This window comes from Zootoca vivipara, chromosome 6, assembly GCF_963506605.1.
Source record: "Zootoca vivipara chromosome 6, rZooViv1.1, whole genome shotgun sequence".
Taxonomy (NCBI): Eukaryota; Metazoa; Chordata; class Lepidosauria; order Squamata; family Lacertidae; genus Zootoca; species Zootoca vivipara.
In genome coordinates this window covers 83,402,876-83,546,686 of record NC_083281.1, presented here as the reverse complement: position 1 = coordinate 83,546,686, position 143,811 = coordinate 83,402,876, and the positions used below count along the sequence as shown (strand labels likewise).

General features: G+C 47.0%; 2 protein-coding genes, 1 long non-coding RNA gene and 1 other non-coding gene across 6 annotated transcripts; 1 reads left to right on the top strand and 3 right to left on the bottom strand.

The window, feature by feature from the left end:
- Positions 1–36,159: 36,159 nt before the first annotated feature.
- On the bottom strand, positions 36,160–68,133 carry SPSB1 (splA/ryanodine receptor domain and SOCS box containing 1). Of its 2 annotated transcripts, none has more exons than XM_035119045.2 (3): positions 67,839–68,133; positions 43,565–44,368; positions 36,160–38,334 (listed from the first exon to the last, which is right to left on the bottom strand). In XM_035119045.2, exons 2-3 carry the CDS (start codon positions 44,256–44,258, stop codon positions 38,207–38,209), a joined length of 822 nt encoding a protein of 273 aa, XP_034974936.1. In that variant the 5' UTR covers positions 44,259–44,368; positions 67,839–68,133; the 3' UTR covers positions 36,160–38,206. The 2 variants fall into 2 exon arrangements, with proteins under 2 accessions (XP_034974936.1, XP_034974935.1); XM_035119044.2 differs by having other exon boundaries at positions 67,589–68,131.
- On the bottom strand, positions 59,952–60,024 carry TRNAA-UGC (transfer RNA alanine (anticodon UGC)). The gene has a single exon. It is a non-coding gene; the product is annotated as a tRNA-Ala (tRNA).
- An 8,673-nt stretch (positions 68,134–76,806) lies between the features above and the next one.
- Positions 76,807–95,437, bottom strand: H6PD (hexose-6-phosphate dehydrogenase/glucose 1-dehydrogenase). Of its 2 annotated transcripts, XM_035119405.2 has the most exons (6): positions 95,326–95,437; positions 91,763–91,879; positions 89,561–90,208; positions 84,481–84,598; positions 80,024–80,293; positions 76,807–79,459 (listed from the first exon to the last, which is right to left on the bottom strand). In XM_035119405.2, the coding sequence occupies exons 3-6, from the start codon at positions 90,188–90,190 to the stop codon at positions 78,099–78,101; spliced, it is 2,379 nt and encodes a 792-aa protein (XP_034975296.2). In that variant the 5' UTR covers positions 90,191–90,208; positions 91,763–91,879; positions 95,326–95,437; the 3' UTR covers positions 76,807–78,098. The 2 variants fall into 2 exon arrangements, with proteins under 2 accessions (XP_034975296.2, XP_034975298.2); XM_035119407.2 differs by lacking the exon at positions 91,763–91,879 and having other exon boundaries at positions 95,326–95,419.
- LOC118087087 (uncharacterized) lies at positions 95,326–102,764 on the top strand. The gene is made up of 3 exons (XR_004692798.2): positions 95,326–95,447; positions 99,331–99,475; positions 100,745–102,764. It is a non-coding gene; the product is annotated as an uncharacterized LOC118087087 (long non-coding RNA).
- Positions 102,765–143,811: the final 41,047 nt, after the last annotated feature.

The following is a 143,811-nucleotide window of genomic DNA, read 5'->3' as shown; positions in this document are numbered from 1 at the left end:
TACAGATCATTGTATGAAACTGTAATGTTATTCATTGCAAAACATTCTGAGTGGTGTTTTTATGCTAGAATAGCAGGATATAAGTAAGTTAAAAAGATAAGTTTTTATTCTATTGTGGGATCAATAGAGTGGGAAATTATCCAATACTGAACTGAAGGCAAAAAAACAAAACAAAAACTAAAAGCACCAACAGGTCTGTGAAGTGACAGTCAACAATTCCAACTCTGGAACTTGATTTGTACAATCAGATGGTATTATACTCCAGCAACAACCCTTCTGAATTATTGAATTGCCACAGATCTCTGTCTTGGAGCAAATTAAAAAGCTCAGAATTCCACTACCTGATAATCCCCATTGAAAACAAAACTAAACAAATTTCTAGTCCTTATGACTGAAAAAGATTTCTTGAAAGCAGATGAGTAGTGCCTGCTGAAATTTCACAAGCCAGAGAGACTTAATTTGGAGACGGAGGCGGGAAAATGGCATTATTAATAAACAAAACATTTATATTAATCATTCCAAAAACAATTAAAATTGATGATAAGCTAAAATCCATATTACAACATATGCCATGTTAAATCACGGCTTCCCCCAGAGACTTCTGGGAACTGTAGTTTGTTTAAGGTGCTGAAAGTTGCTAGGAGAACCCCCCTCACAGGGCTATAATTCCCACCACCCTTGATGAAATAGTGTTTCCAGGATTCCTCGGGGGTAGAGTGGTACAAAGTGGTTCAAGAGTGCTTTCTGTGTCTCCCTCCTTTCACCTACAGGCCTCCCACATCAGCTCAGGGGACGGGGACGTCCTATCAGGAGCAAATGCTAAGCCTTAAGCAACTGGCACGTCACATTGCCAAAGGATTATTTATAGCCGACATGCAGCTCTGGGGACAGAACTGGTTTGCTCAGCCTGCAGGCCTGCCAAATAACCTTTTAACAAGTTGGAGAAGGGAAATTGGATCTGCTGCAGCTCAGTCTGAGAAGGTGACTTGGTGGAGGAGGCCAAGTGGGGGGCCTGTAAGATGCCCCAGGGAACATCATATTGATGGGCGGTCTTAGAATTCACAAAAGGCATGTAATGGAGAAAAGGATGTGGGCGTGGGGGGAGGGGGAGGGGGAACCCCAGGAGGATAATTCTGCATGTTTGCGCATTGTCAGGAATTGATTAGGAACGCAGGAAGTGCCTTACACTGAGTCAAATAATTGATCCTCTTAGCTCAGCATTGTCAATACTGACTGGCAGCAGCTGTCCAGGATCTCAGACAGGAAGCCTTTTCCCTGTCTCTTCCGGGAGATGTTGAGGTTTGAACCTGGAAACTTCTTCATATTCTCTTAAGGCACAGAAATATAGGAGGGTGCTGCATATTGTCAGACCATTGACGCATCTAGCACATGACAGGAGTGGACTTTCGTCATCTTTCATATGACACCCTGTGCGAGGCCAATTATTTGGAGCTCCCAAATGGATCTCCTTGGCCCACTTTAAAGCCTGCGTCTGATTTTGTATTGCAGTCACGATGGTCTGAATGTGAGAATCTTCTTGACATGGTCTGGCGCACAGTAACCAGGCAACACTCATCTTACCGTGTAGGCAAGCAGCCAGTGGACCAAAGAAGAATGAGGACAAAAGGATGGTGACCCAGCTCGGGCTGCTGGAGGGGAGGGGGAAACGGGAGCCACGGCAGGCAGCAAGTGGCTCCAAGTGACCAAGAAACCAGATCGCCTCCAGTTGCATCTGCAGTCAATGCACCGTGCTCAATACATTATATATAACAGAAACAGATTGCTGCCTTATACTGAGTCAGACCGTTGGCCCCTCTAGCTCAATATTGTTTACACGGACTGGCAGGTGGCCTCCAGGCTTTCAATCAGGGTACATTCCCAACCCTTCCTGGATGCCACTGTGGACCGAACCTGACTTCTTCTACCTGCAAAGCAGATGCTCTGCCACTGAGCTATGACCCTTCCTGTAAAGAAGGGGGAAAGCCCTGAGGTGCATTTAATTATTCCCCTTCCACTTTCGGAGGCTGCATTGCAGAGGGCAGCTAAAGTGTGTACATGTTGTGTGACTGAGCCTTCCTTGGACCTTCGCTTGCAAAACAGATGCCCTAGCATTGACCTGCAGCTACAGGAGGTCCAGTCCAAAACACCCGGAGGACCATAGCCCTTCCAAAATGTATGCAAGGAATGATTCCACTTGACTAAGTTTGTGGAGTTTGGGGATCTAGAGAAAATGATCCAACAGCCAGGCTCATCATCATTTTATCATAGTTGTTTTACTCTGTGTAAGCCACATGGAATTATAGAATTGTAGAGTTAGAAGAGGCCCTCAAGGGTCATCCAGTTCAACCCCCTGCAATCCTGACCCATTTGTGCCACAGAGAGCATCTATCTAGCCCTGGTCTGGGGAAAAAGAAGGATATAAATCAGTAGAACATTATTATTATTATTATTATTATTATTATTATATTTATATTTATATACCACTTACATGCCCAAATGGCTTCTAAAAGGTCACAGCAAAAACCATACATAATTAAAAAGAGCAATAAAACAGTTCCTATCTTATCAGGACTAGCCGCCTCTGATTTTCTCCAAGAATCTAACTAATTCCTTTTTAAAGATATCTGTGTTGGTGGCCATCTTGTGGCAGTGAGTTCCACATGTTAACCACAATAGACCTGTGCAGGTGTGGGGGCAGCTGGGTACACTTGGCCTGGGCATCGCAGAGAGCTAAGCTGATCACAGGGTGTGGGTTGCCAGGGACTGACTGGCTGCTTTATTGTTTGAGTTTATAACTTTATTCTAACAAGACTTTATTCTATCCTGCCCCAGGCCTCAGACAAGCTCTGCACAGGCCTGACTGGTATAACAGCTGCGGCACTCCTACAAACCAAGGAATGGGGAAGATTCTCCCTTCACATGAGCAGACCAGCTTCGGATTGGGGACAATTTATAGCAGCTGCCTGGAACGCACATATGTTTGGAGAATGCAGGCTGGATTTATATGCGGCAAATGTGCATGTTTTGCTGTTCAGTGTAACAAGAGCAGCAGCCGGTCAGGAAGTAGAGGTTGAAAGGTTGGCAAAAAATTGCTCACACTTCAGCAGCCACCAGGGGGCAACCAAAGCCTACAGTCTGCTGCCCGATTTCACATCCTTGGAGAGATAGTACAGGATCTACTGGTGCTGTCCATAACACAAACTTTTCAGGGCCAAGGGGATGCTTGATGGTCAAGGGGGGGGGAGGCAGGCCTTTGGAAAGCTCGGCCTGCTGGTCCCACCCTTGCATGCACACCCATCTGTGGGGCTGATGCGTTTTTTCCCCTCTGCAACATGGTGTGATGTAGAGTCACTCCACGAGCCAGCGATATGGCACTCATTCAGGAATGTGCTGCTCTGGATGAAGTATTTTGCAAAGGGGGAGCGAAAAAGGGAGGGGATCGGGGTGTGTATGTCAAGGGGCTGAGAGGGCTGGAGTACACCCTTCTGGGGCAGCAGGACTGTTGAGCTGGCCCAGATTGGGAGGGACGGTTTTCTGAAATCCATTTAACATCAACAAACTCCAGTATTTTGCAGATCAACTGTGGGGATATTCAGAGATCTGCAGCTATTATTCTTACTGCCTGCCCCACAGAGCAAGAAAACAGTACCTAGCTCTTACTTTTCTACCTCCTGTATATGGTGCCCTGGACTGGCATCAGCAATCAAAACTGTTTGGGCATTTATTGGGATTAGCCTGCTTGCTTCTGCAAAAAATAATAATAATAAAAATGCACCACACACAGGACACAGATTTGCATTAAATTGGCATATGCTAATTTATATGCATAGGTGCAGATTCAGAAATAATTACTATCCAGTCTTCATTGAGCATTCTTCTTGATTTGCTTGCAGGGCTTTCATATATTTGGAGGCTAGCGGAGGCGGAATTACATTGAAAAGTGTGGGTGAATGAATGGGAATATGTATAAACACCTCACAAGCAAACCAGGGTGAATGCTCATACAGTGGTACCTTGGTTTGCAACCGTTTTGGATTACAACCGTTTTGGATTACAACCATGTCAAACCTGGAAGTGTTTGTCCCTTTTCTGGATTAAAACCCTCTTTTTTTTGGATTACAACCCGTTTTTTGGGGAGACCCCATCAGCAAAAGCGTGCCTTGGGTTACAACCTGTTTTGGTTTACAACCGGACCTCTGGAACGGATTATGGTTGTAAACCAAGGTACCACTGTAGTTGCATAACTACCCTGTAAAATATTCTGATTAACAATCGATAAAGACGAGGCATAGTCGCATGCCCACGTCAGCTTTGTGCAAGCAAATCAGGATGAATGCTCAATAAACAGGGTGTCTGGGGCGGCAGCTAGGTAGCAAGATGATGAGGAAAAGCCTCCGCCCCAGACAATCAGGAGCATCTGCCAGTCATTGTAGGCAATACTGGGTGAGATGGAGAAGGGGATGAGGTTCAATGTAAGGCAGCATCACACATTAAGAGTTTGGCCTGCTTATTCCAGAATTCAGGCTGATGCAGACAGATGGCGGGCGATAGAGGTGACAGAGGAGGCTCCTTCCAGACACAGCTTGGCCCCCTCCTTGACTGATTGTTTGAAGCCAGCCTATGTTTACAAAACCTTGCATTCCACATTCCAAACAGTTTCCACAGCCACAAGGCAGGGCCAGCACCAGACTTTAGTGTGCCCTCAACACACATGCCCAACGGCCAGGGCCGTCTTAACAATAGGCGCTAGGGGTGCGGGGCACCTGGGCGCCGGGCTCTCAGGGGCGCCAGGCCGAGAGTCCAGGGCCTGAGAGTTGAGTCTGGGGAAAAACCCGCCTGTAGGTTGGAGCGCTGTGGCGGGCTCTTCTGCTGTGGGCGGTTCTGTGCCGCGAGTTTGGGGGTGATTGAGGCTGTGAAACACTGAGGCGGCTGGCTGGCTCCGCCCTCCTGCGCGCCTGGGACTGGGCAACCGGGGGGCACGCTGGGCAGATCATTGCACCCTGGTGCCGCATATGCTTAAGACAGCCCTGCCAATGGCCAGGACCTTACAGCATTTCCCCTCTTTTTCTGCTGCCACAATAGCTCGGTAGTCTCTACACTGACTGGCAGCAGCTGAAGGCCCAAGGTTTCGGGCATAGTTTAAAGGCTGTCCCCTGGATAGGTTGAAGGGATAAAAGATGCTTTAAACCCAGGACTTTGAGGCTCGATGGGCAACTGTCGACCATCACTCCACCCCCTGCTCTCAGCTCAAAGTTATCCCACCATTTATGCTATGCAGGGAGTGTTTGGCTGTTGCCCAGGCAACCACTCAAACACACCTTGCCTCCTGGGCCTCATGAAGGCTTCACGCGACTGCTGGGACCAGGCCGGGGAGGCCCAAGCGCTGAGGAAACAGATTCCTGTCAGCTTGCCGCTAACACCCCGAGATGCCTGAGCAGGGGCCATGGAAGGGGCTGCGGGCTGCAGGGAAGCAGGGTGGCATGTTTAACTCATGGCCTGCAAAAAAGGAAGAGTTGTGTTTGGGCCTTAGGCTTGGTGTGAGGCATCAGAGGGTTTGAAGTGCACAAAGGAGCCATGGGCCACCCTGCTGCCAAGCCACTGCCCCACCAGCCTTGGCCAGCCTCCGCTTGCCTGCCTTCTTATTTACAAGCAGTCTAGGGGGTGCCACAGCCTGTCAGCTTCCTCCTTCCTCAGTCTCAGTGTTGTGCCTTGTAGAAGTCAGCTGGGAGGAGGAAGATGGGGATGAAACCAGAACCAGTTGCTGCCACCTATTGGTGATCTCTCTGCCTTCTGCCCTACCAGTCCCAATTGGCACCTGCCACCTCTAGGGTGTATGGAGGAGACTCCAGGGTTGAGTTGCCCTCAGGCACCTCTGATGTTAGGGACTGGCAAGACTACAAGGGGGGAGCAGAGGAGGCAAGGGGGCAGGAGGATGATCCAGGGGAAGGGGGCCATGATTCATGGGATTCTGTGCCACCCATGAGAGAAGGGGAAGAACAAGAGTCTGGGCAGTCAGAGGTGGGGGAAGAGGTTCAGGAAGGCGCAGAGGCGGAAGAGACAGTCCCAGAGGGAGAGTCTGGCCCTCCTCCACTGACTCCAAGGACGAAGAACGTCTTAAAGCGACAGGAGCAGCTGGAGATGCCGTGGAAGAGAAGTTGCCAGTTGCTTGTGAGCACCATGTTGCAAGAGGTGGCTCAAATGCGCCGGAGGAGGTTTGGCACACTGTTGCTCCAACAGTTGGGACAGAGCGCAAGTCTGAAGGAGGAGATGCCCAGCTAGCTATTTAGCAGGAGTGGTGCAAGTGATTCTTGCGCCTTAGGAGCTGATGCAATGGCCAATAAAGAACCAAACTTTCGTTTCATGTGTCCTCCTTGTGGAGGCTGGGTGTGTTTGGGGGTTTGCCAACAGGGGTGAGTGGCGATGGATACAGTTGGGGTGTAAGAGGCAGAATGTGAGTGTCAGGCATCGGGGGATGGGCTCCTTCTCTAACAGCCCACTGTGCCCCTCCCCAGTATACATCCTGCTGGGCCCTTTCCCTGGACCTGACTCAGCACCTGTGGCATCATCCCCAGAAAACTCGGAGACTTCTCTGTCTCTCCTCTCTGGTAAGACTAGAACTTGTAGCCATCCAATGAAGCTGAATGTTGGAAGATTCAAGTCTGAAAACAGAAAGTCCTTCTTCATGCAGCACATTGTTAAACTATGGAACTCACCCCCACAGGAAGCAAGGATTCCCACCAACCTGGATGGCTTTAAATGAGAATCAGGCAGATTTGTGGAGGAGAGGGCTATCTATGGCTACTAGCCGTGATGCTTTGCCTCCACAGCTGGAGGCAGTAATGTTTCTGAATGCCAGTTGCTGGAAGCCGCAGGAGGGGAGTTTGCTCTTATGCTCAGGTCCTGCTCTTATGCTCAGGTTTCCCATTGGGGCATCTGGTTGGCCACTGCAAGAACAGGATGCTGGACAAGATGGCCTGATCCATCTTGTAATGTTTCTGAATGCCAGTTGCTGGAAGCCGCAGGAGGGGAGTTTGCTCTTATGCTCAGGTCCTGCTCTTATGCTCAGGTTTCCCATTGGGGCATCTGGTTGGCCACTGCAAGAACAGGATGCTGGACAAGATGGCCTGATCCAGCAGGACTAGTCATATGTTCTATGTTCCTTAAGCCCAGACACCATTTGACACAGCCTGCTGGTCCCTCACTGGAGTCACCAGATGCCAGCTCCCCCAAGACGTCTCCACGGGGCTCGTGACCAGGGGCAGCGCATCCCATTTTGCCACCTGAGGCAGAATGGGAAGGTGTCACCCCACTCTGCTGCCACCGCGCTGCCCACTGACAGAAACCTGTTTTACCCGGGTTGTGTGGCGGCGCCTGTGAAGTGGCAACAATTATGGCAGGTTCCAGCGAGGTCTTATAGAGTGTCTCCAGAAACCACTGCTGCTTCTCCATTGGTAATGGAGGCAGCAGGGCAGATGGGATGTCTGAAGTTGTGCTGCCTCTTGGGCTTCCATACCTGTGGCGGCTGTTTCAGCCCGCCTTGTGGGCAGGCAAGCCCTGCTCATGGCAGGCAGCAAAATAGCTGAAGAGCTCCTGCACAGAAGCTGGCACAGAGGTGGTCGCTGCTGCTGCAGAGGGCAGGACCAAAGGATGGCAATTTGCAGGCAATTTGACAGTGGAACTGTCTGCCACTAGAGGGGCTGTGCTCTCCTCCACCAAGGGCATTTGGAAGCAGAGATTGGGAAGTCATCTGTCAGGGCAGAGGCAGATATAGGGCAGTGGATATGGGGGCACTGGGCACGGTGCCAAGGAGGGCGCCTTCCCAAAGCCTGGAAATGCTTATCCCGTGCCTCCTTCCCAAAGCCTGGCACCTTGTTTACCCAGCTTAAGCCGGCATCACAAGGAGCTGAAAAGAGGGCATCAAATGTTGGCCTTGCACAGGGCGGCATATTACCAAGGCCAGTCCCTTGGCCAGGGGTGCCATAGTTGCAGGTCCCTGCAATGAGCAGGGGTTGACTAGATCAAGGTTCCTTCTTAACTTAAAATGCTTTGTCTGAGCCAGGGCCTCTCCCTCCCCCCATCACTGTGGATTCCCCCAATGAATCCTGGAAACTAGGTTACCCCTCCCAGAACAACAATTTCTAGCATGCTTAACAAACTACAATTCCCTGGATTCTTTGGGAAAGCCACGGCTTCAAATGAATGGTGTGCATGCAAACCTTTCTCTGTCTTGGATTTCTTATGAGTAGGGTGGTTGTTGCTGCTTTGTGTACCCCCAAAAAAACCCCATAAATATTTTCCTAGAAACTCAAATGTTCTGTACACAAGGAGCCTGATCCTGGCAGCAAGAAAATGCACGGGACAGGTTGTCCCGCATTCTCAACTTAGTTACAACATCCCAAGTCAATGTGCCATTTTACAAAAGGTGGGGGGGTCATAGTTACCGACAGCCTTGCAACAGCTCTGTTTATCGACCTGACTCCCTTTGCAAGGATGTCCAAAATTGCAAAATGAAAGCCTTTTGCAGGGTAAACAAAGCGGGTGTTTTTGTTTTGCTTTTTCATCAGGCTATGACTAATACTCCAGAGTCCAAGAGAATGTCAGCAGGAGATAGGGAGTAGGGGTAGATTGTTCAGTGGCCGAGTTGGTTATGAGTCTGGCTTTGAACAACTGGAGCAAAGGGTGGATTCTTAAAACTCCTTGCGAGCTTGCGGAATACACAAAAGACTCGCCGGTGGGGCACAGCTTACATCACACTCACACTGAGAGCTGGTGTGGTGCAGAGGCCTGGGACCAGGGTTTAAATACCCAATCAGTCATAAAGCTCTCTAGATTACTTTGGGCCAGCCACTAGTAATACAGTACTAACCCAAACCATGCTGGCTTAGCATGAAAGAGCAAAGGTCCAGGCTCCCAGAGAGGAGATTGAGGCCACTTTGTTCCTTCTCAGTCATTTGGCTGAGCCTTGGGACTCAGCTATACAGCTGCAAATAGAACGTTTCAAGTGTGTTGTAAAGTGAGTGCAATATACAAATGTGGCACTAGATGGCGATGGTGAGCTATGGCAAATTAATTATATTTTTCAAAATGTTTTTATATGTGTGTAGAGTCCACCTTGGTTTGGCTTAGCATGCTGTCCGATCCTGTGCTGCAGAAAAGTTCAGCTCTCTCCAGAAAAGCCATGAGCTGTAACCAATGCTTGTCCTACGTTTGAAAATAATCAAGCAAAGGTTGGATGCATCTTAACTTAAAACCATAATGAGAACCTCCTGGATCAAGCTGTTGGCCCCTCTAGTCCAGCATCCTCTTCTCACGGTGGCCAAGCAGATGCCTGTGGGAAGTCCACAAGCAGGACCCAAGCACAAGAGCCGTCTCCTCTCCTGTGGTTTCCAGTTACCAGTACAGTGGTACTTTGGGTTACAGATTCCATTAACCCAGAAATAGTACCTCGGGTTAAGAACTTTGCTTCAGGATGAGAACAGAAATCGTGCGGGGGCGGTGCAGTGGCAGCGGGAGGCCCCATTAGCTAAAGTGGTACCTCAGGTTAAGAACAGTTTCAGGTTAAGAACGGACCTCCGGAACGAATTAAGTTCTTAACCAGAGGTACCACTGTATTCATAAGCATTGCTGCCTGCAACTGCGGAGGCAGAGAATAGTCATTACACTAATGGCTAATAGCCCTCTCCTCTATGAATGTGAGTAATCCTTTTATAATCCTCTGTCCTTTGAAGGGGTCCCTGCTAGCAGTTTAAACCTTTGCAAGGTGACTTACCATTCTAAATAAAAAGCTTTCAGGTTGCATTGCAGTTGGCTCAAGGCCTTTTGTAAAAAGCTCTGCATGTTTCTATAAGCTGAACCATTGCAGCGGGAGAGCAGCAAGTTTGATAGAGCTAAATGCCAGGAAGCTATGTATAGGATTGCCGTTATAAATTGGGTTTTATGGGTATGTCTATGGACTAAGACTGAGAGGCAAGGTTATATAATCTCTACTCACCCATGAATCTCACTGGGTGATATAGAGGCCAGTCATTGTCTCTCAGGCTAAGCTACCTCACAGGATTGTTGTAAGGACTGAGGAGGGGGAGAACCATGTATGCCACCTTGAGCAAATTGCAGAAAAAGGTGGGATAGAAATGGAATAAATAAGTTTTGTCCTAGATGTAATTTGAGTCCACCTTCAAAAGCAAAAGGCAGCCCCAGGGATAATGCCGTGCAGTCGCCCAACTGGGAGGCCATTAGACAACATGGATAACTGCTAGCCAGACTTCCCCTAGATGTGTACGTTCTGCACTAAGGCAACCTCTGTTTTTGTGATAACAGGCCATTCCTGGACAACAGCAGACTCCTTTCACTTCCCGCTGGCTCCCGAGATTCCCAGTGGAGTCAGCAGACTCTGAGCGAGACCCTTTAAGTTCACCACCCCAAGGCTAAAAAAAGCTCCTTTTCTGAATGCTGGCCATTCACCTCCCGTATCACACCCCCTCCTTGCACCAAGGTTATAAATACACTGAATGCGTCTAGACTGCATCTAAACTTGGCCATGGTCACACCTTTTGATACTAGGAAGCTAAAAAGGGGGGGTCTTTATGGACACATGTGAGATCAAGAGAGAGAATTGACCTAGCCCCTTTTCTGCCCCCTCCATGTCTCTTTTTCCTTCGAAACAGAGACTGGCATCCTTTGCTAAGGGGACCCTGGAGATCCTCTGCCCCTCAAAAGGCAGCCAGGCGCCTTGCCCAGGAGGAAATGCCTTACCCCAAATCCCTTCCTGTAGTGTGTTCAATGCTCCATTGAAGGAGAGACCCTGCACACCACCGCAGCGTTCATGCTAGCTCTCTGGTTAGTGCTCTCCAGTTTTGCTTTGCACATCAGAGGATCCTTGCCACCAGCTGCTTTGTTGTCTCCAGGGTGAGCTTTCTTTTGAGATGCACGATGGCTTTGCACAGGTACATAGGAACATGACTTATACTGAATAAGATCACTGGTCCATCTGGCTCAGTGTTGTCTTCACTGACTGGTGGAAGCTCTCCAGTGCTTCAGAGACAAGAAGACTACCTGATGCCGGGACTGAACCTTCTGCATGAAAAGCTGGTGCTCTGCAACTGAGCTACAGCCCCCCCTCTACCCCTGATCCAGGTCAAGCAGATATGGCAGGGGATGCTGAAGCATCAGCCCAGAGCCACAAAATCTGAATCCTAAAATGTCTCTCTCCCGGTCCCACAACTCCAGCCCTCCTTCAACCCATTTCAAGGAAATGTTGCAGCTCAGTGGTAAAGCACACGTTTTGCATGTAGATTTTGGGTGGGAAACCTGTGCCCGCCCCCAGGTGTTGTTGTAATAACAACTCCCATATTCCCTGACCACTGGCCATGTTGGGTGGGGTTGATGAGAGTCCAACATCATCAGAAAGGGCACATTCCCCATCTAAAACAACTGTGGCCCTCCAGATACAGCTGAACTACAACTCCCATTATGCCAGATCATTCGCAATGCTGGCTGGGGGCTGATGGGAGCCTGAGAGTCAAGCGAGATGCTGCTGGGAAGAGGAGATAATGCTGAGTCGGCTCAGAAGGACCAATGCCTGACTCGGCATATGACAGCTTTGGATGCTCAGTATCATGTGCATACTATTGCCCTCTGTTGGCAGCTACTATAACGGCACTCTGATCAATGACTTACGGAAAACTCCTCATGAGATAAGAGTTTACAATGTGGTTCACAAATTTTGGGTTTTTACAATGTGCTGATAAGCAACCCTTTAGGCAAGGGAGGCTGGTTCAGATAGGGCAAAAGCGCCACTGCCGCACCAACCTCGGTTGGTACCCTCAGCCAGCCCTCCAGCTGCCCTGCCATCTCATCCATAACCAGAGAGTGGCCATATCAGATTCCTCCTCCTCCTTAGTCTCAGTGTTGCTGCACTAAAGAACTCAGCAGGGAGGAGGATGGGGAGAAAACTATAATTAGTTGGCTTTGGCTTATATTGGCTCTGGCTCAGCCACTCATTGGCTTTGGCTCCACCTACCATTGGGCTCTTTGCCTTTCGCCCTAACAGTCTCAATGGGCACCAGTCACCACTGCTTTTAGGTGCCTGGCAGAGATCAGACACAGGAAGCAACTCTCAGTGTATTTTTTCTTAATGATGGGGACGACTCTCATGGGAGGGAAATTGGACACCAGGTTTCATGGGTTTGGTGCCCATTTGGGGTTTGTTCCAGAACACTTCTACTCTCACCCATATATCAGGTTGTATATATGTGTAAATCAATGGCTACTGGGCGCCACAATCGCTCAGTGGAGCCTGCATGTGCAAAAGCAGTCTAGCCTCAAAACACAGATGCTGGAACACAGCAAGACTGGAAACATTCCCAGGGAACTGTGGCCCAACTTTGCCACTCTTAATAGAACCCCGCATCTGCCACTTCACTTTGCTTTGATGGACTGTTAAATACAAAACATGAGACTAGGTTGCATCCAGCATTGGTCGTAATCAGAGTAGACCAACTAAAATGAATGGACATGATTAACTTAGATCCATTCATTTCAAGGGCTGTCCTCCAAGCAGGGCTTAGTTGAATGCAACTTACTGTGTCCAGCACCTAATACTAACATTCAATAAATGTTAAAGTTCAGAGAGGCATAGGAAGTTGCCTTATAGCAAGTCAGAGCATTGGCCATCTAGATCAGTATTGTCAATGACTGGCAGCAGTTCTCCAGAGTTTCAGAAAGGAATCTCTCACAGTCCTACCTAGAGATGCTGAACCTGGGGCTTTCTGCATGCCAACCAGGTGATTTACCATTGAGCTACAGCCTTTCCTTTAAGACATAGACCATGAGTTATACCAATGGTCCATCTAGCTCAGTATTGTCTACACTAACTGTCAGTAGTTCTCCAGAGTTTCAGAAAGTGGTCTCTCCCAGCCCTACTTAAGAGATTCCGCAACCTTCTGCATGCAAAGCAGATGTTCTGCTGCTGAGCTAGGACCCTTCCCTCATATTCATGGGCCTGGGACGAGAGAGAAGATACTGCAACATTCCCAGGCACCCTCCTCTGTCTTTCTTTTTTCTTTTTACTGCCTTCTTCACACAGCTGTAGGAGTTTATTAGTGAGAGGAGAAGCCGTCAGTTCCAGACACAAGAAGCGTTATTTAGTCTAGAGACTCTCAAAGGAAGTATCCGTTTGCACGTGAAAAATCTCTGGAATTTCTCCCTTGCTCGCCTGTGTCTTTAACACAGAAGTGCTGCTTTCTGTCCAGCCTCCCTTTGCACCCTGGATTGGGCTGGTATCTCCGCAAACCGTCCGTCCCACTTGATCCTGGTCCGTCCCACTTGATCCTGGTCAGAACATACGGTAAGAAGAGGCTGCTGGATCAGGCCAATGGCCCATCTTATCTGGCATCCTGTTCTCACAGGGGCCAGCCAGCAAAAGGAGCAGTGGGCAGGGAGAGCTAGGGATGTGGGCAAAATTTGATTCAGTTCGCATTGAAAGGCGAACCTCCCTAATTTTTACCTTTTAAAAAAATACACAAAGTGAAACACAGCCATCATTTGAAACACACACTTCTCTTAATTTTGCATTTTGGTTCTCCAACCAAGAGATATGTATAAAAATGAATTATATTAAGGTGTGCATAAATCCAAATATACTTGTGAAAATATCTTACAAAAATGCATTGTTATCGTATTGCATACAGAAATGAGTATATCTGGAGAAATTTGCAATAAATGCTGATGAGGATGGTTTAATTTTTAAAACAAAACAAAACAAAACACCTGATGTGATAATTGTGGAGAACTGAACTTAAATGACTAATGGAAAAATGACTACTATTGACAGATTCACCATTCCCTGGCATTGTCCAATATTACCTGATCTTGCTTTCACTGATTCCCAAATACATGACAACTCAAAGAAAGAACGGAAAGCAAATAACTTTGCCTCCCGCCGCCTGCAAAAAAAAAGTCAATTTGTTTCTTTTCTTGATGAATTCCTAGGAATTCTTGATGCTTCCCAGGAAGCATCTCCAAGCAATTTAACAATAGAAATGTCAATGATAAAACCATGCACTGTTTGGTGCAGTGGTTAGAGTGTTGACTAAGACCTGGGAGACCAGGGTTCAAATCCCCATTCAGTCAAGAGAAGCTTATTGGGTGACCTTGGGCCAGTTGCTCACTCTCAGCTGAACCTTCCCTCACAGGGTTGCTGGGAGGATACAATGGGAAGGAAGAAGAAACATGTGCAGCACTTCGAGCAACTTGGTGGGAAGATGGAATATAAATGTAACGAATTAATAACATTATAGGTAGGCCTGTTTGAAGAGGGGCACACACCCATTTCCTTCATGCACACCTGGTTTTGACACAAAACTTCCCCCCCCCACCCAAATTCTCTGTGTGTGCTCTCCCTTCCTCCTCCTCGGTTGAATATGTAAGGCAGAGCTTTCCAAACTGTTCATGTTGGTGACACACTTTTTAGACACACATCATTTTGCGGCACAGTAATTCAGCTTTACTAGCAAACCAGAGGTTAAACTAACCCCTTTCCAGCCCTGGGAGGAGAGCAGGGAGTCCTACGCACTGCAGCCAACACACTAACATGTTGCAACACACAGTTTGGGAAGCTCTGACATAAGAGATGAAATGATCTTTTAGATATTGTTAGACATCTAAAGTTAACTAAACAGGAACGTTGAATACAGTAGCTTCCTATACAGTGGTACCTCGGTTTATGAACTTACTGTAATCTGTTCCGGAAGTCCGTTCTTAAACTGAAACCGTTCTTAAACCGAGGCGCACTTTCCCTACCTAATGAGGCCCCCCACCGCCGGTGCCCTTCCACCGTTTGGATTCCATTCTTAGACCGAGGTAAAGTTCGCAAACCGCGACACTATTTCCGGTTTTGCAGAGTTTGTAAGCCGAGTCGTTCTTAAGCCGGACTGTTCTTAAACCGAGGAACCACAGTACTCTGAATCAGACAACTGTTCTGCCTAGTTCAGTGCTCTATCCACTGAATGGCAGCTGCTCTCATGTGAACATACGAAGAGCCTGCTGGATCAGGCCAATGGCCCATCTGATCCAGCATCCTGTTCTCACAGTGGCTAACCAGATGCCTGAGGGAAACCCAAAAGCAGGACCCAAGCACAAGAGCACTCTCCTCTCCTATGGCTTAAAGAAACTGGTATTCAGAAGCACTACTGCCTCTGACTGTAGAGGCAGAGCACAGTCATCACAGCTGGTAGCCATTGATAGCTTTATCCTCCATGAATTCGTCCAATCATCTTTGAAAGCCATCCAAGTTGGTGGCCATCACTGCCCTCCAGTGGCTTGGGAGTTTGTTTAGTTTTTAAAATCAGATTCTTCTATTGTGGCATAGCCTGACCTTTGCATTATAGGAGGCAGACATCTGAAGGAAGGGGTTGGCCTGCACAGGGTTAAGGAATGCAGACAGAAGAGGATGGGAAAAGCTGAACTAGCCAAACTCCAGGTGCTGATTATTCAAAAATTTCCATCCAGACTGTTGGCTCCAGTCTATCCTCTTTCCCCTACGACTTGGGGATCCAAGTCCACAAGCTTTTCTCCGGAAACCCTGAGTAACAGACACCTGCTTGGATGCTTAATTTTCCAACCTTAGTCAACCTGGTGCCTTCCAGATGTTTTGGACCACAATTCCCACCAGTCCCAGCCAGCATAGTTAGGGGAAGGGCTGATGGGAGCCTTAGTCCAAAACAACTGGAGGGCCCCAGGTTGGTGAAGGCTGCTCAGTTGCCACTCTCTGACATCCTTGCCAGCTGAACAGGTCGTCAGGAAGGGATTGGGCATTGTAGAAAACCTGACTTTCTGGATTCACTTCCTAAGAATGAGGACATAGGAAGAGTCTGCTGGACCAGACCAATGGCCAACCCTGTCTATCAGCCTGTTCTCACAGTGGCCAACCAGATCCCGCAATGGGGAATCAGCAAGCAGGACCTGCACACAAGAGCACTCTCCTCTAAGTTTCTAGCAACTGGTATTCAGGAGAATACCGCCTCTGACTGTGGAGGTAGAGCACCGCGATCAGAGTTAGCAGCTATTGACAGCCGTAGACTCCATGAATTTGTCTAATCCTCTCTTTTAAAGCCATCCGTGTTGGTGGCCATCACTACCCCTTGTGGAAGTGAATTTCACAGTTCAGCTAGGCAACTGTGTGAAAAACTCCTTCCTTTTGTCTGCCCTGAAACTCCCAACATGGAGGTTCATTCGTCAGCCCCAGTTTTGAGTATTATATGAGAGAGGGAGTGGGAAAAACTTTTATCTTTCCACTTTCTCTAGACCATGCATAATTTTATGCACCTCTTTTCATGTTGCCTGTAACTCACTTTGCAAGTCACTATGACCTGCTGATTGTCAGGGTTTCGTGCACAGTGCTGTGTTGTTGTTGTTGTTGTTGTTGTTGTTTTTAAAAAGGGTGGCATTGTGAAATCAGTTGAGTGATAGGGAATCTACCACCATTTCTTTCATTACTGGAACCAGGGTGCAGAATAGTAAAACTCTGCAGAATAACTAATGCATACCACCTCAGTTCAATTTTGCAAAAAAAGGAATACAGATTGCAGAATTTTGATTGTCTGGATGCAGAATTAATTTACTTGTTCTGAGGCATAACCTTCCCAACGGATGTCTGAGTTCATCTCCAACACCCACCTAGATCAATCCCAGCCTAAATGGCAAGCCAAATAACAACGGCACAACACCTCCTATTTTATAAATAGGGTATTGCTAGTGCCTCTGAGCATGTGCAAAGGACATTTCCCCATATTACCAACTCTCTTCTAATAGTTCCTGTATGGTGCGGGAGCAACAGGAATGAGAAATGATCCTTCAACAGCATCTCAGTATGTCTCTTTGGGAGAATAACCCAAGGTCTGTTATTTTACAAATGAAGACCTTGTGTCTCTGGTCATGTGCAAAAAACATTTCCCATATCACCAAGGTACCTGTGATCTGCTCTTGTGCATTGGGGGGACAAAAGTAAGAGATGACCTTTCAAGGGCATCCTAGTGTGTCTTACTTGGAGAGCAATTCAATCCCTCTCATTCTACAAAGGTGCCACTGGTACCTCTGAGCATGTGCAAAGAACATTTCATGTCTCGCCAAGCCTTCGTTCATTGGGGGGTGGGGATAAGAGACAAGGGTGATTTTTCAAGGGCATCTGGTATGTCTCATTTTACAAATCAGGTGCTCTTCACCTGCTGAGGGCCACCCCCACTCTAACAAGGATCCTGGCCAGATGGCCTTGCCTTAAGCGAACAAAGGACAGCTTCTTGGAGGGCCTTCCTTTCCTGTCTGCTCCAGCGACATTGACCATAGCCTTGCTCGCTAGGCAATTAAACAGGGGGAATCATTTGCCGGCAAGCTATAAATAGGCCACCAGGCCGGTGTTACTGAGTCTGTGTGTGTTACTCACAGCTGGTGTGTCAGCCAAAGTTCTCCAGTCAGGAAACGAAAGTCCCTCCCGGCTCTTGTCTCTTCCACGGCTCTCTTCCCCTTCCCACCTCCTTCCTCAGCAACCCTTTTCCTCTGTACCTTGAGTCCAGAAATGCAAACATCTGCCTGGTGATGGCCTAGGCCGGACCCCTTCTTCTCTTGCAGTGGGCTGGCAGGTTTCCATCGGAAGCACAGGAGACTAGCTGGTGCTTGTGACTGAAGGGACAACCCTGAGAAGAAGGGGAGACAGAACATCATGAAGAATCCTGCGGGATTAAGCCAAAGGTCTGTCTAATCAAGCATCCTGTTTCCCACAGTGGTCAGTCAGGTGTCCCACAGGCAGGGCATGAAGGCAACAGTCCTCCCTTACTGCTACATAGGAAACGGCATTGGTCCATCTAGCTCAATATTGTCTACACTGACTGGCAGCAGCTCCCTGGGTAATCAGACAGGGGCCACAGACAGCCCAACCTGGAGATGCCGGAAATGGAACCTGGGACCTTCTACATGTAAAGCAGGGGGAGGAGGGAGCGACATTGCTTAGTGATGCTCATTGTTGTGCCACACCAAAACCACTGGCTTGAATGAAATTTAGGGTGACATGCTAGCATATCGGTCAAAAAGCCAAAGTTCCATAATTCCACAGTGAAAGGAACAGAAGAGCTAGCATTTGTTAATCCAGTGATCCAATCAACATGATCAGCGCAAACTGTGGCAAATCCTGGCCAATTCATTGGATCACAGTCAAGGTTCAATTTTGCTGAGGTTCAATGAATGCTGGTTCACTGGCCAAGATTTGCCATGGTATGCACTGATGTTAATTGAACCAACAGCATTATAATCAGGAAAACTGATGCTATATTTCCTATATTTCCCTCAGTTGCCTCTGCCTGTCATTGGGCTCTCTGCCCTACCGTTCCCAACAAGCACCAACCACTACTACATGAGGGGAGTTGTAGTCCAAAACATCTGGAGGGCAACAGGTTATGGGACAGAGGCTGAGATAGATCTCTGGTAATCTGACCCAGGATCACGTGCTTGTAATGTCATCAGTCAGTCTAAAGGATGACATTGTCAGAGACAGATTGGCAGTTGTGTTGACCTTGGTAGCCAGCCATCTTCCTCATCACTTTGTGGGCAGGCGGCTTCCAGCCCCATCTGCCTGCACCATTCTGCTGAAACCACATGCACACACATGCAAAAAAGGCCAGGAGAAACACACACACACACAACCACCCCAAAGAAAACCAAGGGCAGATGTTCCTTCTTCCCTTTCAGAGCCTGCCACATAGCTGCTGCAGCTTGTGGTTGGGGTGGGTTAGTCAGTCTGTCTGTCTCGGAGTCAACGTGCGAGACGCTGAGGTTGCATTTACTGGAAATGATGGCCAATTTGTGGCTGTTTGACTCGGCTGATACTTAAGTGTTTTGCAGGAAGGATTCACAACTCAATGGCAGAGAATATCCTTTGTGTACACTGTACAGGAAGTGTCCTAGGTTTGATCCCCAGCATTTCCAGGGTCTGGGTTTTTTAAAGGATTTCGGGGTGCCTCCTGGTTGACATCCATCTGTCTCGGGAGACAATGGAGGAGTAGGCCTTGAGGGGGTGAAGTCAAACCGTTGGAGAGTTACAGCCCTGCTGTGGCTGTAGACACTGATACAGGGGAGAAACATTTTGTTGCAGGTAGGGGCGCAGATGATGGTGTCTGGTTGTGCTGATGCAGGTGTAGGCCTACTTTGTTGTTGTCGTTGTTTAGTCGTTTAGTCGTGTCCGACTCTTCGTGACCCCATGGACCAGAACACGCCAGGCACTCCTGTCTTCCACTGCCTCCCGCAGCTAGGTCAAACTCACGTTCGTAGCTTCGAGAACACTGTCCAACCATCTTGTCCTCTGTCATCTCCTTCTCTTTGTGCCCTCAATCTTTTCCAACATCAGGGTCTTTTCCAGGAAGTCTTCTCTTCTCCTGAGGTGGCCAAAGTATTGGAGCCTCAGCTTCACGATCTGTCCTTCCAGTGAGCACTCAGGGCTGATTTCCTTAAGAATTGATAGGTTTGATCTTCTTGCGGTCCATGGGACTCTCAAGAGTCTCCTCCAGCACCATAATTCAAAAGCATCAATTCTTCGGCGATCAGCCTTCTTTATTGTCCGGCTCTCACTTCCATACATCACTACTGGGAAAACCATAGCTTTAACTTTTGTTGGCAAGGTGATGTCTCTGCTTTTTAAGATGCTGTCTAGGTTTGTCATTGCTTTTCTCCCAAGAAGCAGGCGTCTTTTAATTTCATGACTGCTGTCACCATCTGCAGTGATCAAGGAGCCCAAGAAAGTAAAATCTCTCACTGCCTCCATTTCTTCCCCTTCTATTTGCCAGGAGGTGACGGGACCAGTGGCCATGATCTTAGTTTTTTTTTATGTTGAGCTTCAGACCATATTTTGCGCTCTTCTCTTTCACCCTCATTAAAAGGTTCTTTAATTTAAGGCCCACTATGGCGTTTATTATTTCTGTGATCCTTCCTCCTCTGATCACTGTTATGGTTACACGACCTGTCTGTCTGTCTCCAAGCACTGTGGTCATCAAGGGATTCCCACACAGCGGGGGTTAATGTTGTCAACTTTCATGTCACATTTGCAGAAAATCTTTGTATTGCAGAGTTGGTCTGCCAATGGGCCCGGTGCTTGAAGCCAGCTCCCCATAGAGCAGGGTGCATCCATACTGCAACTATTTTGTGGGAGGGTTTAAAGCACATACTGGAAATTAAAGTTGCCCTAGGGTGCTTAAGAGCATAAGAACATAACAATGACTCACCTAGTCCAGCATCCTGTTCTCACAGTGGACAATCAAATGCCTCAGTGGGAACTCCTCATGTAGAAACCAAACACAATAGCACTCTCCCCTCCCATGTTTTCTGCACCTGGTATTCAGAAGCATTACTGCCACCAGTTGTGGAGGCAGAACACACACACATGCCCTACAGTCATGACCACACACTATTTTCTTTTCTTGTTGCCACAATTGCTCCAGTACTATCTGCACTGACTGGCAGCAGCTCTTCAGAGATTCAGACAGTGGACACTCCCAGTAGTGCCTGGAGATGCTGGGCATTGAAGCTGAGACCTTCAGCAGGCAAAGAAGATGCCCTTGCAATGAGATACAGCCCTTCCCTTCAGATAGACAAATGTAGGGAACTGCCCTAGACCAAGCCAGGCTCTTGGCCCATCTAGTTCAGTATTGTCTACACTGACTGGCAGCAGCTCGTCAGACTTTCAGAGATAGCGAGTGTTTCCCAGCTCTGCCTGGAGATGCCACAGATTGATCCTGCAACCTTCCAACCAGAGACTGAACTGAAACACAGCCATCCTTAGAAATGTGTGCTTCTCTGAATTCTGTAGTGCAGTTCTGCAGCCAAGTAATGTGCACAAAAATGTACATACTATGGTATAAAAATGCACATTATCCATGAAAGCAATCTAATAAATCGAACAATTGCAAACTGATATGGAAATGTGGGGAACGGAACTTAAGCATGAAAAAGTGGACCAATTTGCTCGTCCCTACATTCCACCAAATATAATTTTTGTTATAGGACAGCTTAGATTAGAATCATTGGATAGATATATAGTACCCTGCCCAAGGTCTTACAGCAAGCCAGTGGCAGAGTTCAAAGGAAGGGGAAGGAAAGCACTCAGACACTTCAGACTCCAGAAAATTCCTTCTTTCTCTGAAGCGCTCTCTCCTTGTCCTACAAACCAGGCCGTGAGATCAGCCACCGGGGAAAGCGCCAGACCAGTAGGCTGCAATGAGTACAGTGTGATCGCTATCAGTGCCTGTAGCAATTAACAAGTCCCTTCGCCCTTGTCGGGAAGCAGCAAATCCAGAGACGCCTGAGGGAAGTGCCAGGAATGGACACCAGCCCCTCAGCACCAGCACCGAGCCTGCTCCCCACCCCGCTTCATGCCAGGATTGTACAAGCTCTTTGCAAAGGTGTCATAAATCTGGCAAACGACTCTGGCTGGCTAGGGCAGCTCCCATTCCCATGCACGGAGAGCCCTGCTTCAACAACACAGGTCAGGGCCTTGTCCTGTGCCAAGAAACCAGAGCACATGGGGGTTGCATAGCAACTCCTAGGCACATTGGGCCTAGCGGCTTCTACTGGTGGCAATTTTAGAGGGATGGAAGGAAGGGAGGCAAAGTGGAACATTATAGGAGATGGGGAATGTTTTTTTTCCTATTGAGAAATTGTGTGTGTGTGTGTGTTAGTGTGGGGCAGGCATGTCAAACCTGCGGCCCTCCAGATGTTTTGGCCTACAACTCCCATGATCCCTAGCTAGCAGGACCAGTGGTTGGGGAAGATGGGAATTGTAGTCCAAAACATCTGGAGGGCCGCAGGTTTGACATGCCTGGCTGTGGGGAAATAGAAGGGAAGTGAGGAAAAGCTTTCCCTCCTTAGGAACATATGCAGTTGTCTTATATCGAGTGAGTCAGTTTGTCCACCTAGGCCAGTATTGTCCACTCCAGGGACGGGGAATATCAAGTCCGAGGGCCAGATGTAGGCCTCTCTATGTGGCTTTCAATCAATACTCTCCTCAGGTCACAGCCTCTCCATTAGCCAAACCCCTCACTGCCATCCTTGGCAGCTGCCTTAAGCGTTTTTGCCAGACTCCTCCCGGATCATCATACTTCAGCCCGCTAGGACCTTCCCTTTGTCGGACTCCTCCAGCTCCCGTGTTTCTTCCAACTCCTCCTCCAAACACGCTCTCCACGATGTCTCCGCAGGACTCGTGACAGGAGCCGAGCCTGACAAAGCTTCCTCTGGTTTTCATCTACCTGCAGTGTGGTCCTGATTAACTGCGGCCAGCTTTGCCGCCTCCACAAAACCATCTGGTCAACACTGCCGGCAAAGCCACCGTCTGCCTGGGCTTGGTGAGGGTGGGCCACAAAGACATCTGTCCGTGCTTCTGACAGGAAGCCTGCATGCTCCGATGTGTCTGTGAAATGACGCCTCCGTGGTCTCTCTACGCTGGGAGGCTGTTGGAGGAGGAAGAGGCAAAGATCTGCAAAATGGAGGAAGTTGGGTAGGTTGGAGGAAGGAAAGAAGAGGCCAGGAAAGCAAAGAAGCAGAGAAGGTGGAGGCAGGAAGTAGGGGAGGCAGAAAACCTCTCTCTCTCTCTGCTAGGGACCATTGGCTGATAGGATTATATGATATGGCCACCAACTTAGATGGCTTGGACAAACTTGTGAAGGATAAGGCTATCAATTATGGCTCTGCTCTGCTTCCGTGCTTCTGAATACCAGTTGCTGGAAGCTACAGGACGAGAGAGTGCTCTTGTGCTTGGGTCCTGCTTGCAGGTCTGCCACAGGCATCTTTGAGGAAAAGGATGCTGGTCTACCGGTAGGTGGGCCATTGGCCTGATCCTGCAAGCTCTGCTTATTTTTCTTAAGTTCTTATATGGGGACCAGAAGGAGTACGGAAGCTCCTGCCCTCCAGATGTTACTGAAATACTTCTCCCATCATCAGTGACCATCCACCATGTTCGGCAGAGATTGTGGGGACTTGTAGATCACTGACATCTGGAGAGCCACATGTTTCCCACCCTTGCTTCAGAATGGCCCAGTGGAGAGTACAGACCCTCCAAGTGTCCCTAGTTTCCAGGGATTCAATTTTCCCGATTTCTGATTTGATCCTGGAATATTCCACTTTTCCCTAGGATGTCCCTATTTTCATTGGAGAAATTTTGGAGGGTATGGAGTTATCTGAAGGTGATCAGTCTGAAGGCGATCCTGTATAGGGAAGTTTTTAAAAAATGTTTAACGTTTTATTATGTTTTTATATATGTTGGAAGCTGCCCAGCAAAATGATCATTATGGAATGGGATGTCCCTATTTTCATCGGAGAAATGTTGGAGGGTATGAAAGCGGGCGGTAGGTTGGACTAGTGAGGGGCCCCTCCTGAGTCCTGGGGCCCTCGGGACTGGGCTTGCTATTAGCTGAACAACCGCTGGGAACCAGTTCTCTAAGAATAACTTTTTAATGTATATTTTCCAACCTGTGCAGCCTACTAAAACAGCACAAACTGTTTTCTTTTCATGTGGTTTCAGCTCCAATTTGTTGCCGTTAGAGGGATTTTCCATGCCTGCATTCCTTTGCTTTTAAGAAAGTGGGAATTCCCTCCACCTCTTCCTCTAACACTGCACACACAACCCTCCACTTTTTAGCTTGGATGGACTTTGGTGACCGCATGGGGGGCAGTACCAGAAACCAGGCTTCCAATGCAGAGGTCTGGCCTAACTCTTCTCTTGGTAGCTTAACCAAAAACCTCCTGGAATTCTCCTGGCTTCCCTAAACAGGTTTCATCTCAGTAAAAGAAATCACATACCTGGAGCGATTCTGGAGTCATTACGCCAGAACGAAAAAGCTGGGCCAGTTCAAACAATTTCAAGTTCTTCTAGGCACAGAAGTGGGTCTTGCTTTCTTCACAGCATCTTCTTGGTCCGTCTAGCTCAGTACTGTTGACCCTGACTTGCTACAGCTCTCCAGGATTTCAGATAGGATACATTCCTAGCCCTACTTGGAGATGCTGAGGATTGAACCTGGGACCTTCTGCATGCAAAGCAGATGCTCTATCACTGAGCTACAACCTTTCCCTTGAGATGTCTTTGGTAATATGCCCCTTGGTGATCTGTAGCACAAAATCAGCTGCTTGAGGCATTGTGCAAAATTAAAATGGAAGCTTGTCAGGTTCCAGCTGCCCAGCGCTGACATGGCCAGGGAGGCTGTGTTCTTTAATTTATTATGGCTTATTTTTATCACCAGAGAGAGGAGCATTTGTGGCTTTTTATGTTCTTTTTTTTTGCCTAAAATAATTCTGCTGGTTTTGGAAACTGCCATACCATTTATTGGGCAGTAACCTTTGCCTCTAGCAGCAAAATGTATTGGGCCAGTCCCATACTCGACGTAGCATCAGCCCGAGGCATTGTGGGAAATTAAAATGGCAGCCTGAGGTGCTCACTTGGAGTTGTCATATATGCCATATATGGATGGAGCCGGAAAGGCAAAAGTGGGTGAAAGAATGAATACAAATTTTAATCTTTGTAGACTAGTTTCGACAGATACTCAGCCACCCTTCTCAATCCTCCATCCAAGCATGTGAGAGGCATTACTGGCTTTCAATAACACGTTCCCAACCAGGCAAAAGCATTAAGGCTTAAACTGCACTATATATTTAAAGCAATATCATGCCACTTCAAAAAGTCATGGCTTTCCCCAAAGAATCATGGGAATGATGATTTGTTAGGAGACTGCAATTCCCCTCCCAGAGCTAAATAGTTCCCTGGGAGGAGAGATTGATTGTTAAATAACTCTGACAATTTTTGCTCTGTGAGGGGAATACGGATCTAACGATACTCAGCAACCTTGACAAATTGCAGTTTCCATAATATATTTTTTTTTGGGGGGGGGAGGCATGAGATTCCTGCATTGCAGGGGTTTGGAGTAGATCAGTGTTTCTCAACCTTTTTTGGGCCACGGCACAGTTGTTCCGTGAAAAAAATCACGAGGCACACCACCATTAAAAAAGTTAAAAAAATTAACTCTGTGCCGCCCTATATTATAATTATGACTGTAAGAAACACTTGCCAAATATTGCTTTCCGGCGGGTCAGCGTGGCGTATTGGCGGCCACCAGGCTCGTTTGCACTGAGCTTTGGGAAAGGAGGAGGAGAAATATTGCTTTCTGGCAGGTTATTGTTGTTTATTGGCGGCCGCCAGGCACGTGACAACGCAAATCGCCCTTCTCGTCGCCGCACGTCGCGGCACACCAGCCAGCGTCTCGCGGCACACTAGTGTGCCGCGGAACAGCGGTTGAGAAACGCTGGAGTAGATGACCCCCTCCCCGGATCCCTTACAATTCTACAGTTCAATGATTCTATGGCTGTTTAAAGTTGTATGACATAGCTGCCAAGTTATCCCTTTTTTTCAGGGATTTTCCATTATGCTGAATAGGCTTCCTCGCGAGAAAAGGGAAAACTTGGCAGCTATGTTGTATGATACTGCAGAGGAGGTCTAAAAGATGGTGTAGAACAGGGACAATGAGATGTGTGGCCTGGGAGAGGGCCAGCTTGGAGGGTTGCCTCTGGCTCCCTGGACTTGAGGTCCTGCATCCCCACCCCAGAATGTCACGACATTAGAAAATTCAACTACTGTAAGAAATTAAAAATGGTGAGCTTCCTACACCCAGGAGTCAAACAGAGGTTTTGAAATGATAAAAGGTGGCGCTTGCTAAACTGAAGTAGTATCAACGTACTTTCACATGCCATTTTGGGGGTTGCACCACTGGCTATAGAACAATCTAGGGTCTGCTCAAGGGCTGGTAGGCCTCTGACAACATGGGACCTGGCCAAGCCCTGTGAGGAATAGGAATCTAATCTCTTTCACACTTGCTCGGTGGTACGTGCATGTTTTTTTAAAAAAAGGGGGGGGAGAGGCTCCAGCGTGGTTGAAATAACTCTGCTTGCTGTCGGTAGTCCAAGAACAGCGAGGCCCGCTCATAAAACAGTCTCTCACATCAGTGTGGTTTTGGAGTCGCTAGGCAACGAGATATACAAAACACACCATCTCACAAGGGGCACTGTAAAACCTTATATCCCCCTCAGAGCTGGGTTTCATCTGAAGAAATTGTATCACCTAATTAGAATGGAGTTTGGTTCGCTAAAGCAAAAGTTTAGAAATATCTCTTCTCCCAAACTCTTCCACTAATGCTGGTTATAATTTTAAATCGCAGCAAGATTTGGTGCGGGGCTGGGAAAGGGGAAGAGATGTCCGAGGGTTTTCCTTAACATGAGGGTAGCGTCCCATTCAGACGCACCACAGGTGATTTCCACTCACCTCACACAAAAAAAACACAACAACCACGATTTGGAAGGCAAAGTCATTTCCTCACACTGCTCAAAGGATGCAGGTGTGGGTCCATTTTCCTTGGCTTCGTAACTGGCGAGAGTAGCCAGCCCCCAAGAGGGAATGTGAGGAGAAAAATCTGTTCAAAATGGTTTTGCCATTGATCTTGCTGACCCTGCCTGTTTTTCCTACAAAGGGGAAAATGGTTTTTGATTTTCACGAACCGCTTTTCATGGTTTTTTGATCCCTTTTGTCCTAACCAAGGCATATTTAAGGCAACCACTATCGCAGCTTGTCCCAGGATAGTCTAAGGTGACAGCTTGATTCCAACTCTATCATATTCTAGGGGTGGGAAACTCGATCTGGTCAGTGGGACAGATTGGAATCTCTTCTAACCCTTCAGCAGGTTGGCAGGACCTGTCAATCACTTAGCACCACAATTTTATCAGTTTGCCTGCACAATTTGAAAGCAAACCATGTGGCCAAAAGCAAAGCCCACAAACCACTAACGAGCAGCTGCCAGGTGACTGGCCGTCACTGCTTCTTGTGGAAGCGAGTTCCATAGTTTAACCATTTACTGCAGACCAAGATGAATGCAAGATGCATGCTCACTGTGGCATAACCTCACAAACAATTCAGAACTCAGTACTGACCAGATATAACCTGACCCCTGTGTACACTTTGTGCAAGCAAATCAGGATGATTTCTCAATAAATTGGTTGTTTGGTGAAGCGCTATGAAGCAGCCTGGTTGGCACAGAGGAGGCTTTGCTCCAGCAAAGGCTTCCGCATCTAAATAGGAATGGGAAGGGATTACTCACCGTTCATTCCAAACTCCGTCACCATTTGGTCTGGGTGATTATGATGGCTCGGCGCCACCTGGGCAGATTCTCTCTCTCTTTCTTCTACCATATGGGCTCCTTTCCCTGGCACACCTGCCTGCCAATGCACACTGGGCACTTGTCACTCCAGAATTCCCAGAACTTCAATGTGGCTACAGTGAAAAAAATCCTCCTTGAGGATTCACCTGGATCATCTGCCTCTAAATCTGGTCCAGAGACCACCTTCTCCATCGTTCCTTCAGATCAGGCCAACCAGATCCCTGTGAGAAATTCTTAAGGGGGAATCTGATCACAAGAGCATTCTCTCCTCCTAGTTTCCAGAAACTGGTTTCAGAAGCATTGCTGCGTCCAGCTGTGGAAGCAGAGCATAACCCTCATGTAGCCCTCAGCCTTCTCCTCCATAGAGTTGCCTAACCCTCTTTTAAATCCACCCAAACTAGTGGCCATCACTGCCTCCTGTGGGAATGAGTTTCATACAGAGCAGTACTTTATTTTAACTGTCCTGAATCTTCCAACTTTCAGGTTCATTGGCTGACCATGAGTTCTAGTGTAGTTAGAGGAAGAAAATGTGTTGTATCCAGCTAAGTTCTACTCAGAATAGACCCATTGAAAGGAGTGGGTTAGCAATGTCCATTAATTTCAGCAGGAAAGGTAAAGGACCCCTGACAGTTAAGTCCAGCCACAAACGACTCTGGGGTTGCAGCGCTCGTCTCGCTTTACTGGCCGAGGGAGCCGACGTTTGTCCGCACACAGTTTTCCTGGGTCATGTGGCCAGCATGACTGACTAAGCCGCTTCTGGCGAAACCAGAGCAGCGCATGGAAATGCTGTTTACCTTCCCACCGGAGCAGTACCTATTTATCTACTTGCACTTTTTGGCGTGCTTTCAAACTGCTAGTTTGGCAGGAGCTGGGATCAAACAATGGGAGCTCACCCCGTCGCGGGGATTCAAACTGCGAACCTTCTGATTGGCAAGCCCAAGGCTCAGTGGTTTACACCACAGCAACACCCGCATCCCCTTCAGTAGACCTAAGATTGGATAAATCCCTTAGGGGCAAATTCTTAGAATCTGAAACACACAATGAAGCAAAATTGAAAGGGGGGGGGTGGAATCTTCTAAACAGGACTAGGAGACAGACAAGGAAGTCTCTTCCTGGATGACAGAACAAGGAAGGTTAAAGGTCAGACAGGGAGTATAACAGCACTATCCCAGACTATTGTTCGGAGCTGGACAGCAGTCCATTTCCTCCTGCCAGGTGTAACCTGGATAATTCATAAAATTCATTACAATAACACACACACAGCTCAGCCTCCTTTCCTCAGCTGACACATGCCAAAGCAATTCTCCTCCCTGTCTCCAGCAAGGGAGGGAAATTATTGCATTGGCTGGAGCTGAGCTGTCTTCCTGCCCAGACTTGACCTCAGCCGGGACAAGACAACTCAGAGAGACCCATCCAAGCCCTTAGAGTAGCCTCCACCGATCTAGGGTGCCCTCCAGATGTTTTGGACTACAACTCCCAGCAGCTTCAGCCAGCTGCCAGTGAAATCAATAGAGGTAGACTACGTATTTCGTGGCTACTAAGATCTATAATGGCTGCCAATCTCCTACTGGGCCAGGCTCAAGGGTACTAACATATAAAGACCCGTGCAACATGGGAGCAGGAGGCCCAGTAGATCACTGCATTCTGCCGGAAGCCTGTCTCACAGTAAATTGGAAGCAGGGCTTTCACTGTCTCTGCCCCTGCTCTGTGGAACAGCATCCCTACTGAGATATGACAGAAGCCCAATTATCTGTACTTTCCAGGAACATTTTTTTTTTGACAAACTGGCTAGTGTTTTCTTTAAAAGTTTTTGGTGTTTTTAAACCCATCTTTAGTTGTTTTTATTGTATGCTTGTAAATTGCCTTGAGACTTATATGAAAAGACTTATCTGATGAAGTGTGCATGCACACGAAAGCTCATACCAAAATTAAAACTTAGTTGTTCTTTAAGGTGCTACTGAATGAATTTTTTTATTTTATATGAAAAGCAGTTCATGTATTATTAACATTAATAATAGGTCGCCTCCAATTAAGTCCTACTGGCAGCAGGTCTCCAGGGTTTCAGACAGGGCCCTTGCCAAGCTCTAGCTAAAGGTGCTGGGGATTGAACCTGGGGCCTTCTGCTTATGATTGAGCTTCAGGTCTCCTTCTTCTGCCACCTACCCCTTTGCACTCCATCACAACCAAAGTGCATTTCAAATTTCAGGACTGTTTCAAAGGCTAATGCCTTTGGTCTGATCCAGCCGATTTGTCTTATGTTTTTAACCATAATGCCTATGTTCTTCCACTTTTGCTTCTGAACACTAGTTGCTAGAAACTGCAGTCGGGGAGAGTACTGCTTGCAGGCTTCCCATAGGCATCCAGTTGACCACTCGTGAGAACAGGATGCTAAACTAGGTGGGATTTTTGTCTGATCCAGCAGGGCTCTTATGAGCCCAGGCTTGCGCTCACACAATCCATTTAAAGTACTTGGCTTCCCTCAAAGAATAATGGGAACTGTAGTTTGTTAAGGGTGCTGGAAACTGTATTCCTATGAAGGGTAAACTACAGTTCCCAGGATACTTCTGAGGGGAGCCATGTGCTTTAAATGTATGTCTTGGCAGCCTTTGATTCTATATGAATGGGCTATAAGCTACTTTATATCCAGTTGTCAATCACACAGTTGAGCACTAACCATTTCTAGCAAACCACACTCTCTTGTGAGTAAGGACCCTTAACTTTGGAAATGCCTTGTGTTCTGTTTTTAAAAGTCAACCTTTGGAACATCTCCCAAATCAGCACACACACACACACAAAACTTTTACGATGTGCGTGTCTTCTTAGAAAGCCCTGGTCAGATTTCTCCCGGGGGAGATCACTAGAGTTCGGTGCGGCTACAAGACAGGGCCGCGGTCCTAGGATCAGGGCCAACTGACTTCCTTAAAAAAGAGGGAAAAAACACAACACCCTGTTCTCAGGACATCAGATGTCAGAGTTCAGTGCTAACAAGCAACCGGAGGCTCATTGGAAACAAAGGCGGAGAGGCTGGTGAGAACATAAAGGCAGACAAGGTTTCGTTATATAAATATCACATGGCAGTCCTCTCAGAAATGGCGTCCAATCCATTTTCTCGAGGTTTCAAAGAGAACTGCAGGTGGTTTTCACATTACAAAAGAAAAAAGTCATGGCCTTCTCCAATTTGGTTTCCCAAACTTCCAAGAGTTGAAGGACGCTTTCGCCCAAATTAGAAAATGCCTGTACATGAAGGCTTGTGTCCAACTAAGGCCAGATTCACACACATACATTTAATGCACAATGCTTCCCCTAAATAATTTTGGGAGCTGTAGTTTGCTCAGGGCAGGGCCGGACCAGAATATTTTGCCATTTCCGGCGAAACATGGTCCCCTCCTTTTCCACAGCCCCCATCACCTCTCTCCTCTGCATCTGCCCGCTGCCACAGACACAGCCTCTGGACCTGCGTGCCACTGCTGGACACACATGGAGGTGGAGGTGGCAATGTCTGGCGGCCATGGAGGAGGCAGGAGGCAGCGGGTGGCCACTGAGGAAGCCGGATCTGCCACCTGAGGCGACTGCCTCTCCTTGCCTCATGGGTGGGCCAACTGCAATTCATGGTGCTAAGAGTGATTAGGAGGCCTCGGGTGTCACTGTGGGTTAAACCACAGAGCCTAGGGCTTGCCGATCAGAAGGTTGGCGGTTCGAATCCCCACGACGGGGTGAGCTCCCGTTGCTCGGTCCCAGCTCCTGCCAACCTAGGAGTTCGAAAGCACGTCAAAGTGCAAGTAGATAAATAGGTACTGCTACAGTGGGAGGGTAAACGGCGTTTCCGTGCGCTGCTCTGGTTTGCCAGAAGTGGCTTTGTCATGCTGTACGCCGGCTCCCTCGGCCAATAACGCCAGATGAGCACTGCAACCTCGGAGTCGGTCATGACTGGACCTAATGGTCAGGGGTCCCTTTACCCCCCCCCCAAGAGAGCTAGCATTCCCAGAGAGGTTTCAGTCCCTTTCCCCAGGGCACTCAGGGAATTGTAACTCTGTAAGGGGAATAGGAGCCTCCTAACAATTTTTAGCACCCTTAACAAACTACAGCTCCCATGACTGTTCAAAGTGGCACCCTGGAGCTTTGAATGTACGGTGCGAATGTGTCTTCCGGCTTGGTTTTTGTCATAATGACACACACCACGCTGCTATCGGACTACTTTGCAGAAGAGGACCCCCAACACAAGTCAGGGACATATTCCTCCAAACTATCCCTGAACTTGCTGATCTTTAGCAAGCTGTTCCGCTCAAAAGATTACAACGTGACTTGCGACATTACTGGGAAAGAGCAGGCGAGGGAAACAGGAACAGTCTGAGCCAAGGCACCAGGAATTCCAAAGCTTGAGGAGAGGGTTGTGTTTTTTTGTTTTTGTTTTTTTAAAAAAATGTGTGCATGGTTTTTTCTTTCCTTTTTACTAAACAGTAAGCAAGCTGTAAAACACACAAGTCAGACAAAACAGTTGGCTGCGGCTTCAAATAGTTCTCTGTCTGAAGGGCGTCCCAGGCAGCGAGAGGCTTGTAAATCAAAATGGGAGCATGGACAGGTCCAAAACTCAATCGCCGTAGATAGGGCAATTTCTTCTTCCCCATCTCCCTACACAGTGGAAGAAGGGCAGGATAAGAACATAATAAAATAGATAATAAGATAATTTTAGATAATAGATAATAAATCAATCTCCACTCTAAGTAGATCGTCAATCCTCTTTGCACTATTTCTGTGAATCAGCTCTTCCAAATACAGATCTACTCATCTCACTGTTCATCATAACAGCATTCAGCAAATACTCCACTAAAAAGTATTCCTAGACTGTCTTTCCTATTTCTACAATTCAGAAATTGCTTCTGTGTAATTTTGTCCTGCCCCTGAATAACCAGCTTTGTAGGGAGAAGACCAGCCTAGCACCCAACTTCCTGAGGTGCTAGGTTTCCAACGATTGGGGAGTTTCAAATACATGATCAGGGCCGTCTCTAGGCCCGGGTCCGGTGGCGCGGGGCACCAGGGCGCCAGGCCACCAGGGGCGCCGCTGCGCCCGCTGAGAGGCCCAGCGGAGGCCGCCCCAGGCGTGCCAGATGCAGCCCTAGGCGCGCCTCTCAGCTGTTCAGGCCGCTCTCCGGAGGTGCGTGGGCCTGGGGCCGCCTCTGCCGCGTGCACGGGCATCGCAACAGGGGGCGGCCAGGCTGGATGGTGCAGGGTGCTGGCCCTTCAGGCGGCAGCCGCGCTGTGCGCGGTGCCCGCTCATCGCGCCGGGAAGCGGGGCAGGGGGGCGCTGGAGGGATCTGCCGCGCCAGGGCGCCAGGCATGCTTAAGACGGCCCCGTACATGATGCTCTACTGGCACTTCAAAATGATACCATTCTGAAATATCTGTAGCACGTGGCAATTCTGAACATAGTGGTACCTTGGTTCTCAAACTTAATCTGTTCCTGAAGTCCGTTTGTCTCTCGAAACCATTCGAAAACCAAGGCACGGCTTCCGATTGGCTGCAGGAGCTTCCTGCCCTCAATCGGAAGCCACGGAAGCCGCATCGGACGTTTGACTTCTGAAAAAACATTCACAAATTGGAACACTCACTGCCAGTTTTGCAGCATTCGGGAGCCGATTTGTTCAGGAGCCAAGCTGTTTGAGTACCAAGGTACCACAGTATGTACTTTGACTTTAGAGGTAAATTACATAGGACCAGGGCTAAGGTTGATAAGGGCTTGAAGGATCATAAACCCTACTAGCTGGCTTTGTTTAAATGAGGGCTGTGTGTGTCATAGAAGGTGTTAGTGCAGGGATGGGAAACACTTGTGGCTGGAAGGCCAAATCTTTATCTCCCTCACCATACCCCTCAGGTCAACTTTGACAGGTGGTCGGTGTCAACCACCTGTCAACATAGCTGCCAAGTTTTCCCTTTTCTCGTGAGGAAGCCTATTTAGCATAAGGGAAAATCCCTTTAAAAAAGGGATAACTTGGCAGCTATGCCTGTCAATCATCTGACATAATGGCAATGTCAGGTGACTGGTAGGCAGGCGACCCAGAATAGATCCGATGATGATGTCAGCTAATTAATGGGTGTGGTTGAGAGAGAAAATGGTTTAATGGGCCATATTGGGCCTGCAGACCAGAGATCCCCCAACCCTGCTATATCTCACTGAATAAAATGTGAAAACCTCACAGAAGTGCGAGCTTGCGATGCAAAAAGAAAAGGGTAAAAGGCCACATTGAAGCCCCCTCTCCACCTGTTCCTTAACCTGACCTTCCCTCCCTATTTTATCATCTTTTTTTCATTCTGATGGTGTAATAATTTGTTTGCCCTTGATAAGCAGGCAATCTGCTGCAGGGCAACACATCCACACTTGGGGCCAATACAAACAAACAGTTATCGGAATGGGAAGATTGGCTAGGCTGAACTAATATTGGCTTTCTGATCTCCAGCACAACAATCGGCAATGAAGAAGCCTTAAAGAATTCTAATGCAGCTGATCGGATACCTCTTCATAACCAGAGAGTTACCCATAATCTTCCAAGTTACATAACTGAATGGTTAAGTCGCCTACGCAACTAGGGTTTCCGGTTTGGGCCCTGAAATCTCAGGGTTTGGGGATGCTCCTCACCTAGTAACCCTAGCGAAAGGATCGAAGAGGGATTTGCCCACCCATCCCTGCAGCCAGGCCCCTTGAACTTAAGTGCATCAACCGACAGAAAGGAAGGAGAAAGCTGCCAATGGTAAATTCCATGCACATGACTACGGGGAAAGTATTGAACATCACATAAATGGGGGGGGGGAGAGAGAGAGAGAGAGAGAGAGAGAGAGGAAAAGGCAGGGGGAGACTCGGCCCATCAGGAGACCCATAATTCATGCCTGCCTTGTCATGTTTCAGGCTCATGAGGCGTTGCAAGTATATTCGTGTACATATGCACACACACACACACACACACACACACACACACACACACCCCTGCTGGCAGATCCATCCGGCCTAGCTAATACGCAACAGCCCTTTTGCAAGAGCATCAGGCCAGGCTACGCAGTCCCCATGACGGGTCTGCAGGGTTGCCGTGGCGACGTACATAAACACCAAACTGCAAGGCGGTCATTTATTTCAGCTGCTGGCTACAGCTGGCTGTTTGGGTGTCTGGAAGCCAGCATGGACAAAATATTCTCCTTTCTCTCTTCTACTTTCCCCCCACCCCAAAATAATAGTAATATATTTTATTTTATTTTTTTTAAAAACTTTTCTCCTGAGGCGGTTTATGGCCTAGCAAAACCCGCATTCCAGCAGCAGCCGTGAAGGAGAATGGAATGGATGCAGGAGCTGATTATTTTTTTGCCCACATATGGTCCGAGATGGTGGGTTTCTTTTTTGAAATAAATTATTTATCCCCTTCCAAGGTACCTGCTCCAACAGGAACCGAGTCTGATTGATACCACCTGCAAAGCTTAAATATTCAAGCTTTGCAACACTTTTTTTGTGGTTTCCTAGAGCTAAAAAAAGAAAAGGAAAAAATACCAATACAGACAAGCCACAAGGTAACACTGGAATATGTAGGGAATTTTTAATACAATCAATTGCCAAATCAGGGCACTTTGGGGTGGCTTTTAAAGAATAAAAACAAAGTCCCCACTGTTTGCTGGTACCATTTCGAGGCTCACCTTTTTGCTATAATTATTGCATGCATTTTATCATTCAACTAAGTTTTAGAGCAGACCTATTCAAATGAATCCTTTTTATTTTATTTATACACTACTTTTTCCTCCAAGAAGGTGGGACCCATGTTCCTCTCCTCCCTGTTTTATCCTCACAATCCTAAGAGGTAGTTTAGGCTGAGAGATAGTAGAGTGGCCCAAGGTCACCCAGTAAAGTTCATGGGTGAGGAGGGTTTTGAACCCTGGTCTCCCTACTCATTTCCCATCACCCTCTGTTACAACACACTGGCTCTCATGTTAATTTTACGAGTCTGCTCTGAGGAGGATTAGCATTGGATACAACCCTTTTTACACAGTTTCCAAACTTCCGAGTTCTCAGGCCGTTTCAGTGGTGGTTCCCTGGTTGTGGAATGCCCTCCCTAGGAAGGTATGCCTACACCTCCATCATTATCCTTACAGGAGGAATTCGGAAACATTCCTGTTTCCCCAGGCATTTGGTGGCTATAGAACTGATGTCGGCAACCTTGAGTTCATTGGATGGAAGAATGGCCTGTATCTGCTTTTTGGCTTTTCAAAATTTTAATGGTTTTTAGAACGTTCTTACTTGATTTTGAGTATTTTTTGCTTTGCTTTTGTTTAAATTGTGTATCTGTTGGCCACTCTAGGTTCTTTGGGGAGGAAAGGTGGAATGCAAAATTCATTCATTCAATCCATTCAATTCAGTCAGTCCGGAGGCCACAATACGCATTTTTCCTTCCCCACTGCAGGATCGCAGAACGCACAGAAAACTCCCCTTAATTGTGGGGCCCGTTTGAAATGACAACTGCTATTGTCTCAATATTTAATAAACTTTTATTTTTAAATTCGGTTATTGATTATCTACAGTCAATGGGGGACGGAGCGGGTGGGACTAGTGAGAGATTTAAAAACCGTACAAGCCAAATACACCAAGAGGTTTAAAGAGGAGATGGGAAGGGTGGTAGAAGACTATAGAGAAACAAAAACAGGAGAAAAGGGGGGGGGACACCAAAGAGGTGATAAGGGTGTCAGTGGAAAAGACACAAGTAGGATTGGTTTAAAATTCATCGGCTCTGTACACATTAAAATCCTCTGTGCAATTTGAAAAAGTGTCCCACTTATAACAGTTGACTTTAAAAAGGGAGGCACGTCAAGGTCTCCTCCCAAATCCAAACTTGGCACCAGTTCTGTGCTTCTTAAAAACTACGCTATTTTCATTTTTAAAAAACCCTACAGCAGCATTTCTTTAAAAAACAAACAAACAAAAAACCCTCAAACAGTCCTTTTCTATACAAAGGGGGGGAGAACCCCCCCAAAAAAATATATATATTAACATTTTCTAACAAATAAGCTCATTTGTACCTATACAGAACACACCCGACACAAGTATGGTGAGGGTGGGAAAGTGAGAGGCAGATTTGTTTTCCTCCCCCATAATGGAAAAAAAAAAGTGCAAATAAACCCCTCTGTGATGGCAGTTCAGAAGCTTTTGGGGGAAGGCCTTCAGGTTGCTCGGATAAAGGAGAACATTTGCTCTTCTAGATGAAAACCTTGTGTGCCTTGCATATGGAGGATGTACTCTGAGTCTTCAAGGACAGTGACACTTCCTGACCTGCACCAAATTGGGGCATGTTTTCTCCCAACAAGATTCAGCTCTCTTTCTGTGCTAAGGTCAATCCATAGCTGATATTCTAGGGCCACATTCAAAACACTCATTTGACCACTAGGACACGACTTTCAACAGTCATGGCTTCCCCTGTCCCCCACCAGAATTTTGGAAACTGTAGTTTATCGAGGGTGCCGCAAGTTGTTAGAAGACCCCTATTTCTCTCCCAGAATGAATTAACCATCATTCCTTCTTCACAAGGAACTCTGGGAATGAGGTGGGTGGGTCTTCTAACAACTCTCAGCCCCCTGAACAAACCACAGCTCCCAGAATTCTTTGATGGGAGAGCTATGACTATTAAACATGGTAGCATCGTGCTTTAAATGTGCGGTAAGAATGTAGCCTGACAAGATAGCTGTGTTCAGGGACAGGGTGAGGCAAAGATGGAGAATTCTCTTTTGATGAAAAAATAATCTGATAGGAGCAGACACTACAAAGAAAACTATAGTCATTGGCTTGGCCAAATCTTTCTCCATATCCCACCAACAGGACTGGAACGACAATGGTTGTGACCAACATAATGTGATGGCAAAGGAGGCTGGCTTAAGAAAGCAGGAGATAAACCCAGGCATCACCCAGATTTTAAATCAGGGGTGGCTAAACTGCGGTCCTTCAGATGCTGCTGGGTGACAACTCCATGCCTATTTCTAAACCCATGTCACAGGTCAACTAAACTAAAACCAAGACTTGGCTAAAGAGGGGGAGCTGATGGGAGTATTGCCAAGGAACTTAAGGCAAAGCCAGTCTAGGAGAGCAAATTCTTGAGGCTTCATCACTCACAACCACATCCTAGCCCAAGGTGGGCTCTCTAGCTGTTTCACAAGCAGGTATAGGGAACCAGTGGCCCTGCAGATGCTGGTCGACCCCCCAACGCCCATCAGCCTCAGCCACTGAGGCCAGTGATCAGGCATAATGGGAGATGTAGCATAACAACATCCAGATGACCCACAAGGTCTCCAACCCTGAGCTCCTGGAGCTTCATCCCATGGTAACCCCCCATATCTCCAACTCCCAAGCTACAGGTTCAAGTGAATTCCCAGAAAAAGAAAAGAAAGGCAAGCAATTTGAGTGGTCTGAAGGCAGAGGCCAACACAGAATCAAAATTAAAGAGGAGCAGGATTCGCATACAGGGCATAAGACATTTCTTTGACACCCACAACGGCTGCCTATTCCAGTATCGTTTAAAAACACACGTCCACACGGAGCAATATTTTTGGTGTCATCATCTTCTCCTTGAAGTGTTGCTGGGCAGGTTTTTTTATATATATATAAAAATTAAATCCTCAGGTCCGTGGCAAACCATCTTGTACCGCCATCTGAGCACCTGGTACCTTTAATTGCATCATGTCGGCTTCTTGCAACAGAGATCTATGGAGGGCAGAACATGGCTTTTTAAGTAGGTTGGGCTCTTCAAAAGGCATGTATTGTAGGTTTCTCTCCCCGACCCCCTACTTTGGCATAGGGAGAGGGAGTGGATCCAAGCTGGGATCGACTGAAGCAGATCAGGAGAGTGAAAGTTTGATGTATGTCTATATATATATATAATATCCAAGAATACTGTAGTCCAATCAATCCATCTCTCTCTTTTGCTTCTTGCGAGAGTGTCTGTCCATCCCGCCCCAAAATGAGAGGGTCATTGATAGAGAAGGTAGCTCTTCAGGGATTCTGGCAGTGGCAGTGCGTGGATCTCATTCAAGCGGTCCTTGCCCAGAGCGAGGCGGACGGAGCGCCGGCAAAGGTCCATCAGAGGCAGAGGTTCGGCTGCAGGAGAGGGAAAAATGAGGGCCAAAGAGCATTAACAGCAGTGCTAAGAATTAAGAATTAAGTACAAAGCACCCCTTTGCAGCATGCAGAAAGAGGATGTTTATCAGTATAGAATCCAGGGTTGCCTGCGCACCATCCATTTAAAGCAAATGCCTTCCTCAATAAGAATCCTGGGAACTGTAGTTTACCCTTCACAGAGGTACAGTTCCCAGCACTCTTCAACTACAATTATTGTCATAAGCAGCAGTACTGAGCTAGTTGGTCCAGCCGTCAGACTACAAACGCAGCTCCGTTAGAGCCTCGGTACAGGACTACATATCTTGTTTAACACAGACACACTGCGAGCGCCTGTCTCTTACAACATTCCACGACAATAATGTTCTCCAAATGTTAATAAAATGAAGAGGATTTCTTCAAGCTGTCTGAAATCTGGCACGGAGCACCCCACACACTGAATGCCAGAAGTTGTCCAAACTTCAGACAAATCCGTTTTGTTTTTGTTTTTTTAAAGAACCCAGCCAAGATACAGCAGTTTAAGAAAACCACGTCCACCCTTCTGCACCCAACACCGTACACAATGCGCTCCTGTGGATGTGGAGCGCATGCATAGCCCCCAGGTTTTGCCACATCTGCGTTCTGCTAGCCTGGCTCAATCTCTCTTGAATGAAAAGATACTTCCTGCCAGATCTTGTTCTAACTATCAGCCCTGGCCTTCATAAACACTGATACCCCAAGCTCAATCTTCAAAATCACTTGCACATTCAGTTCAGCATGAAGCAAAGCCTCTTGTGTCATTTGTCCAGTGTTGCAGAATCTTCTCACAGAGATGGAACAGGTGCCTACAGCAACTTTTACACCAGAGGTAGCCAATGTGGTACACTTCCAGGTGTGATTGGACTCCAACTCCCATCAGTCTCGGCCAGCATGGTCAATGGTCAGGGATAATGGGAGACCATCAATATCCAGAGGGACACCAGACAGCTAATGAAAAGACTTTTTAAAAAACACTTAGCTGGCTAATTAATTTTGGTTGTGTGTGTGTGTGTCTATACTGCTTTGATTTTTCTAAAGAAATTGCAGTACACAGTATAAGTATTTTTTATAAATAAGAAGATAAATAAAACTACTCAGGATCTCACAGGAGACTGCTTTCAACTGAGCCACTGGGTCCATCTAGCCAAGCTGTGTCTACACTGACTGGCAGAGGCTTTTCAGGGTTTTCAGACAGGGTTCTTTGCCAGTTCTACCTGGAGATAGTGGGGACTGAACCACCTGGATGCAATGCAGGTGCTCTACTACTGAGCTATGGCCATTTCCTTGCAACATAGGAAACTGCCTTATTCTGAATCAGATAGTTGATCCATCTAGCTCAGTACTGCCTACACTGACTGGCAGCGGCTCTCCAGGGTTTTCAGAGAAGAGGCATTCCCAGCCGGCACTACCTGGTAACTACCTGGACTTCTGCATGCAAGGCAAACACCACCACGGAGCTACTGCCCTTCTCAAGACAGGCCCTGGAAAAACATCCCACAACTTTGCAACACTTCTTCCCAGCTGGGAGCACCGGCTGATCTTAATCCAGGTAGCATCTTTCTCTCCTGGCAAGGATCTGAGGAAATTTGCATCTTGTTGACTTAAGATTTCCTGAAAAGGAGCCCCACCCTGCTCGCTGACCGACTCTGCAGGCAGGACACCTGCATAGACCCCCCTGCACAGAGCCGACGTCACAGATACGGGCAACAAAAACTCCCTTTTCATTTGGGCAGAGCCTCAGCGCAGTGACTTACTGCCAGCTGCAATTTCCTCCCCAGACACATTTTCCACTGAGGTAGTTGAAGACGTGCGCCTTGATCACAAGGAAGACCGCCGGCTGGCTTGGAAAACTGGGGGCGGGGGCAGCAGGCAGAGGAAGAGAGAAATATAACTTCAAACTTCTGGAACACGAAGTCATTGGTGAAGTCCAAGTGCATTCTGCATCCACCAGGGAAGTTGGAAAGCTCAGCTCGGTGTTCCTTGTCCAGACTAGTGAGATCAGTACTGTTTACACCAGGGTTTCCCAAACTCGGCCCTCCAGCTGTTTTTGGACTACAAGTCCCATCACCCCTGACTACTGCTAGCTAAGGACGATGGGAGTTGTAGTCCAATAACAGTTGGAGGGCCAAGTGGCTCCCTAGGACAGGCGTAGGCAAACTTGGCCCTCCAGGTATTTTTTGAGACTACAATTCCCATCATCCCTGTCCACTGGTCCTGTCGGCTAGGGATGATGGGAGTTGTAGTCCCAAAACATCTAGAGGGCCAAGTTTGCCTATGCCTGCCCTAGGATTTCAGACAGGGAGTCTCTCCCAGCCCTACCTGGAGATGCCATTGCAGACTGGACCTTCTGCATGCAAAACAGATGCTCTACCATCCAGCCAGTCAGAGGGCCCTCTGAATGGGTCCTGAGTGCCTCTTCCTTTTTAGGACAACCAGGTTGGCAAAGGTTGCTCTAGGTTTTAAAAAGAAACAGCCCCCAGCTCCACTAGAGCTTCCTAATTTCTGCTTGCAGATTGATGCAAGCGTAACTCAAAACACACTTGTGTACTGACTGCATGGCCATCTCTATTGCACAACTATTGGCATGCAACAAACCGCCCCACGGAGCCTCTCAGTTTGGCACAGAGCAAAAACAGGTAATGCCTTGGGCTCAGGTGTTGCATACAACCAAATGTTAAAAGGGCCTGTGGCAGCCATGACCTGCCAAACCGGTAGCTTGAATGTTATTTTGCCAAGAAGCCCCCATTCTAGGCTGCGGCAGGAGAATCCTTCAGTCTAAAGGCTATGGCGATGTAACCTGCAGGCAAATGAATAGATCCAGCTAGGTCCAGCCACACACGTTCTCCGCCCCCCCCCCAGCAGCTGCCTTTTCTAGATCGAGAAGGCCAGTGTTGCAATTCTAGTCAACTGCAGAACAGGCCATCCTGATAACCATAACTTCATGGAAGAAAACAACAACACAATTTACTAGCCCTGAAGGTTGCAGAGAGCTGCTGGCGCAATATTGAGAGCCAGGTGAACAAACTTAGTAAGTAGAATTTCCAGGGGCAGGAATTCAGCACCAAGTTTAGGTCTGGAGCGGCTCCTCATAGTCAGAAAGAGACTCTGCACAAACACTCAGACTTACGCAAACTGGGTTAAAAAGAGGTTTCAAAACCCAGGTTCTCTTAGTGCAGAATATGGACTACTTTCTCTTCCAATACTTACATTTTATTTCTTTTTAAAAACCCTGGCTGGCTAGGGAAAGAAAGGCCTAAGTGGCATTATCTTTTTTTTTATAAAGCCATCCAAGTTGGTGGCTGTTATTGCATCCTGTGGGAGTGAGTTCCACAGTTTAACTATGCACCACGTGAAAAAGGATCCAGTTTCGTTTCTTAAGAGAGGGCAATAAGATCTGGGCTTGAGAAGGCAGGGGAAGCTTTGGCGTGTGCTCCATCTGGCTGCTAAGTCTACACTTTGCATCTGAAAGCCAGCTGTGTCGGCAAACCCATTTCTGGGGTGGGGGGGATTTTGGAGAAGACACCAAAACCAGGAATGTGCAATGTGCAACATATGAGACACGGGCTCTTGAGCCTGAGAGTGCCTTGCTGGTTGCCAAAATTGAATGTAAGAAGAGTCTGCTAGGTCAGGCCAACAGCCTGTCTAGTCCAGCATCCTATTCTCACAGCGGCCAATCAGATGGAAAGCGGCAAGTGAGACTCCATCACAAGAGCAAGCCCCCTCCTGTAGTTTTCAGCGACTGGTAGCCCCAGCGATCATAGTTTCTTCCAACCTGCGGCCCTCCAGATGCTTTGGATTCTAGTTGTCAATGTTCTGAGTGCCACCTCCTGGACCAGGTACAAGGCATGCCCACTCATGCACAGATGCGACAGGCTGCCTCTTCTGGGGGAATGGGCAGCCTTGCCTGCTTCACTTCTGCGTCGGGGGTTACTGAATGAGTCAGGCACTGGTCAATCAGAGTGCCAAGCAGAAGCATCCACACTTGAACCCAGAAGTTGCTGATCCACACAAAGTGAGGCCAGAACAGGTAATCACGCAGGGAGGCAGTGGGCCACCTCGCCTGCTGCTGGGTACTTTGGGATCACAGAAACATCCCCCACTTGGAACATTATGGGTAGTTCCCTAGCCCATATGAACCTGTACTGTACTTCAGTTCTACCTGCCCTTCTTAACTGTCATTTTCACAAAGAGACACTAAAGCAATGAACTGTGTGGGTTTCACGTAGCAAAAGGAAGTGAGCTAGTCTTTTAACCACTTTTCAACGGGGCCTGCTTAGGTTTTCCTGGGATGCCTCTGCCTGTCATGTCTCCTCTGAACAACAGGTGCAAAGGAGGATGCTGGGATAGCCCAGTATAACTTCACTTAAAAGGGGATCCCCACTGGGATGGTGGGGCGGCTGGGTGGGGAGGAGGAAGCGAGGAACACCGCCCCTCCTGTGCTTCCTGCAATCTGTGCCCACTTCCGTTTTGAGAAGCAGGCTCCCCTGCCAAGTATACACACATTTGCAAATTGCATGGGGCTAATAAAACACAGGATGTGCCACTAAAGTGTTTGCAGCTGGGAGAAACCAGAGACAGACAACAGAAGGTGTCACACGCCACAGGGAGAAGACAGGCTAAAAAGGACTAGAGGCCAGATATTTTTCACTGAGTCATTTTCAAAAGCTGTGACTCAGCACAAAACCCCTCTTATCCTTAAGAGGAATTTACTGTATGTAGATAAGCAGACAAATGGCTGGCCTGTTGCATACATGCATTGAAGCATACATGCATTCACAGAAATATATGGAGGACCCAGGGAGGATAGCTCAGTGGAAAACCTCCAGACCTGGAGTCCCCTAAGTTCTTGATTTTAATTCTGAGTCAAAATGGGAGGTTTGTTTACCCTCAACAGATTAATTTCAAAAGTGCTGAAGAGAAGGAGGAAGGGAATTACCTGCCCTCTGAAAAGCCACACACAATCGCCTGGCTTAGAGGTAGACCAGCCCAGAGTAATGCGTCATTCTGAGATGCAACAGGCACCCTCCCGCTCCAAAGGCAGCATAAATGCCTACAACGGAGTAACTCGACAACAAAATTACTCAGCAGGTGGAAAGACCGAAAAGGGGCAACCCTAGAACAGTGACTCAGAGAGAGGAGCCAATTCAGACTCCCAAGTCCAGGTAGGAAAAAATGAAGAAGAGAGGATACGTACGGTCAAGCCCATTCAAGTAGCGCATCCTAATTTCACAGTGGCCCCACACGGCGCTCACGACCGGGTACAGTTTTTTCCCTTTGAGTCCCCGGAAAGCAACCCCCATGTACTGTCCGTCCACGATGAAACTCAAGGTCCCATCGTCCATGTCCAGCACCACCAAAAACGAGTCTGGCACGATGAAAGTCTCGTCGGCCTCCAAGAAGGCTGGGTATGTCTTGCTGGGCTGGTTCTTCCCGTCGTGGTACAGCCGGTTCCGCCCGAGGTCCCACCCCCACGACTCGTGGTTGTTCCCGATGAGCGTCGTGTACCCCACCGAGTGCAGGGGGGCATCCGCCGTGGCCACGCCAACCACCGCGTGCGTGCCGCGCTGCCTCATCGCCCAGGTGATCTGCCAGACGTGGAGACCCCGCGTGTAGCCCACCTTGCCCCGGATTGCATCTGTGCTCTGGGCCACCGGATGCCGGTGAAATATGAGCTTGTCGTCCTCCTTCACAAAGACGTTGAGCGATCGGTCGTCGTTGTTCCACGAGTGCAGCAGCTGAATCTCATAGGAGACGGCGGGCATGTCTAGGAGGAGGTCCAAGCGGGTCGGCTTGCAGTAATCCAGCCCCTGGAGCTCGTGTTTCAGGGGCCTGTAAGCCGGGTCCCTCATATCCACAGTCTTTATCCCGCCGGTGACTTTCTGCCCCATCTCTACCGTCTATTAATAGGCACCCAAAGCAGGCTCATCAATCGCGCTGGCTGTGCATGGGTGTCATTCAAGCACTCACAGGTTGCTACGAGAGATCCCGTCAGAATCGCCTAATGGATGGAAAGGAGAAAAACAAGAAGCGGGGAAGAAGAGTTAAACATTAAAACTTCACACATGGGAGGCCGTGTGGTGGGAGGCACAGAACCCATTTGCCTTGCCGGAGCAGATAAAGGATGAACAGTAGACGAAAAACAAGCACGGGACAGGCAGCCACTCAGCCATCCTATGAGAAGGCCTGGTAGGTTCTAGGCTGGCAACTTGAATCACGTTTCCTAAACACAGAAGGCTGGCGAGGTTCCACATTCTGAAAATAAGACTCCGATTGTCATACTGCCTTGTTGCCAAAGGGAAGCCTGGGAGTAGAGTTCCGTGTTGCCTAGCAACCTTAGGGTAGCTTGACCACCACTCTTCCCCCTGCCCCAGACTCCCAAGATTTATTATTTACTTATTTATTACATGGGCCAGGGTGGTGCAGCGGTTAGAGCTCATTTGATGTACCGCAATCCTGGGCTAGTCTCTTAGCCGAGCCTGCCCTCAGAGAGTTGCGAGGATAAAATGGAAGAGGACAAACTATGTGCACCACTTTGAGCTCCTTGGAGGAAAGGGTTGATATAAAGGAAATATTATTATTAATAACAACAGGGTCTGGAGCCATAAAAAGCTTTATTATTTCAAAACCAACGCTTTTAAAGTCCCTAATTACCCCCCCCCCCAATTTCATCACCAAAACATGGAAAACAAACTCATCGGAGTGTTCATAGTTCCACATTCCATCCATGCTTGGCAAAAATAATCCCAAAATGTTAGTGGAAATCCAAGGGAGTGGAGGGGGGAGGAAGAGTTTGTGTGGGGGAAAAACAGGGTAAGATAATCAAAACACACACACACCCTGTTTTGCTTCTCCAGAATGATCCACGTTAGATCAAGACAGATCAGAAAGGAGCCGCTCTATAAGAGTCGGGAAACTCTTAAGTGAAGAAGTTCTGATCCCCTTAAGGAAAATGCAGTGGACAGGCACCAAGTTATGATGACCATCTTGTAGCAGTGGCTTTGGAGAGTCACCCTCACTCACACCCATCCTCAGAGAAGTACCACAAAATCTACATTCCAGTTTGCTTTATAACAAGGGATCTTCTGTAATATGGCAGAGACGCCAGGTCCACTGTGGGGTTCTTTTGGGGGGGGGGGGAAAGAGGCAGAAGAGATGGCGAAAACATTTGAAAAAATAGTAATAATAAGGGTGGGAACTCGCTTTCTAAGAAAAAAAATGTTTTAAACATTTCCTGGAATGAGGCAATCTCCCAGAAAGGCTGCCAGGTGCAGTCATAACCGTTAGTCATGATCAGGATTTTTGCTTGGCATGGGGGGGGGGGGGAAATGGTAGGGAGAGTGAATCAGACCTTGTGTCAAGCACAGACAGAGTATATATATAAATTTTGCACACAAACACTTTATAGGCACCCTGGCTTGAAAAAGGTATATACACCAACAGCAACATAAAGAAGAGGCAAAGCTGATCATTTGATTATTTTTGAGCCTGAGGGCCCCGTAACTTTTTTGGCAACCTTCCGAGGGCCACGTCCCATTGGTGGGCGGGGCCAGAGGCAAAAGTGGGTGGAGCAAGAATGTGGATTCTACCATTGCACAATAATCTAGTTTAAACACACACAGACACAGGGCAGTCTCGAGCAGGTCGCGCGCCCTGGCGCTGAGATCGCTCCGGCACCCCCGCCCTCGCAGGGCGCAGCATGGTTTCTGCCGTGGCGCCCTGCCTACCGGCCCGGTGCGCCAAGCCACCGGGGGTCTACCTAGAGCCGGCCCTGCACACACGCACCCAAAACCTTCTCCCTATACTGTACAGACAAGCAAGAGGCATGATCAGAGCTCAAGCAAAAACAAACTCAAGGGCAAGATTTAAATCAGTGCCAGAAAGGTGATGTGGCCCTGGGAGAGTCCCAAGGGCCAGAAACAACTCCAGCTGGAGGGCCGGATTTGGCCCCTGGGCCTGAAACAACTCACCCTGGCGCTGCAAATAAAACAGGAAAAAGACAGCATTACCTATTCCATTTTGCACAAGCCAAAAGCTGGCTTAACAGGCTTCCAGAAGGCGGCCTCAGTTCATCATCATCACCCTCTTTTGTCCTCTCCAGAGCTTCGGGAACCAGAAAGCAACATCTGAAGAATGAGATCACGCCAAGACAGGAAGGTGGCCTGCAGCTAATTGGACACCTCCGATGCCTCTCTCTCTCTTGGACAGAGGCGTAACCGCAGAGCAGCTGGGCTGGCAGCAGCTCAGACAGAGCTCTCTAATTAAAGGGGAAACTGAGCACACACCACCCCCTGCCAAAAGGAGCCAGGCCTGGGCACAGTTCAGCCAAAAGGGGAAGCAATGCAGACATGCGCTCCAAGGAGGCGCTCTTGCGCACTTGTGGGGATGACGAGTCTTACGCAGACAACCAGGTGTGTGTTTTAGCAACACACCAGGTCACAAATCGTTCCTCCTCTAGGGATCGTTCGATACTGCTTTTATTTCGGCTGTCAGCCGCTTGTCGTACAAGAAGGTGTCTAAGAGACTAGCAACATATTTTAAAAGGTGCGCATAATTTAGAAGGGTTGCAACTCAGTGGTAGGGCATCTGCCTTGTGCGCAGAGGTCCCAGGTTTGATCCCCAGCATCTCTAGGTAGTGCTGGGCGAGACCCCTGTCTGAAACACAGGAGAGCTGCTGCCAGCCAGCGTTGACAATACTGAGCTAGGTGGACCAGCGGTCTGATAAGGCAGCTTCCCATGACACAACACAACCACACCTGCCCACCCTGCATCACAGCATTATAAAGGTTGGGCAGCACACAATGTACCTGGCTGTGAAAAGATGTTCACCCAGGTTCACCCAGTTGAACCTTAATAGGAAGCGAGTTTCACACATGGGGGACACCACCAAGAAGACATCTCTCCTGCAAGTAGCCATTACTCATTCTTGATCCAGAAGAGTCTGGCAAGAGGAAGGGGAGACGCATGATCTCTCCCCTCCCCGCCACTGCCAACCCAGTAACGGAAGCAGCTCCACCGAGCTGGTTTTGGTGGTTAAGCCTGGCTGAGATGCTTCCTTTGAAAGCAAAACAAAACAAAAAACACACCCCCACAACAACAAAACCCTCCAACACACCCTGACTAAATCCCCGGTGACAGAGAAGCTCACACAGTCAGCCACAGAAATCAGCAAACTGATCGCTACAAGGTGTGCTGCAACTGAGGAACAATTTAAATCTTTCTTAAAAAAAACAAGAAGTACAATCAGACTGAGAAGGCTGCCCATTGCACCTCTGCACGAATTGCTGTTCCTGGAAATTGCACATATTTTCAATCAGCATTCGCTGATGGTGCAACAGCAAATTCCATCCCCATAACTCCGCACTGGATCAGTTGCAACCAATACCGTACATAAAGTTACCTGTGGAGAGGTGGCTGCCTGTTGCCCCTCAGTATGAGTCACTGCTCTTGCCTCTTACAGAGGCACGGTTTTACTTTTTGTCGCATGGGGCACCCACAATTTTGGTCAAAGCCCTTCAGCGACTATGAAGGGTAATGGTGCTGCAGTATATCCTGTTATACTCTTGGGGATCAGGAACACCCCACAAGAATGAAACAAGGATCCAGGGTAAAGGAGCCAGGCAATTTTTATTGGGTTCCCATCAGGGGTCGCCAGCCCATTGCCCGTGGAGGCTTCAAGGGGTGCCCCAGGAAAAGTGGGGCCTTAGTTTGACTTTTAGCCTTTCCCCCAGAGTTCCTTTGTTGAAATGAGAGCTTTCAGGGACAGTTCCGGGAATCTTATGAAGCGGATTAAGCAACGCTTGTCCAAACAGCAGACAAAAACTCAAAACTTCAAAAAGGAAAGTCCCCTGTTATGAGAGCCCCTTCCAAATACAAACATTAACAGCCAAGACATTTTTTTTGGAAGGGGGGGCAGGGAGAGGAGTGATTGTGAGATTTGTTTGGCAAGGGGCAGAAGTCCTCATGGATCACTTCAAAGATTTCCAAACCTCATCTCTCAGTTGGTTAGAGCTCGGTGCTGATAACACAAAAGTTACAAGTTTGATCCTCCTATGGGACAGTTGCATATCCCTGCATTGCAGGGGGTTGGACTAGATGATCCTCAGGGACCCGCGGCACCTGAAGAATTTCAAAAACTGCCCACCAGGCGATGCTGGCGGGGATTGACCCTGGGACCTCCTGCATGCAAAGCACATGCTCTACCACTAAGCTACAGCCCTTCTCTTATGATATAGAAGCATAGGAAGCTGCCTTAATACCAAGTCAGACCACCTAGCTCAGTATTGTCTGCACTGACTGGCAGGTGTACAATACCTTTAAAAAAAAAAAAGGTGCAACGACCAGAAGGGGACACAGCTACCCCGGGAGAGGCCTCACAACAGGTTCGCATAACAGTGTCATGATAGGAGCAGTGTTATTTTCAATCCTGAACATGGAATTTGCTATGAGGATTCTAGGAGAAGCCAAGAAGCAAGGCTCAAGCGGTGGCTCCATTAGGGGGAATGGGTCGCCAATTGCAATTAAAAGGGCACCCCTTCAGGAATAGCTGCTTGAAAAATCCCAAATCATCCAGCATTCTAGTCCCTGACAAGGACAAGCCTTGACAGCTGCTTAAATTTGATTTCAAATCATCCAGCATTCTAGTCCCTGGTGAGGGAACATCTCGTACCTTGCATCAAAATCAGCTTTGCAAAATCACAATTGTTTCTTTGCCGGCCCTCAGTGGGGGGCGGGCGGGAATGCACATAAGCACAACTTTGGGAATGTTTTACATCACACAAAATGACACCCCCATCCCCAAAGCTGGTAGGAAAAAAGTCATCTGCCCCCCCCCCACATTCTGCAAAGCAGACTTGGGTTGGGGAACCACTCACCATGGAAGTCAGAACAAACTGTGATGCCGCAGTAATCAGAAATAGTGCCTATACAGCTATGCTTCACAGATTAACTGCAAAACATGCCAAAATCTAGAGCTTTCAGCCCCTTTAGCAAAGCAGTAACAAATCCACAAGAACCACCATCTTCCTGTTTAAGGCAGCAAATGCCCGATTAAGTAAGAAGCTGGCGACTTCTGGCCCTCTGGAGCCGGGCAGCGAGAACGAAAGGGAAACAGCGAGCCGACCTTTTTGAAAACACTATAAAAGCTGTGTGGAAAAACCCTTCTACGCTCTAGCAACACAGGAAACAGAAGCAGGCAACACATCTTCCAAGCCCTGTAGACAAAGGCCAAGGTGAAAGATGGCTCTTTTGACATGGGTCCACGCGGAGAGAAAACAGAGCTGTTGTTCCCACCCACACCCATCCTCGGCAAGGCTGATGGCAGAGGTAGTAGTCCACTGACCTAGCCAGTAAACAGGGAAGGCAAGATTCTGGCCGTCTTCCTCTGCTAAGAACTTTTTTTTAAAAGGAGGTCGGGAAAGATCGCCCTGGGGATGTTACATAACTTGTGTTCTTTGACCAGCGTTTTCCCCTAAGCTTCTGGCAGTGGCGAAGCCCTGCTCTCTCCGAATTGGAAGTGGAGAGGCCAGCTCACACGATACCCAGGAAATGGTGTGCGCTGCAAAGAAAGTGTGAAGCACTCACAGCCAGGGTTTAAGGCACTATTGCGTGCTTTCTTCCCATTTGCTGCAGAACAGGGACTCACAAAGAGCTGCAATGGGCAGCCTCCTCCTTTATGAATTTACTATTTGCAGTCCATGGGTTGCATTCAGAGTAGGCACATTGAAATTGATGGACTACTCTAAGTAGGGTGAGCACTGGATTCAACCCTACAGACCAGAACTGCTGAACAGAAGTTTGCAGAGAGTGTGTGTGCAAGACGAAGGAAGTGTGAAGCACCAAGCCAGGATCTGGGCATTTATTCTAATTTGCAGCAAATTTGGCCCAAAGAACAGGGACTCACGCAGTGGTACAATGGGCGGCCTCCCCTTGTATTATTTGCCAAGGCTTCTGCTCTCTGAATAAGCTCAATTTACCCAGTAGCTGTAGCTACTGTGGCACATGCCAGGGTTATGCCAACACATTATGTAAAGTGGGCGAGCATAGGTGGGGCTGAACTCTGCCCGGTTTGTGGCCAATTTGCTACTGCCAGTGGCTAATTTAGGACTCCTTAATTACACACATCCATCACAGGCAATCCCTTAAAATTATGCATATCTGGGTAATCAGACGCACGTGTATATTAGGGAGTTTGTGGGTGGAGGACATGTTCTCCTGGGAGGCAGCATCAACAGGCAAATAAAGAGTCAGGAAGCAATGGGAGGAAGAGAACTGCACGCCTTGTTTGGACTATTTGCTTCTTTACAGATTAAGAACTGGGCAGAAAGAAAGCGTTTCTTGAGCATCTTTAGGCAAGACACGATCCAGGTGTGCTGATCCCTTAGGACCATACCAAAGTCACAATTTTATCCCCACCCTATAGTAGTTCTACTTTCTTGGGGTTTTTTTTTTAAGAAGTAAGTTACTAGTCCTCATGGAGGTAAGCTTGAAAGTGCTGCTGAAACTCAGCGCCCAGAACGGTTGCTAAAGAGAAGGCTGGCCAAGGTTCCTGTGCCTTGTGTAGCTCATTCTGAGAACATAAGGAGGGCCTTAAGAGATCAGGCCAAAGGCTCACCTAGCCATCAAAGTGTAGAAAGAGGCTTGATCTGGCTAATGGCCTATCCTGTTCTCACAGTGCCCAACCGGATGCCTCAAATGGGAGAACCCAGGTGAAACTGTGATTCCCATTGGCGGCCTTATCCTTCAACAGCCTATGACTACAAGCATATACCAGAATTGTGCAAATTCACCCTCCAGCCTCGAGAAAAAAATGTGTTATGCAACTGGAATGTGCAAGATTAATACATACAGTATATAGGCTGCAGTTTGTGTGTGTGTGTTAGTGGAGAATTTCAAGTTGTGTTCCCAGTCCCCATTACTGATCCTTTAACCCAGTGTTTCCCAAACTTGGGTCTCCAGCTGTTTTTGGACTACAACTCCCACCATTCCTAGCTAACAGGAAAGGGATGGTGGGAATTGTCCAAAAACAGCTGGATACTCAAGTTTGGGAAAGAAAGGAACTCCGGTTAAAGCAGTGATTTCCCAAACGTGGGTCTCCAGCTATTTTTGTGCCCCCAACTGTGGGTTGGGGCAGAAGTGGATTTAGAGCAGAGCGGGCGGAGCTGTGGGTTAAACCAATGAGCCTAGGACTTGCTGATCAGAAGGTCGGCGGTTCGAATCCCCGCAACGGGGTGAGCTCCATAGCTGCCAAGTTTTCCCTTTTCTCGCGAGGAAGCCTATTCAGCATAATGGAAAATCCCTGAAAAAAAGGGATAACTTGGCAGCTATGGTGAGCTCCCGTTGCTCGGTCCCAGCTCCTGCCAACCTAGCAGTTCGAAAGCACGTCAAAATGCAAGTAGATAAATAGGTACTGCTACAGCGGGAAGGAAAACGGCGTTTCCGTGCGCTGCTCTGCTTTACCAGAAGCGGATTTGTCATGCTGGCCACATGACCCAGAAGCTGTACGTCGGCTCCCTCGGCCAATAACGCGAGATGAGCGCCGCAACCCCAGAGTCATGACTGGACCTAATGGTCGGGGTCCCTTTACCTTTAATTGGTTCCCCCGCACTGGCGCCAAGCCGTGGGGGGCACTGCAGGGCATCGCCACTATGGTGTAGTGCATGTGCAGAATGGAAAGTGAGAAGCAGGGGGCACTGAATTTTGGCCTCGCACATGGCACTGCTGAAATATGAACGCCCAAAGCCCACCCCCGGTGGGTTAGGGCTGTAGCTGGGTGGTAGGACACCTGCCTTGCATGCAGAAGGTCCCAGGTTCCACCACCTCCTGCACCTCCAGGCAAGTCTAGGAATGCCCCCCCCTGTACAAAACTCCAGAGAGCTGCTGCCAGCCAGTGTGGACAGCGCTGAGCCAGACAGGCCAATGACCCGACTCTTCCTGAGATGGGTGAGATCCAACCTGCATCCTTTTGCATGGGAGGCAAGCCCTCGGCTATCGGCTCTCGTGGGGAGAAACCCTAAACCACCCACGGTCAGTACAGTATTGTTCTCACCCTGTCCTTTCCAGGAAGCTGATAAGACTGTCCACCGAAAGTGGCCACTGCAGGCCTTGGTTTCCCCATTGGCATCACTCCCCTTGCTTGTGTAAGAGGCAGCAGCAGCAGCAGGCAAGCAACAATCACCGGCATCGCCAAACAGGCTTGTGGGCAATGCATCACATTCACAGCCACGGGTTTAAGCACAGAGGGAACTTAATTGTACGCTATGAGATGCAGAGCTGGCCAAGTGCATTTGGGGAATGTCATTTGTATCTGCTTTCTCACACCAGACTGGAGACGCAGCCAAACAAACAACCAGTTTGCAGAACCAACTTGGCCACACAACTTTGGCACTTTGGTTGGAGTTTGCCCAGAAAATGTTTCGGCGCTAGAGTATCGCAGGCTGCTAGGACACTGTGGTTACATGCGTAGGAATGATAAACCAGGCTTTCTGGCTTCTTGTTAAAATCTCGTGACACCTTCAAACCAAATAATACATTCAGGGGAAAGGGAAGTGGGGTGGCTCTGGGGAACTGCATCAGCCCTGCATGCAGGAAATCCCAGGTTGCGATCCGGACAGCATCTCCAGGAAGGGCTGGAAGAGACCTCAGCCTGAAAGCCTGGACAGCTGCTGCCAGCCAGTCAGTTGCCAACACTGAGCTAGATGGACCAAGGGCCTGACTCAGTATAAGGCTGCTTCCAACGTTATTTATGGCGCGTGTTTTCATGGGCTTCATTGGATGCATTCACTTGCTTAACATGCAAAAGGTCTCGAGTTCAAATCCCGGCATCTTTCCTGTCTGAAACCTCAAGAGCTGCTGCTAGCTGGTGTAGACCAGGGGTGTCCAACAGGTTGACCGCGATAGACAGGTCGACTTGTTAGAAGTTGATTGCGGAATGATTTATTGGTGTGATGGTTTATTGTTTATCAATTTATGTCGACTTGCCTCCCTAAAAATAGCTCAACAACTTTGATCTGAAACATGCCCCCCCCCATGGGTAGATCACAGACTCTTGGGAGTTTGACAGCCCTGGTGTACACAATACTGACCTAGAGGGTCCGTTTCAGACAGAAAAGGACAGGGTTGATTCAGGGGAGTTCTGAGCTAGGCAAAAAAAAGTTCAGACAGGCCTTAGACTTTCTTCCTTGAACAGGACAGTGACCAAGTTCAATTTCTGATTTTATCTTGCCAAACTCTTTTCATCATCATCATTATTATTACTATTATTATTATTTAAGCATAAGGGGGAGATAGCAAGGAGAAACTAATACAAGTTTTGGGTTGGTTTGGGGCCAGAATTTGTGCCCCAAAGTGTTGGCATGGAATTTCAGAACCTGGATGGAAGGCACACATATGAACAACCTAACCCCCCAAACTGCAAAGTTTTCTAGCTTAAAGCCAAAAACGTGACCTTTGTTAAAATTTTAAAAAAGGAGGGACAGACAGTGTGGTGCAGCGGTTAGAGTGCTGGACAAGACGCCTGGGAGACCGAGGTTTGAATTCCCACTCAGCTATGAAGCTCAGGGAGAGACTTTGGACCACTCACTGTCTCTCAGCCCAACCTACCTCACAAGGTTGTTGTGGGAATGAAATGAATGAAATTAGAAGTGGGGAAAACCAGGTACTCTACCTTAGGTTCCTTGGAGGAAAAGGTGGGATTATATAAATGCAAATAAATACATAAAGAATCAATATTTCAGGGTTCTGGGAAAAGGCTGGGAAACTCCCCACAGCTGCTGGGGGAAAAGCAAAACAAAACCAAGCCATCCTAAAAGTGCCATCTAAACCCACAAAGTCTTTTGTTGTTGTTTTTATACAATAAGGAAGTGGCATTGTTAAGTAAGGTTGCAGCCCTGCCCTGACCAGTCCGGTCACATTTTTTTAAAAAAATTTTGTGCAACACCTGGATGAGGAAAGGGGGGGAGGAGCAAATGTGAAACGGGCGGGGGGGGGGGAGAGGGAATGCTTCTGTCACCTGCAGGGCACCAGTCTAGAAAGGCAGGAAGCTAGAGAATAAACAAACACCCATTTGTAAAGAGCTTTTGTTAACACATGATTTAAAACGCTAGCGGGATAATGCATTGTTTAAAAAAGGAGGGCTGTGCACACGCCCCGCACTTGCCCCAAAGGAATTCTGGGAACTGTAGTTTAAGAATGCTGGGAAGTGCATAAAACTACAGCTCCCAAGACTCTTCGGGAAGAAGCCATGTGATTCAAGTGCTTGAAGTGTACACAGCATAGGGGCCTGGATCCATGCCTCTGGATCTGGCTTGTGGGCACATGTACAAACCTCTGGTATTTGCCCAGTTGGAAGGTAACCTACCACAAAAACATTATCTGTTGCTCTGCCCACTTTTGCCTCTTGCTCCACCCACCTCCGACACGCAGACCCCAGGACGCTGCCCATGAAGCGATGTCCTTTCAGCCTCACCTTGAGAAAAAGGTGGGATAAAAATGCAGAAAGCAGACAAAACGAAGCTGCAGTTATCACAGTGCTTTAACAGTCAACCCTCCTCTGCAAGGAGCTATGTAGTGCTGTGATGGGACCACTTTCAGTACCCAATGATAATGAAGGAAGCCATGGATGCTTAAAGCAGCATGATCCTGTTTTTAAATGTACAGGACAGGTGGGGTCTCAAAACCTTCCAACCTGGAGACACCATCCTCTGCTGAGAGAAGCTTCTTTGTTTAAAAGTGGGGGGAGGGGGAGCTTTTCTTCTTTTTATCTTTTTTGCCAATCTAAGCAACGCCAGGTCATTAAGCGAGTGGGGGGCGGGGGATCCCTCCTTGAAGTTGTTCAGGAAACTGACAGGCAGATTAATCACAACCAGGATAAGAGTGAGAAGAGGACTCAGAAATGGAGAAGTCATCCAGGAACAACAGGCCAAAGGGGATTCTTCCTTATCATGAGCTGGGAATGTGCAGGGGGGGGGGAATTCCTCCCCACTTCCCACAACCTGGCTGGTGATGCAGCGTCCAGCAATGCGAGCACCCACTGATTTGGACAGACATGCCCAGGTTTTAGACACCCATCAGCAACGCTTCCTATTGTTAAAGAGTCTGGAATGCACATCCCTGGGGAACTTGAAGCGCCACAGAATGCACATCCCCACATGACAACTATGTTCTGCTACAGACTGTCTTCTCGGGCATTTGCGCAAGCCACCTGTGAGCTGCTGGCCGCCGTGGGGAAAAAAATCTGGGTGGGGTTTTTTGTGTGTGGCACAATTCACAGAAAGGTCCCGCTGCAGCCTGGTGTTTCTGAAGGAGCCTCCGCAAGTTTGCATGCACCTGGAATTCACATTCCAGAAACCTCAGCTTTCGCCTAATTAAAAAAAAAAAAGAGGAAAAGCCACCAAGTTCCTAGTTCCCTACAATTGCAAAATGAAAGTGAGGGGTCGGCGTGTGGCAACATGGCACCCAGTCTGAGCTGCTGATTAAGAACTTCTGGGGTTAAAGGGTGGGGCTTGAACCCGCTGACCTCCCCAGACGAGGAGGATGTAGAAAAGATGTTCTGCACGAGTGAATCATTAACGTGCTTGATAAAGACTGTGGAACTGTGCTTTTCTAAAAACAAACAAAAACAGTATGGATAAACACATCATATACAGTATATTATATTATTGACACCATCCACTCTTGTTGTTGTTGTTTAGTCATTTAGTTGTGTCCGACTCTTTGCAAGGTGACAAAGGTCCGTATAGGTCTGCTTTTTAAGATGCTGTCTAGGTTTGTCATTGCTTTTCTCCCAAGAAGCAGGCGCCTTTTAATTTCATGACTGCTGTCACCATCTGTAGTGATCATGGAGCCCAAAAAAGTAAAATCTCTCACTGCCTCCATTTCTTCCCCTTCCCCTTATTTGCCAGGAGGTGATGGGACCAGTGGCCATGACTTCTTAAGCGACACCAAAGAACCATCAATTGCAGGCTACTGCAGTCAACCACTTAGGAGGTCTAAGTTAAGCTTAGTCCTGACATCACACCAAACCATGGCTAAGAAAGGCTGCAGCTAAGTGGTCAAGCATCTGCTTTGCATGCGGAAATTCCCATGCTTGATCCCCACCATCTCCATGTAAAGCTGGGAAAAGCATTTATCTGAAAGCTGAAAAGTTGCTACCATCCAATACAGACACTTTTGATCTAGATGGGCCAATGGTCTGGGCTCAGTATAAGGTTGCTTCCTGTTTTCCAGAGCTTTAGCGTGGCTTGGTGCAATGTCCACATCAACAAACCATTGCTCACATTCCACATCAACAAACCATTGCTCACATTCCACATGGACAAACCATTCCTTTCAAACAGTAATAAAAAAAACCCAGGGAATCAAAGAAATTTGGAACCACAATTTGTGCACGTGTGATGCCAACAGGGCGCAATCAATCTCCTACAAATAATGCATGAAAGCCTCTAACCTAGTTGGGGGCGTGGCAAACAAGTTTGCCAATTTAAAATTAAGGCAAGGAGGCCATTAACACTCTACAAGGAGGGAAGGTCAAAGACAGAAGGCTACCAAAACAGCAGAGGAAGAAGCTGCCCCCAGAGGACTCAAGGCAGGAAGTCTGGGCAGATGGTCACACTCCAAAAAGGTTGCTTCATCAGCTTTCAATGTTACGGAACTCAATTACAGAAAATTAAGATGCTAGGTAGGCAGAGATAACAAAATTAGCCGTGTTGGCTCATTACAGAGAGAAAGAGAAAAATCCAGACCCATTAAATAATACAGACCCATTAAATAATACCTCGACTTACAAAGGCGATCCGTTCCGCGGCACTCTTCGGAAGTCAAAAAGTCCATTTTGCGCATGTGCAAAGTGCGATTTTGCGCTTTGCGCATGTGCAGACTGCGCGCGCGGCAAAAATACTTCTGGGTTAGCGGACTTCGGAAGTCGAAACCTTCGGAAGTCGAGGCATTTGTAAGTCGAGGTACCACTGTACCTCTATTAGGAGGAGCTAAAAAGAATCCTAAAAGAAAAAAGCTTCAGAGCTCATCTGGAGTCTTTGTCAAGCTGAAAGTTAAGCAAAATGTGGGGACCCAAGTATATAAATGCTGCTTCAGACATCAATGTTGCAATAGAAGATATTTGGGATAAGTAATTTGTTCTGACACATATATTCCTTTGTTCTATCGTCCATTTCCTACAAGTACCTGTCTGCTAGTTATTCTGTTTAGTTTACTTAGCTGATAGTTGAAATAATATAATCCTAGTAAGAAATGACTAACTGATTACAGTATCTTTGTTTGCCGAGTTCCAAGTTTATCTTACTATTGTCTATGTGGAGCCCATTCTTCTTACAGGAAACACAAATTAAATTTTGCTAGTAACACAAGATCACCGTTTAAGAGATCAGAAAGGGTTCCAGGATGCATTTTAGGATAAGGACTGATACCAGGGTCAAGAAAGTTAACTGAAGGGGTATATGATATCAAATGAAACCAACTGCACTGATGCCACAATCTACAATGATAAACCACTGAAAAAGTTCAGATTGACAGACACTATTATGGAGCCACACCTACATATCTTCAGAATTCGCACTGCATCATGGGCCTAAGGATAGAATAATGCCATGCCTTTGAGATAGAAATCAGTGTAGAAGACAAACCACATGGTCTTTGCCAGGGGGCAAGACCAAGGCGAAGGCATTCTGAGTGGGAGCCCCTGTCCCGAAACTAAGGGGCTTGGCGTAACCACAGTCCCACACAGCACAAACTTGCCTGATCTTGTTTTCAAGCCGTCGCTGTGAGTGACCTTTTGCATTCTAGAGGGATGGCCTGTAAGCGGACACTGTTTACACAGCAGTGTGCTGTCCCCAGCCAAAGGAATAAAGCCCTCTGCTCAACACCTGTGCCTGTAGAACCCAAGAATGGAAATTCTGATGGCTACAGCGATCAGGTTTATTTATTTTTTATGAGCATGGCGCACTGGAAAGGGGGGGGGGGAAATAAGGCGGATTCTCACATGCATTGGCAGCCCAGAACAATCACAACTGCAAGAAAAGATTCTTGCACAACGGTGAGTCAAATCTGTGCTGGCAAGGTGGCGAAATCCAGCTTATTTCAGAAAGCAACAACATCCTTATTCTTGCTGACTAAAGGAGGAATGACCGCTGGGAGGAGTGCAGAGACAAGAAACGTCATGGTGCATCTGCAGCAGCACGCTTTCATGTGTCCTGGCTGCAACAAAACATGTCTCTCCTGTCTCAATCTCTACATCCACAGCAGGTTGCAACCTTCCAACAGATTCACCCCCAAAGGAGCACTCCTCCGTTGTCTCCCGAGACAGACAGATGCTAATAACCTCAGGGCAAGGCATCAAAATCGTACCCAGCAGGAATTCAGTTTAGCATCCCTGCACACTTTCACATGCTTCCATAGGTCTTTGTTTTAATCACTAAAGGCTGGAATCTTGCATACTTCAAAAAGAAAAAAAGGAAGGAACTCAAAAGGTAATGTTCTCAGGAAGCTGACCGAGTGCTCACTCCATGTGCAACCACAGGAAAGCGCTCAGCTTTCAAGAGCTCTTAGCACCTCACATCCATCACCTTAGAAGTTCACTTTGCTAAGCAGGAAATGGGCTCCTTGCCCCAGCAGCAGAAAAGCACTTGCTTTGCATAGCAAAGGTTGAAGGTTCAGTGTCCTCTTATCTCTAGTTAACAGGTGCCAGGAAAGACTGTTTACCCGAGACTTTGGAGAGTCACTGCCTGTCAGACCAGACAGCACTGGGTTAGATGGCCCAAGGGTCAGATTCATGCAAGTTAATGTTCTGCTTCAGGGAGACCTTAAACTATAAACAAGCCTCTGTTCCACAAACAGTGGGATCATTTATTTTTAAGGGGGAGACTTAAAATGGAAGTATGGTGAGCCTGCCAACCAATCAAGTTGCCTGGTTTGGATGCCACACTAAACAATGGTTTGTTAGACTACAGCTTAGTGTCATGCATGAACCCTGCCCAATAGCTTAGCTGTGGCTTGCTTGCTGCTAACAAACCACAATATCAAACCATGGCTTGTTGTCAGTCGAGTCTTGATTTGCCTAATGGTGGCTGAGTTGTTACATGTGAACCCAGTACCACCCCTTAACAATGGTCCCCCATCCTGCCACAGACTTACGCCAAGCTACAAAGGTACGAGGAGCTGGAAAATGACCCAAACCTTGGAGAAACATGGTTTGTTAAAATAAACCACAGCTTGAACAAACCATGGTTTAGCATCAGGCATTAACCAGAAGAAAAGCTGCTTGATGTAATTTGTTGCAAACTCTAGCAGAAGGATCTGCAGAACGGTCCATGCAGCACACAAAAACTGGCATTCATAGAGCTGAGGCACAATTGGCAATGGCTTCTTGGTGGTGGTGCCAGAACTGTCCAACACTACTTGGGGCTGCTGATTCACCTAGCTTGCTCTCATAGTCTTTCAACACCATATTTATTAAGAACATAAGAAGGTGCCTTATACGGATTCAGATTGTCGGTCCACCTAACTCAGTATCACCTACACTGACTGGGAGCAGCTCTCCAGGGTTTCACACAGGAGATGTTCCAAGTTTTACCTGGAGATGCCAGGGATTGAACCTGGGACCTTCTGCCTGCAAAGCAGATGCTCTACCAACTGAGCTATAGCCCCTCCTGAATTCACATTAGCTTCTGATTAATACCCCTGACGCATCTGCAGATGTTTGCAAGAGAACTCCATCACAACCACCTGTTGATGTTCCTTTTAAAAATATCTTGCTGCTTATTGTTATAAAGGACATAACATTTCATTGTTTTGTCTACCGTGGACTATTTTCTATTCTGCGAATGCCTCCCACCAAAAATCTTTGTAGAAAAGCAAAACCAAGGGGAGAGGACACTCGGCTAAACAATTTTTTTGAAAATGACCTAGCCTAGTAGTTCCCAAACTTTTCTGCACCCACAAAGCATTTGAAAATTGCAGGTGGTCTCAAGTGGACGACTTAACGATTTTGCCGCCTGCTGTAACAATTGTAACACTCTGTGCTAGGAACTGTATGATTTTTTTATTGCTCCTTTTATTTCCCATATATTGCAATCTTATCACATTACAATATGCATCCCACAAATCAAATTGTGATGCAATATAATTCAGTGTTTAAGAAATTTAATACAAATATTTGATGCAGACATGCCACAAACCCCCTGAATGAAGCTTGTGGGCCATTGGTGGTCTCGGAACCAGAGTTTTGGTAACCCCCAGCTTAGTCCAATAGTTATCCCAAGCCTGTTACGTCTCTAAGTAGATTCAAAAGCAAGTAAGAGATGACATGATAGAAGAGGTGGCAGTGCAAAGAAAGTGGATAGGGAGCAAGATTTTCTCTATCATAACATAAGAAATTGTGGACATCCAGTGAAGTTGAATAACGGAGGAATCATGGGAGACAAAAAAAAATGACATTGTTAAACTATGGAACTCCCTCCCACAGGAGGCAGTGATGGCCACTAACCAGGGTGGCTTAGAAGACAGAAATTTGTTTGGAACGTGTCAGCCACAGCCTCCAAACACGCACCAAACATTCCCCCTGCTTTTGCTTTTCCATGGAAGTGCAACGCTTACTTTAAACCCCCTCCAGTTGCCCATCTGCACTCTATCCTTAAAGCAATGCCATGTGACTTTAAGCAGCAATGGCTTCCCCCAAAGGATTCTGAGAGCTGGTGTTTATTTTGCTTTCCCCTCATAGATTTTATTAAAGTGCCGTGGTTGCATTATTGGACTGGGACCCAGGAGACCAGGATTCAAATCCCCCAACTGGCCATGAAACTCCCCGAGTGTGACCTTGGGCCAATCCCTGCCTCGCAGGGTTGTTGTGTGGGGATTAAATGAGGAGGGGGAGAACCACGTACGCCACCTTGAGCTCCTTGGAGAAATAGATGGGTTATAAACAAACAGGTCAGGACAGACACACTCTCACACAATCAAGGTTTAGTAAAGATCAACACAGAAAACGGAGAGACGTGCCTCTCCCTCATAAGACTGTAACCCAATAGGATGATCCAATGAAGCTGAACTGTGGGAAATCCATGACAGGCTTTTGTTTAGCACAGCGCATAGTTACGGAATTCACTCCCTTGACATGTAGTGATGGCTTTAAAGGAGGATTACAGAGATCCGTGGAGAAATCTACAGACCACAATGGCTATGTTTGATCAACCTGTACTCTGTGCCTCTGGACCCCCTTGCTGGGAATCACAGGTGGGGAGAATTCTGATGCGCGCAGGTCCTGCTTCCCACTGGGGCATGTGGCTGGCGACTGTGAGGACAGGGTCCTTGGCTACATGGACCCCCCTTTGGCCTGACACCTATGCCCCCCCCAATCTGCTGATCTGAGCAGTTCATCTGACAGGTTTAAGAGCGATACTTGCACTGAGCATTGCACATGGTGCGCTGGAGGGGGGGTGCAAAGCATCCAGAGCCATGCATTGTATAGAGGAAGAGGGGGAACCAGGCACAGAAGCAGTTAGAGGCCCTGCAAGTCACACGAGGAAACTGGGATCATCTGGGTTCGGGACAGGAAGGGGAGAAAGAGACGAAAGAACGGAGTATCACATCTTGCTTCCTAGTAATAAATTAGCACACTTGTCTTGTTCCTCGGATAAGACATGCTGTTCTCCAATTGTAAGACAAAGGCCTTTTCAGGTTTTATTTAAATGCATCTACTGCCAGACCTGAAGTTACAGGAAGACAAAGTTCTCCCTGGATTCCCTCGCCCCCAATGGAGCTAGCAAGATGGACCAAGGGTCGGAGTAAGTCAAACTTTTCCTAGGTTCCTGTGGAGAGTGTGATGAGGGGTGTGGCCTGGAGAGAACTCCAGGGGCCACACAGAAAGGCTTGGAGGGCCAGAGACGCCCCTGCGCTTGTAAGTGAACATACAACACACCAGCTTCCCAGACAGCTCTCAGAACCAGGATTTCTCTGCCCCAGCTGCAAGGGCCACTCCCGGTCAGTGTAGATGTACACTGAACTAGATGGACCAATCGCTTGACTCTGTAGAAGGCAAGTTTCCTGTGTTGCTGTGACTTGGGCGCATTGCAAAATTGGCTGCATGACATACTTTCTCCTGCAGATTTCTTAGATCTGTCACCGGGACCCCTCAGTGACTCAGCACACATACTCAATAAATACTGCTCTCCCTTCGAGGCGGGATTTTTGTTTCTGTTTTACTCTGAAAGCTGAAGCGACATCACCTGCGTTCCGGAGCTGCACGCCCTGACCTCTGGCTGGGAAGTGTTTCTCTGCAACATGCTAATTGCCCCGGCCTGCCGATAAAACAAAGCATGTTGTTGCTCAACCCTGCAGCTAATCGTTGGGGACAATTACAGGGTGCCCTCCGCTGCAAAATTCTCACGAGAAGAATGGCCTCTGGCACTTTCATCGGGACAGCCCTGGAAGATGGGCGAGACAACCGGCTGTACTCAGTGCTAGCCCTACTCACTAGCAGACCCCTCAAAATGAATGGCCAGGAACCACCTCTAGCCCCATTCATTTCAATGGGTCTACCTGGAGCAGGACTTAAAAGTTAGAGACAACCTAATAGCAGAAGGGCAGAAAAAAATATTTTAAAAAAATTAGAAGCCAGATTTTCACAAGAAGTCTCATGTGCTTGACTGCTCTCTTTTAAGGCTACAAGGTCGTAAATTACCATACTTTTCCGTGTAGAAGACTAGGTATTTTTATTTTAAAATTATGTTCAAAATTGTGGGCCGTCTTCTACACGGATACAATCTCCCCCATTTTCTCAATTTGGAGTCCCCCAAAACAGGGGGCATCTTATACATGGGGGCGTGTTATACACAGAAAAGTATGGTATTTATTTATTTATTATTAATAGAATTTATATACCGCCCTATACTTGGGAGTCTCAGGGCGGTTCGCAGAATAATGTTTGGAAGGCAGAGAGAAAGAGGTAGTGAGTGATTTGGGCATCTGGCTTTAAGGAACATAGGAAAGTGCCTTCTGTCAAGAGTTTGGGTGTAACCTTCGACGCCTCCCCTTCCATGGAGGCGCAGGTTGCAGCCACAGCTAAGGCGGCATTTTCCCATCTCCGCCGTATCAAGCAGTTGGTCCCTTACCTTTCTCGCCCTGATCTGGCCACAGTGATCCATGCGACGATCACCTCCAGGCTTGATTATTGTAACTTGCTCTACGCGGGGCTGCCCTTGAAGCTGACCCAGAAACTCCAGCGGGTGCAGAATGCTGTGGCGAGGCTCCTTACAGGGTCCCTGCCACGGGACCACATTCATCCAGTGCTTTACCAGCTGCACTGGCTCCCGGTGGAGTACAGGATCAGATTTAAGGTGCTGGTTTTGACCTTTAAAGCCCTATGTGGCTTAGGACCCTCATACCTATGGGACCGCCTCTCCTGGTATGCCCCACGGAGGACCTTAAGGTCCACATATAACATCATTTTGGAGATCCCAAGCCATAAGGTGGCTAGATTGGCCTCAACTAGGGCCAGGGCCTTTTCAGTACTGGCCCCGACTTGGTGGAACGCTCTCTCACAGGAGACCAGGGCCCTGCGGGATTTGACATCTTTCCACGGGGCCTGCAAGACGGAGCTGTTCCGCCTGGCCTTTGGGCTGGACTCAGTCTAACCCCTATGTTTTCCTCTCTATGGTTTTGATTTGGGCTATTTTAAAATGAGGCTGTATTTTTAAAATTTTAAACTTAAATGGTATCTTAACGTGCATTTTATTTTAATTGGTTTTTTTTCTTTTATGTCTTATTGTAATTTTACTGTGTCAGCCGCCCTGAGCCCGATTTTGATTGGGGAGGGCGGGGTATAAAATTACTATTATTATTATTGTTGTTGTTGTTGTTATTATTATTACCAAGTCAGGCAATTTGTCCATCTAGCTCAATATTGTCTACACCGGCTGGCAGCAGCTCACTAGGGTTTCAGGCAGGCCTCTTTCCCAGCCCTACCTGGAAACACTGGCGTTTGATCCTGGGACCTTCTGCATGCAAAGCAGATGCTCTGTCACCTCATCTTTCAAGTGGTTCGGACTCCTTCACATGCCATGACTTTAATACCTACAAGGCTGTTGTACTGCCGAGAGCAACTGGCACAAATTCGATTGAGAAGGCAGCATCAACAGGACCTGAACTGGAAGCACCCTAGCTGACAGATCAATCCTCCTTATGCTACAATGCAGGGCTAGGCCAGCCAGATGTGGTGCAGTTGTTTTGGATCACTACTTCCATCAACCTCAGATGACACAGTTGATGGACTGGCCTCTACATTGTTCCATTATGCCATGTTTAGCTGGTGATATATCGTGATGTAGCAAACCAGATATCACCCACCCCTAATGGGCTCTCCCTTCTGAAACATCTGGAGGGCACCAGGTTGGCAAAGCGTTGGGTACTTTCATTGGACACACACCTCAAGGGCAGAAGCTATGGTTTTCCATACTATGGTTTGTTTTTCTTTTTTACAAAACAAATGTATTTTCTATATCTATATGAGAAAGACAATATATCTTCTCTCTAAATATGTAATATTGGGGGGGGGATAGGGCTGCAATGTCTTAAACCACTTCAGCTACTAGGTGAATAGGGGAAAAAAACTTTCAAGAAGCTCCCCTAAAATCAGGCAAATCCCACCCCCCATACAAGTTATTCCAGGTATTTCAGGTTGCAAGCACAGTCCTAGGAAAGGCATCCCTGCCTTCACATCTATCAAGGAATGCCTTTCCTCAACAATATATTTAGGATATGTACATTCACCATTTAAATTAGGAGCGGGGAACTTTGGATCTCCTAATGTTGGACTCCAATTCCCATCAGACCCAGTCAGCATGCTCAATGGTCAGGAATGGTGTGAGGTTTAGTTCAGCAGCACCCAGAGGGTCCACAGGTTCTGGTCTAAAGCAGGCATCCCCAAACTGCGGCCCTCCAGATGTTTTGGCCTACAACTCCCATGATCCCTAGCTAACAGGACCAGTGGTCGGGGAAGATGGGAATTGTAGTCCAAAACATCTGGAGGGCCAAAGTTTGGGGATGCCTAGTCTAAAGGCTCCTTGGAGCTGGGAGCACCATCCAGAAAAAGGAGGCTCACTGTTGTGTCTCTGCACGAGTGCCTGCTCTGGCTTTTAATTTAATCAAACATGGCCAGGGAACCTGCTGCCTTCCAGATGGTGGTGGACTAACAACTCCCATCTGCCCCAGTCAGCGTGGCCAATAGTCCGGGGCAATGGGAGTTGTAGTCCAGCAACACTTGTAAGTCACATTGGCTATCTGTGATCAAAACACTTTCTTTTAAAAAAAATGCTTTTAGCTTCTATCTTTTTTGTAAAAAAAACAAACCCAAAAAACCAACCCTTACCTGCAGATGCAGTCAAATTCAATCAACTAAAAGCTAACCTGATTAATAGAAATGGACATACAGGATAGGGATCCCACCCTGACACACACTTCGGAGAAAGAAGCAAAGTCGGGGGCCGGTCATAAAGGGCCCAAGAGCAGGCAAATCACTCACTGCAACCTCTCTGTCTCACAGAACTGCTGGGAGAAGTCAGGACCTCTGACCATCTAACTTAGCACTGCCTGCACTGACTGGCAGCAGCTTTCCAGGGTTTCCAACAGGGAGTCTCTCCCAGGCCTGCCTGGAGAGACCAGGGATTGAAAATGGGACCTTCTGCATGAAAATCATGTGCTCTCCCACCAAGCCACACAGCTACCCTATGAGCTCAATTTGGGACACAGGTAAAGGATGCAGAAGAACAGGCCCCAGGCTGATGGGAGCTGTGGTCTAAACAAAAACATCTGGTGCTCCTGGGTAACAGCAAACGCTTTTGCCAAAGCAATCATGCAAGCTCCAACTTTTCAAATACTGGTTCTTCTCCTCCCTTCACTCCACTCCTGCCCCAAACAAGCAAACCCCATGGAGATATTTCCGAGCCCTTTTCTATAGGGATTCAGCAATAGGGCAGCTGGATCCCCAGCTCAGCCCAGTGGCTTGGTGGGTGGCCTGTGGCAAGTCATTCTCCAGATGTACAGAGAGAATGGAAAAGCATCCGAAGTTTGGAAGGTTCCCAGGGTCTGGGAAACATGACGATGGCACCGAATGCTTTTTCAGAAGTGTTTTCTCAAGGAGGCCAGTTCCAGATAGGATGCAGAAACCAGACACCGGTGTGAACGGTGGCTCCCCAGAGGCCTACCTCGCAGGGTTGATGGGAAGATCGAGCCGGCAGAAAGGGGGAAAAGTGTACACATGTGCATCTGAGAGTCAAGTTAAGTTTGCTTCTGTAAGAGCAACTGTTTATGAGACCTTGAGAATGTTTGAAATATCTGTGAAAGTGCTGCCACTTCCAGTTGTGCTATAAGATCTAATAAAAACTACACACCCAGAGTGAGATCCAGCTGTCAGCTGTGCCTTTTTCTATTCTAATTTCAATGTAAATCAAAACTCCCATGGCAAAGAACTGTGGCTCAGCGGGATAACAATTGCTCTGCATGCCGAAGGTTCGATTCTCAGCCTATCCAAGTGGGGCTGGGGAAAAGAGAAGTCCCAGAGGAACAGCTGCCAGCCAGAGTAGACAATACTGAGCAAAGATCTGACTTAGAAGAAGGCAGCTGCTCCCAAGTTTCTACAAGTGCTGGATTGTGGTTTTCAGGTATCGGTTATACAAGCAGGCATGAGTAGGAAGAAATATATGTTTTTCTTGGCTTTTAACACACACAAACACACACCAAATCGCCAATTTGCTCAACTTTTTGGAACATGCATAATAAGGCCATCCCAGGATTTGTCAGCTCCAAAATTGGTATCCCACAGCTACACTTATTTCTGCAAGACTAATCTATTCATACCACGATCCTGCACTTACTTAGTAAAAAAGACACACAGACAGAATGCCTACAGGACTTTTAAGAGTCAAGGAAGTGTCCCCAGGACGGCTGCCTCAACATTATGCCATTTCAAAAGCAAAGAAATAACCAAAAGGGCATTTTTATTTCGCTAAACAGCTTTCAGCCCTTTACAACGATATCAGGGCGAGTCAAACATTCAGCGAATCCATTGATCCGGAGAGGATGAAAACTCTTCTGCATTCACACGCAGCTAAACGGTCAGCGGCTCCGAATCAAGAGACTCCCAAGTTTACTGTAACAGGGAGGGGTAGGGAAAAACACACAACTCCCTTGGATATATCCCACCACTTTCCGGTCTTACCTCCCAACAAATCCGGGGCACACCATTCCGAGGTAGATTTTTTTTAAAGTCCTCTCGAAGCCTGCTGACGGATCAGAGGTTTTGTTGGCGGGGGTTGCAAAATAAGGCTTAGCGTCAAATCTGCTGTTGCAGGACAGTTGGGTTCTTTTTCCTCCTACTACCCTGAACAAAGCGGCCAAAGAGTCTTGCGAGCAATATTGCAAATCTCTCTCTCTCTGTGCGCGCATGCACACGAGCTCGGAGCCTGTACCTCGGGGTGGGTTGCAAACCCCGTGAACGACGAAGAAGGCAGCGAAGCCCCGGGTCTCTCGGATCGCCTTCACTCCCAGCGCTCCCCGCCTTGAATCCGACGCCAGGCCAGAGTCTCCGCTACTAAGAAGCCGAGCAGCGTCGCGTCACATGGGCTCCAAATAACCTCCCAGCTTCCCGGCCCAGCTCCTCCTCTTAAAGGAGACCAGAGGGCAGGGCGAAGGAGGGGAGGGGCCGGGCGATTGCAAAGGACTGGATCCCAGGGATGCAATGTACTGTACGCACGTTTCCTTCCGCGGGAGTAAAACCCCTATAGGAATCACACGGGTTCATCGCGTCAGTTGAGAATTGCAGCATATGTTGAAACAATCCAAGTTACGGCATATGAAAGGCAGTGCGGTGCACTGGTTGGAATCCCGGGTTCAAATCATAGCTGTCAAGTTTTCCCTTTTCTCGTGAGGAAGCCTATTCAGCATAAGGGAATTTCCCTTTAAAAAAGGGAGAACTTGACAGCTATGGTTCAAATCCGGCCCCCTCGGCCATGAAGCTCACTGGGTGTGACCATGGACCAGCCACTGCCTCTCTGCAGGGTTGTTGTGGATATTAAATGCATAGCTGCCAAGTTATCCATTTTTTAAAGGGATTTTCCCTTATGCTGAATAGGCTTCCTCGCGAGAAAAGGAAAAACTTGGCAGCTATGATTAAATGGGGGAGAACCATGCCATCCTTCTTGAGCTCCTTGGGAGAAAAGGGTGGGATAAAAATAAACAGAATAAAGGACTCCAGGGGTATATTGGGACTACAACTCCCACCGTCCCTGACTGTCTATTGGGCATGCAAGCCGCTGGTGTACCGTTAGGCGTTCGGGGGCCCGAGCAATATCGGGTGGGCACCACGCTGTCGATCCCTGGCGTAGGCGATTGTTGCTGTTGTTTTCATGCTATGCAAATAGTTCCAATTGTTTTTTCAGAGATGCAATTGTCGTCGAGGTGTTTTTGTGGCGGAAACAACTGGTCTGAGATGTTCCGTGGGAAACGATTCGCAGAGGAAATTGATAGTAATTAACTGTTTTCTGGGTGCTATTCTTGCGTGGCGAGCTAATTGCTTTGATGAGATGCTCCGTGGGAAACGATTTTTTAAATGAGATCGATAATAATAATCGCCGTAGTCACCGTCGAAGTCATCCGAAATGGCACACCCTTACGTGGGAATACTGTAAAGGTTTTAGGAATGCAGGCGCTCAAGGTAGGTTCACACGGCGCACAGAACTACCGGTAAGCCGGTTTACTCGGGAGTAAGGCCCGCCATCGTGTTTTCATGGAACTTGCCTCCAAGTTACCAATGCAGATCGGGTTACAGCCTTAAGATCGGATCCAACTAACTTCTACTCAAGAGTAGCTCCGTTGAAATTCATGGCATCGGCTTATTTATTTACTGCATTTATAGCCCACCTTTTCCTCCAAGGAGCTCAAGGTGGTGTATATGGTGTGTGTCCCCCGTTTTATCCCCACAACAACCCTGTGAGGTAGGCTAGGTTGCGAGGCAGCAGCTGGTCCTAGTTCAACGCTCTAACCACTACACCACGCTGCCTCAGGACCATTAATTTCAATGAGTCTACTCTGAGTATACCAGCTACTTAGTACAATTGCAAATCATGCTTATCTGGGAGTAAACGCCACTGAATTCTATGATGGGCTGTTGAAGATCGAACCCATAAGCTGCAATGCAGTTCAGTGCATGCTTTTCTTGGGGGGAAATTCTTTATAATCAATACAACATTTACGTACAGGTCAGCTATGTATAGACAAGGAGGCTGAGATCCAATGATGCATGCCTCCCTGGGAGTAAATCCTATGGAAGTCAATGGCCACTTGATGCTTAGCCATGTTTACTCGGAGGTAAAAGTCTCTCTCCATTCAAATGAGGCTTACTTCCAAGTAAACACCTTAGCTCAGCATTAGCTTTGAACGCAGAAAGTCCCAGGTTCAACATCTCTGTGGGCCAGGAGAAAAAACTGTGGTGGTTCAGGTGCATTCTGCATGTGCTCAGAGGTACGGTAGTCTTTCTGCATTTGCTGGTGCTGAGCTCTGGTACCGAAAAGCAGATCAGAAAGGGGGGTGAGGTAAGGGCACTCTTTTAGTTCTCCTTGGAGAAGACAGAGACAACATAAACCACCTCACAGGGTTGTTGTGAGGATAAAAAGTAGGAAAGGGGGAAGACACAAGTGTTTCACCTTGGGCTCCTTGGAAGAGGAGGAACATAAATGTAATAAATAACTGCACACCTCTGAAAGCTAAGCAAAGCCTCCATATATAGAAGCCGTATATCTCAGAGAACCAGATGCTAGAGCAGTGATGGCGAACCTATGACACACGTGTCAAATGTGACACACAGAGCCCTCACTGCTGGCACGCGCCCCATCGGTCCGTTTGCGCTGTTGTTCCCCCCCCCATTTGTTCTCCCGCTCCTCCTACAGCTTGTCTCCGCTGTAGCTTGTCTCCGCTGTTAAAATCCAGTTGTTGTTGCTGCTGCTGGTAGCCAGAGATTGGTTTTTTAACCCTTTCTGTGCTGTTTTTTTCTGGCGCTTTGGCAGACTATGATTGGGTGTAACAGCGTTCGTTTTTTAACCCGTTCTGTGCTGGGGTTTTTTTGCGCTTTGGCAGACTATGTCGGTGCTGCGTGTTAGTTCCAGTGAATATATTATTCATCATTTATTTCTGTTCTCTTCCCCCCCCCAAAAAAGCGCAGTAGCTTTGGGACACCCCCCCCCAAAAGCAAAGCAAGTTTTGCACCGCCCCCCAAAAAACCTCAAACTTTGGCCAGCAGCTCCCCCCAAAAAGCTCAACAACTCTGTGCACTTTGTGATAAATAAGGGGTTTTTGGTTTGGTTTGGTTAAATAATTAGTTTTTGGTTTCTTAAATACAGTTATATATTACAATTATACATTTTTGTTATTTAAACTATAAATATTGCGAAATTATGGTGTTTTTTTTCTCTCGAAGTGACACACCATCCGAGTTATGCTCGGTTTTTTGGCGAATTTTGACACACCAAGCTCAAAAGGTTGCCCATCACTGTGCTAGAGGAACCGTAGGTTTAATACTAGATTTTCAAGTGAGTGCCCATAAGCTGTCAGACAGGGAGACTCAACTCCAGAACATAGAAAAGGAATCAGAGAGTGCCTCTAATTTCATGCAGAGTAAATTTCAGTCATGAATGAGAAACCAGAGGCAGGCCTCTTGCATCCTGAGATTTAGGCTACAATCCATATCACACTGAAAGAGGGTGTCAAGCTCAGTAACATTTATTATTGAATAAGCACACCTAGGATTGATTGCTCTTTACAGGGCAGAGCTTCCTGATCACAGAAAGCATAATTTCCAGAGTTTGTCTTGATTTCCAGCACCTTCCTCTGGTAATCGAACCTCTGTTTTTCCATAGATAGTTACATGGTGGCAAACCATTCCCTTGTTACTAAGACTGGAGGTTAATAGTGTGTTGACTGATGTTTCCATCAATAGGAGCTAATGGGTAGGAGATTGTCTCCTGATAACTGGGGATCTCTCTGTTTTGGAATGAGATGCCCATCAGAGCTTGGGGAAAGTGGCAACCCTGTCAGAGAGGAGGGTGCAGGGATATGTGACAATCAGCAGTTGAAGTCTGGGAGAGAGCCAAAGACTCTGTGTGCAGGCTTTGGTGACTTGCAAAGTTGTATGTAAAGCAAATTTTACTACTACAACAAAAGCTTTTAAAGTCTCGGCCAAAAGAAAGCAAACCTACATAGCACTGAATTACTTGACATGCAGGAAAGCAAGGAACAGGTGACAGTATTCAGCTCATACCATCCACCCAGCAGTCTGTGCATGTTGATTTGCACAAGCCTATGCAGGTGGCGCTGTGGGTTAAACCACAGAGTCTAGGGCTTGCTGATCAGAAGGTTGGCGGTTTGAATCCCTGCAACGGGGTGAGCTCCCGTTGCTCGGTCCCAGCTCCTGCCCACCTAGCACTTCGAAAGCACATCAAAGTGCAAGTAGATAAATAGGGACCGCTCCGGCGGGAAGGTAAACGGCGTTTCCGTGCGCTGCTCTGGTTCACCAGAAGCAGCTTTGTCATGCTGCCACATGACCCGGAAGCTGTCTGCGGACAAACGCCAGCTCCCTCGGCCTATAGAGCGAGCGCCGCAACCCCAGAGTCGGACACGACTGGACCTGATGGTCAGGGGCCCCTTTACCTTTATGCAGGTATTGAGTTAAAATGTCTTTTTTAGGACCCTAAAGGTAAAGGTAAAGGGACCCCTGACCATTAGGTCCAGTCGTGACCGACTCTGGGGTTGCGGCGCTCGCTCTATAGGCCGAGGGAGCCGGCGTATAGCTTCCAGGTTATGTGGCCAGCATGACAAAGCCGCTTCTGGCGAACCAGAGCAGCACATGGAAACACCGTTTACCTTCCCGCTGTAGCGGTTCCTATTTATCTACTTGCACTTTGATGTGCTTTCGAACTGCTAGGTTGGCAGGAGCTGGGACCAAGCAACGGGAGCTCACCCTGTCACAGGGATTCGAACCGCCAACCTTCTGATCAGCAAGCCCTAGGCTCAGTGGTTTAACCCACAGAGCCACCTGGGACCCTAGTCCTCTGCAATCTTGTTTATTCTTCGTTATTTTAAAAGCATGTTTTTTCTGCTCTTCTGCTAGGGAAGAAAAACGGCTCTCAGCGTGGTTTACAAATATCAGTAATGGCAGCCCGTGAAAAAGGCAAATTCCATGCTAGGGATCATTAGGAAAGGAATAGAAAATAAAAATGACATTTCACAAATCTGTGGTGCAACCGCATTTGGAATACTGTTCACAGTTCTGATCGCCTCAACTCAAAATGGATATTGTAGAGTTGGAAAAGGTTCAGAAATGGGCAAGCAGAATGATTGTGGGTGGGGGTGACCCTCAATGCAGACAACACTGATCCAGCAGGACCAATGGTCTCTCTTGAAGACCTTAGTTTTTTCAAGAGTGGCGCCACCTGGAGATCACAACAGGTAGTGCAGTGCCTCTTGCATCCTTCCCGCTGGGTCACGCCGGCCTGTTCACATCGCTTTACATCACAGTTGGGAGAACTCCCTTCTTCACATCAGCCTTGGACATTCTTTTCCCTTGGTTCCTGTGGTCAGAAGAGTGGATTGCAGGGAGAACATTTAGCTTTTATCTTTGGATGAAGCAGCTGGGGGGCTTCCCAGGCCGTTCTGTTCAAGGAGACAAGAGATTGCTCTGGTTGCACCATGGAAAGGGGATGCATTTGCTGTTCTGCAGTCCGCTAGGGGCATGACATCAGAGAGCATTGCTGTGTTACTGTGACCCTCTGGGTCCTTAGCACTCGGGCACAGATAAGAATAGCAGCTTGCGTGTGGAGGGGAGGAGGCCAGAGTCAATGGGCTGAGGGGGAAACAAAAGCTCATTCGGCCCAGCCCTTTCCTAGAATGCTATCTCAGAACAGCTGGGATCCCTCTGACCTCCCCAATTGCTAGAATAGGGCTCCATCTGCACTATACATTTAAACAGCCATTGGTTCCCCCCCCCCCGAATTCTGGGATGCTGTTAAAGGTGCTGAGAGTTGACCCCTTTCCCCACCCTCACAAATACAACTCTCAACGTGGTTTAACTATCAAGGAACTCTGGGAGGGGAATATAACTTTCCTAATAACTCCCAGAATCCTTAGCAAACCACAGTTCCCACGATTCTTTGAGGGAAGCTGTGACTTTGTAAGGCCTGAAAACCAGCTGACAGGTCACATGACTTAAGCTTTAAGTAGTCATGGCCTCCCCCAAAGAATCCTGGGAAGTGTCATTTACTAAGAGTGCTGAGAGTGGTTAGCAGAGGAGACCCGCTATTCCTCTTAACAGAGCTGCAATTCCCAGAGTTCCATGGAAGAGGGACTGACTGTTAACACTCTGGGACTGTAGCAATGTGAGGGTTTAACAGCGGAACGGACTCTCTTGGAAGGTCAGGGCCGTCTTACCCATAGGTGCTAGGGGTGCGGGGCACCTGGGCGCTGGGCTCTTAGGGGCACTAGGCTGAGAGTCCGGGATCCGAGAGTTGAGTCCGGGGAAGAGCCCATCTGTCGGTCGGAGCACCGTGACGGGCTCTTCTACTGCAGGTGGCTCTGCGACGTGAGTTCGGGGGCGACTGAGCCAGTGAGATGCCGAGGCGGCTGGCTGGCTCCGCTCTCCTGTGCACCTGGGACTGGGCAACAGGGGGGGCGCTGGGCGGATCTTTGCACCCCGGTGCCACATATGCTTAAGACAGCCCTGTGGAAGGTGGTGGACTGGAGGTTTTTAAGCAGAGGTTGGCTGGCCATCTGTCACCTGTGATCTCTGCACTGCAGGGGGCTGGATTGGATGACCTTTGGGCATCGCCGCATGAGGAAAAACAGGAAGGTGCCACACACCCCTTCCCAAGCCTTGCTTACTGGGGTTGCATGGTGGCAGCTTCCGGTGAGAACTCTCAGAGCTGTCACAAGATCTTGGTGGAAGCTGCCGCCTACAAATCTGTGAGTCTATGTGGGGGAATAGTGCTCTCTTAACAACCCTCAGTACCCCGCACCCCTTTTTAAATAGTTTTTATCAATGCACACATAAAATGCATATATTTGCACAATCAGAAAAAAAATTAAAATATTCAGTCAAAACACGGGTGATAGAAAAAGCACCCTTAACAAAACACAACTCCCAGAAGCCGTGACTGGGGGAAAGCCAGCAAAGTGAATGCGTTGAGTGAGCTTTTTGTTAGTGGCTTGGGCTACTTAGGCTATTTCAACACCAGCATGGTTCCCTTAAGAGAGGGGCCTTTATCCAGGTTACTACCGGTAATAGAATCATAGAATTTTAGAATTGGAAGATACCCCCAAGGGTCATCTGCTCCAACCCCCTGCAGCTCCTACTGTCAGAAAGTTCTTCCCAATGTTTAGCCAGAATCTCTATTTTTTGTCATTTGAATCCATAGGTTTATGCTAAAAACATTTTTGTTTAGGCGAGCTTCTCCAGACACGTAGAATGTTGACGGGTGTTCTAATTGATTTTTATTATTTTCTGAATGTTTTAAATAGGCTAAAGTTTGCATTAAAATGCACATATTTAGTGAAAATAACCCCCAATGAAGCATTAATTTTGGGGAAATCACTTTGCAAAAAAATGTACAGTTGTACCTTGGAACGCCTTGGTACTCGGACATTTTGGCTCCCGAATGCCGCAAACCCAGAAGTGAGTGTTCTGAACGTTCTTTGGAACCCAAATGTCCAAAGGATCTTCTGATTGGCTGCAGGAGCTTCCTGCAGCCAATCAGAAGCTGTACTTTGGTTTCTGAATGTTTTGGAAGTCGAATGGACTTCTGGAATGGATGCCTTTCGACTTCCAAGGTACGACTGTATTTTAGGTGAAATTGCACACGAAAATGATATTTTGAGGAGAAATTCACACGAAAATGTTGACGGATTTTCTTGAGGACTTAAAAAAAATTGCAAATTGCTGTAGAAATGTGAACAGAATCGATTGGAAAAATTGTAAGTTGAGAGAACCAAAACAGACAGATAAATCCCTGGATAAGATGTACCCCACCCTATGATCAGTGGAACTGATGAAAGGCAGGATATTAACCAAGGAAACAGGCAGACAAACAAGCAAAGGGATATATTAATGATTCTTTTCCTTTTGAGGGAAAACAAATATCAAAATATAATGACATTTAAAACATTTTCTCTACTTATTGCAAGGGTGAGACTTTATTTCTTAATTTTTTTATAAAATTAAAAAAGTTTTATTTCCAGTGTTCACTTACAAAAACAACTTTTTAAATGACATAGTAAAAATTAATCCATCTAAGCAATTGTGGAGGGCATTCCTACCCCATAAGTGTTTAAAAACAGCAGTAGTAGTCAAAGCCGCAGCTGGCTTGCTGCAGGAAATCTGAAGAGCCTCTGTTCAAATCCCCACAGAGCTTGATAGTATTTATAGAAGACACATCTCTTATACTAAAGCAGTAATTCCCAAACTTTGACAGGGAAAGACTGAATTAATCAAAGAGTAATCCCAGGGCAGGTGGCTTCAGAGGAGGTTTCCTGCTGCATTTCTGTATGATATACTGCTGGGGGGGGGGGGAGAAAAGGCCAGCCTCCTCTGTAGGTAGGTACACCTGCCACAAGGGGGGCTGCCTGCCACATCTCTGTATGAGCAGCTGCTCTGAGTCTGCCTCTTTTTCAACCAGACTCCTGAAGAAAGGAACAGAACATGGGCTCCACTAAGAGTGGACAGTGGTTGCTTTTACATACTCTAAAAGCAGCCAACGATGGGAGATGTACTCCCAACAACAATGGGAGAGGGCACAGGTTCCTCCCCACCCCCTGCTCTAGGCAAGAAATTCAGGTCGCATCCACACCACAGTTCTGAAGCACAATTCCAAGTGGTGCAGCAATAAAACTGCAGCATATTTGCAAAGCTAGTATAGTTTCAGATTGGATGGGGGACCGCACATTGAGATTCCTGCCTTGCAAGGGATTGGACTACATGACTCTTGGAATCCCTTCCAACTCTATGATTCCATGGCTTCTCCTCAAAAATCCTGGGTACTGCCATTTGTTAAAGGTGCTGGGAATTGTAGTTCTGATATGTAACCTAGCATTCCCAGGATTCTCTATTTAGAGGGACCATGTGCTGTGTAAATCAGAGTTGCAGAGTTAAAGGGGACTCAGAGGGTCATCTAGTACAACCCCCTGCAATATACCGTGTTTTCCCAAAAATAAGACATACCCATAAAATAAGCCATAGCAGGATTTCTAAGCATTTATGCAATATAAGCCATACTCCAAAAATAAGACATGGATGCGGCACCTCCCAGCAACAGCTTGTTGCCCTCTGCCATGCCGTGCCGCGCCCAGAGCCCTTCCCGCTGGAATAAGATACCCCCCGAAAATAAGCCATAGTGTGTCTTCTTGAGGAAAATAAATATAAGACAGTGTCTTATTTTCATGGAAACACGGTAGGAATGTATGGTGTGGCTGCGCCACATTTTATGGGAAAATAAGTAGGAACACAAAACAGACTTTGAAAGCCCCTATTTTTTTAAGCCTAGTTTAAAAGAAACTCTTAACAAGAAAAAGTGGAAACTCATGTAACAGCACCACCTTGTGGCAGAATCTAGTCCGTCTTTCCTCTTTTTGCCATTCCCCTTCGATGCTAGGAACTGGCTTTGACATCCACCGCCCTGCAAAATCCCCTAGGCTAACACCTCAATGCAGTGTTGAGCTAGGCTCGCCTAAGGACACTGAAATTACCAGGCATAGGAAAGCTTTCCTCCTCCCTGGATCAGGCTGCAAGCCAGCTTTCACAGGAGGAAACAAGATTTTTATGCAGGAGAACTTGCTCAGCGCAAGGTGAGATCTCAGGTTGTGCAAAAGAAGTTCATGAATTTGCATATCAGCTCCCTTTGCATGAATTATTCAAAGAGGAGTTGTGGGTATGTGTGTATACCAGCGCAGTGTGTGTGTATTCACACACGCGCGCATACACTATCTTTTATATATTTATAACTATATATGGAGAGAGGCACCGTGGAGCCATTTACCAGTAGCCAAAACCTACAAATTTCCAAAGGCCTATTTAAACAAAGACTTCAACTGTGGATGTTAGGGCATTTGTCAGAGGCAGATCATTTGTAAGAGGAGAGGGGAAAGTGAGGCACACAGCAGTGAAGAGACCTGAGCATGGCAGAAGAAAGAGCCAGGAGGACCTTTCGGCTCTTAAAGCCACCACTCATAAGCCCACAGGTCCAAATCATTAACCGACAGAACTCGCCGCAAGATGTGGGAACAGGCTCCAGCACAGACAGCTTAAAAACCCCCAGACAAAACAGGATTAGACAAATCCCACAGGGTAGAATAGGTCGATCAAGGGCTATGAGCCATGATGTCTAAATGGATCCTCTGCACATGGTGGCAGTGTAGCACATTAGGGACATACCTGAAGGGCCTGTCACATCCTGCTTTTAAGTTTGCGGGCCAATGGTGAAATAAGGCCAGCTGTTGTCAGACAGGCCTTGGTCTGCAGATCTTTCTTTAAAAAAATAAAAATACACTCTTCATTAACAGACAGTGGAACTCCCTGCCACCAGACAGAATAATTTTCCTGAAGACAGAAGCAGCTACAACAGCTGCCCAATATCCTGAATGCCAAGACAGGCAAAGGGCGAGGGGGAGCAGGTGAAGGCAGCACTACCAGGGCATCATCCAAGCAGTGCCTCATAGTCCACGTACCATGCTATCTGGCCAGAGCTGGGGCTGACTCCGGAGACGGGCCATTTCTTGGGTTCGTGCCCCACCCTGCTGACTACCGTCACAATGTCATGCTTGCCCTTCCCCATCACCAGCACCGACACCCGCTTGGCCTTGTTGATGAGCGGCAAGGTGAGGGTCATGCGCTGATGCGGCTTGACGGGGCTCTCGGTAAACACCACGCCCTGGCTCCCCTCCAGGCCCACGGGCGAGTGCGGGAAGAGCGAGGCCGTGTGCCCGTCGGCACCCACCCCCAGCAGCACCAGGTCGAAGCTGGAGTTGGTCACCAGGGCGGCGATCTCATTGGCGTAGAGCTCGGGGCCCTTGTCCTCTTCCACGCAAAGCCTCCGGTTGAGGTGCACTGGCATGGGGTGGATGTTGAAGTAGGGGACTCGGACATGGCGGAGCAGCTGGTCATGCAGGGTGCCGAAATTGGACTCCAGGTCGGTGAGAGGGACACAGCGCTCATCCACCAGCCACAGGTGGGTCTGCCTCCATGGGAAGCCATAGTGACGTGTAGCCAACTGCCGGAACAAAGCCAGGGGGCTTGACCCTCCCGAGAGCGCCATGTGGAACTCCCCGGACCTCCGGACGGCACTTGCCGCCGCCGCTTCCATGTCCGACGCCAGCCGGTCGATCAGGTCCTCCGACCAAGCGGTGATCAGCTGGCTTTGCCGAAATCTGGACTGGATGGTCTTGTACTTGTCCGGGGTTTGTTCGTCCCTCGTGTCCATCAGTTCAATGGTCTCTTTCGCCACAAAGGACACTTCCCTGCCCACCATCTCAAAATCCAGGAGATGCTCATTCTCCCGCCCCCCTGGGTACAAACGTGGGGCTTGGCTAGACAACCCATCCAGCAGTGGCGTCCAAAATGCCCAGGATGCCAGCAAGTTCTCTACAGTGATGAAGGACTCTTTCTTGCCAGAGTAGATCCTGGAGATCAGGACTGAGTAGGCATCCCTCTCCACTACGGGGACGTAAACGTAGTAATCAGACAGGGGCTGACCGAAGATGCGCAGCTGGGGGCGGTCGCGGACCTCCTTCCAGCTGCTGTCCGGCATGGTGGGCTTAAAGAGGTTGCGGCTGACCAGGACGGCTGGTGAGTTCAACTCTCCTTGCCCGATGTGGAAGATGATCTGCCTGGGCTTGCACTGGCTGCTCTCGGGGTCCCACATGGTTTCGTTCTGGGCACAGTAGGCCCGGTTCTTGAAGAGGAGGCGTACATAGCTGATCCGTTCATCCAGGACTTTTCCGGAGGCGAGGATGAAAGGGACCCCTTCCCAGCGGAGGCTGTCCAGGTGAACCAGCACACCTGAAACAAAAGATGCAGAAGTGTTGTTATTATTGTTACGTCACAACTGTCTTGGCTGTGAGTCTAGAAGACCTGCTCCCTGACTCAGTGGGCTTTTTTTCCCAACTGGCCTGACTGACTCCAGCTACAAAAACTGAGGCTGCTGAACAGACTCTGGGACTGGCATATAGTTTAGGGCAGGCACCCCCAAACTTCGGCCCTCCAGATGTTTTAGACTACAATTCCCATCTTCCCCGACCACTGGTCCTGTTAGCTAGGGATCATGGGAGTTGTAGGCCAAAACATCTGGAGGGCCGCAGTTTGGGGATGCCTGGTTTAGGGGTTTTTGTTAGGGGGTGGGGTTATTGCTGTTAATTGATATTAATTTTAGGTATCTTTTATTTTAGATACAGAAATTACTGGGGGAATGGAGAAGGGCTTGTGCACCTTTAACAGGGAATTCCACCAAGTGCCGCTTAACAGGCAAGCAGCTATTAAAAGTGCCAGAGCCCTGTCCTCTTTTGCACCCGGGGAAGGTGTTTTCCAACTTTTGCACTTGGCCACTCTTACCCCCACTGGACTTACCTGCGAAGGTTGGAGTCCTGCTGAAGTAGTCCTGCCCCTTCTGAAGCTCCTCCCTCACATGGCTGTTGTATGCCACGTACTGGCCAATGACGGCGCTGGTTATCTCTGGGCTCTGCAGCGACGTGAAAGCCTGCAGCTTGCTCTGGATGATGTCTTCGGAGCTGCTGATATTTGCTGGGAGCTCCATGGCGAGGAACATTAAGATCTCAGTGAGGTGGTTCTGGTGGATGTCGCGGATGACCCCATATTTTTCGTAGAAGCCAGTGCGATCTGAGCACCGGGGGTGGGAACAACAACAACAACAACAACACATAAATGGTGCCCAGTTGGCGAGAGAAGCTTGGCAACCCACTGGTTTATTTATGGGAAGGGCTGTAGCTCAGTGGCAGAACTTCTGCTTTGCATGCAGAAGGTTCCAGGTTCAATCCCTGGTATCTCCAGGTAGTTCAACCCCCTGCAATGCAGGAATCTCAACTCAATGGGCCCTCCTTGGATGCAATGATGCCTCAGATTATACTACTCTGTCTAGACCAGTGTTTCCCAACCTTGTGCCTCCAGATGTTTTGGGACTACAACTCCCATCATCCCTAGCTAGCAAGACCAGTGGTCAGGAATGATGGGAATTGTAGTCCGAAAACATCTGGAGGCACAAGGTTGGGAAACACTGGTCCAGACCAAGCTTCCTCAACCCCGGCCCTCCAGATGCTAGATGCAAGACCAGTGGTCAGGGATGATGGGAATTGTAGTTTCCAAACATCTGGAGGGTCGATGTTGAGGAAGCCTAGTGTAGACAATACTGAGCTAGATGGATCTATGACTTCAAATCTTTACCCCAGTGGGTATCTGTTTCGGATTTGTACTGATTTTATTACGTGTTGCTGTTTTAAACTGTTTCTGTATTTATAATTGCTTTGCTAATTGTTTTTAGATATACAATTGTTGTTAACTCTTTTCATACAAGCGACTGATGTACACATGCTGTTATATTTTAAATTGCATTGAGATGCCACAGTGGAAGCGATTCATAAATGAGATTCATAATAATAACAGCAACAGTTTGTAGACCTACAATAATTAATGGACCCATTAATCATGCCCATTAATGTCAATGGGCCTACTCAGAGTAAGACTAACATTGGAGACAATCCAGTGAGTGATATTTAACTAAGTTTTGGTCAGAGGAGACTCACTCAAATCAACAAGCATGACTAAGTTAGGCCCACTAATTTTAGTGTGTCTTCTCTGAGTAAAACCTATTTAAATACCTTCCAATATTTCTATGCTGCCCAACAAGAAAAGATTTTTGAGCAGCTAAGATTTTTTTAAAAAATGAATTAAATGTAAAAGCATGGCCATCACGACTATATTATTCTTATTCTTATTATTCTTACCCAGTGAGTTTCATGGTTGTGTGGGGATTCGAACCCTGGTCTTCCAGGTGTTAGTCCAACATTCAACCCACTGTTCACAAACCCCATGAATATTTCTCCAATCCCTTTTTAGAAAAACTAAGTAATAAATGTGTTACTATAACAGTGGCTGTGGACATGCCATACATTCAAAGCACACACCCCTCAAAATAATCCTGGGAACTATAGATTGTTAAGGGTGTTGGGAACTGTAGCTCACTGAGGGCTTAACTACAGTTCCCAGGATTCTCTTTGGGGGGGGGTTCTTGAAATATATGTTGTTTATGCAGCCAAAATTTCCCTACTCCAGCTGAGAACCTAAGCTTCTGCTGTGCATGTTTGCAAAACACAGGCAAGAGCCCTGTTCACACCTGGGCTGCTACTGAGCTCCTCGGGAGGCGGAGCCAAACAGAAATGAAATGGAACAAGAATAAATTGAAATAAAATCAAAATGTCAGACTGGCTGGAAGGAGCGAGAGGTCCTGCTCAGCCTCATACTGCAGTGCCCTTGAGAGGTTACAGGAAAGGGTTAGCTGCCGGCCTTCCTTTCAGCAGCCCTGGCTGCCTCATATAGGCTGCACACACGCACCATCCCTTTAAAGCATCCTCCTCCAAAGAATTCTGGGAACTGTAGTTTACCAATTACAGAGCTACAATTCCCAGCATTTTTAAACTACGGCTCCCGGGACTCAGTGTGTGTTTGTGCTTCAAATGTAGGAAGTAGGAGCCATTCAACTTTACACAGAGTAGACCCATTGATGTTAACAGACATAGCTGTTCATTTCAATGAGTCTACACTGATTAAAACTGAGTGGGCAACCAGCCATGGTGTGTACACAACAACACCTGGAGATCAATGACTGAGGGTGTGATGCATATGTTGGGGGGGGGGGAGAAGTGGGAGGAAAGAAAGGCAATTTATCTCTAGGAGAACCCCCTCCCTCATTTCCCCTTGGTGCTCAGATGCAGGCGATCTCTCTGCAGATGACAGTGCATCTCTCTACCCTCTTAAAAACTTTGGAACCGAGAACACCCCATCTCCTTCCAACTCGAGGCACATTCATTAACGTAATTTTGGCACAGGACCTGGCAATGCAGGCATCACTTCAGCATTTGGGGTGGGGGTGGGGGCTGGTGGCAGTGGGCTGTCAGCAAATGAAAGATCACCCCTTGGAAGTCTTGCAAGGGGGAGAGAAATAAGGAGACAGCCTGATGGCATTGGGTTAAAGCTAATGCTAGACCTACTCAAGAGTAGACCCACTAAATAACTGCCACGGCTTGCTCAGGTCTGTTCATTCTGACAGGTCTCCTCTGAGTAGGTCTCAGCTGGCGACTATCCCCTTTTTTTCTCAACCAGGATGGATGGAGCAAACGGGAGTTTGCCAAACCACAATAACTTTAAAAAAGAAAAAAAGAAAGAAAAATCACTCAAGTATTTTTTAATAAGGCAATGGCTAACTGGCACGGCACTGCCGCTGCAGGGAGTGAAGCGTGGCCAAGCGGCTGTCCCCAGGACGGAGGCAGGCGGCAGGTGCAACCGGCGCTGCGGAAGTAATGCAGCAGCCACTGCAGCGAAATCGAGCACAGCTGTGTCCTTGAGTTCATGGGGACGTGAGGCCTGGCTTGTCCTGACGGAGCTGAGAACTGGGGTCGCAAGGAACAGGACCACAGCCAGCTTCCAGGATGGGGGAAGCCTTGCAGCCTTCCCCACTCCTCAATAATACTAGAATGGAAGGTGGGGAGGGGGCTTCATTCAATGAGGATTGATTTGCAGCCCAGTGAAAACTGCATTATACTGACTCAGGCGACTTGTACATTGGGCATGAACACAATTATTATTATTTATTATCAGCACCACCAATGTATTAATTTCCCCCTAAACCCCCACCGTCTCAAGGCAATTCACATGTGAGAGACAATTTTCCATAGTGGTTAGAGCGCTGCACTAGGACCTGGACACGAGGGTTCAAATCCTGCAATGAAACTCACTGGGTGACCTTGGGCCCCTCACACTCTCTCAGACTAGCCTACCTCACAGGGTTGTTGTGGGGATGAAACCACTGTCTTGAGGTGATATACATATCAGGTAATTCAAAACTGCAAATACATCAGATATGACCTTTCAATAGGAAGACAAGAAGCTGCCTTGGGCCATCGGTCATCTAGCTCAGTACTGTCTGCACTGACTGGCAGCAGCTGTCCAAGGTTTCAGGTGGGGGCGTTCCCAGACCAACTTGGAGATCCCATTGGGGATTGAACCAGGGACCTTCTGCATGCAAAGCAGATGCCCTGTCACAGAGCTGTTGTCCTTCCCCTAAATTAGAAAGTTAAGATTCCAGACCTCATGGCTATTGAAGGGGCTGATTCAAAGAGGGGCAAAGGAAGTTGCCTTAATACCAAGTCAGTCCATGATTTGTGGATGGTCCAGTATAAATCACCACTAATGTGCTATTATCGTGTCCAAAAACGGTTCTGGAAGGGCCCTAATTTTACAGGCTCAACAAAGAGACTTGGTTTTCTGATATAATGCCAGCCAGCATGGCCAGTGGTTACAGATGGTGGGAGTTGTAGTCCAGCATCATCTGGAAGACAACAAGATCGCCAGCCCTGCGTCAGAAGACACATTCCAGATCTGCAAAGGGTCCCCTTTCCCAGGGCCATATCTGCATCAGATATTTAAAGTGCCAAAGCATCCTGGCAACTGTAGGGTTTTGTTTTTTTAAGGGTGCTGGTAACTGTAGCTCTGTGAGGGGTCTCCTAACAACAACTAGAATCTTGAACAAATTGCAGTTCACAGGATTCTTTGGGAGATGCCATTAAAAGTGGTATAAAAGTGCTTCCACACAACACATTTAAAGTACATACATGGCTTCTGCCAAAGGATTCTGTGAACTTTAGTTTGTTGAAGGTGTTGGGAACTGTAGCTTTGTCATGGGCAAACTATAGTTCCCAGTATTCAGAGAGGGGCCTGTTTTATTCAAATGTGTGAATGTAACCTCTGGCTCTCGAGCTACCCCTCCAGCGGACTTCAAATCAAGACTCACGTACTCTTCACATCCACTGTCTCCTTCAGGACAATTTCCACCCTTTCAATGTGATGCCGGTTCCAGATCGGATCCAAATGGTGTCGGTTCTGGTCTCGGAACGGTAAGATGTGAGCCACAGCCTTTGGGGAGGAAATAATTGAGGTGAAAAGGTGGGAAGGGCAGGAGAAGACAGAAGAGATTTTTGTTTTTTTAAAAAAAATCAAAAGCAGAGGGATTAATGTTTAATTGCTTCTGGGGACTTGGCACAAAATATAAATAAATTACTGCGACAACTACAGAGACGATGGGAAATTCCACACCACGGGAAATTCCACACCGAGAGCCAGTGTGGTTTAGTAGTTAAGAGTGTCAGACTAGGACCTGGAAGACCAGGGTTCAAATCCTCACACTTGGCCACGAAGCTCACTGGGTGTGACCTTGGGCCAGTCATTGCCTCTCAGCCTACCTCACAGGGTTGGTGTCACCTTGAGCTCCTTGGAGGAAAAGGTGAGATATAAACACAAAGAATAAAATGAACAGGTAATAATAGTTTAAATTTTGTGCTGCATGAAGAAAGTCCTTTCTTTTGTTTGTCTTGAGTATCCCAAAATTCACCTTCACTGGGTGGCCCCGAATTCTAGGACAATGAGAGAGAGAGAGAGAGAGAGGAGGAGGAGAAAAACCTCTTTCTCCATTTTCTCTGCACCAGGCATCGTTTTATGCATCTTACGTTCTTATAAACCTCTACTGTGTCCTTAACAATTTTTCTAAGCTAAAAATACCCAAACATATTTCCTCATACATGCGTGTGTGTTGCCCCTTAATATCTGATTCAGCATTGTGGGGGGTGGGGTCCTGATATTCAGTCAACCAACAACAAAAAAGCCAGTTAACATTTTGTTAAATTTACTGTTGCCCTCCCATAGCCAAACATTGGTTGAACTGAAATATTTGATTTGGGGTGGTGGTGGTGGAGGAGAGGTACTGACCCCCGCCCAAAAAAACACACCCAAAATTAATTCAAAGCTGTATTTAGATTTTATTTTTATTTTGGTGGGAGGAATGCTGGTAGAGATTTTAAGTCACGGCCCTTCCAATAGTATATAACTTTACCTAACATATAATTCGGATTTTGATGGGGAGAGGAAATCAAGGTGTTGGAATTTAGTAGAGGAGGGGCGAGAGAAAATTGGCAAACGGACAAAACTCTGAAGGTTTCATCTGAAAAGGCCTTTACCTGCAATAAATAAATAAAAATGTACACACACCACACACTTTTGAATTCCCTGTGGGCTCAAAAGTGGCTGAATCAGACAGATGCTGTGAAGATCTAACCCCCTGCCTCCCCAGGGGGGTTGGAGTCGGCGCTGAGGTAAATATTCAAAGGCCAATATTCACATTACTAATGCAATATGGCTCAGGTTGGAGGGTTTCTTTTTAAGCAGGGGGAGAGCTCTTTCCTGCAAACCAAAAGCGCAGCACATGGCCTCAGGGGCTTTCAAAATGGACACCTCAAGGCATCAGACATCCAGGGTGCATTTCTTCCTCAAGTGATGGAGACCTTGGCTCCATAGATGCTATTGGAAACAGTCCTGGCTTCCCTCAGGAAATCCTAGGAATTGTAGTATTTAAGGTGCTGCTGAGAGGAGGACACACACACCCCCCACCATTCCCCTCACAGAACTAAAATTCCCAGTTTACTAGGAAGAGGGACTGGTTGTTAAACCATTCTGGGAAGTGTAGCTACGTGAGGTGGGGAAAAGAGACCTCCTCTCAGCACCCTTAACAAGCCACAGTTCCCAGGATTCTTTGTGGGGAAGCCCTGACAGTTTAAAGTGGCAAAATAGTGCTTTAAATGTATGGTGTGGTCGAGGCCTCAGAAAAAGGCAGTCAACCTGTGTTGGGACTATACCAGTTCAGACTGCAGCTGGAGGGCTACATGAAAAAAATGTTCCCATAGAGTGATGTAGGCAAGGGGGGGGGTGGAAGTCTCCCCCCATGTAGAAAGCTAGCATGTCAGGAGCTTGGCTCTCCTCGACGTGGTAGATATCTGTGTGGAAAGAATACTGTATTTCACCACGTGCTGGTCACCGCCATGTAACAGTTGCACACCCCCATTTTGGGAAAGGAAAAATCAGCACAAAAAGATGTGCCCGCTATGCAGCAAAATGCTGTATGTTTGCCTGGAAAGTCCCCACCTGCAGTCTAGTCCAGACACAGATGGACTACTTCTGTGAGGATTATTCATTCAGACATACATTCAATTTATGGGAATGCTTGCGGCCTGAAACCCCTGGGAGCCGCTGCCAGGCGGGCCTATGGTTTGGCTGGCTGGCTAGGAGAACAAAACAAAAGGCCTGTGTGGTATTATCTGTCTGTGTGGAACATGTTTGACACCATAAGGATCTTTGTATGAAACTTGGGCTGCATACACACGAGACATTTAAATTGCATTCCACCCCCTCAAAGAATTATGGGAACTGTAGTTTACCTCTCACAGAACTACAATTCCCAGAACCCTTAACAGACAGTTCCCAAGATTCTTTGTGTGTGGGGTGTGTGTGTGTGTGTGCTTTTTATATATATTGTATGAACGCAGACTCAGAATAAGGCAGCTCCCTATGTCCTTGCAGGAAAAAATATATAAATAAAATTTATAATTGGGAATGAAATTAGGTCCAGTCTCGGACGACTCTGGGGTTGCGGTGCTCATCTCGCTCTATAGGTAGAGGGAGCCAGCATTTGTCTGCAGACAGCTTCCGGGTCATGTGGCCGTTTACCTTCCTGCCGGAGTGGTACCTATTTATCTACTTGCACTTTGATATGCTTTCGAACTGCTAGGTGGCAAGGAGCTGGGACCAAACAACAGGAGCTCACCCCGTCGCAGATTCAATCCGTGCTGACCTTCTAATCAGCAAGCCCTAGGCTCAGTGGTTTAGACCGCAGCGCCACCTGCGTTTCAAAAAAATGCTGATACCATGTCTCAAATTTTAGGGTTTAACTGCATTAATACTAGCCTGCGTGATGATAACAAATACCTGATTACCACTATCCAGAATCTGCTTCCTGATCCAAGGAATAAAAAACCCTCATCCTTCACTGGTGCCACAATGACATATCCCCCCCCCCCACCGCCCATTTTTTTACTGCCTTGGAGCTAAAGACTTTGCCCCCTTGTAAAACAAACAAGCAAACGTAAAAGAGAATTGTGCGTGCTCCACATTCCTTATCAAATTAAAAGCCTCGTTTGGAAAATCTGGTGCTTGGCTGACTCTCCGTTAGCGAGAGTGTGGAGGGCGGTCGGCGGGGTTGATGACTCAGCGAAATTGAGGTTTTCGACCTTGGTTGGGAAATCAGGTGGATACAGCTTTGCTGGTGTGGCCAGTTTACAGCAGTGGTGGGAGCTAATAAAATAACGGGCCATTATTACTTGGGTGGGGAAACGCCTTCATCTACAGCAGCAAACTTTTTCAGGCGACCTCCCCCTTGGTGAGTTAAAATAAAAACTAATCTCCAGTGCCCTCTACCCTACTCTATAAAAAACAATATTCAGCATAGCAGTTTGCACAACCCTCTAAGGAAGATAACGGTGCAATAAAATTCAAAACAGCAACGATTAATTGCGCATTTGCTCAAAACCCAGGTAAAACTACTCCGTTTAATTAATTCAACAAAACGAATGGCACCAGCTTTTCAAAGTTTGAGAGTCATTTACACCTCCAGTGCCTCACTGCTTCCCATTTGCTTCTTAGCGCCCCCCCCCCCCAACGTAATTCCACCACACATATTGGGAGCACTGCTCTACAGTTTTATTTCATCACTAACGCATAACAACATAAGAAGAGCCCTGCTGGGTGAGGCCAGGGTCCCATCCAGTCCAGAATCCTGTTCTCACAGTGGCCAGCCAGGTGCCCCTAGGTGAAGCCCTCAAGCAGGACCTGAGCACCAGAGCACTTTCCCCACCTGTGATTCCCAGCAACCGGCGTTCAGAAGCATTGCCACCCCTGGCAGTGGAGGGAGAACATGGCTATGGATAGCCCTATCCTTCAGGAATTTGTTTCATCCAAGTTGGTGGCCATCACTACATCTTACAACATTGAGCCCTGTGGGATCAGACCAATGACCCATCCAGCTCAGCATCCTATTCCAACCAGATGCGCCCCCCCCAAAGCCCGCAAGCAGGAGTTGAGTGTGACAGCACTGGTCATTTCCAACAGCTGATATTCAGAGGCACAAGAAGTCCAGCATCCTGTTCTCTAGGTGAGCAAACAGTTGCCCTATCTAGAAGTAGACACACTCCCCATTTGTATTCCTAGCAAATGGCATTCAGGGGCACCCTGCATCCGACAGTGGATGTCAGGGTTAGTAGCCACAGGTGCATGGAACTGAAGCCCACCTTAGTCCAGGGGATGGGGAATTTGTGGCTCTCCAGGTGTTGGACTCCAACTCCCATCAGCCCTGACCAGTAAGGCCAAAGGTCAGGGACGATGGGAGTACAATGACATATGGAGGGCACCACACTGACTACCCCGCTTTATTGTTTTATTTACAAATCCAATACTTTTGAGGAATTTCACCGCTTTGCGTTACTGCACATGTTGATTCAGTCTTGCCTTTTTCCAGGGGGAGTGTTGGCAGCCTCTGCTTACCTGCCCAAACCACCCTGGGCATGTTTTCCAGAAGACGAAGTTAAGAAAATCTGTTTTAGAACATCTACTTTGCAAGTAGAAGGTCTAAGATTCAATCCCTGGCATCTCCAGGTTAGGCTGAGAATGTCCCCATCTGAAATCCTGGAAAGCTGCTCCCAGTCAGAGTGGCCAATACTGAGCTAGATGGTCTAATTTGGGTTAAGGCAGCTTCTTATGTTGCTATGCCTTACGGGAAGAGCTGTAGCTCAGTGGTAGGGCATCTGCCTTGCACACAGAAGGTCCCAGGTTCTATTCCAAGTGCTTCCAGGTAGGGCTGGAAGAGAACCCTGTCCAAAACTCTGCTGCCAGTCTGTGTAGGCAATACTGATCTAGATGGACCAATGGCTTGACTCAGGAAGCAGCTTCCCATGTTTACCAAGTTATATCCCCTCCGGCTTTCACAAGGAGACTCACCTGTTTGCCAAGGTAATGGTCCACCCTGTATATCTCCTCTTCCCGGAAGAAAGTCCTTAGCTCATCAGCCAACTCCTGGGCTGACCTGAGATCATGGCCAAAAGGCTTCTCCAGCACCACCCGTAGCCACTGCCCTGGTGGCGGCCTGCAACTGCTGTTGATGTGCCGGGCAATCTCCGCGTAGGCAAACGGCGGCACGGAGAAGTAAAATATCCTGCCTGCTTCTTCCATGCCTTCCTGACTGAGCGTGGTCGTAATTTGCCGGTTTAGGGTGGCGTAGTCCTCTGCTGTTTTGAGCTGGTGATAATCTGTCAGCCTGATGAACTGGTCCTTCAACACAGCACACCTGTTTGGGGGTACGTCTGATGGACAGGCCAGCCTCTTCAGCCGTTCAAAGACCAGCCTCTGCCCTCGCTCAGGCTCTGTCTGAGCAGCCCCATGGAATGTGAAGGTATGCCCACGGCTCACCTCGTCCAGGTACAGCTGGAAGAGTCCTTGCCACAAGTACTTATTGGCAAGGTCTCCTGTGGCACCCAAGAGGACCACTGAGATGTGGCCACGGGACTCTCTTGTCTCAGAAGGGAGGACTCCCCAGAGGAAGATGAGGGTGAAGATGGCTCTGAAAAGCATCTTGCGAAACACAGAGAGCTGGAAGGAAAGTTTTAAAAGCTATAATCATTTCCTTTCATTTACCTAACAGAAATTTGCATGCCACTTGATCATAAAAAACCTCTAAGCGGTTTACATAAAATAAAAGTTATCCGTAAAAGTCAGAAGTTAAAACAAGTTTGCCTAATGTCACCCCTGAAATACATACATACATACATACATACATACATACATACATACATACATACATATACATACATACAGTCAGTTAAAAAATAACTGTCCTTGTCCATTCATAGAATCAGAAGGGACCCTGAGGATCTTCTAGTCCAACCCCCTGCAATGCAGGGATATGCAGCTGTACCTTTTGGGGATCAAACCTGCAATCTTGGCATTATCAGCATCACGCTCAAACCAACTGGGCTATCAATATAACATTAAACTTTAAGGATTGTAGTAGCCAACTCAGTCCTATTCAGAGTAGACTCACTGACATTAATGGACATATGTGATTATTTCCTTGCATTGATATTCCACGGGGGCATACATGGTTCTCCCCCTCCTCATTTAACCCCCCAAACAACCCTGCAAGGTATTTTAGGTTGAGAAGCAGTGATGGGCTCAAGGTCACCCAGCAAGCTCGATGGCCGATTGGGGGATTTGAACTCTGGTCTCCAAGGTTCTAGTTCCAATACTCTAACCACTACAGCACATGGCTCTGGTTTGAGGAATTTTTTCAATGCATTTACTCTGGGTAGAATTAGCTTTACAAACAACCCTAATAATGTATCATCCTCCTGATATGTTGGGTTTTTTTAATGCACATTCTCCATTCAGCTCTCAATAATCCCTCAACATCTATTATGGCTTCGTAAGCCGCGATTTTAAGATTTTAAAAACAAATACATCTGAAAATAAAACTAGTTATTACAAAAACACCCTTACAACACCAATTCAACCTCATTACAAGCAATCAGACCCCCCTAATCAGGGCACACTGAAATATCCTACAACTTAGGGAAGTGGGGTGAGCTCCTATACCCTTTTTGGCAGCAGTATATAACAACCCAGGTAAGGTATGGGATGTGGGTGGCACTGTGGTCTAAATCGCTAAGCTGATCAGAAGGTTGGTGGTTTGAATCCGTGCAATGAGTTGAGCTCCAGCTTCTGCCAACCTAGCAGTTTGAAAGCACACCAGTAGATAAATAGGTACTCCTGTGACGGGAAGGTAAATGTGTGCTCTGGTTTTCGTCACGGTGTTCTGCTGCGCCAGAAGCGGTTTAGTCATGCTGGCCACATGACCCGGAAAGCAGTCTGTGGACAAACACTGGCTCCCTTGGCCTGAAAGCAAGATGAGCGCTGTACCCCATAGTCACCTTTGACTGGACTTAACTATCCAGGGGTCCTTTACCTTTTACCTATAACAATCCAGGGCCTGCCCGATGTTATGCACTACAATTCCCACCAGCCCAATAGCAGGGGCTGATGGGAGTTGTAGTCCAAAACTTCTGGAGAGCACCAGTTTGGTGAATGCTGGTTTAGGACCAGAATGCAAATTTATTGCCCTTTGCTGATCCTGCCATGCAGACTTACCTAGGCTGTGGAATAAGTCACCTGCAGAGGAACCAGCTTCTTTCTAGTTCTGCTGCCTTTTTGTCTTCTAAACTTGTGAGAAAGAATCTGCAAAACCAGTCTGGCTGCTGTGTTCAGCTATAGGGTAAACAAAAGACTACAGAGATAAGCAACTCCCAACTTTTCCTGGTAAAACTAGAACTCTCCTATTCCCAGCAGGGGCGGGGGGGGGGGGAATAGTAATGCGTACCTTCCTCTTTCCTTACACCACCCTGTTTTATGTTCACCGTGGCTAACATCTGTCCCTCTCTGGGTGGATGGGACTGATTGGTTTTATTTGATTGATTGATTAATTAATTAATTACACTGCAATTCATTTGAACAAAAACAATACCCCCACAGTTTAAAATACCATGTTCTTGTTTAGTTGTTTAGTCGTGTCTGACTCTTCGTGACCCCATGGACCAGAGCACACCAGGCACTCCTGTCTTCCACTGCCTCCCACAGTTTGGTCAGACTCATGTTTGTAGCTTCGAGAACACTGTCCAACCATCTCGTCCTCTGTCATCCCCTTCTCTTTGTGCCCTCAAACCCAGCCTTGTAAATAGCTCTGTACAAGGTTCTAGTCCACAGTACACCTAAGCTAGTCCCTTGAGGCTTGAAAGAGTGAACTCTCAAAAAGCTTCCCTGACTGGTTGCCCAAAGCCAGTTATTACTTGCCAGAGAGGAGAGTAGTGATTTGAACCACACTTGATCTTGTGGTGTCAAATGTAATATCTACAAATGTGCAAAGTATGTCCTGATAAGTGTAAGTGTGTGTGTGTGTGTGTGTGTGTGTGTGTGTGTGCCTGCGCACACACAGGTGTGCGCAAGCATTTTTCTTTTGCTGACGAGACCACAAAAACAGAGATGGATCCATTCATCTCTTTGGAGCAGAATCAGCAGCCTGAAACGCTTCTAACACATTCCTCCTCCCACCAGAAAACTCCCCAGTTACACAACACCCATCCAATTGCACAAAATTCACCTAGCTGTTCCAACAATATTTATCTGTTCCCAGTTGTCATGCAAATAAACCCAGACTATTTGAGGGGAGGGGAAGCTGATAGTTTGCTTAACTCCTTCCACGTCAGATTGATCAAACAAGGAAGTGTGTGAGTAGCACTGGACTACTGATTTTCAACCATCATGTGAGCAAAAGCAACTGGAGCAGCCTTGTGGGTGTATTACTTGGAATATTATTCCTTGGAATAAAATCCCAGGGATAGGGAATCTTAGGGCCTAATGTGGCTTCCCAAACTGATCTATATCACCTTTGAGGTTCTCCCCAGGCCATGCACCGCCCCCCTAGTCCCAGGCCACACTCTTAACTAGCCCTGCACATTCTAGCTTTTGCCTGTTCTTGAACTGTGACTCTTGCTGGCCTCATGGAGAGGGGTGTTTGTGTGTTTGCATGGCTGGGATGTACCATTCTGCACAAAGGTGGTGCCCATCGGAGGCCTTGAGCCCAGCAAGGCTTTCCCTGGCACTCAAGTAAGACCTCAACCCACTGAAACAACTATAGGATGTTTGGAGTCTCCTCCATGTTCACAGCAGTTTATCATAACTGCCCAAGAAGAGTCTGATTGCTGGATAGGACAAAGGTTCATCTAGTCCACCATCCTGTTCTCTCAGTGATCAACCAGATGCCCCAAGTGCGAATCCTGAAAGCAGGACCTCAGTATCACAGCAACTCTCCCAACTTGTGATTCCCAGAATCTGGTACTTGGGAGGCATGACTGTGGAAGTAGGAGAAAGTCACCATAGTTAGTAGTCACTGATAGTCTTAACCCCCATGAATTGGTCTGATTGTTTTTTTAAGCCAGCCAAGAAAAATATGCTGACTAAGAGCATAAGAAGAGCCCTCCTGGATCAGACTAGAGGCTCATCTTGTCCACCATCCTGCTCTCCCAGGCCCCAATGGGAAGCCTGCAAGCAGGACCTGAGCACAACAACACTCTCCCCACTTGCAATTCGCAGCAACTGTGGTTTAACAACCAACCCCTCTTCCTAGGGAACTCTGGGAACTGTAGCTCAGCAAGGGGAAGAGGAGTCTCTAACCCACCCTTTGCAAACTAGTTCTCAGGATTCTTTGGGAGAAGCCAGTGACTGTTTAAAATGGTATGATACTGCTTTGAATGTATGATGTGGCCCTTGATAGTAATCAGAATAGGACTAAGGAACATTTTCCAAACCAAGGGTCTCATTCTCTCATGGGGCAGCTTCTGACGGCCCCACCTGGGTTGTGGATGCAAACTTGGACAGAACGATGGAGGTGACTCTCAGTTTCTCCTTCTTGCAAACTATAGTTCATTTCTTCTCATTTCCTTATGAGTTTGCATTTTTTTATAAAAAAGATGAGAAATTGGCATTATTATTTTTTTGTAAATTTCCCTTAAGGAACACAAGTTTATATGCAATTTCCCCTAATTTTATGCATTTTTGTATGCTACTTTCACTAATATATTTGTTTATATGTACACTCTCCCCTAGTGGATACATTATGGACACATTCATTGGCTGCAGAGGACTGTTTCAGTTCACTGTAACTGCACATTAGGTAGGTTGCCATTGAAATGCATCCTGAGTCAAATTTCCCCCCATGTTCCTAATTGGCAGTTGTGCAAAAAGTGAGTGGCTTGTACACGCCACACAAAAGGAAAGGCCTCTCCAAACCCTACTTGCAGATGCTGGAGATTGAACATGGAACCTTCTGCATGCAAAGCAAATGTTCTACTATCCAGCATACCAACTTTCTATTCTTTTTAATCTAGGCCAGAGGTGAGAACCTGTGGCCCTCTGTATGCTGTTGGGACTCCATCTCCCATCAGCCCCAGCCAGCGTGGGCAACAGTCAAGGATTATGGGAGTTGTAGGACAGTTTTTTTTAAAAAAAGCAAGAGAGGTAAAGCCACATGTTCCTCAACCCTGATTCAGGTGACACCAACACCACAGGTTTAAATCAGCCATGTGCCACTTTTAACACTCATTACTCCCCTCCCCTCAAAGAACCCTGGGAACTGCAGTTTGTTAAAGGTGCTGACTTCCCAGAACTGCAATTGCCAGCACCCTTAAGGAACTACAGTTCCCAGGACTCTCCGTGACCCTGTAGAATGACCCGGGCAATTCCAGCTCTGTCTTGATTAAATGGCTAGGAGTTTTATTAGAAGCAAACACAAACACAGGCCGAAGCGAGAAAGCTTCCTGATTTGATCACGGTGCACCCCCCTTTTTTTTTGCCATGCTCCACTGCAAGATCAGCTGGTCTGGCGCCGCGGAAGGCCAGATCTGGAGGCGGCTGCCTTGCTTGCCTTTGCAAAGAAACAGTTAAAAATAAACTAAAATCTAGTCTCCTGGGTCTTCCTCCAGCAGGTACAGAACGAACCTTTTTCTCTGAATGGCGCAACGCAACACTTTCAATTTGCAATGGTGCAACCAGGAACCAGTTAGCGGGCGATGGGGGTGGAAGAGGAGTGGACAGATCTGGACCCCCCCCCCCCCACTTCCCATTTTGCTCTAGGTCCAATGCTGATCCAGGGCACTCACCTCCCTCCTACTGACGGCGTGGAGCACCCAAAAGCGAATTTTGGAGCAAACGTGAAGCGCGCTGTTGATCTGGTTTCCTTGGAAGGGCAAGAAGGCTCCTCCTCTTCCAAAAGACAAGCAGGGTGGGTTTTTTTTTATAAAAACGAAAATATTTATGGTTCGCGTTGCACAAGCGCAGGCAGTTGTGATGCGGGAGGGAGAGCTTTAGATGCCTACTCGGAAGTCAGTCCCATTAAGTTCAGTGGGGTTTACTCCCACGTAAATAGGCTCAGGCATGCAGCCAAAACTGTAGCTGGTAACCAAGTGGGGAGGAAGGCGCTTGGGGGGGGCGCGGAACTCTGCTGCCAAGTAACAGACTGCAACACTCCTCAATACTGTGCACGCATTTGCCCCTAAGAGAAAGTAACAACGGGCCTTACTTCTGAGTAGACATCTGTTGGACTGCGTTGGTAAGGCTTTTTCTAAAGCGCGGGGGGGGGATTCTTTTTTTTTAGGATCATTTTTTGTTGCAAGGCAGTGTTGACCAATGGTTAGGTGCAATTTTTAATCTTGTTGTTTTTAGACTGCACTTGTGATGTTGTGACCTTCAACACTGCAATCCCATACACACGTGCAGTACTTTACTTGAGAGTAAGGACTATATCTAATGTTGGTGGGTCCATTGGAATGAATAGACACGGTCCATTCATTCCAATAGGCCCTGCTGTTTCGAAAACATTGAAGCTTCAGAATGCAGAAAACAATATTGCCGTTATTTTTTTAAAAAATATGGCTTGCTTCCTCCAAAGTGTCTTGAAGCGATTTCACAACACAATCTGCAAAAACAATGCAAAAGCACACCTGCAAAACAGGGCATTAATAATAATAATAATAATAATAATAATAATAATTCATTACCTTCAACTAGCAGATACCAGGACAGATTATGACAATTTAAAATTCAGAATTAATACAACAGACTACAGTCACAGCAATCAAGGTGGCCCTGAAAACACATGGCTCTGTGGTCAAACACCAGGATAAAAAGCTGTGTTTTATAACAACAATTAAAACAAGTACTGTATGGTATTTGTTTAAGGTATTTATATACTGCTTAACTATTAACATTTCAAAACGGTGGGTGCTGAAAATTACAGAAAGTAAAATCAGCCCTACAAAACAATTACATATACTGTAGAACTAGACCTACTCAGAATAGGCCCCATTGAAGTTAACAAACATGCCTAACTTAGGCTCATTCATTCTTTTATTTCATTTTCTTTTGGGGGGTGGTGTTGGTAGTAAAGGTTTTTCTTTTCTTTTTTAAAAAATCATACAAACAGAGAGAACAGTTTTAACAACAGAAGAAAATTAAAAGGCAAAAACCAAAACCAAAAAACAGGCATGCAGAATAAGCACAGTTGCATGTGGGTTAAAAGAACAAAATCCAAGTAAAGAACATTAATGTTCACTGATTATCAAAGGCTTATTATTATTATTATTATTATTATTCCATTTTTAAAATTTGTATACCACCCTTCATCCGAAGATCACAGGGCAGTTCGCAGCGCCATTCATTTCAATGGGTCTACTCTGAGTAAAATAATGGCTGGCTGCAACCCTGGCTGTGACGAAGTATCCACTCTCCATATTGATCTGTGCAGGGTTTAAATGCCTTGCAGCTTTCACAGCTTAATGAGATGGGCTCCTTTCCATCCCAACCTTCCTTCTCTCTCTCCCTTTGGAAAAGACAAGGACGTTGCACCTGCAATGTCTACCCTGGCTAGTGGAGTAGAGGAGCCAGCCGGCCTGGAACACTCTGCAGCCGGCCGCCAGTTGCTGCAGTGGAGCTGCAATGCTCACACGCACAGCATGTCCGGAGGACACATATCCAATGAGTTAGGAACTGCTGCAGTTACAGAAAGCTTGGGGAACTGCAGAGGTAGGTAGGAAGGAGGGGGTGTGGGCAGAGCTCCCCTGGCGCTCTCCGCTTCCTGATCCTAAGTGAGGGGGGTTTAAATGCTGCTATAATCTCCCCTGCCCCATCTGGTTTCATTCTGCCTACCCTCACCCCAGCAAGAAGGCCCTAGATATACAAATCATTGCTACCAGCGGGACTGCAAATGAAACTTAATGCATGCCGCCAAATAATTAAGCTGAAAGTCGTCACACTCCATGCACGGATCCGTTTTGGGTTGCGGCAGAGCTTGGAGAGGTTGGTTTGTAAGGTGAATTTTCTTCCACCTCCTAAATATTAATAAATAATAATAAAACTGCTTAGAATAATTATAATTAAATAATTGTTGTCGGACATGGCTAAACAACAACAACAAATTAAATAATGCATTGTAACTACAACCCTCCTCCCACAACCCCCTGCATTTGTGGCAGGCCTTAAAATTAGTCATAGGAATCAGAATCAAGCACGACTGGATCAGGCCAATGGCCCATCTAGTCCACCAGCATCCCGTTCCTACAGTGGCCAGCCAGATGCCTGTGGGAAACTCGCAAGCCGGGTTTGAGCACGAGAATACCCTCCTGTCCTGTGGCTTCCAGCAGCTGGTATGCAGAATCATTGCTTCCTTCAACCATCAAGGCAGGTCATAGCTATCATGTCTAGTAGTAGCCATAGGTGGGGAATGACCTGGCTTGCTCCCATCTTTTTAAAGGCCTGGTCCACAAACAGCAGGTGAAGAGTGTGGGTTTCGCTGACTCTCCCTTACCCCAAACTCTTTTTTAAAAAACAAAATAATTGGAAGTTTCTTAACCAATAGAAACTCATTTGAATGGGTAAAAGTGCTAGCTAGCCAAAGAGGAGGAAAGGAAAGAAATGTCCATGGGGCATAGGGAGCTGCTTAATACTGAGTGAGACCATTGGTCGAATTAGCTCAGCATTGTCCCGGCACAGACTGCCAGCAGCTCTCCTGGATTTCAGGTTGAGGGCAATTCCCAGCCACACCTGGAGGTGCTGTAGATTGGATTTGGGGCAGTGGGGCTTTCTGCATGCTAGGCAGCTGCTCTGCCCCATAGCTGTTGGGCACTCCTACCGTATCTCTGTTTTATGGCCCCGTTTCATCATTTGAATGTTGCATTTTTGTATAATACCATTTTGAGATTTTTCAAATATTAAGTGGCTTAGAAATGCTTTTAAGTACTGTAGATCAATGTGTGTATGAACTACTGCTGACACTTAGTTTTATTCTCCTCTGTTGACTTTTGGGGCAGTGCTTTTAAATACACAGTATGCATTTGGGATGTTGCCGTGGGCAAAGCCCTGTGAAGGCAGGAAAGATGGGTCATAAATGTTCCAAATTATTATTTGCTTCTCTGCACGCACAAAAGATGTCTTTCAGGTGTAAAGGGTGGCTGGGTACTAATCCTAACTTGCAGTCAAACTGTGATTAATTTGGAGGTGTAGGTAATGTTGATCCTACTCCAAGGAGACGGCACTAAAATTGGTAGGCTGAAGTTACCCATGTCCATTAATTTCCATGGACCCATTCTGAGCAGGACTAACTTAGTAGAACCGCTGCATTAACTGACATGGGCAACTCAGCTCTATGAGTTCCAGTGGGCCTGCTCTGAGTAGGACTTAGTTGGAGACAATTGTTTGTGTTTTAGATGGGGGCCACCAATGTACAGGACTGGGGTTGGTCTAGATGACCACTGAGGTCCCTTCCAACTCTAAAATGACAGGATTCTATGTTTTGCAGAGTAACACAAGCAGACACGAGTGTGTGTGAACACACATAACGTTCCCATGCCCCAAGAACCTTTCTGTGACAACTATCCATCAAAAAGAAGATGTTCAGAATAGCTTTGATGCATTCGTTGACTAGCAACACTCTCTGGCTTCCACGTTTGCAGAAAACTGATGGAGGCAGAATGCTGCCTCTGACGTGGGAGTGGTTTTTGCTTTTCCATAGGAAGATGCAATCCTGCAAAGTAAGTGATTTGATATATTTAATGTCCTCCCCATTGTCCCCCCCCCCCCCACTTTCTTGTCTCCTGTCCCTGCTTAAACAGCTTCTCTGAGCTTCCCTGGATGCTATCCGTGCAAGGACTCCTTCCCAGGTCCTGCCTCCTGAGCAGAAGCTTGTAACTTTTTTAACAAGCATCATTCCAGCTAGAGGAAGGCAGAGCTGCAGATCACAGGTCCAGGAGAAGGCAGGTAATGTGTGTGTGTGTGTGTGTGTGTGTGTGTGTGTGTGTGTGTGTGTGTGAAGTAAGAGTGTTTGATAGCATGACTCTGATGCATCTCAATTTATTTGAATTTACTTTTATTTAAAAATTATATTTCTGTAATATGCCCATGGTCTCCAGCTCAGGGATCAAAACAGTTCCGTTCATTTGCAGAAATCACTCAGTTTCGGGGACCATGGAGATTCCCAGCTGTTCCTTCAACTTTTGATTTGGAGCCGGTTGGAATTATCCTAGGGGATCCATAGAAAGAACAGCTGAATTATATTCCCGTTTCCCTAAAACCACCCTCCAGGTTTCAATATTATTTCTGATTTAAGTTGCTGTGGGTGTGGAGTGGGGATTGCATGTGTCTGCGTGAGGTTTGGGGGGGGGGTTAGATGCTTTGAATTTTTTTAATTTTTTTTTTTTAAATTGCATGTGAAAGAAACCCAAGTCTTCCCTGGGAAGTTGCTTGCGGCCATATCCATTGCATTTTCCCTCCCCCTCCCCCTTCTTTATTCTGATGCAGTCTCGCTGCAGTGGGAACTCTGGGGGGAGGAAGGAAAAACTGCAGAGCTTTTCTCTCTGCCCCTTCCCTTCCCTGCTGCAGAAAGAGTATGCATCAGAGGGCATCCTCTTGCAGCAGAAAGCATTTAGCGTGAGCAGCAGCAGGAGGAGGAGGGATGGACTTCCAAGAATAATCCCTGCCTTGAATTTCATTGCTTCGCCCTTCCTCCTACATTAGCGTTTCTCTGCTGAAATGCTTGGGAGCAGCCTATAACATTGCAGGTTGTGGCTTAGTGCAAAAAGGCCCCAACACTCTCCTTCAAATTATCTGCAGTTGGGTGGTTGAGGGCATCTCTCTCTCTCTCTCTCTCTCTCTCTCTCTCTCTCTCTCTCTCTCTCTCTCTCTCTCTCTCTCTCACACACACACACACACACACACACACACGCCTGCTGTTCAACTCTCTAAACTTGGGAATGGATCCATTATAGAATGGGGCACAGCTCTGCTCAGCTGTCTGGTCTCAGATTTTAACCAGGGTTATCTTTCAGGGTTAGCTTAGCAGGAAAAGCCACAGTGTTTTGGACTTTATTATGAGCCAGGTAGGAGAACCAAGGGGAAAGTAATTGTGGTTTATAAAATTATGGATAGTGTGGCATAACTTGGGAATGTATTTATTATTATTATTATTATTAGTAGTAGTAGTAGTAGTAGTAGTAGTAATTGCAATTTTATCTCACCTTTTCCTCCAAGGAGCTTAAAGTGGCGTCCATTGTTTTCGCCTCCTCATTTAATTCCCACAACAACCCTGCGAGGTAGGCAAGGCTGAGAGGCAGTGACTGGCCCAAGGTCACCCAGTGAGCTTCATGTCCGTGGGGATTCGAACAGGTGTCTCCCAGGTACTTGTCTAACACTCTAATCACTACACCATGCTGGCTCTCATTGTAATGACTCTCATTACAGATTCCTGAGTTTAATTCTGCTAAGCTTTTTCCATCACATAAATTAGCCAGGATTATCCCCCAGGGTTATTTTAACTGGAAAGGCTGCTGTGTTTTTGTTTTTGTTTAGTTGGGGGGCAGATAACTTGGGGGGGGTAGATTAAGGTTTATAAAACCCTGTGTTTGGATTTCCTGGGACCATCTGATTGGCGACAGTCAGGAGTCTCATAAAATCCTAGAATTGTGGAGTTGGAAGGGACCATGAGGGTCATCTAGTCCAACCCCCTGCAATGTAGGAAACTTTTGCCCAACATGGGGCTTGAACCCATGACCCTGACGTTAAGAGTCTCATGCTCTGTCAAGTAGGGAGCAGCAGGCTGGATGAGATGGACCCATGGCTTGATGCAGCTGGACACTTTCTTATGTTTAGCCACAACAGGTTCTGGGTGGCAGGTCCTTGCTGAGAAATTCAAAGTTTTGTGCCTGCTCTAACACCTCTTCCTCTTTCCTTGTGCCCCTTCTGCATAGATTAATACATGTTTGGAAGCTAATTTATTTTAGTTTTTGTTAATTCAGTTATATTTGAGGGAGGGGAGACAGTCTCCAGTGACCCTTGAAGGTCCAGCCACTTTCCATTTTCCAATTTCCACTTTCCACTGACCCAATTGCAGCGATGGATTTGGGGTGGTGCGGGTGCTTCCCCTCCACAGGGTGCTGAGCTGAGGGGGTAAATAATAATAATAACAATACCTATATTTATATTGATGCCTTGCTCTGGATGCCATATTACCAAAGCCCACCCCCGCCTGATTGCTTTCAGAACAAGGAACCTGTAATTAAGAAGGCAGCAGATTCAGGCACCAGAGGAAATTGTTGTCAAAGTGGACCTGGAGTGATTTCTCCCGAAACACAGAGAGTACTAAAGAAGGATTGTGTGTTGGTAGCAGAGCAGAAGGTCCTAGATTCAACCCCCAGCATCTCCAGGTAGGGCTGGGATAAATACCTCTGCCTAAAACTCCAGAGAACAGCTGCCGGTCAGTTTAGACAATAATGGCATAGACGGAGAAATGGTCTGAGTTGGTATAAGACAGGTTTCCTGTATCTTGTGGCACTGGCATAGGCGATGTAAACTTTCCCTTCCAAATTCTTGCAGGTGTGTTTTTACCCCTTGATCAAAGCAGAGGCTGCAGCCCTGCTTGCTGCGCTCACCAACCTCCACCATGCCATTCTCCCTACATTCACCCACTCCCTTGCCGTGTTGTAGAACCTGCCTCTCTTTTGCTCCCTGGTCCCACCCAGTCCAGGATTGTGATCCTGCACTACAAATCCTCCAGTGGGGCCTGTTTTCTGACTTCATACAGATCCTTCCGTTGGGGGCTGTGCGATGAAAGCCTTACGTTTTTTATGGACATAGGAGCACGGTGGGTGGGTGTGTATTTTGGCCATTTTGCATTAGGAAAGTAGGGAGCTGCTTTACACTAGGTCAGACTGCTCAACCATCGAGCCCAGTCATGTCTGCTCTGACTGGCAGCAGTTCTCTAGAGTCCCAGGGTATGTTTGCATTTGCGGTTTAAACACAGCAAGGTCATTTTGTACAGTGTTCTTCACATCACAGAGGGGATGGGGATGTCTTAACCCGACGGGCATGAACTTTTTGGTTCCCCACCCCAGGCCACCTTTCTCTGGGAACTCCTACACCTGAAGCTATGATATGAGCAGGCGTACTTATTTGGGCATGCGCAACAGCTGTTGGGATATATTCACATTACCACTTACTCCACATCCAGCTTTCTAGTCAAATTGCAATTTTTTTAAAACTGCATTTATATCCCACCTTTAATTTAATTCCCACAACAGCCCTGTGAGGCAGGTTAGGCTGAGAGGCAGTGACTGGCCCAAGGTCACCCAGTGAGTTTCATGGCTGAGTGGGGATTCGGACCCTGGTCTCCCAGGTTCTAATCCAACACTCTAACCATTACACCACACTAGCTCTGGTTTTTTTAAAATTAAAAAATGCATCAGTATTTTGTAAAGAAATGGCAGATCGCCTTACCACATATGCACTACCTCAACTGTTTCTATTGGCAGAATTGACACTGTTGCAGGTGCCACGAAATACCCATTCCACATTTGTAAGAAATCAATATTTCAGCATGGCAGCCCCTGCACTTTGGAACTCCTTGCCTAGTGATATCAGGCAGGCAGCTTTATTGTACTCTTTTTCGGCACCTGCTTAAAACGTTTTTGTTTAGACAACTCAGGGGTGGACTTTGACCTTTCAGATTTCAGCAGTGCCCTGTGCAGGGCCAAAATTTAGTGCCCCTGTGTCTCCCAGCTTCTGTTCTGCTGAATTCACTCCCTCAGCGCCTAGTGTGGCGGAACCAGTCGTGCTGCCCTAAATCTGCCTCTGGGCAAGCCTACCCAGGTGCTTGGAAAGTTGATGCGAATTTTAACATTTGTAAAGTCTTATATTCTTGTTGTTGATTTTTCTTAGTGATGATTTTATTGTTTTAACTTTTCCTGAAAACTGATGCTTTTTTACAGTCTAGCGGTGTATAATTTTTATTAAATAAACAAGCAAACAAAGAAACAAACAAACAAAGAAATAAACAGGATTGATATGGATCAATACAAATTGAGTCAATGGGTCCTTTGGATGGTGCTGGACTCTCCTTCACTGGAGGTTTTTAAGCAGAGGTTGGATGGCCCTCTGTCATGGATGCTTGAGTTAAGATTCTTGCATTGTGGGGGGTTGGATTGGATGACCCTCAGGGTCCCTTGTGGTCTATGATTCTGTGATATGGATTGCCTTGATTACATGCAGCTTCCAGAAGTAGCAGCAGTGGGAGCGCACTGGATGCAGAGCAAGCAGAAATATGAACATCCACTCAAAGAATCTTCCCCATTACCTGTGCTGTAACCTTTTTAATTAGAGATGCTGAAGGATTGATCCTGGGGCCTTCTGTATGCAGAGCAGGTGTTTGCCCACTGAGCTACAGCCCGTTCCCTGTTCCTTTGGCTTTCTAGGAATACAAATGCACGGAGGATGGATGTACAGGGATGTTCCTCAGCAACTGTGACTTTCAGTCCAGTGCAATAGAAACCAAATTACCCATGCTGCGTAATTTCTCCCAGTTACAGAGAATGTATGTATGACTAGCTAACGCAGCCTGGGCAGCAATTATTATTATTTAAAAAAAAATGGTGGCCAGCTCATTCGCCTGCACCGTCCCACTCTCCTATTGCTGGCAAACGAAGGAATCACTTCCCTGCGGTTTTCCAAATCATTGCCTCTCTTCTCTGACCTGATCATCTGCATTGAAAGCTGCCTTTCAGGATTGTCTACCTCAGAGGTGAAGCTTTTCTAGCCTCTGGGCAACCCTTTGAGGGCCATGTGCCAGTGGTGGGCAGGGCCAGAGGGAAAGTAGGTAGAGCAAAGCATGTGAAACATCTGAGATGAGGGCAAAAACACCTCATGTGTGAATAAGGGCCTGGGGAGAGTTATGAGGGCCAGATAGGGAAGCCAGGAGGACCACATTTAAACCCTGGGCCTGAGATTCTGTCCTCCATGTCTCCAGGATTTCAGACAGTCTTTTCCCAGCCTGCCCCGGAGATGCCAGGGATTGAACTTGGGGCTTTCTGCATGCAGAGCAGATCCTCTGCCACTGAGCTATAGTCATTTGCTTGAGATATAGGAACAGAGGAAGCTGCCTTATGCAGAGTCAGAATTTCAGGTGGGGAGTTTTCCCCATGAGGTTCCCGTCTCCCTACATTCCCCTCCCAGAGCTGGTTTAGCAGTCAGTCCCTCCTGTGGTGTGTGGTGCAGTGGTTAAGAGCGGCAGACTCGTAATCTGGGGAACCGGGTTCGCGTCTCCGCTCCTCCACATGCAGCTGCTGGGTGACCTTGGGCTAGTCACACTTCTCTGAAGTCTCTCAGCCCCACCCACCTCACAGGGTATCTGTTGTGGGGGAGGAGGGGAAAGCCGCTTTGAGACTCCTTTGGGTAGTGATAAAGCGGGATATCAAATCCAAACTCCTCTTCTTCTTCCCAGAAAACTCTGGGAATTGCAGCTCTGTCAAGGGAATAGGGTTTCCCCTAACAACTCTCAGCACCCTTAATGAACTACAGCTCCCAGGATTCCTTGGGGGAAGCCGTGACTGCTTAAAGCAGCACCCCAGTGCTTTCAATGGACATGGCCTCAGTCCCGTTCAGAGCAGCCCCATTGAAATGGATGGACCTTTGCCGGCCATGCCCATTCATCATCTCACTGGGTTTTTGCACTGAGCAGGGCTGACGCTGGAGACCTCCTGAGGAATCCACTGCTCCCTTAATCTTGGAGAGAGCAGAACTCCCTTCAATTTTTTGCTGCAGTTCCGCGGCATCCCCTGCAATAAACTTCTCGGTTTCTGAATAAATCCCCCCCCCCCACTTAGAGAGGGATTGCCTGTCACGCTGCCATTGCCTTGCTCGGCCACTTCATTTATTTCTGAGTTTATCGATTCTCTCCCCTTCATAACTCAACGTGTGGCACGTTCCCCTGGCTCCGCTACCCAGCACTGCAGCAAACGTGCATTTTTGTAAATCATTCACTCTCCCCCTCCCAGCCCCTCTCTGCAAGGCGTGGGCACCTGGTCGGCAAAGGAGGGCAGTAGGCGCAACAAAGAGGGAGCCTTCTTGATTAATTGTGTGCTGTTTGGCTCGAGAAGGACCACAGCTCAGCGTTAGAGCATCTTCCTTGCATGTAGAAGCCCCAGGTTCAATCCACAGTGTCTCCAGGCAAGGTTAGGAAAGACTGTATCCGTGGAGAGCTGCTGCCAGTAGGGCTGGGTGATATAGTGTCCAAAACCAGTTTGATGTTCACATTGTGATAGTTGTTTCATAATATTTGAGGTGGCAATATATCGTGAATCACGGTGTGTGTAATGGCTAGGCGATATCTGGTTTTCAACATCACGATAACTCACCAGCTAAACACTGCAATGTTATCGCCAGCTAAATCTCACAATATCACCAGCTAAACATTGCAATCTACCACAATGTCTGAAATAAGGATGGAACTATACAGAGGCGAACAGGACAATGTCCTGACAACTGCTACTACTTAGGGATCTAAAACGGATAAATGACAATATTGTTGTTGTTGTTTAATCGTTTAGTCGTGTCCGACTCTTTGTGACCCCATGGACCAGAACACGCCAGGCACTCCTGTCTTCCACTGCCTCCCGCAGTTTGGTCAGACTCATGTTCATAGCTTCGAGAACACACTGTCCAACCATCTCATCCCCTGTCGTCCCCTTCTCCTTGTGTCCTCAATCTTTCCCAACATCAGGGTCTTTTCCAGGGAGTCTTCTCTTCTCCAGAGGTGGCTAAAGTATTGGAGCCTCAGCTTCAGGATCTGTCCTTCCAGTGAGCACTCATGGAAGAAACTCCATGGACAAATGACAATATTATCAATCATCAAACACTCAGTTTCATCACCAGGCAAGGCAAAATGCATCCCAACAGGACTTTTGGTTTTGGGCTTGGCTACCAAATGGTGGTATTCAGGACAATCCAAAGTATGTCGATGAGTCATACTGAATACAAATCTGAGACTGCCAGCAGACCTGCTAGGAGGTAGAAGCAGCAGTGGCAGAAACAGCTTGCCATGACTGCCGTACGTGTTGGCAGTAGTGGCGACAACCTACAAGGCCTTGTGGTGGCAGCGCAATCAGTGGTGGCCTGTGAATCCTTGTGACGGTGATGGGAGGGGGCAGCAGCAGCAGCAGCCTGCAAGGCCTTGCGGCAGTGGAACAGACAGTGGCAGCCTGCAAGGCCTTGCGGTGGTGATAGAGTGATGGGAGTAGCAGTAGCAGCAGCGGCCTGCGAGGACTCATGGTAGCGGCAGTAACTGTGGCAGCCTGTGAGTACTTGCAGCAGTGACGGAGATGGTGGCAGCAGTGATGGCAACAGAAAGTGGTGACAGTAGTGGCGGCAGCCTGCAAGGCCTCGAGGCAGTGACAGGCAGTAGTGGCGGCCTGCGAGGCATCGTGGCAGTGGCAGCCTCTGAGGCTTCCCAGAGGTGACACAGAGTGATGGCAGCAATGGCACTCTGCAAGCCTTTGCGGTGGCGACGGGATGTGGTGGCAGTAATGGCAGACTATGAAGCCTCGTGGTGGTGATAGAGAGTGACAGCAGTAGTGGCAGTGGCTTGCGAGGACTTGTGGCAGGAGGGCCGGCCCTACGGCAAGGCTGGGTGGTGCAGGGTGCTGGGCCGCGCTGCGCCCGCCAGACAGCCGCACTAGGCTGGGAAACGGGGCAGGGGGGGAGGCGCCGCCGGAGGGATCTTCGCACCACGGCGCCAGATATGCTTAAGACGGCCCTGTGCGGCAGTGCTGGGAGATGGTGGCATTAGCGACAGCAGCCTGCGAGGCCTTTTGGCGACAACAGGAAATGGCAGCAATAGCAGTGGTAGCCTGCAAGGCCTCATAGCAACACAAGCAATGGGGTTTGCGAGGCTTCGCCACCAGCAAGTCCTCCTGGCGGTAGTGGGAAGTGGTGACAGAAGCTGTGGCAGCCTGCCTCAGCAAAGCCTTCAGGCCACCTCTGCTTCTGCCACCGTCTCCTGCTGCCACTGCAAGACCTTGCAGGCCACTAGTACTGCTGCCACCACGACAAGGCCTTGCAGTCTGCTGCTGCTTTTGCCACCTAGCAGGCCTGCTGACAGTCTGGCAGTCCAGATCATTTGTATTCACTATGACTCATCGCTGTACTTTGGATTGGCCTGAATACCACCATTTGGTAGCCAAGCTCCAAACCAAAAATCTCATTTGGATGCATTTTGCCTTGCCTGCTGCTGAAAGTGACCATGAGGTGATTGATAATATCATTTATCAGTTTTAGACCCTTAAGTAGTAGCAGTTGCCAGGACATTGTCCTGTTCGCCTCTGTGTAGTTCCTTCCTTATTTCAGACACGTGATATATCAATGTATTGTGATGTTTAGCTGGTGATATATTGTGATATTGGAAACCAGTTATCACCCAGCCCTAATGTAGAGCTGGAAGCGAACTGGACGGTCATCTAGTCCAATCCCCTGTAATGTTGTTGTTGTTGTTGTTGTTCAGAGGTTGGCAACCTCTAGCCTGTGGGCTTAACCAGGCACCTGTCAAACCTGGGCTGCAGGTAGAAGGGGGTATACTAGGGCTCTGGATCCAGTTCCCCACCTCTGTTGTGCAACTTCATTATTATTATTTTAAAAAATAAGTTGCCCCAAGCATTGCTCTTGCAATTGGAGGAAGTGTTTTCAAACTATATCAGAAAAGAAAGGGACAAAAAGTGGAGTACTGAGCAATCTCAAAGCAGTTTACAAAAAGAAAAGAAAAATAACATTGTCAGTAATAAAAGAGTTAAAAGAACTGTTTAAAACATTTAGAAAATAAGATTCAGATGGCACAAAAAGGAATACAGTGAAGGTATCTGTCTACCTGGTGTCAATAGGCAGGGAGTGCTGTGGGTGCTGCCACACTAAAAGACCAATTTCTTAAAAATGCAGAATGGGTATTATGGTAAGGTGATCTTGCAGCTAAACTGGTCCATGCCAAGTCTGTTGCAGCAAACAACTACTGTAATTTAAAGAAATTCAGAGGCATAAGCATTTTCATGAGTAAGCTGTCTTTTTATGAAACAGAATACGTCGGGCTGAGGTGGAGAGAAAATCAAATTATTTAAGTGCTGGTGTTGCAGTCCAGGTGTTTAAACACCTGGAAATCTAACCCCACCCCCCCACCCCCGCTGCTGTCAACACCCCAGATAACAGCAACCCAAAACCTCTTGCTGTTGGAGGTTGCTGATCGCCACTGCTCCAAAGCTTTATCCCGTTTGTGCTGCAGCCATTGGTGCGGTGCTTTAAAGTGCTTTTAAATCCTGTTTCTTTTCCCCAGTTTCTTCCAGCTGACTGCATCTCCGCAGAATCCAGAGTAACTGTACAAGTGGGGTGTTTGGGAGATGATGTATACAAGGAGGGAGATGCTGACTATTTAAGATTTGAGAATTTTTCTTGGAGTAGGGATATCCCACAGTCTGTGCATAGATGGTGTTGATTTTCACAGCTATTTCATTTTCTTTTACCAAAATATTTTGGTAAAAAAATTTTTATTTCATTTTATAATGCAGAGAGAATGGTTACAACGAAAGATAAAAAATAAAAGATGAGAAGCAAAACTGAAATAGGCACGTAGAATAAGTAGAGTTGCACGTGGGTTAAAATTGCAAATTCCAAGTACTGTATAGAATATTAGCATCGTCTGATTATCAAGTATAGTTGCAGACTTTGGTTGTTTCATTTCTAGAAGGACGTCTGTGCTAATTGTTTGGAAGGGGGAAAACCCTGGCAAAGAGTCTTGTGGCACCTTAAAAAGATGAACAATTAAAAAACAAAGAAGACTAGCTAAAGAAAGGCTGACCATTTAGCTGGCCCTGTTTGCGGCGTCTCACCAGCCAGCCCACCTCTGGGAAGAGCTTAATGGTCTTTAGCTCTATTCCCAGGTGCCCTGGCAAATTCTGCCTCCACCCACCCGCTTTGCAAAACTGCATGAGGCTGAGTGATGGAGCAATAGCATTCCAGTCCCCTTCTGCAGCCAATGGCTGCACAGTTGTGAGAGCTGATGATTTGGCATGTAGTATGGAGTGGGGAAAGCAAGCAGGATGTGCTGCAATAACTGTATGATTTCCATGTGCCCTTGTCCCCTCTCTTGTCATGCAAGACAATCGGCTTCATTCAGTCGGTAGCAGGTTCAGGTGGCACTTCCTCGCACTTCCTGCTACGAGATTGCAGCAGCTTGTTTGAGCAACTTGAAGGTGAAAAGAGGCTGGAATAAATTTATGAAGAACTAACAACTTGTAGCCAGTGTTGTTTGAGAATTCTAAGAAACAAACCCCCCCCCCAATGTTTCAGTGGATAAAATCAAGGCAATTTCGAAAGGTTCAGGGTTCCATCCAATGATAGTCCTGCTCAGAACAGGCATATTGAAATTAATAGAAATAAATAATCAAGGTCCATTCTTCTCTGAGTAGAACTTGATTGGATACAACCCCCAGCATCTTGATTCAAAATAGCATCCAATTGTATCTAAACAGACAAAAACATGTTCCTTGCTCCCACAGAAACATAGGGACAGAAGCAGAGCCTGCTGGGTGAGGCCAGTGGCCCATCTAGTCCAGCATCCTGTTCTCACAGTGGCCATCCCTATGCCCCAAATGGGAAGCCCACGAGCAGGACCCAAACACAAAATCACTCTCCCCTCCTATGGTTTTCAGGAATTGGTATTCAGAAGCATTGCTGCCTCTGATTATGGAGTCAGAGCATAGCTATTGTGGCTAGTAGCCATTGATAAGCTTATCCTCCATGAATCTGTCTAATCTTCTAAAACAATCCAAGTTGGTAGCCATCACTGCCTCCTGTGGCAGTGAGTTCCATAGTTCAGTTCTCCTCTGCATGAAGAAATCCTTTATCTGTTCTGAATCTTCCAGAGTTCAACTTCCCTGGATGTCTGAAAGGTCTAGTGTTCTGAGAGAGAGGTAGAAAAACTTTTGTCTATCCACTTTCTCCATGCCATGCTTAATTTTATAAACTTCCATCATGTCACCTTTTCTCTAAACTGAAAAGTCCCAAATGCTGCAGCCTTTTCTTCTTAGGGTAGTTACTCCATCCCTTCGATTGTTTGTTGTCTCAGGAACCGTCATGCAAAATGTGGTGTCCAAATGCAAAGCGAGCAAACAGCTTTCCCAAAAATATAGTAGCTGTGATTTACAAAAGCCAAGTAGACCCTCCAGTTACAGAGGCAGTGTATCTCAGAATTCCAGGGCTCTTGGCTTCCTGCCCTGCTCTTATAGGTAAATTGGAAGGTGGAGTAGATGGGGCTTTAGTGTTATCTAGTAAGGCAGGAGTGTGGAGACTTTTTCAACCCAAGGGTTGCGTGCTAGTGGTGGGTGGAGTCAGAGGCAAACATTGGCCAATCAACGGGTGTAAACTTTATTACTTTTGTACCATAGGGATGCGGGTGGCGCTGTGAGTTAAACCACTGAGCCTAGGACTTGCCGATCAGAAGGTCGGTGGTTCGAATCCCCACGATGGGGTGAGCTCCTGTTGCTCAGTCCCAGCTCCTGCCAACCTAGCAGTTCAAAAGAACGTCAAAGTGCAAGTAGGTACCGCTACAGCGGGAAGGTAAACGGCGTTTCCGTGTGCTGCTCTGGTTCGCTTGAACTTTTGAGGAATTCCTGATCTCCTAACCATAATTAGGAGATTGGGCTGCGTTAGAGTCAGGTTTGCAAACCCTAGTTCAAACTAACCATGTTGAGGGGAGGGTGGGTAAATAAATATCTGGCCTGTCAGGCCTAAAAGGTTTCCCCGCCTTGGTTGTACCACACCACAGCAAAGTGATTGTTATCCCTCACCATTGGCTTTGATGGCTAGGACTGGTGTATCCTCACAACAACCCTGTGAGGTACGTTAGGTTGAGAGGCCTTGACTGGCCTGAGCTTTGTAGCCAAGTGGGGATTTGAACCCTGGTCTGGTTCTGGCACTCTACCTACTGCACCAGTAATGTGGAGGAGAGAAGGTTCTGGAATGCCCTTAATGGGGAGACAACCTCTTTCTCCTTCTCCCTGCCTCACCCAGTGATGACCCCGACTTACCAGCCTCTGATGTGGGCTTTGGACATGAGAGTCTCCTGTTGGCGTCTAAACGCAGCTTGGGTTTGCCAAGGAGGGTGCTCAAGCGTCCTCCCCTGAGACTGTTCTGATGTGCCAAGTCTGCGCCGTAACATTTGGGAGTACAGCCTGCTGGAAGAAGAGGTGTGTGTTGATAAACTGATGGGTGTTGGAGGATAGAAAACACGGTGAGATCATTCGAGGCTTGAAAGCAGCAGTGGGTTGGTAGGGTGCAAGGCAGGGAGGCTAACAGTAGGTAGCACCAGAGGCAATGTCAGGCTGAGCCAATTGATTCTAGTTTTGCCTCCATTATGAGTTCAGGGGCAACACTGAAACTTAGGAGGAGGAGGAGGAAGTGGACAGCCAGAGCCTGGGCCACCCTCTAGACTGCTTGTAAATAAGAAGGCAGACATAGATTAGTAGGGGCAGTGTCTCCATTCACCCAGGTGGACCAGCCTCTGAAGCCCGAATGACTATACGCTAAAATTGGTCCAGAGCAGTGAGAGGAGGCTTCTTCTTGGATATTCTACCAGCACTGACTATGTGTGTGTGTGGACTTTGTGATTCAAAGTGTGAGCTGGAACTCTGTCTCCTGAGCCGAAACCTCAGCTCCATCACAAGGAGGCCACTGGGCAGCTCTAGGCAAGTCCACAAGCCTCAGCTTTCTCTGTTTCACAAGGGGCAAGCAAAAGAAAGTGCATCGTTAAACTGTGGAACTCCCTTGTGCAGGAGGCAGCAATGGCCACCAACTTGCACCATCTCTCATGGTCCTTTACTACAGACAATGTACACATCATACAATTAAAGCACATGAGCTTCCTCCAATGAATTCTGGGGGTTGTAGTTAACCCCCCCCCACAGTTCAACAATGCCCAACACACTTAAACTACAGTTCCCAGAATTCCTTGGGTGGTTGTGTGCATACTGTGTAAATGCATGTTGTGGGTGCACAGCCAATGCCATTCCCCAGCCTCAGTTGCCCTGCTTTGTAAAATGGGCATAAAGAGAGAGCTGCTTCACAGGCTATTTGTAAAGGGGAGAAAATACTGCAGTTGCCAATCACTGTTATGTTGACAGCACCTTTCATCAGCATTCCTGAAACATAACTATTTTGAGTGGATGCTTTTTATTATTATTTTTTAAAGGAGCAAAATCCAATATGTGTCAACTGCAACCGTTTTTCATGCCTAGGAGCCTGCTTCAACTCCATTAGAAAGGTAAAGGGGTAGCTGTATTAAAGGTCGGCTGATGGCGTATGACTATCCGAAAGACTCCCGTGGTGTTTGTACAGTTTTACAATTACTGGCAAGCTAATCTCCCCTTGCTTCTCCCTTTTTTCTATTTTGAGGGCTTGGCTGGGAGCCCAGTGTGATCAGAGTTTTTGCGGAAATCAAGGGCCGGAATAAAATGATGCAACCGTGGAGGTTTCCATGGGCAGCGAGCTGGCTTTGGTTTGCAAAACACACATCCTCATGCAGCACAGGATGTGGGAGACCAGGAAGTTCACTGAGCAAATAATTTGTTCTTAACCCCACTGGTTTACGGACTTGAGTTCCGGGGGACTCCTGTGGTTCCTCCGAATAGGGCTGGCGGCAGGGGTCAGAATGATTGGGCATCCGCCAGTGCCCACAGTCTTGGAGGGGGCGGCCTTGGCTGAACCTCAGAACATCCTGGCTCTGCCGCTGCTTAACCTTGCTATCAATGCCTGTTTTACCTGGCCTTTTGTTGGAGTCACCGTTGTAGCACAATGGTTAAAACACTGATCTATGAACTGGGAAGTTCCAGGTTTGAGTGTTGCCTGCCTCTGCCTAGCCAAGCCATTCTCTGCACCACCATTGGCTCTCACTACTTGCCCCTCAACCCAATCTGTAGTATGGAGAATAACAATATTGAATTCCCTGATGGGCTAATTTCTCTTTATTGTTGGCCCGCCAAATACTTGAGGGTTCTGTTCTGGGGCTGCGTACGCAAAGGCAAATTTTTGCAAAGTCAGGAACCGCTGTCCTGAGAGGCGGAGGTTTGCATACTGGCCCCTGAGAAGGACACACAAGGACTTTGTAAGTTCCCAGTACCCTCTTGCAACTTTCCCAGAGCTGGGTGCACAAGTAAGGAAAAAATAAATAAATGGAGAGCAGGGAACGATGGACTTCCCCCGCTCTCCATTTACTTACTTACTTATTCATTCCTCCCTCCCACATGCCATTGTGTACATAAACTGAGTGTAAGTTCTGGGCCCACTGTATTTGCAAAAAAATTCTCTACCGCCCAGCTAATTAAAAAATGATTACAGCAGAGTATAGCATGAAATCATGAATTATTATAATTATATCCCGCCTTTTCCCCACACTGGGACTCAAGGCAGCTTATACAAATTAAAACAACTGAAGTAAACTACAAAAAGCTAAAAACAGATAAAAGACAATAAGTTAAAAAGTAATTGAACTCAAACAATTAAATCAATATAAAAACACATCTATTAAAATACAGATAGTAAAAACAGAACAACACTATTTATTTATTTTTTAAAAAGTCAGTTCCCAAAAGCCTGCAGGAATATAACCTGCCAGTGGAAGGACAGCAAGGAAGAGGCCAATTTATCTTCTCTAGGAAGGGAGTTCCAAAGTTGTCTGGGAGCAGCCACTGAGAAGGCCCTACTTCACTAAGCATGGTCGAGAGTGATATCAGAGCCTGGGCAGGTTCTTCTTGGAGAATATGGTCCTTCAGATAGCTTGGGCTTAAGCTTTGCAGAGTCTGAATCTTGCCTCTGCCTAGTCAAGCCATTCTCCCTCTCTCTACTCCCTCCTCCCCCAAGCTGCAATATGGATAATAATAATCTTGCACTCATTGATGGGCTCATTTATTTAGTGCATTTATTTATTAATGCGTTGGGGGGGGAACTGTATACTGCCAAAGTTAAGAAAAAGGACATCATGGCAGTGAACAGTGTGAAATAAAGAATAGAAGAATAAAATTGCTTTCATAAAACAAGTAAGAAAATCCATCAGCAGATCAGTTTTATACATCTGCATAGCTGGATTGCTCCTCAGGGGGGAAAGCCTGGGTGGTTAGGTGAGCTCTAAGCTGGTGCATAAATGCCAGTGTTGTAGGTACGTCTCTGATGCTTTCCCTCCACTGTTGGAGGCAGTATGCCTTTGAATACCAGTTGATGGGAATCACAGGTAAGAATAATTTCTGTTGCAATCATATCCAGCTTTCAAACTTTAAGGATGCTGGGCTTAGATAGGTGACTGGCCTGATCCAGCAGGGCTCTTGATAAAGGTAATGGGACCCCTGACCATTACGTCCAGTCGTGACCGACTCTGGGGTTGTGGCGCTCATCTCGCATTATTGGCTGAGGGAACCGGCATACAGCTTCTAGGTCATGTGGCCAGCATGACAAAGCTGCTTCTGGCGAACCAGAGCAGCACACGGAAACGCCATTTCCCTTCCCGCTGTAGTGGTACCTATTTATCTACTTGCACTTTGACGTGCTTTCGATCTGCTAGGTTGGCAGGAGCTGGGACCGAGCAACGGGAGCTCACCCCGTCGTGGGGATTCGAACCGCCGACCTTCTGATCAGCAAGCCCTAAGCTCTGTGGTTTAACCCACAGCGCCACCTGCATCCCAGGGCGCTTGATACCAGATATTTAAACTATGGAATTCATGGCCGCAAGATGTGATGACCACCAATTTAGATGGCTTCAAAAGAAAATAGGCAACTTCATGGAGGGCAATGCCTGCTAGCTGCAACGCTTGCATTCTACCTCCATTTGCCATAGGGAGCAATGCTTCTGAATACCAGTTGCTGGAAGCTGCAGGAGGGGAGAGGGCTCTTGTGCTCGGGTCCTGCTAGTGGGCTCCCTATTGAGGCATCTGGGTGGCCACTATGAGAACAGGATTCTGGGTTACGTGGGGCTTTGGCCTGATAAAATGGGGGAGAAGCTTGTAAGGATGGCATCATGGTGGAGACTTCCATTCCGCTCACATTTGAATGCATACCTTTCCTGAGCCAATTTCCGAAACTGAGGTTGCAATGAAGTTCTCTGGCCAAAATAAAATAAGTGTGGATCCAGAGGAAAACGTACACAAAGTGTGTAGGGGGGAAGTAGCATACAATACGCATTGCATTAGGGGTACTTGCTTGCAAAAGAACATGTATATTTGTGTGCAGATTGTGTGCAGAAATTGCGTGCAGGCTTAAAATTTTTTTTCAAAGGGTTGCAGAAATGAAGCAAACTGGATTTTAGATTGGAAAAGGGGGGGACTGAGAGAAAATGACAGATTTGTTCATCTTTAGTAAGTCAGAAGAGCCCTGAAGCAGGATCAGTCCAGTGGCCCATCTATATAATCCTGTGCTCTCAGTGGCCACCCAGATGCCCCAAAGAGAAGCCTGCAAGCAATGGTATCAGGTTTTCGGATGCGTGCCTAGACCTGCAATTCTACTCATTGAAGGTGTCTTGGCAAGGACTCTGTAATGCAAGGTTTACACTGCTTTCAGACTTCACAGTGGCTTGGGGTCCATGCTTCACCAGGTATGGTGTGTGACTTTAAGCCACTCCCTTAACAGATGGGATGTGTATGGTTATCTCAACCAAACTCTGTGCTTTTTCAAGGGTGTGCTTAGGACATTGTCCAGGAGGGGGAGCTGTCTGCTCACCAGGTATGGAAAGCACCTTAGGCCCCCTTGAAATTCATGGTCACAACAAATTTAGATCCATTTATTTCAAGGGGGTACAACTTAGTTGGATAAAACTCTGGTTTTTATGTGTACCGAAACACTAAGCAAACCAAAACACAGTTATGCACTTCTCACTGCAATTCTCCGACTGTGCAAAAATGCATATATTAGAGGAAAGTGTGCCTTAAAATGCATATAATCATGCAGATTAATACAGAAATATGCATTATGGTAGGGGAATTCTGGACTTCTTCATGCAATGCATATGGAACTCACTGCCACAGGAGACAGTGATGGACACCAACTTGGATGACTTTAAAAGGGGACTGGACAAATTCATAGAGGCGGTGGCTAGCAATGGCTACTAACTACGATGACTGTGCTCTGCCTTCAACATGACTGTCGTAGACAGTCATGCTTCTGAATACCAGTTACTGGAAACCACAGTGGGTGGGAGTGCTTGGGTTTTGCTTGCTCACAGGCTTCCCATTGGGGTATCAGGTTGGCCCTGTGAGAACCGGATGCTGGACTAGATGGGCCATTGGTCTGATCCAGCCAGCTCTTTTTATGTTCTTATCCTCAGATGTATTCTGTCCTCTCTATTTAATGCAGATTTACCCTTTCTGGAGAATATTCTGTAAGTTTCTTGTTTGTTTTTTGGTTTGTTTTTTTTAAAACTGCTACCGAAGACCAGTTTACAATATCAAGCCCCCACCTCAGCTAGAAGTTAGACCTGGCCTCCTTTAGTTACTTCCGGGCTGGATATCTGCACTGACCTCTATGTGGGGTTGCTGCAGCCTTTGAAAACAGCCTGCAAAAAAAGCACCAACTCATTCAAAACCAGGCAGCCAGACTTTTATCAGGTGCTGAAGAACTGGAGCACATAATTGCTCCAGCCTCGTTCCAGCTGCATTGGTTATCCATCGGTTATCCAATTGTAGGTTCAATTTAAAGTGCTGGCCATTGATTGATTGATTGATTGTTCGTACCTTCTTTCCCCACCCTCCGCCACCCAAGGAGCTGAAGGTGCTTCTCCCCTTCCTCATTTGATGCCCACAAGTACATCCATTGGCTTGCATTTAATGTAGTTCTAATTAACTTGTTTTAAAAGGCAATTAGACAAATTCATGGAGGAGAAGGCTGTCAACTCAAGTGGGAGAGCTCAATTGGTGGAGCATGAGACTCTTAATCTCAGGGTTGTGTTTGAGAGCCCCACTTTGGGCAAAAGATTCCTGCATTCCTCCTGGTCCCTTCCAACTCTAGAATTCTGTGATTCTGTGATGTGCTACCAGTCACAATGGCTATGTTGCACTTCTGCTGTTAGAGGCATTATCCTTCTGACTAGAGCCAGTGTGGTGTAGTGGTTAGAGTGTTGGACTAGGGCCTGGAAGACCAGGGTTCAAATCCCCATTCAGCCATGAAGCTCACTGGGTGCGAACATGGGCCAATCACTGCCTCTCAGCCTAACCGACCTCACAGAGTTGTTGTGGAGATTAAATGAGGACGAGGGAGAGCCATGTACACCACCTGGGGGAGGGAAAGGTGGAAGAAAAATGCAAAAAATAACCAGTAAATTAATAAATGCCAGTAGCTGGGAATTTCAAGTGGGCAGAGTGCAGAGTGGGAAGTTCAAGTGGGCAGAATGTTATTGGGCTCCTTTCCAGCTTACAGGCTTCCTACAGGCATCTGGGTGGCCACTCTGAGAATAGGATGCTGGTTGGAGTGTGGAGCTGATAATGCCAAGGTTGCAGGTTCGATCCTCGTATATGCCAGCTGCAGGGCCGGCTCTAGGGGAAGGCTGGGTGGTGCGGGGCGCCAGGGCGCTGGGTCGTCAGGGGGGTGCCGCACTGCAGAGCTGCACAGCGCTCACCCACGGGGGAAACGGGGCGGGGCGGGGGCGCCAGAGCGATCTCTGCACCACGGCGCCCGGGCGCCCGACATGCTTAAGATGGCCCTGGCCAGCTGCATAGTTCTGCATTGCAGGGGGTTGGACTAGATAATCCTCAGATTCCCTTCCAACTCTACAATTCTGTGACAAGGTGAGCAGTTGGCCTGATCCAGTAGGGCTCTTCTACTGTTTGTACAAGGATTTACACTTAAGCAACGGAACACGCCCCCTCTTCCCATACCACACAACCAGTATGTGTGTTCTGGGGGGTTCTCCCATCTCTCTAGAGCAGATTTGGGGAGGATTGCGGGGTGGATTGGCGGGCAGGTAGAGTTCTGTTGCACAGGACAGACAAAAGAAATGACTTCTTCATTCAGTGCATACCGGTAGTTAAGCTATGGAACTCACTTCCACAGGAGGCAGTGATGGCCACCAACCTAAATGACTTTAAAAGAGGACTAAACAAATGAATGGAGGAGATGGCTGTCAAGGGCTACTAGTCAAAATGGCTATGCTCTGCCTACATCGTTGGAGGAGGCACTGCTTCTGAATACCGGTTGCTTGAAACCACAGGAGGGGAGAATGAGCCAAGGCTCAAATCCTGCTTGCGTACTTCCCTTTGGGGCATCTGGTCAGCCACTGTGAGAACAGGATGTTGGACTAGATGGGCCATTGGCCGGATCCAGCAGGACTCTTCTTACGCTCTTAAGCAGGTCATGACCATTAACCTCAGTGGGTCTGCCCTGAGTAGGACTAGCAGTGGATACAACCGAGTAACAACAATCAGGTTCTCCCAGAGGAAATCTGGACCTGAGTGCATATTGTTTTGGTTTGCAAGGGGTTAGGTGGGGTGGGCTTAGCAGCCGAGTGAAAAATAAGGCTCAGTCATGGACAGCTCATCTCGTCGCGGCTTCCCCTTCCTAACCACAACCACCTTCCTTCCTCGCTCTCCCGTGGCCTGAGTAGCCTCTGAGTAACCAGTGAGCACACTCTTGAACGTTGATCAAGGCCGTATGGTTGAGGTGACTCACAGAAGGATGGGAAACGGGGCTTCGGAAACCCTTTGTTACACGGACCTCTTCCGCCCGAAGTGGGGCTGTCAACATCCATCTACAGATGGCAAGTCCCAGATGCCTCTCTTCACCCCCCCTCCCCTTCCCCTTCTTTCGGCGGCGTTGCCACAACGCTGCTCAAAATGGCAGCATGTCAGAGCGTGATGTGGCTCTTAATTACTTGATAGAAATGACAAAGAATATGAAAGGGTGTCATTGCATATCCACACCTTCTTTGCAAGCAAAACATCCCCCTTTCAACCCCTGGCATCTCCAGGTAGGGCTGGAAGACACATTCCCTCCCCCCAAAATCCTCCCTGACTGAACCCACACAGAGCTGCAGCCAGTCAGTGTAGAGAGCACCCAGCTTGACAGAGCAGCTGTTTGACTCAGTATAAAGTACAGTGGTACCTCGGTTTACGAACCATCGAAACCCGGAAGTAAGTAACCCGAGGTTTCCGAGGCCCATGAAGGCCTCCACGGAGGCATCGGAGCGTCCGCGACTGGGACGCAGCCACGGAAGCGCTCCGATGGCTTCACGGATGTCTCTTTTGTAAGGATTCCTGCTATGTGACTAGCATATGCATCCCATAAAATTAAGGCCCTGGACCACCTAATAATAATAATAATAATAATAATAATAATAATAAATTTATTATTTATACCCCGCCCATCTGGCTGGGTTTCCCCAGCCACTCTGGGCAGCTTCCAACAGAAAAATGAAATAAAATAATCTATTAAACATTAAAAAATATTAGTCATGTCTAAGTCCCATCAAAAGAATAAGTGCGTAGCTTGAGTTGCTTTAGTGGCACATGAATCCCACCTAACATTAGTTGGATTGCAGCTTTAACAATCTACTTCATATTTATTGTTTTGATTCATATGCAGATTTTACTCAGTTTACTGAGCAAATCTATGCACGTGTCGGTTCATATGCAAGACCCACTGAGTTCAATAGGAGAAGGGATGACGGGCAATTGAATTAGGTTTGAACCCCACCTAATTTAGCCTTTCCACCGCAATACACGAACTGAAACCCAGCCGCCCTTTGAAATTTGCCCTTCTCCAAACTTCGCAATGCATTGTAGCCAAGCAATGTGTACAAAATTGCAGATACTGGAGTATAAGTGTGCATAAGGGATATAGTATGCATATGTGAAAAATAGCATGCAGAAATTAAGGAAATCTGCTGGGGGGGGGAGAGTATATTAGGCAAAATTGCATATAGGAGATGTATTAGGAGGAAATTTATGGCAGAATGCTGATGAATTTTCATGTGGACTTTTTTAAAAAAATGTATGTGGAAATATGGCAAATAATTTAAGAGTGGAAAAATAAGAAACTGAAATGGACAGATTTCATAGAGTCATAGAGTTGTAGAGTTGTAAAGGGACCCCGAGGGTCATCTAGTCCAACCCCCTATATGTAAGCACATATAGGATTGCAACTGCAATGAGCCAATTGAAACCCATGCAATGAACCAAATGCTGTTTGTTCAATGGTATGATTGGCCTTGTTCCCACCCCATTGCAATGCAATCTTTCCCGGGAGAATTCTGCAGTCAGGAACACTTTTTCTAACGGTTATTATTATTATTATTACTACTACTACTACTTTAAAAGTTGCCCTATGGAGACTCTGTCCTTAATGTCTAGCCTAAGCTATTCCTTCCCTTTTGCCTCTGAGGCTCTTGGCTGTTTATCGTCCTGCCTCCTTCTGAGGCTGTGGATAAATCCCTTCCTTCATTTAGCCTTTTACCTCTGTGTTATTTATAGAACTTCTGATCATCTCTGTCTGCTTTCTCGCTCGCTCCCACAGCCTTTGCGTTGCCATAATGCATCTCAGTGTCCCTGTCTGTGTTTCCCAGGTCTTATGACTGCAGTTACCTGGAGCTTGTCTCTATGTGTGTCTGTCTTAAAAGTCTTTCTAGGCCTTTTCAGCTTCTTGTTCTGTGCATTTGGCCATTGATCTGTGTCGGCTGTATGCAGAACCTCAGGCACGCAGGCTGAATGTGGCCCTCAGGACCTCTCCACCAGGCCCCTGGCACTTCTAGTCATGGCACACTGCTCACTGGCTCACCTTAGAACTACTTTGTGACTTGCGCTAAATCAACAGGACTTCACTTAGTCATGACTGGTTTTCATTTCAACGAAAGATAAGCACAACTACTGTAGCTTAGTTAGACTCATAGAATACAGTGGAACCTTGGGTTGCGAACGTGATCCGTGCGGGAGGCACGTTCACAACCCGCAGTGCTGCATCTGTGCACGCACGTGATGTGATTTGGCGCTTCTGCACATGCGCAGAGTGTGATTTAGTGCTTCTGCGCATGCACGAGTGCCGAAACCTGGAAGTAACCCATTCCAGTACTTCCGGGTTCGGTGCGTCCGTAACCTGAAAACGCGCAACCCGCAGCGATCGCAACCCGAGGTATGACTGTAATAGAATTATAGAGTTGAAAGGGACCCTGAGGATCCTCTAGTCCAACCCCCTGCAAAGCAGGACTATGCAGCTGTCACATACAGGTATCAAACCTGCAGCCTCAGCATTATCAGCACCATGCTCTAACCAACTGAGCTATCCAGGTTAAGAATATGCCATGAGTATTGACTGACAATTGCACGATCTATTTAGGGCTGCAGTGCTCGAGGATAAGGCTATCAGTGGCTACTAGTTATGATGGCTGTACTAGCTAGGGATGATGGCAATTGTAGTCCAAAAGAAGCTGGAGACCCAGGTTTGGGAAAATCCTAGGTTTAATTAACCCATTAAATAACTTTTTTTTTAAAAAAAATGATGCCCTTGATTAAACATATAGCAGGTTGGTTGTTGCTCTGCAAACTTGTGGATAGTGGAGACCATCTTAGAAGTGGCATTTCCATTGTCCCCCCAACAAAGACAGAATGCCTTTTTCAACACATCTTAGAAGAGGCTTTTCCCTACTCTCTTACACCCAGATGGTAATGCCTTGTCAAAGCTGATGCCTATTGCAATGTGGGTAACCACCCCTGAGTAGAAAGACATGGTGTCTTTGTGCTCTTCAGAATGATTGTTTTGTTCATCAGCTGAGATATGCAGTTGCGTTCAATTAATTAACCAAGTTAAAGCCCACCCACTTAAGATTTCTTCAATTGGGTTGCAGCCCCGATTCCAATATTGCGTTGGTTTTGGGAACACCTTCTGTTTTAATTAATTTAAAATGTGGTTCTTACATGTAAATCATGATCTGCCTCTTTAGAATGCAGATGACATCAGTGTTGTTTTAAATTGCTTCAGTGTGTTTTCAGAAAATGCACTTTTAGTTCCAGGCTCACTCCTCAAATCATTATAAAATCCTGTATAAACTTCAAGTTTCTAGTCCTTAGTGTTTATTCAAAGCTCTTCCCTTCTCTGCACTTAATGCTTCCTGACCCCTCTTTCTGAGGGTGTGCCCTCTAAGAGTAATAGTCCTGTTTCTGGGTAAGCTTTCTGTTTATATGGGAAGAGATGCATGCAGTATTGCAATGTAGCGCAGATGCATTTTGCTTGTGACACCCTCGCCCCCATCAGAGATTACTCAGATTGCTTATCGGAGCCATTTGTGTGGGTTTCATTAATCCCTCTGTTATCTTATTTTTGTGGAATCTGTCTGTCTACGGAGACAAAGGAGGAGTTCGCCTTCAGGGGTGAAGTCAAAGTGCTGGAAGTTTGCAGCGCTTGCTATGGCTGTGTTGTTGTTTAGTCGTTTAGTCGTGTCCGACTCTTCGTGACCCCATGGACCATAGCACGCCAGGCACTCCTGTCTTGCACTGCCTCTCGCAGTTTGGTCAAAACTCATGTTTGTAGCTTTTTTATATGCCTGTTGTCTTTGTCCATGGAGTTTTCTTGGCAGTATACTGGAGTGGCTTGCCAGTTCCTTCTCCAGGTGGATCACGTTTAGTCAAAACTCTCCACTATGACCTGTCCATCTTGGGTGGCCCTGCATGGCATAGCTCATAGCTTCTCTGAGTTATTCAAGCCCCTTCGCCACGACAAGGCATTGATCCATGAAGGGGATCAGCTATGGCTGTAGTAGAGACTAATAATAATAATAATAATAATTTATTTATACCCCGCCCATCTGTCTGGGTTTCCCCAGCCACTCTGGGCGGCTTCCAACAGAAATATTAAAATACATTAAAATATATTAAAAGACTGATAGTGGAGAGACTTTCTGTTTCAGCTGGGGCAGCTGAAGGTGTCCGGTTGAATGCAGCAGGTGTAGGAACATAGGAAGCTGGCTTATACCGACTCAATCTAGCTCAATATAGTTAACACTGACCGGCAGAGGCTCTCCAGGGTTTCAGGCAGTGTTTTGGAGGTGCCATGGGGGGGGGGGGTTCGAAGCTGGGACCACGCGCATGCAAAGCAGTTTGCTATGGCCAGTCACTTCTGCTCTTACTGATTTCAGTAACCAGAATGAAATGGGTTTAGTCTTAAAGTCTATTATTATTATTTTGATTTGTTGGCCACCCTTCATCATAAGGCCCCAGGGCAGGTAACAGCAACTTAAAGTTCAATATTAAAACAGTTTAAAACAAGTTACAGTTCTAGGCATAGGGTGTGTACTGAAAATGCTATCTCAGGTGTCAAGGGCCTGAGATGGTGTCTTTAGCATGTGATGGAAATGATCCAATGAAGGTGCTGGATGCACTCCTGTGGGGAGGGAATTTCACAGCTTCTGGTTTGCCAATGACAGTGCCCACTCACCACCCCCACCCCAACTTCTGGGGTGGTATAACTACCACGAGAGCCCCTTCTGCCAATAGTAAAACCTAAGAGGGTCTGTAAGGAATGAGGCGGTCTTTCAGATATTGGGGACCCAAGTCGTTTAGGGCTTTAAACACTAACATGAGAACCTTCAATCAAGCTGGCATCATAGAATCATAGAGTTTGAAGAGACCACAAGGGCCATCCAGTCCAACCCCCTGCCAAACAGGAAACACCATCAAAGCTTTCCTGACATATGGCCGTCAAGCCTCCAATTAAAGACCTCCAAAGAAGGAGACTCCACCACACTTCTTGGCAGCAAATCCCACTGCCAAACAGCTCTTACTGTCAGGAAGTTCTTCCTAATGTTTAGGTGGAATCTTCTTTCTTGTAGTTTGAATCCATTGCTCCGTGTCCGTTTCTCTGGAGCAGCAGAAAACAACCTTTCTCCCTCCTCTATATGACATCCTTTTATATATTTGAACATGGCTATCATATCACCCCTTAACCTTCTCTTCTCCAGGCTAAACATACCCAGCTCCCTAAGCTGTTCCTCATAAGGCATCGTTTCCAGGCCTTTGACCATTTTGGTTGCCCTCCTCTGGACACTTTCCAGCTTTTCAGTATCCTTCTTGAACTATGGTGCCCAGAACTGGACACAGTACTCCAAGTGAGGTCTGACCAGAGCAGAATACAGTGGTACTATTACTTCCCTTGATCTAGATGCTATACTCCTATTGATGCAGCCAAGAATTGCATTGGCTTTTTTGGCTGCTGCATCACACTGTTGACTCATGTCAAGTTTGTGGTCTACCAAGACTCCTAGATCCTTTTCACATGTACTGCTCTCATGTGAAAAGGATCTAGGAGTCCTGATAGACCACAAACTTGACATCCACTGCATCTGTTTTAAAACTGGGGTTCTATTAGTTTTAAACTGAACCCCGGGCAGTAATCTGTTTGCTGCTTTTGGGGATTAGGATTGCTTAGCTCTGGAAATAGGTGATCTGGAAAGAAATGTTCCAGGCAAACCACTCTACTGCTAAACAGCACGGGTTGTCTCCAACGTTAGAGTCGACCCGTTGAAATGAATGCACAGGGCGAAACTTAGGTCTTTGAATTTCAGTGGGTCTATTATGAGCAAAATCTATGCAACTAGGAATGGAAGAAGAATTAGATTTTGTTGGCATTTGAAGGGGAAATCCCCCAGTTTGCACGTCTCGAACCGAAACAGCTATCTGTTGAAATTCGTCCTTCTCTGAATTTTGTGATGATCCCATTCTCCAACCTAGCAGTATGTACAAAAATGCATCTGTGGGTGGTTGTTGGGCATATAAATGCCTACATTACTGAAAATGACACAGACTTCCTTTGAAGTTCACACTTCTCTGAATTTTGCAATGTGGTTCTTGAGGCAAATAATGTGTACAAAAATGCATTATATTAGGGTAAGTGGCTTGCATAAATGTGTATATTATCAAAACCGCATACAAAGAAATGCATCAGCCCTAAAATGCTGATGAATTTTTATGCAGATTTTTTTATTTTAAAAACCCCCAGTAATTCACAGTTTGCTGTGGAAATGTGGGGACCTGAATTTAAGATTGGAAGAATGAGATGCTTAGAGGACCAAAATAGATTCTATTCCCTAGATCTAGCCCCAACACCTCTTTTTCCTCCTCCTCCTTGAAGAAACAGATAAGAGGCTGGGAAGAATTTCAGTCCATTGGCCCAAACTTAGTTGTATTAAGCATGGGCATTATTGTCATGAGGTGGCTGAGACCCTGGGGTCACTGGCTCTTTCCTTCCTTTTCAAAACTTAATTTTATATATTAAGGGGTGGAAAACACCTCTGCATATAGTTTATTATATGCACAGTGCAAACTGCAGTAGTGGCGAAACCCTGATCACCCACATGTTAACCCCCCACCAGGCATCTACACAAAGAAATTAGCATATGAAATGTCTTGGGCCCTGAGTCTTAGCAAAACTTCCACCGTTTGTTTGTGTGTGTGTGTTTAAAGTCCTAAAGGCTCTTTTGGAAGAAAGGGTAAGATTTTAATGATAATAAATAATAATGGTGACAATAATGGTGATGATGAAATTGTCTGGCTGGTTTAGCATCATTTTTTGCAATCACTTTTGCTGTTGATTCAATGCATTAAAACATTCCTAAATAGTAGTGTGTAACTTATTGACAAATACGCGATCTCAAACAGACGGTTTTGCATTCACACACCATTAAGACGAATGACTTTGCACCTCTAATTGTTTCAAAAGGAATTTGTTCAATTGATAGTTATTTGCACACACCTGCCTGTTACTAAATACATCCCTCAATAAAGAGGATGGGTCTCATAAATCCTGTGTTCTACTTATTCCAGTGGGTGGCGGATCTCAGGGCCAGGGTCCAGGTGTGTCTCTCTGGGCTCCTCTGTCTGGCCCTCCAAAGCCCCCCCCCCAGGCAACAGTCCTAACCAACCTTGCCTTGCATCTTCCTTGAGTGCTTTTGCCTCACTGGAAATGTGTCCTTGAATTCTGCCGTTTGCTTCCTTGGGTGGAGGAAAGAGAGGAGTGTGTGAGTGTGCGCAGAAAGTAGCCTGTGGTACAAAGGTAAAATTTATTTCCATTGCTCCACCCACTTTTGGCTCCACCCCCACTGGCATGTGGCCCCTGGGAGGTTGCCCAGAAAGGAACGTGCCCCCCCCCCCCCCCGGCTGAAAAAGGTTTCCCCATCTCCGACTTATTCCAAGGTAGAAAAAACAAGCTCTGCTTTTCAAGGAACCTGCTGCCTTTCGCACTGACTTCTCCCTCAGACCTGAGGCCAGGCGGATACTGGCTCTGAACGGGGTGATTCTCGGTGGCCAAACTGATGCCCCAAAAGGGAAGCCCACAAGCAAGACCTGAGTGTGAGAGTAACTCTCCCCACTTGTGATTTTCAGCAACTGACAGCTTAATGCAATGCATTCTCAAACATGGTTTGGCTACTCTTCAGAAGAATTTACAGAACATTTCTGAATATAAGAGAACACCTTCTTTTACTGAATATAAGAGAACATATTCTTCTGCTCCGGAGAGTCAATTGGCAAACGACCTGAATCAGTTTTATAGCAAAGTCAAGCATTATCAACTAGAGCAAGTCACTCGGCGCCAGAGGCACCAACAACCACCTCAACCTGTTCTGAAGTCACTACAGGGACAGAAGGCAAAAGCTCCAGGTGCAGTCGGAGTGGCTCCTCTTTGCTTGAAATAGTATTTAACAGATATTTTGTATAAAGTACGTTTGCATTGTAAAATTAGCCAAAGCAAATTCCAAGTATGTAAGTACTTGGTGAATAAATTACTATTCTATAAGCTTGCCCTCCCATATGTTCTCTCTTCACAACAACCCTTGGAGGTATACCACAGCTGGCCCAAGGTCACTGGATGCTCTTCGTGGCCGAGTGAGGATTTGAACCCAGGCCTTCCCTGTCTCAGTCTGACACTTTAACCATTACATCACAACTCACTTACATTCAGGCTGCTCTCCGTGGTGGTCTTTTTTTCACAAGGACCAAAGTCTAACAGAATCAGTGCTGGTGGCCCAGTCCTCTTTTTGTAAGACTGGGTGAAAATACCTTTGCATTTTTAGGCCCCAATTTTCCTTTGCTTGCTCTCTCTGAATTGGGACCCTTAAAAAACACCAGGACACACATTTAACTAGTGAGTGCAGTCTGCAGGTAGCCAGGTATTCTGGAATCCAAGTTCCCACCTCTCAACAGGACTCTGTTGTAGAAGCTTCCCTTTTTTAACCTTGGTGATACTTCTCAGGCTGTGGACACACCATTCATTTAAAGCACATTTTCCCTGACTTCCCAAAGAATCCCAGGAATAGACATTTACCCCTCACAGATCTACAGTTCCCAGCACCCTTAACAAATGACAGTTCCCAGGGTTCTTTGAGAGGAGGAAGAGATGTGCTTTAAATGTATTTTAAATGTATGGTGTGTCTGCAGCCTAAGTCTCTGTCAAAATCTGTTAAAAGGGGGGGGGGCTAACTTTGCAGGGCCGTTGTGCAAAGGGACTAACAGAAGCCTTAAGCAACCACAGTAGTTCTTTACAGGACAGAGTTGCACAAAGCAGGTTTCATGCGCAGCTTGATGCCGCTAAAAGGTGTGCAGTCAGCTGGGAATGTCTCCTCTGCATGCCCTGCTTGGGGTATGCTGTGTGTGTGTGTGTGTGTGTGCGTGTGTGTCTGTTTGCACTGGAGCACTGCAGTGTTCTTTCCTTTGCACGTCCTCCTCCGTCCCGGCGCGAGGCCATGCCATGCGCAGGTGATGCGCGTGCAACCGAGACAGCCGTTCAAACTGTGGTCCCAGGGAGCATCCCCGCACACTTAACAAATACCTCTCCTCTGCTAGAATGAGAGAGGGAAGAAGAAGAACAGGGAAAGGAGGGGGGGTTGTCCAGATGACCTTGCTGATGCTCTCATGCGCCCTTGAGCCTGCGACCGCCAATCGCACTCCTTTTAATTAATTAATTTCCCCCACCTCACCTCCCCCACCGCCTTTATTCCCATGCCTGCCTTTGGGGCTTCTCGGAGAGGGTGCCTTCCCCTTTAAGAGTCTCCTGAACATGCTGATATGCAGAACTCCTGCAGCTCTGTGTTGCGGCACTGTGGGGGGAAGTCTGCTGAGCTGAGCAGTTTGCTCTGCCAGAGATCCCGAACAATGTCATTGTGTGCGAGAGGGAGAAGAAGACACTGCAGTCAACTTTCAAGCCAGCTAAGCTGGCTAGCCGACTTCTCTCCATCCATCCATCTATCCACCCAAGGCTTGCCTCTCCTTTGGACGCTTGGACAGCAAGGTAAGTGACCTTTCTCTCCCTTTTAAATTCTACCTTTCTCCAGGTGTTAAGAAATAAAAATGAGGTAGCAAAGGTGATCTGTATGACCCTCTCTTTCTCTAAAAGAGGAGGAAATGCAAATCCTTGTGTCTGGTTTGACTTCGGGTTCCATCCTCAGTCTCTGAAAGCTGGGGAAATCTCATCTTGCGCCTCTGCATGGAACTATTTCGGACCCACTTTGAAAAGCCGAAATCCTTTGGGATTTCAAAGTCAGTCCTTACAGCTCAGCGCCTGGATTTCTGCAAGTGCTTTGGCTTAAGTGGCTTGTGGATTGAACTAATTATATTTTACTTCTCTTCCCCATCCCCACAATATTTCTATCCTGCCCCATTTGAGTTTTGAATTTAAATTTCATTAGGCAGACTAATGAATATATATTTACAGATTCAGAGAGAGAGAGAGAGAGAGTGTGTGTGTGTGTGTGTGTGTGTTTAGTGAGCTTGGGATGGACTGGAATTAGCTGAAGGCTGCAAAGCTCTATTGCATGCTTACCTGGGAGTAACTTGCATTAAAGTGTGTGGGACTTATTCCTGGGTAAAATTTATGATCTAGAAGAGAGTTGATATTGTCATCCTCACTACTTCTGGAAAATGTTCACTGGAATGTATCCGACTAAGTCCTACTCAGAGTAGCCCAATTGAAACTTAATATCATAAGTTCATCATGCATCCAGTCATTTCACTGAGCTTGCTCTTGAGTAGAATTAATGTGGTAGATGACCCACTAGGTGTAAATGGAATTTCCATTTTCTAAATTATTTTTGAATTATGGTTTAGAAGGGGATCTCTTGTTGTTTCAAAGTGCTACCTAGGTTCTGCATTTAAATTTTGTAGATGTTACACACACACACACACACACACACACACACACACACACACTCCCCTCTGGCAAGCGATGTCGGCTCATCTTCTGGAGTTTGATTACTGCAGGGAAAAATTAGTGTCAGGATAAGTTACGATGACACTCAGGACTCCATTAGCTTTTGAGATTTATGGCTGGTTAAAAGCTCATTGGGTGACACTGCTTTTCGTTTTGTTTTCAAGACTTCCAGGAAAATAATTTTCGGTCCTCTCTCCACAGAGCCAGTTGGGAGGCTCGTTCTTGCAGCTCTCAAAAAATACCTCAGACAGGACCAGTCTCTTTATTGCTGCACTCCATGTTTTAGTCTTGAACTCTCTGTTGCCGTGCACATAGCCACGAGGGTACAAATTCATGGTTGCCCACAATAGAGGCCTTTTTAGGACACAGTCTACAGCTGGAGGTCCCTATGACCAAGAGGGCTAGAAACTTGAATAGGCTTTCATTTCTCTTTCTTTCTTTCTTTCTTTCTTTCTTTCTTTCTTTCTTTCTTTCTTTCTTTCTTTCTTTCTTTCTTTCTTTCTTTCTTTCTTTCTTTCTTTCTTTCTTTCTCTCTTGGGAGCCTCATGGCTTTCCATGCAGAGGAAAAAATTATGAGAGAGTTGAGAGAATTGGCAGGCGCTCAGGTTTTGAGAGTTTGGCTCCGCGGGAGAGATCTGCTATGGTACCACACTACCATACTCTCCGTGGGAGAGATCTGCTACCATACTACCAGGAAGCAAACCCCACTGAACTCAATGGCCCCTTATTTCTGGATTCAATACTTCAATACTTTTCCGTGCAGAAACCTAGTTAATATTGATGGCTTATCAGCCCACGTAATGTACATGCACCAACTGCACTTTTGCCGCAGTTCTAAAAAGTATTGAGTTGTCTCCAGCGTTGGCCCTACTCAGAGTAGACCCATTGAAATGACTCCACACTAGTAACTTGGGTCCATTAATTTTAAGACTTAGACCCGCCAGATGGGTGGGGTATAAATAATAAATTATTATTATTATTATAGGACTTAGTTGGATACCATCCTCAGATAGGGACGGCGGGGGATCCCAATTACTTAAGCAGACCTTGGTCAGTGACTGTGTGTGTGTGTGTGTGTGTGTGTGTGTGTGTGTGTGTGTGTGTGTGTGTGAAATCTGGAATAATGGGCTTTCATTAACAATGCTTCTGAATCTGAGCATCACCCAGAGACTGAAACTGGAGGAAATAGGTAGCAGAAAGAAGGCAGCAGGCATATCTTGAATCTTTTATTCGTGTGCATTGCAGTGGGTTCCCCCCCCCCTTCTTCTTTAGGTTTAGCAAGAATGATGGGCACCAGCTTGAAAGTGTGATTTTTGTATTGCCGTTTGGAGCAAGTTTTAGGGCGAGGAGAAGAGGCAGGAAGGTTGTGTGCTGGGGAGATGGTAGTGTTTGTGGTAAAGTTGGGGGGGATATCAGTAACAGAAGCAGATGGACTAGCTAGCTTACATGGGTTGAACGTGGCTGCCTAGGCTCGTGGTTTGTGATGTCATCGCTGCAGTATTCTGTCCTCGCCTGCCAATTTGGCTTTTCCGAATCACTCAAGTGTCTATGCCATGGGTGACTGCAAAAAAACTCACCTTCCGTGGCTGTGAGGAAGGCCTCTTCTACTCATCGTCAAACACTCTTCAAGCCATGTATGGTGGGGCAGACAGAATGGACGATGAGCATGGCTGGATCAGGCCAAAGTTTTTCCAACTGTGGAGCAGTCTCTAAGAAGTAGGCTATGAAGAGAACGTATTTCTTCTTCAGAGGTACACTGTCATGGAAGATGGAGGTTCTATCTAAAAGCCATGGAGCTGTTCCCCACAAAAGCATCGTGCAGCAGAGAATTCCACAGACTGTGTACAAAAAAATATTGTCTTCTGTGAATTGTCAACCAATCAGCTTAACTGGATGAGCCCCCAGTAGTATTACGGTATTACGCCCACCCAGCCCCAAAAAAGTATATTGTTTAGGTGCAATCTCAGCGCACCTCTCTATTCATGCGCTTCAGCCCCAGTCAAAAGTGTGCATTTGCCCAGGATAAGTGCAATCATCCCATTTTCTGAACCTTGTGCCTCCCACAGATGAGTGCAACACTATTCGAGGGCCTGTGTAACTCCAAACTTGCATAGTTAGGTGGCTAACAACTACCGGTATTTGACTGTATTCATTCTCGAGAAGCTGCACTGCACGAACGTATTTTTTTAAGAATGATCAAATGCTTCCAAAGAAAGTGCTTCTCCTTTGGGAATCGACAGTGCTTGAAATGCATGTCTTATTCCAAGTTAACTGTCAATATGCGTTAGGATTTTTGCTTTTTATATACTACCCTTAAAACTGCGACTAGTCTTTGAAAGTCATCGTCAATGTCTTGCATCCATTTCAGTTATATACTCTCTAAGCTCACTGAAATCAATGCACTTACTCATCAAAGCCATATCCATTAATGGCAATGAGTCTACTTTTGAGTAGGGCCAGCACTGGATGCAACACGTTATGGTTAGACTATATTGTGCTTTCAAAGCATCTTCCACACGTTCGGCCCAATCCAGCAACAGGCATCCATGCACACAGTTGGTCTACTATGTGTGCCGCCAATGCAGACGTCAATGTGCATTGAAAGCTCATTCCCACATGCACCAAAATACTTGGCCAAGGCCTGATGAACCAATTGAAGAGTTTTCTGATGGGCATTGCCATGTACGGTACTTATTCCTCCCTGCCTCCAGAGCCACCGGTAGCCGGGTGCTACTAATTTGCCCAGGGCTAGATCTGCCCTCAGACCATTTTATCAGCAATCCTTACAGCAACCCTGCAAGGTAGTATTTTTCGCGAATCTTCCACCTTCAAAAGGTGTGTGTATTTCAGAAGCTCACTGAGAATGAGAGAAGGTTGCAGTCTTGAAAAGTTTCTAGATTCAGGTAGGTAGCCGTGTTGGTCTGACGTAGTCAAAATAAAAATAATAATAAATTGTCCAGTGGCACCTTAAAGACCAACTAAGTTTGTTCTGGGTATAAGCTTTCATGTGCATGCACACTTCTTCAGATACACTGAAACAGAAGTCACCAGACCCTTATATATAGTGGGAGGGTGGGGGTTTTCTCAGGATGGTAGTAGGAGACGGGTGATTGACTTAATGGGTATGGCAAACCTGTTGATGACTGCAATTAGTCCTACAGGAAAAAGCAAGGGGTAGTATGCAGATGACCAAAAATAGTTTTAGCATATGTAATGAGATAAGAATCCAATATCTATTCAGACCAGGTCTCTCCATAGTTTTCAGTGTAGTAGCAAGTTGTAATTCAGCAACTTCTCTGAAAAGTTTCTGCATGAGTTTATGACCGGGTTGGGCTTTAAGCGTTTATTATATATTTTTATTCATTGCATTTGGTCTTCCCTGTCCTCATCTAATCCCCACAACAACCCTGTGAGGTAGGCTGGGCTGAGAGGCAGTGATTGGCCCAAGTGAGCTTCATGGCAAATAGGGAGATTTGAGCCCCGGTCTCCCAGGTCCTCGTCTAACACTCTAACCCAGGCATCCCCAAACTGTGGCCCTCCAGATGTTTTGGCCTACAGCTCCCATGATCCCTAGCTAACAGGACCAGTGGTTGGGGAAGATGGGAATTGTAGTCCAAAACATCTGGAGGGCCAAAATCTGGGGGTGCCTGCTCTAACCCATAGCTGTCAAGTTCTCCCTTTTTTAAAAGGGAAATTCCCTTATGCTGAATAGGCTTCCTCGTGAGAAAAGGGAAAACTTGACAGCTATGCTCTAACCTGGCGATAAAGACTTGTATCTTCTGCCTCCTTTCCCCTCTGATGAAGAATGCTGTGTGAACTCAAAGCTTGCATGCTCCCACACTGCTAGTAGAAAGATAAGCTGAGTGAAAGATTCACTGCTATGACGGCTGCTTGCTTCCTGGCGAACTGAATGGGGAGGGAAGTCTTAGAAAATGATTCTGCCTGGGCTTGCCTGGACTTGTTCAGCCGCTTCACACTTCAAGACATCCAGTTGCAGATCCCAACCTCAGAAGCTCCATCCTGGTGCACCAACGTTTTGAAAACTCTCCAGAGTTTCCCTTTCATTCCAAGTATGCTAACTTTCCAAGTCTGTGCAGGTAGGATATATATATTTTGCAAAATTCATGATCTGCAATGCACGTGTGTGTGTGTGTGTGTGTGTGTGTGTGTGTGTGTGTGTGTACTAACTCAGTACAGGAATACAGTGCAATAAGTACAATGCATTCATCAAATATTGTTTGGCTTCTGGAATGGGGAGTGGGGTAGGGAGCAGTTAGAGAAAAGGCTAGGAAGCTCTCTGCACATATACATAGGATATTATGAATTACCTGGTGCAAGAGGTCACCCAGGCTGCAAAAATACCAGGGCGCAGCGGAGCTGACTACACTACAGGAGCGGCTGTCGTGGGGGGGGGGGGGGAAGCAGTGCCGTGAAGCCCTCCTCCCAACAGTGTGGCACTATTTAACATGTGACACCCTTGTTGAAACATCTGCAGTGGCTGCCCATCTGCTACCAAGCCAGTTTCAAGGTCTCTGCATTGATTGACAAAGCAGCTTAGGTCCAGGGTACTGCAAGGGTCTCTTGAGAGCCCTTATATCCCAGCTCCATCATTGAGATCATCTGCAGGGGGGTTGTTGGTGAAGTTCATTTAGCGGTGGCAGAGAACTGAGCCTTTGATGTCATCTTCCCAGCCCTGTGGAATGCTCTGCCTTCTGTCCCAGCTCTGAAAACTTTTCTGTTCCTTCAGGCTTATGCAGGGAAGGAAGAATGCATCTTTCCACAACAGTTAGCTTATTTCAACTTTTAAAATATGGGTGTTTTTTTTATTGCTATAAACCGCATTTTGTTTTTGTTTATGAATGGCAGAATATATTCTTGCCATTTGCTCTAATTTTATTTTGTTTACAAATATCATTCAATGTTACTGTTTTAAATGGAGAATCCTGGGAACTGTAGTTTGTTCAGGGTGCTGGGAACTGTAGCTCTCATGAGGTCAGCACTCTTTACACAACGGCGGTTCCCAGCATTCTCCATGACTGTTAAAGTGGTATAATAGGCCACATCCACACCGTACATTTAGTGAGCTAAGTTTTTCTCAAAGTTAACGAGTTGAAATTAAGGGACAGAAGTTAGTTATGTCCATCAACTTCAGTGGGACTACTCTGAACAGGACTGGTATTGGCTACAACCCTACAAGTGCTGCCTCTGAGCTGCAGTCCCCACCTCCCCCCAATTTAGCTGGCCCTGAGGATTTCTTGGAATGCATAAAAAAGCCAAAACACTGGTTTTCACACAGTATCATTAAAGGAAGGAGGGGCAGAAGTCTTGAAATAATCTTTGGCAAGTGGGTAATTATGTGCCCTTTACTGATGGTCTTATATTTATAGATGGGTTTTGTATAGATTGGGATGGCCGAGCCTGTCAATATCAGTTTCTCATTTTTCCAAATGTAAGTTAAAGGATGCATTTTGCATCAGCTATTCCACCCCCTTAAATCCTCATGAAAATTTGCCACTGTTCCCTTTAGATACATATTCTGTGTGTGCAATTTTGCCTAAAAGATGCATTCCTCTGAATGATTCCCCCAATACATGCATTTGTTGTTGTTGGAGAACCACACTACAAAAGTCAACATTATGTGAATGGGGAAGGGTGGCTTCATTGCAATTCACACATTGTTTTGGGAACAAATTAGGTCATTTTGCATTAAAATTGTGAACTGCACTGAATTGTTCCTGTGTCCCTATATATAGAAGGGAGATTTGATAAATAAAACCTGACTATTATTATATATTAAGCCACACAGAATGAGATCAACGTTTGTCCTGAATTCAAAGGAGCCACGTAAAGTGAAACGTGTGTGTGTGTGTGTGTGTGTCTGGACAATGTATTCCTAAAGTCGCATTGAGCTCAGTAAGACTTGCTCCTAGGTAACTGTCTATGGGATTGCAACCCAAAGCCCCATCTGCACTATGCATTTAAAGCAGTATTATACCACTTTTTAAACCCCCAAAGAATCCTGGGAGTTGTGGTTTGTTATGAGTGCTGAGAATTGTTAGGAGGACCCAATTCCTCTAACAGACCTACAATTCCCAGAGCTTTGATTGGCTGAAAAAAACACCCCCTGATTAATTAGGTGGCAGACACATTTTTTAAAAAATGCATATGTGATATTTAATACAGGTACGTACAAACACTGCAGATGACAAGCATCATTTTAGAAGAGGTGTTCCCTTCTGTGTGGAAGAGAATTGGCGACAGGAAGATGAGAATGCCTCTTTTGACATGGTCCTGGCGACAACACTTTGCTGCAGCGTTCTGAAATAACCTTGGAAGTGGTCAAGTCATCCGAATTCTGCTGCTGCTGAGATGTGGCAAAATCACCTGCTTTCTCTGGGTGACTAGAAGGAGAGCCAGAGCAGGCACTCGCACGGAGAGGCAACAGGAAGCCCCTCTAGTTGGGTGGCCTCACACAGAAGCCTGAAATGTTGTTAGTTCATGTCTCACAACATACTCATGCCGACTTGCCCTAGCACAAGGTTTAAGAATGACTAAGCTAGTTAGGTAGCCTTTTCCTTTTTGAGAGAGTTGCATAATTATTGTGGCTTTTATAGGCCCTTGTCAAACTGGGTCGTTCAGCCTGCTGTTTGTTCCCGGGGCCTGTGACTCAGAACTGAAGCTGTGTGTGTTTTAAGGGTGTGTGAGTTGCCCTTTGCTTGATCCCATCTCTTAGCCTCTGTCCTCCTTCCCCACACCCTGCCCTTCGCTGTGAATACAAGTCAACCCACCTGGTTAAGCCAGTGCAAGGATTACAGCTCCTAAAAAAACAGGGGCAGGGCCTGAGTGACAGATGGGTGGCTATTACAGCCAAGAAGTTTTGATCTCTTTCAAATACCTTTCTTTCCTTCCCCCTTGTCTTTTGTTGAGGGAGTGTATATTTGCCCACTGGTTAGTTTTGGGTTAATATTTTTGCTTTGTTTCAACAAAAGGCTCACAAAAAGTGAGCAGAGGTAGGATGGCCATCTGTCATGGATGCTTTAGTTGAGATTCCTGCATTGCAGGGGGTTGGACTAGAGGACCCGTGGGGTCCCTTCCAACTCTTCCATTCTGTGATTCTGTCATTCTAAGGTGATTTACAGAATTAAAGGGTTGTGTCTGAATAGGTTCTGCTCAGGGTAGACCCAATTTTCCCCAAATTTGCACCAAAGCCAGAATGGGGACTCGCGCAGAGATGCAGTGGGCAGCCTCCCCTAGAGTGATTTATTATTTGCCATCTGTGGGTTGTTTCCAACTGAGCCCCATTCAGAGTAGACCCATTGAAATTAATGGACCTAAGTTGGTCATGGTCATTAACCTCACATTGTGTACTCCAGGCATAGGGAAACTCGGCCTTCCAGATGTTTTGGGACTACAACTCCCATCATCCCTAGCTAACAGGACCAGTGGTCAGGGATGGTGGGAGTTGTAGTCCCCAAACATCTGGAGGGCTGAGTTTGCTTATGCCTGGTCTCCTCTGAGTAGATCTAGCACTGGAGACAACCCAATGATCATGAATAAATTGGGCCTGTCATTTGTCAGTGGGTCTTCTCTGAGAAAAATTTAGTTGGATACAACCCCCTAAGATAGGCACGTTCAATAACTTCAGTAGGTCTACTCTGAATTGGACCAGCTTTGGATACAACCAACTAATGAACTCAAGTTAGTAATGTACATTGACTTCAGTGGCCCTACACAGAGTTGGACTGGCATTAGTCACACACCTTTATTTGTAAAAACATAACACAGCAGGTGCTGTAACCTTCCAACAGTTTGATTTCACCCCCAAAGGTTCACTCCTCCATTGTCTCCTGCGACAGACGGGTGCCAACCAATAAGGATAATCTTAAAATAATAATTTTAGGGAACCAGTGTAGTGTAATGGTCACAGTATAGGTCTATGAGCTGGGAGACCAGCAGGTTCTGGTTACCATTCAACCACGAAGCTCAGTGGGTGATGTTGGACCAGCCACTGCCTCTCAGCCTAACCTACCTCACAGAGCTGTTGTGAGGATAAAATGGAGTGGGGTAGAACTCTATACACCACCTTGAGCTCCTTGGGGGAAAGGTAGGATGTAAACATTTAAAATCAAACCAGAAACTAAAATGACATAAGGTCATAAGGACTAGCAACTTGGGTTTGTTTTTGTTTTTCAAAATTGAGATTCCCCAGGAAGTGAAACTCAACACTTGGTTGCACTTATCCTGCTCTTGCTCTTAGCCCTGGACTGGGTGTCTCAGTTCTTTGAATGTCCCAAGATAGGCAGGTCCAAAAGAGAGAGAGAGAAATTGTAAGAATGGACTGGAAGGGCAACCACGGAGGGCAAAGGGGTGAAGCGTCACTCTGTTTTGCTTCAAAACTTTCTGCATTCAGCTTTATGGATGACTCATGCAGGAACTCTTTCTCTTTCTCTCTGTTTCCTTTTTTCCCTCTGGTTTTGCTTTTCAGAAAGCCGAAGTCTGGCCAAGACGTCTCACGTTTCCTCCTTGGACTCTCCCTCGTCCATCCAGCTGCAGGGATGGCAGTGGGCAGGTGAGGTCAGTGGGTCAATGAAACTTTGGAGTTCCCTGTCCTCCCACAAGGAAGTGTGGCTTTTTGGAACAATGTGAGTTTGTCTCTGTGTATTTCAACACTAGGTTAAAGTACTGACTGCAGGGGTGGGGGTGGGGGCGGGGCGGGGGCTCCACCCTTGGACAGGGAGGAGACTGGCTCCTTCTGCTGCCCAGCTGATATCCTCAGCAGTCGTCCTGTTGACAACCGAACAGGATGCTAGTCCTGAAGGTTTTCGTGGAACAGGTAAATTGACTACTTTTCTGTTTCTTTCAACCTTCTTTCAACCTCCTAATGCCACGTCAGCTTTAATTCTATGGTGGGGGAAAAACTGTGTCCCAATCCAAGTCTATTCCAACACTGGAAGCTGCCTTCTAACTTGGCTTTACCTACACTGACCGGCAGCAGCTCTCCAGGAGCCTCTTCCATCCCTACATGGAATGCCAGGGATTGAACCCAAGACTTTCTGCTGCTCTGCCTTCACTTAAGACGCAGGAGCATAGGAAGCTGTCTTATACTGAGCCAGACGCATTGGTCCATCAAGCTCAGTATTGCCTACACTGACTGGAAGCAGTTCTCCAGGGCTTCAGGCAGGAGTCTCTCCCAGCCCTACCGGGAGAAACCAGGAATTGAACCTGGGACTTCCTGCATGCAAAGCAGATGCTCAGCCACTGAGCTATGGCATTTCCTGTAAACGTAAAATAAGATTCTGGTCCTCATGATTCGAAATTAAAGACTGATTTAAATAAGAACAAAGGAAGCTGCCTTGTGCCAAGTCAAGACCATTGGTCCAGATATTGTCTGCACTGACTGGCAACAGCTTCCCTGAGGTTTCAGGCAGGGCCTATATTCTCAGCCTTAGTGGGAGATGCTGGGGGTTGAACCTGGGAACTTCTGCATGCAAGGCAGATGCTCTGTAAAAATATTCTAGTCCTCCTGTTTCTATATAGAGAGCTGAGTTTCCATTATGGGATGGCATGATGGTTTTGCCCTAGGGTGAGGTGGGATCAGATGTTGGCAGGGGCATTTTTTCCCTTCCCTGTGCGCAGCAGCCTGGCCCCCAAACCCTGCCCCCTTGCGCATTCCTTTTCAAAGCTCCAGATTGGCGTTCTCCTGCCAGCCTTCTGCACCAGCCGAGTTCCCCCTTTTCCTGCTGGCGTGGCTGCTCGCCTGCGTCAAGACGAATCCTGTGAGTCTCCGATGATTCATGGGTGCACCCTCTGTAACCCCACAGTGCTTTCTTCCAGAGTGTTCTGTTTGGGGAGAAACAGGGTGGAGCTGGGAAATGCAACCCTACGGCAGTCTGAATGATTGAGGGCAGGAGCATGAACGTGGCTCGGTGGCATCATGGAATCATAGAACTGCAGAGTTAGGAGGGACCCCAAATGGTAATCTAGTCCAACCTCCTGCAATAGAGGGCACTTCCTAGAGCAGCCTTTGCCAGCCTCGTGACCTCCAGACATTTTGGACTACAGCTCCCATGAGCCTCTGCTAGCACAGCCGACGGGAGCTGGAGGGCACCAGGTTGGCGAAGGGCTGCTCTGCAATCATGCCTAAGTGCAGAGGTCTCCCATTGTCTTGTAGATCTGTGCTTTCCCATGCAAAATGCAAGCTTCTAGGCCTTAATATCACAATGGCTGTCCTTTACAGCGGCAGAGCATCCGCATTTTGTGCAAAAGGCCCCAGGTAAGGTTGGCAGCAGGCCCAGGTAGGAGTGGAAATGACCCCTGCCTGAAAATCCTGGAGGGCTGCTGCCAGTCAGAGTAGGCAATGCTTACTAGGTGAACCAATTGTCTGACTCGGAAGAAGGCAGCTTCCTGTGCTCCTTTGTGCCCTCCAGATGTTTTGGACCACAACTCCCAGCTGAAGAGCACCAGATTGGTAAAGTCTTACATCTTTCTTTGCTTTGCTTTGAAGGTCAAAATATTGGCTAGGGGCAGAGGGAGAAATCTAGGTACAGTAAGCATTTTAACATGAGCCCTACCTAATTTGCACATCTTGAAAACATTTTTAAACTGAAATGCAGCTGTCCTTCGAAACTCATGCCTTCCCAAATTTTGGGATGCGGTTTTCTGAACAAACCGTACTAAAATGCATATATTGGTGCATGGAAACATGCAGAGTAGTGAAAATAATATACAAAAATGCATGATAATAGAGGAAATTGCTTGCAGAAATTTGGAGAAACGTGCTTTAAAATGGGGGTGGATTTTTAGCCGTTTCTATTTATTTAATACTGTATTTTATTTTGTTTAGACTCAATGAAGTAAACAAACTTTTTCATATACTTACACTATTACAGCAGGTTGAAAGCAGCATAAAGTTCAACAATATCATTAAACTTATTCCAAAAATCCCACCCATTTTTCCAAAAACCTACTAGGTTGATTTATGTGTGTTCTTTTCTAATAGGTTAACTTGACTTAATCATTGTTGCTATAGATCTGACTTTTCCAAACCATTTGCATACAGGGGGAGATATACTTTAGTCTTACATTTTGTTAACCGATGTGGAAGTGTGACAAACTGAATGCAAGATTGGAAAAATGAGAAACTGAGATGAATGGAAATTGACAGACTGGTCCACACCTAAGCTTGACCCAGAATCCTTTTTGGTGGTGCAAGGGATTCTGGGATGTACATAGCTCAGGTGGGGCCAGCCATGACCCACTGAAGATCAATGGACTCATGGGTCAGCTTTGAGAATGACTAATGTGGAATACCATCCAAACTAAAGAACTGACAACCGACTTCCCTTTTAATAGGATTCTATTGATTGGTTTCTGTAAAATATTTATAACTTGCCCTTCATCAATGCAGATGCAGAACACAGAATAGCCAGCCAAATAATAAAAATCGCAATAATCTGTATTATAAAACAGACCACGAAACTGAAAGCAAAACAGGAGAGAAAAAAAATATCACAACAGTTTATTGAGAGAGCGTACCTGAGCTTAACTTTTTATTTATTTATTTAGGTGACTTAGAGCCCGCCCTTCAGTCAAATCAATCTAAGATTGGAAAGCAACATAAGAATATTTACAATACATAATAACATAAAACAATCTGGGGGGGGGAATCAAACCAAAGTAGGAGGCGTTTGGCTACCTTGAGAGAGGAAGTAGTGGGCAGATTAGGGGATTCCCTCCTGGAAAGGGCCATGCGGGTTGGGGCTGATGGGAGTTGGAGTCCCACAAGATCTTGAGGGCCACAGGTTCCCCATCCCTAATAGTAGAGCCGGCCTGGCTGGAGGGAGAAGGAATATCCTAAGGACAGCAGAAGAGCCCTGCTGGATTGGGTGAAAAGGACCACCTAGCCTAGCATCCTGTACTCACAGTGGCCAACCAGATGCCCCAGTGAAGCCCACAAGCAGGACCTGAGTGCGGCAGGAACTCTCCCTACTTGTGTGCTTTAAACGTGTGGTGTGTATGCAGCCTGTATCAAGCTGTATTAAGCCTGTAACATAGCTAAGCCAAAAGGATGCCCTTGGCCGAGGCCCTGCCAAAATCTAGGTGCTTGGTTGTGGGATCAAGCTTCTAGTCCTCTTTGAGCAAACCTTTTTTCCCCTCTTCTTCTTTTCTTCCCAGGGCTTTTAACCTCAAGAAAGAAGGTGAGGTGGAGAGGCTGGTGTCCTTCCCTGTGTCTGCCTTACCGGCCAGCTCTCTGTGAGTGCTTCTCTGGCAGTGTCTTAGCTGGTTGTTGTGTGCAATGATGGAGGAAGCAATCAGCAAGAATACTGCTGCAGAAGTGCTACACACTTTCATGCCTGCTGAGCGTTTCCTCCTGCAGAGCCAAAGAGAAAGGACTCCTATTCCTGGAAACGGCATGGGCCTCTGTTCATTCCACACATACTCTGGACAGCTTCTGGGAAACCAGGAGGACTTCAGAAGCTACAGAAAGCACCCAGGTTCAGGGAGAGGAGGGTAGGGGGTTGTTAGGCGCACCCCAGACCCTGAGTGAGGTTTTAGGACCCAAACATGAGACCTAGGGGCTTCCCCCCTGGCAGTCATGGGAGGTGGGGGTTAATTGGGAGAGGGAAACAGAGGAGGGCAGACCCCACCCCGAGTTTCTGTGCTGTAATTCAAGGCCAACTCCTCCCAAGCTGAAGCTTGCACTCTTCTTAATAATTTTGTTAGTACAATTTTGTCGTTTTAATTTTACAATTAAAGGCACTCTCGCCTACCTGGAGATTCAAGCCCTCCGACTGCAAGCTGCACATGCCTCCTCCGCGCTGGAAGGAGTGCCGGAAATAGTGTTTACACACAGAACACATGCACTCCAGCCCACTGCAGCGTCTGCAGGACCATGAACTGGCCCAAGCCACAATAACTTTGCCGGCCCCTATCCTAAATCATGGCTCCACCCCCACACCTCTCCACAGGCCACACCTGATCTGCACCTGATCTCCTTTGCCTGGATGTTATAAACCTCTACTGCACAGATGGGCCATATGGCTCCTGTACAAAGGTAAGTCTCATGTGTTGCCATACATACGCACAGCTTGACTTAGACCACACCCACTCCTGAAATGTGGCCCCTTGAAGCTTACCCATGAAAGAATGTGGCCCACTGAAAAAGGCCCCCTACTCCTGCACTAAAAGTTGGGCTTTAGAAGTTGCTTATGTATGATCCCAAAGTGATTTTTTTAAAAAATAAAATACAATAAAATCAAAGTACATGCTTCTCTTCTTGCTTTTGCTACCTTGGAAGCTTAAGTTGAAAGACCTAGGGACGTGTGGGTGAGAAATATGATCCCACCCACATTTAAAAGGCGAACCCACCTAATTTGCTGTTCCCAAAATAACCTGCGACCTGAGAAACAGCCCTCCTTCAAAATTCACACATTTTGTGTCTACAAAAACTCAGGGTGCATAAAAAGGCATATGTTTGAGAAATGTACAAAGATGCATTATTATTTCATTAAGATTCCAGGGCAGGTTATAACATTAAAACAATATTTTCTGGTTGCAGATATTGGGGGAAATGTGCACCCTGGGCAAATTTGCATCTTAAGAATGTGTATCTTGGGAGAAATTTGCTTTGAAGAGTTTTCATGAGGACTTTAAAAAACACACACACACCACAAACTAATATAGAAATGTGGAGAATTGAAGACTGAGGAAATGAGACGCCTAGAGGAACCAAAACAGACAGATCTGCCAGTCTCTAGACACACAGGTGACACTTGTATGTCACCCTCGTGTGCTCTTTCTCAAAGTCATTTCACTCCTCCACCTCTCAACACTTGGGCTCCAAGCCTGAGAGATCTTGACTAGCCAGGATTAAAAAGCAAGAATGCTTCACAGATCTCCACGACAAGAGAGTCCTTCTACATTCCACCAAGAGTAAATCCATCGGACTGAAAGTAATACTGGCACCAGCCTAAAGGTGAGACTCTGGTTTTATTTTCTTTTTTTAGGGGCTCGGTCTAAACCTGCAAACACTGTTTCCACCTGCCCACTCTACAATCCCAGTGCTGTGTTTCCAACAG

Bases quoted from the DNA above. Each gene is read 5' to 3' on its own strand.
- SPSB1 (XM_035119045.2), bottom strand. From the start codon at position 44,258: ATGGGGCAGAAAGTCACCGGCGGGATAAAGACTGTGGATATGAGGGAC. The intron at 38,335-43,564 runs GTACGTATCCTC...CCTCTCCTGCAG, and splicing joins CTACTTGAATGGGCTTGACC to CCGAACCTCTGCCTCTGATG.
- H6PD (XM_035119405.2), bottom strand. From the start codon at position 90,190: ATGCTTTTCAGAGCCATCTTCACCCTCATCTTCCTCTGGGGAGTCCTC. The intron at 84,599-89,560 runs GTGAGTCTCCTT...TCCTCCCCAAAG, and splicing joins ACCATTACCTTGGCAAACAG to GCTGTGGCTCACATCTTACC. The intron at 79,460-80,023 runs GTAAGTCCAGTG...CTTTTGTTTCAG, and splicing joins CAGGACTCCAACCTTCGCAG to GTGTGCTGGTTCACCTGGAC.